This window comes from Pogona vitticeps, chromosome 3 (assembly GCF_051106095.1).
Source record: "Pogona vitticeps strain Pit_001003342236 chromosome 3, PviZW2.1, whole genome shotgun sequence".
NCBI classification, from domain to species: domain Eukaryota; kingdom Metazoa; phylum Chordata; class Lepidosauria; order Squamata; family Agamidae; genus Pogona; species Pogona vitticeps.
Genome location: NC_135785.1, coordinates 185,043,302 through 185,165,197, shown reverse-complemented (window position 1 = coordinate 185,165,197; position 121,896 = coordinate 185,043,302). Strand labels below are relative to the sequence as shown.

The window sequence follows — 121,896 nt, the reverse complement described above, 5'->3', positions numbered from 1 at the left end:
GGAAGTGAAATTAACTACACTTGCTCTGGGGAGGTCAATGTTTGTGGTCCATTTTGTATGTGTCAAAAATGAGGGCCTCGATCTATGGCTGGAGAAGCAGGTTCAAAACATCCAATGGTATTCAGTCACAGCCCCTCCCCTCTGGGAGAACAGGGCTCCCCTAAGAAGGTGAGTACGGGGAACCTTGAAGCCACTTAAAATGAATGGGTAGTTTTAATTTATTTATTTATTCGATTTATATCCCGCCTATCTAGTCGGTTAAGACCACTCTTTGGGGCCTGATCACACGAGCCAAAAGAAACCTGTTATACCTCAGTTATATAGTTTCATAAATTTCCAGTCACGTGACATATGGCCAACATCAACTAATTTTCCCAGACAGTGATTTATTTCCAGTTTATTTTCCCCTCACTGAGAAGGTTGTTATGAATTGTACTGATGATGTATTGATTCATTCTTTACTGGTTTAGCATGTCTGCACGCTCCTATCAACTTATTTCCTTTGCAAAGGGCTTGGATTTGTGAGTGCTGTGGGGAAGGGGAACCTGATTAGATTAACAGGGACATGTGTGAATTGCAGTACGATCGCTAGGGATGTCAGGTGCCATCCCGCCTCTCCCTGAGTACCCCTCCTCACCCCTTTGCCAGATGGGATGGGGTGGATGAGGCATGGAGACCAGCAGCTGGGGGGGGGGATCTCATCCAAGCTCTTCCAGAAGGTGCAAATTAGAGAGGTGTGTATATATATATATCACAATCTGAAGCTCTTCCTAACTCTCCATCCACCCTCGCCCCACATCTCTCCTCACAACTTCCAGTCTCATCTGCAATCTGCTCTCAACAGGCTTGTCCAGGGTGTGTGGGGATGGGGGTGGGGAGGGTTGCTTCTCCTCTATCTTTTTAAAAACCCTCTGCTCTTGCAAAGTATCCTGCTCCTTTGCAAAGGGAAAGGGGAGGAGGAGGAGGGAAGGCTCAGACCTCTCTATTGAACCACAGATCTTTTTTTAAAAAATAAAAAATTAAAAAGGGGCAGCACTGCCCCAGGAAACATCAGATAAAAGGTAGCCAGCCATAACATTTCAAATAGGAAGAAATTAATTGGTAATGTTAAAACAAATGAGAATGTTCATACTGGTATATACGGCACATGATCGGGATTCAGTACAACAGAGGTATGAAAAGAATTGATAGAACTGGGGTTCATTTGGCTCTTGTGATGAGGCCCTCATTTTGACACAAGACCTCATTAATTTTGGCTCTGGAGTCCAAAGCAGCATCATGTAGATTTTGAAAAATTAACGCAAATCATTTTTACATATGTGACTTGCAGACAGAGTTTAGAACATGTCACTATATGCTTAATTTAGATAGTATTGCGTTATTTATACATGGTATTTCTGAATCTCTTTCAAAGAACGCTGTGTAGTAAATGCTAACCAAAATGTTGTTTCTTGTGCATTTTAAATATAGTTGTACTGATGATACTGATAGTGTAGAACTGCAAATGTTTGCATAAACCACACAAATTATGTACTTTTAGTTTTTATATACTTCAGCTCAATCCCCAAAGATATGATTAATATATTTGATCATAAAAATATAAAGGATGCAGAATTTTTACATCACATTCCAATGGAGGACTTGATAACCCTTCAACCTCAGCCTATCACAGCCTTCGAATTGCTGTGAAGGAGGCTTGAAGGAAGGGAAAGTCAGTCTAAATTACATTGAGTTTAGAGAGATAGAAGGTGACAAGAGAGACTGTGATGCAGTTATTATAAAGTTCAGGGAAAGGTTAAGTATAATACAAGTGTAACAAAAGAAATTAGTCAATCAACCACTTAAGTATGCTTTATTATTATGTTCTAGCCTTGTAAATTAAGTGTTTTGTTTCCTGTTTGATGCAGTCAGAGTCTATTTGATGAGGGGAGACTGGCAGAATCCAGCACCGCACCTAGAAAGCCAAGCATGCAGAATCCTATTATTTCATTAAGTGCCTTTATTTCATTTAGGAACCTGTGGTTGTTCTGAAAGAAGAAATAAGTTGAGCCATAGGATACCGGGTGGATTTTGGGAGTTGGAATCAAGAAGAAAAAGTAATGATATGCCTCTAACATCTCTGCTCTTTGCTGTTCTGTGGTTCAGTCTCTGAAACCAGAAGCACTACATGGATGTCATTGTTAACAGTTATGTGCAAACCTACCACCATGAATTTGTGTAATTTTTCAAAGTGACCTGAACAGGGACTGTCATCACAGCTGCCTACTACATTTTGGATAATGTGAAAGAAACATGAAAACTTAAGGGTGAAAAACAAAAGTATATAAACCTTATTAGTGGTTTAAAAAAAGAGTCTTTCTTTACCTGCTCCATGTTCCCAAAGGATCACTTTTCCTATTGTCATTGCAATCTGAGAATGCCAACCAAAGAGCGGTCTCTCTGGATGCAATTCAGGCAAAGTTACACATATACCGGTGCATTCCAGTGTATTTTACTAGATTTAGTAGGACTTTCTGAAGGTTAAATATGCTTACTGAACAGAACAGGTTACCAAGATAATGATCACATCAATAAAATAAGAGCTGTTAATCCCAGGTGAAGGAAAAATGAACACAAGGCAAGAAAAATTCTACACCTAAAGCAAGTGAATCAATTTTTATCAAGGCATATAGTTAGCTTATGGATACTGCCCAACTTTTCTTGCTGATTGCATCATAAGAAATAAACCATCAAATACATCTAATTGCAAAAAAGAGACATGCCTCTAAATTTTGGATTTAATGTTTTCAAACCACTTGATAGCTTTAAAGCGGTAAAATATGACTGGAGCAGTCTAAGACCCCCAGTGCTGACACAGCCGACCACCTCAACAGCCCATCGTATAGCATACTGTTATGGGTATATCAGCCATGGCCCATTCCTTGCACATGGCCACATGAAACAACATGTGGATGTGATGCTGCACCAGCAAGAGAATAAAAAAATCAAGGGGTAATGTACCTTTGCAAACAGTGTCTCTACAGAGTACCACGTGAAGGCAAGGCACTCACCTGTTACAAGCTGATCTCCCATCAATGCTCATAAATTGAATTTACAAGCACTTCTATGGCCCACAACACCGCATGGCCAGGGGACAGCTCCACATCCAACAAAGCTGCTGTAAGTGGCTAAAAGTGGTAGAAAGATTCCCAGTTGGAGCTGCAAACTCAATATACTCCATTCTGTCCAACAACTGAGGAGGCCCAATGGTATCCATTGTGGAGCAGCTGAGATGTATGTAGGCTTGGGGAAACAGCTGAGGAGAAAATGTTCAGCATTGGCTAGCATTGAAACATATATTATAGTTTTACAATTTCATTGTATCTTACTTGTTTTAATTGTTAGCTGCTCTGAACGTCACAAGCACCAAAACAGCAGGATGTGTGCATGTGTGTGTGTAAAATATAAAACATGTATATTCATCCTCCTTCACAAGTGCTATATTAGCTGGGAGTGATGGGAGCTGCAGTCCAACAACACTGAGAGGGCCACGTATTCTCTGTTCCTGATTAGACATGAGGACGAATAAATAACCCGATTGCGATATTTGTGGAAAATCGCTGATCCATTAAATATTCATCGCTTCAAATCTGTAGGTTCCAGAGACACCTATGAATACGAAGGGGTGACTATCTTTCCATTTTATTCATCCCTTTGTGATAAAAAACCTCCCACCATTCTGCCTACCAGCAGCAATGGTAGGTGTGGCAGCGGGGGGTGGCGGTGGAAGCAGGGGTGGGGGTGTTTTTTTAATACCCCCCATGAATCGACAAATATATTCATTATTTGTCACTTCATGGGGGCAACTTCGGCCTTCTGATGTAGAGGAAATTGTATGCCTCCATTGCCCTGCCACAGTTATAATTGTGTACTGAATGTGGGAAGAGTAGTGGCTGTAAGGAGGCTTCGGGGAAATATCAATCAATGGATATGACAGGTAGGAAGTTCTGTAGGAGCTACTTCAATTCATTGTAAAACTAGTGAATCCTAGGAAATCAAAGATATTTAAGAAATGATTATCTAGTATGGAGTTAAACATTTCTTCAAAGTATCTGCTTTATTTAAATGCCCCCACAAATCCCTGCCTATAAATTCAGGACTATTTGAATAAATAACATTTTAATAATGACCGATGGACTTCAATTAAGGCATTCCTGAAGTACTGGGGAAAACAAGTTCAGTCCTCTAGGCATAAGGTTTGACAATCAGACGGTGTCCTTCTTCATCTGCAAGATAAACTGGTGCAAAGAATGGAAAAGGAATATGGCAGCCCTCTTTCTTTCCCAGATGTTGTTGCATTCATGAAAAAATACTATGCCAGTATGTTGTGCAGACAAATCTTTAAGTCCCTTGGGAGAAACTGCTTTTCACAGAAGGTCATAAGACAGTTACAGGTCGGAGCTGCTCCAGTTGATTTTCCAGTGCTGTTCGCTCTTTATGAACTTCCTGGACAATGCAAATGATACGAAACAGTTAACGTACAGCCCCTTATATGGCAAAATCATATAGTTTTAAAATGTCATTGTATCGTACTGGTTTGCATGTATCTGGACACATGTATATATGTATCTGGATTTATTAAGGAAATCACTAGTAGAGTACATCTCTCCTCTCTTGGAAGGTTAAGCTATCAGAAAGATGTGTCTTACTCTATTTCTTCCATAAAAATATAACATTTCCCAACTGGTAAAAAGAGAACATTTCTTACATCAAATAAATGAAAAGCCACAACTATCTTTCAGTTCTGAACCTATCCCTATTCCACACACCTTGATGAAGACTCAGATCCTGAGTTTTATTTACACGATGGCTTGCACTTGGGTGCTGGCTTTCCTTTCGCCTAGTAGACCCTTGCAAATCTGCCTCACAGACTTGGAAGATTTTCTGGAACAGCACAGGAAGTGGAACAAGGAAACCAGCCAAATCGTCTTATCTCCTATGATCATTTGTGGAAGCCTCTTTGGAATCCAAGACTCCCTCATCCTATGCATGGAAAGGTGTATCCCGCCTATTAATACATCTGATCTTTAGGACACAGTGCTGGCCCTTACCTTTAGTTGTTGTTGGAGTTCACTGTTCAACCGAGCTAGCACCGCATTGGCTTCTCTGTTTTTACGAATAGCAGTCTGAATAACTTTCTTCTGTTTTGAAGACTGTCTGCCAGAGAGTAAAGACAAACAGCTTTCTATTAGTTGTACCTTCCTTATGACTGATAAAAAGCATATATAAGAAGCTCATATTTAGGCCTAATTAAAACAAAAGCCCCAAAATGTTGGTGAATAGGATGCACCTTTACAAAATACAACTGTTGTACAAAAATATATATTATCAATACAGAGTATATTGACTGAAATCTTACTGGTATAACTATGCTTGCGGAAGAATGATGTGACATCACTAGCAGGGGAAGATTTTCAGTAATGAAAGACTTCCTCTTTTGCTCTTGAAGTTTTTTTTTTTAAATTTGTGAATAACCCCTTTCATTGAGTGGTAGCTGCAGGAGCTGTGTGACAAAAGCAAGAAGTCTTTCATTACTGATAATCTTCTGCTGCACAAGTGATTTTTCGAATGGAAGACTCCCTCATCCCATTCCACAGGTTCCGCATAACAAAATAGATCACTCACAAGCTTCAAGAGAGAAGGGAGGAGCCTTTCATTACCAAAAATCTCACAATCCTGATACCACCATCCTTTTGCTATATACTATAGCTTAGTATAGTAAATCACATTAGAGTAGGTCCACTGAACCTATAGAGATTTGGTGAGTCAACTCCTCCATAAGTTTAATTGATTCAAAATGATCTTTCTTTTGGTATTTTTGTCAATACTGTAAATATTGAATTAGAGTTGGCCTGTTTATGGACCTACTCTAGCACCTACAGTACCAATGGGATTCAGGCCAATGGGTGGAATCTTATTGGTGTAGTTATGCTTGCAGAAGGATGATGTCACAACATCGGGCAGATTTTTGGTAAGGAAAGACTTTTCTCTTTTGCTTTTCTGATTTGTGAAAAATGCGTGATGCAATAAGTTGTTCATAAGCTGAAAGAAAAAAAAGAGAGACAGCACTGTATTTCAGGTCATTTTAATAACCATGTCTATAAATTGCATTTATAGTAATATCCTAGCTTAAACATTTTTCTCAGCATAGATTTTCTTGTGTATCACTAACCTTGCCTGAGGTCTGTCCATATGAAGGTATTTCCACTCCAACATAAGCAATATTCAGGTATTAGAGTATCCAATTTCCTGAACACACTTAGAAGGGAGCACTGAAGAGGTTCCTGTTCACATGAGCAAGAACAGTGGAAAATCTGGACTTTTGTTCATGCGTAGAGCTGATCTAAGAGCAGGAAACAGTCCTCTTCAGACTCCTCTAGGTTTTTGATTGCATGTCGTGTCTCCATGTGAGCAGGAACATCTGCTTTTGAAGAAACGGATGAATTGTACTCTCCTCTAAGTGTGTTCAGGGAACCTGGTGTTCTAATGGCTGAATTCTAATGGCTATTTATGATAGACAGAAGCAGTTACTTTGCCATGGTGCAATATGACGTGGCCAACAGCATCAGATTTTGTCAGACAAGTCAGCTGTAGCTGATTGATGTGAAGTTGACTGTGTGAAGTCCATCACAGCTACCTCCCGTTTGCTGTGGGGGACAGTACCTGCATTTTGCTTTAATAGTTCTTCCTTGCCTCTATGGGTCAGATAAATTACAAAGAATAGCCAGAATCTTATTTTAGGTTTACACTCGTGTAAATGTGCAAATCTTAGAAGAGTAATCTTAGAACTGCAGAGCTGAAAGAGACCCTGTGGATCATTGGCTCCAGCCCCTGTAAAAGGGGCACAGTGGGGAACTGAACGCCCAACCTCTGGCTCTGCAGCCAGGTGCCCTCAACCACTGAGCTATCCAGCAGTTTTTGAACTTTCACTAATTTTCTTAATATTTATGACTATAGGTGACTGTACAGAACAATACAATATTGAATAACAAACCATATCAACATAATATAGAAAATATATACAGCGCTGAACATTAATTAGCTCATTCTAAGTTGCATGTCAGTCCCTTTTCACAACATAACTTAAATTTATATTCCTTCCAACTTCTAATTATAATCTTCTCCCGGAAACTTTTGAAAAGGCCCTTCAGATACATTTGCTAATCTTCATTATTAGTTAACTGACATTTAGTTATTTCCATCCAGCCAAGGACACATGTGTGTTCACTACAAGGTGGCAGGCAGAGTACAAACTCTGTTCTCTTGCCCTGCTGCTTTCCCTGCTTACTCTGAATGTGCTCTTCAGTCTACATGGAGATGCCACAAGTCAAAACAAAATGTCCTGTTATTCATTCTGTAGACTTTGTACATTCAGCGTTTTTGTTTATAAAAAGTGAATGTGTTAGTAGTTTTATTTTTAAAGAAATGCAAGGAATGGGGAAAAATGTGAAAATGCAAATTGGATACACAACTATTTTTAAGAGAGGCTTTTAATGGTTCTGTAAGGTGTTAGTAGCTCTAAAAGCAATGGCATTCAGAACAGATATGCTATTTTAAAAATATTACAAAGCTCATATGAAAAAGTCCAGTTACCTTTTTTCACTTAAACAAAATCAGTAACTTTATTTTTAGGACAGAATCACAATATTTTCTTGTGAAATCTTTTCCTGTGTCCTTATGGCTCTTTCTCTAAATCCTTCTGTACTTTAAGTTACACAATATATATCTGTTGCCTGTTTTAGGCATTCATGCCTTTCCAGAATTTGCTGCCCAGTTTGAGAATAATATTTTCAGCATTCTGGTGTAAAATGTTTTAATTGTTCACTATTTAGGTTCGTAATTTAATGTTTGTTTTGGTTCCTTTAATGGTATTTTTCTTTCTTTTTGTAGATTGTTTGCAGTATTTCCATTATGATAAGTATATCCAAATAGATTATTTAAAAAAAAAAGAATATGAAATAGATATGTCGATAGGAAGTCCACCTAACTTGAACAAGCAAGTTAGGATCCTAAACACTCTATTTGTTCCTTGTTCACTTGAAGAGTTCCAAAGAAACTTCCAACCTTCCACACTGCCTCCTTAGATAATACACCCCCACCACTTTCTAGGTTTCTATATCAATTAAAAACCCTTTTGTTGGTTTACTGTTGCATTGTTTCAATGACAGAAGTTCTGTTGCTTAGCAGAGTAACTCACACTAGAGGTGAACCACTGAATCAATGGAGTTAATGATTCAAGTCTTCCATAAATGTCATTGATTCAAATGGGCTTACTCTAGTTGCCACTTACTTTAGCACAGTACACAACTAAAGTAGGTCCACAGGAATCCATGGAAATTACTAAGTTAACTCACCAACTCTGAATCATCACTGTTAAATTATCACTGATTCATTAGGCCTATTCTAGTGCGACTTATTACTCTAAGCAACAGGATTTCAGCCAATAAAGTAGAAGTTATTTTTATAATAAACAGCAGAACACATTTCAGTTTTCTTCAGTTGCTAAATAAAAATCATAGGACCAGGAGAAATATGATCTACTAATCCCTTTTCCATACATTAGGATATCCCACTCTCATCTTTGCAGTGGATTATCTTCTACAAAGTCACAGAATCATATTTTAAGAACCCACGTATTCTGTTTATGATTTTGTAGTAAGAACAGGTGAGTTGCACAGGCTTTTCTGTGTGCTGTGTTTGTGTGCTGCACACCTGAAATTGTTTCCAAACTTCACACATGAAGCAAAGTAAATGGAAGGGCAACTCACTTTCCCTATTCTCATTTCTTTAGAGTGTCTAAACCCCTCTATGTTGGCACAAAACCCAATCCTCTCCCAAGGTCTTATAATGTAGCTTAAGAGAGCCTTTTTACTTTGGAACTGAATGGTGGGACCTGATGGCAGGCAAGGAGGAAGCTAAAGTTTTAGTGGGAGAAAGTTCCTGATTCTCCACCATTTGGCCTTCAGGTCGGAATTTCCTGCGGATTGGTTTTGATGGTGGCTGGGCAAGCAAAACCTCCTGTGATTAGAAAAGAAAAAAAAAAACACCTTAAAATTATTCTTGATCACATAGCAGAAAAACAACAACAGCATCTTTTCAATATGACTCCCATGTATATAATTTTTCTGGGCCAAAGTTGTATATGTTCTTCTTTCTAGTCTCAGACTAGAGACCAATGGCATCACCCGATATGGCATCATCTATTACAAATGTCTCTTTTGCAAGTTCCCTGATGAGAATAAGATTTGCACAACAGCCTATTTGACCCCTTAAATTCTATTTTAAATAGAATTCTATTTATAGAAACCAGCATGGTAGGAGTCCTTCTGTAACAAGGGTGAGATCAGATGGAGAGAAAGGTGCATTTCTGATCACACCAGAACAAATCGGTTTGCTGGAAGCTATTTCCCTTAAAATGACTCTTCCATCCTTTGGGGAATTGCTCCAGCCTGGTCTCAAAAGGTAATAGCTGTTCTGTTGGACCAAAGAGATCCAGTTTAGACACAGATCAGGGCCAGACTGGAGCACCACTACCTGTACATCTTGGGATATCCAGGAAATTGCTGGATCACAAACTGGGATCACAAGCAGTCCAAAATGCAAGCTAAATGCCTATGTGATGACATCCAGAGTTTGTTTTGAAATGATACAATATTCTATATAGTAACTGAAAAATCTTATGGGAAATAGCTACTGAAAGGTTTGTCCTCTAAAATAAAAGGGAGTGGGTAAATAGACATAAAGATTTGCCTCATGAGCTTGTAAAAGAATACATTTCAGTAGAACTCATGCTTGATGATATTAAAAAAACCTGTGAGCATTGCGGCTTAATTATTTGAAATATGGTTCAGGAGAGACTACAATGAAGGTTTCTAGCCCATGTATTGGTAATTTTAATAGGATTATAGCTGGACAAGAAACAATGCACTGATCAAGTTTTTACATGGTCAGCCTGCAGTTGTTGCCATTGTGCTGGCAGTACAGATGTCTTGTTCTGAGACTGTAACTTGGATCTTGTTCAACATTAGTGGAGTATAAAGTCCAGCCATGGCATAACACCTTTCACTTGCACAAGCATTATCCTTATAAAAGCAGAGGTCCCTGTTAAAAATAGGCACTGAGCACAAATGAAATTTGTGCACGGTGCCCTTAACATTTCCTTAAGCACAGTCCATTAAAATGTAAAACCACTTGTCCTATGGTCATTGCATGGATGATTCAGCTGAACAGGATCCTGGCCTGTATTTCTACAGCAGGGATGTCAGTATTTTCCAGCATGGATGCACTTGGATACCAGGGGAAAACAGGATTCTTCCTCTGAATAATTCCTCTCTCGGGTTGTCAATGGAACATGCTTGCAATACAGCCACCCACAGGATGATGAATCATGAACAGTTAAATACTTTCTCCTCTACTCCATGAATCTTTGTTTCCCAGAAAGTAACTCAAATAATAATGAGACTTTTATTTTAATTTGTTTAAAACCACACACATTTACTCTGGCAAAAATGTATTGGGGACTTCATGATAAGCACAGCTTGGAAAATTTACTTTAAATTTTGGAATCCCTCTGCCAAGATCACCACAGCTTCAGTTTAAGATATATATTCCAAGTACTAGTAACTAGTGAATATTTTGTTTGGTACTGGTCTAGTGCCTGTATAAATAGGCACCAGAATCATTTAGTATATCTAAGAACTAGAGACGGGGAAGAAGTGCCAAAATGGCTCTTCGTGAACCATGAATTGCCCTCCCAGTGACCCAACGAATAATGAATCAATTTATCATTCGTCAGGTCTTTTTTTCTTTCTTTCTTTTTTTGCTTTCCCTCCTCTAGTTATGCCCCATGGGGCATGGCAAGAGGAGGGAAAGCAGGGATCAAAGTGACTGCGCAGCCACGGCTGTGGGATTGCTTTGATCCCTTTCCCCCTCCTTTTGCTAAGCCCTGCGGGGCATAGCAAGAGGAGGGAAAGCAGGCATCAAAGAGATCCTGCAGTGGATGGGGGATCCCTTTGATCCCTCTTCGATCCCTTCCCTCCTCTTCCTATGCCAAGCAGGCACAGGAAGAGGAGAAAAGGGGAACCAAGCCATCCCCCAGACCCGAGGGTGGGATCCCTTTAGACAGGCTTTAGCAAGCCACCCAAAGAGAAACCCTTTTCTGCTTATGCCCCTGATGAACAGCTGATCCACGGGGGCATAAGCAGATAGGGAATGAAGGGACAAATATAAAAGGATTATATTTGATGCTTTGTATTTGTTGGGGTCTCTGGACTCCAAGAATATGAAGCAACAAATACCTGACGAATCAGGGATATTTAATAAATATTCTGATTTGTTTTTATATTCATCACCATGTCTACTCAGAACCCATTTTCCACTTCTAATTTTCTCCTTGTGATTCATCAGCAGCTCTTTCATTTTTCCTTTCCTCATTAGTTAGCTCTTTCATAGAACATTCTACTGGATCCAAGCTCCCGTTATCCCTTAGGTGAACTATGTAAGGCCTTCTGGGTACTACAATGCATTTTTGCCGACAACAACAGCAAAGATACAGGTGCTCTTCCTGAAAGTTTCCCATCTCAGCTAATATCCTGTAGAAATCAGTTGTCATCCATACCAAGTCTTTGAAAATTTAAAATAAAGGACACTCTTTTCAAAATGACCCTCTGTAACAGATTTGGTTGGTTGGATGGTTTGTTGATTGGCAGGTTGACACTAACACTGAAAGCTTCCCACCCAAAAGGCTCTTAATATCCGAACCTGGTTGTTTTCTATACAAAAAAATTACAGGAAGTAAGAAAATGGGAGATGAATTGAGAGACTGGATCATTCTCAGGGATGATAAGAAATCCCATGACTGTGGAGACAGTCTCACTGGAACCTGTTGGTACATGAAAATGGCAAAAAATTGCTGAGAATGAGCTACTTTCCAAGAAATCACCACATCTGTAGTGCACAACAGGGAATGCCTGAGAAGTGAGATGAGCAGGTTAAAAAAATGTATATTTTTGTATCTTTCCATTTTTAAAATGCTACTGCTTTCCTGACCATGTTTCTACACTACACAGAAGGAATCCTTGCTGATCCCATTTATGTTGACTATATCTGACAAACATATTAAGTCTCCATTTTCTGATCTTAATTACACGACCCTGTCAAATAAAATCTCACCGTTTCCTCCAAACATCTAGATCTTTATTCTGATATTACTTTGTTATCTATCCAATTATTTGTTGTCGTTATGTGCCATCTGGTCAGAACTGACTAACAGGAACTCTAATATGGCTTTCAATGTAAGAATGATATTGAAGGAGTAGTTTTACTAGTGTCAGAGCCCCAGTGAGTTTCAATGGCTGAGAGATGATTTGAAACCAGGACTCCTGGTTCTATTCACTATACTGCACTGGGTATTGTAGTTTGCTCCACAAAGATCATCACTGGTTTCCGTAATACTATTTGTATTAGACATGTAATATGAATCATACTGAATTATAGAACATGTCTAATACAAATGGTATTACTGAAACCAATGATGATCTTTGTGGAGCAAACCACAAAGGATATTGTTTAAGTCACTTTTAGTGCCCCAGGCTTGACCTTCAAGAAAATATACAAAACTCATCAACCATTAGCTTTATATATTTGAAACTCACCACTCAATTTTATGGAAGAAGTGGCTGTTACCTTTTTTGCTGGGCTGCTTTCTTCTGCTTGTGATGAGGTTTTGTTCTCTGGCAAATGTGCTTCAATCTCAGATTTTTGTTCCACCTGTAAGAACAGGAACGCCACAACAAAAATAGGAATGTAACAACATTACAAGCAGACATCCATCCACAGCTAGTTTTCAGCATTCTGTCACAGTATACTATGACCAAGAAACACAACAGCTGATGCAAATTTATTCCCCACTCCAATGACATTTTGTACCTCTTTCTCCCATCTATGTGACTGGCTACCATTTACTCCAATTGGAAAAACAGAAGTCCCACATTTGTAGTTACTCTTACACTAAGGGCAACATCTAACTTCTAATCCTGAGGTTAGGTCAACTGACTTTCACTCATAGATTATCACCCCATCGATAGGTGCAGAAAATATTTAAGTCTCTCCAGGTGTATTGCACATCGTGACAGATATTTTGTTAGTGTGTGATACAGACAATGGGTACGATCTAAACAACACTGTTGTCCCGCAACACCAGTTATCCTGAAACATCAATACCACATACACATACTGGCTGAAATTAGCATACTCTAGTTAGCTGGGGAAGAAGGGGAAGATATGGAGGCAGTGACAGATATTATTTTCCTGGGCTCCATGATCACTGCAGATGGAGACAGCAGCCACGAAATTAAAAGACGCCTGCTTCTTGGGAGGAAAGCGATGACAAATCTTGACAGCATCTTAAAAAGCAGAGACATCACCTTGCCAACAAAAGTCCGAATAGTCAAAGCTATGGTTTTTCCTGTCATGATGTATGGAAGTGAGAGCTGGACCATAAAGAAGGCTGACTGCCAAAGAATTGGTGCTTTTGAATTGTGGTGCTGGAGGAGGCTCTTGAGAGTCCCCTGGACTGCAAGAAGAACAAACCTATCAATTCTAAAGGAAATCAACCATGAGTGCTCACTGGAAGGACAGATCCTGAAGCTGAGGCTCCAGTACTTTGGCCATCTAATGAGAAGAAAAGACTCCCTGGAAAAGACCCTGATGTTGGGAAAGTGTGATGGGAAGAGGAGAAGGGGACGACCGAGGAGTGTCTGCGAAGCAACCAACATGAATTTGACACAACTCCGGGAGGCAGTGGAAGATAGGAGGGCCTGGCGTGCTCTGGTCCATGGGGTCACGAAGAGTCGGACACAACTAAACGACTAAACAACGAACGACAAGTTAGTTGCAGCTAGAGTAGGCTCATTGATTCAGTGGGGATCTAGTGAACCTACTCCTTCATAAGTTCCATTAATGTGGATTCAATAGGCCTACTCTTGTTATGATTTACTGCTCTAAGGAACAGGATTTCAACCATCTTGTAATAAACTCTACTGAGTACAAGCTTACACAGACAACAGGAATTGTGCAACAGTGTTTTGTTAAAACAAGTACTCTGTTGGAAGTTACTACAGCTATTTTAAATATGTAGTATTATAAAAGATCACATCTGTCCCGCAGCCCCAGTTTTAATTAAAGAAAAACATTTCTTACTTCCAGGAACAGTTTAATTTCTGTCATATGGTTGGCACTGGCTACATGGAAGGCACTTCAACTGAAATGAATTATGAGGCTTCCAATTCTAATGATGTTTTAGGATTGCAACACTTATGTGTGGCAAAAATTGCAATTGGAAACCATCTCAACAGCATCCACCCAAATATACAATTCACCATGGAAAAAGAAACAGAGGGCCAGCTCCCGTTCCTAGATGTCATGGTCCTACGCAAAACTGACCTCCGACTGGGACACAAGGTCTACAGAAAACCCACCCACACAGACAGGTACCTACACAAAAACTCCAACCACCACCCACGGTAAAAAAGAGGCATAATCAAAACACTGGTAGACCGTGCAAATCGGAACTGTGAACCTCAGTTTCTCAACACTGAACTCGACCACCTGAATTGGGCCCTACAGGCAAATGGCTACTCCAAAAATGAAATCACAAGAGTCATCAAACCAAGAAAACAACACCGAACTGAAGAACAAAAACAGCCACCCACAAACAAAGTATTTCTGCCATACATCAAAGGGGTCACAGACCGCATGGGGAAACTTCTGGAAAAACACAACTTACAAACAGTATTCAAGCCCACCACAAAAATACAACAAATGTTACAGTCAGCAAAGGATAGAAGGGACCCCCTCACCACTGCAGGAGTATACTGGAAACCTAGCAGTTGTGGCCAGGTATATATTGGAACCACAAAATGCAGCATCCACACCAGAATCAAAGAACATGAGAGACACTGCAGACTAAAACAACCGGGAAAATCAGCAGTAGCTGAACATGCCCTAGAACAAACTGGACATGAAATTCTATTTCAGAATACTGAAAGACTGGACAACACCAGCAATCATTACGTCAGACTGCACAGGGAAGCCATTGAAATCCACAAGCATCAACAAAACTTCAACCGGAAGGAGGAAAGTCTGAAACTCAACAAAACCTGGCTCCCAGCTCTCAAAAACACAGAGTGCAAAAGGTCAATGAACTCCACCCAGCCACAAGGTCAGGGGATTACTACACACAAAAGACCAGCTAATGACACCCATCAACCACAGGGACAGATAATCTCCCCTCCTTATCAAAACAATACAGCCACAACAAAACATACTAATTAACCATCTCCTGATAGGACAATAGCCTTCTCACAAACAAGCCTTCTCACAGCCATAAATACTCCACTCTCAAGCCTTACCCAGAGCACAGTTTGCTGTCCTCTGAAGATGCCGGCCACAGAGACTGGCAAAACGTTAGGAAGAACCACCTTCAGAACACGGCCAAGAAGCCCGAAAAACCCACAATAACCAAAAATTGCATTAATCAGAAAAATCAAATTTCTTGCATCAACAACAAGCTGGACTAGATGACCTTTGTGTTTAGTTCCAACTCAATAATTTCAATTAAGGGAGAGGCATTCTAATGAAGAAATGGCAGTGCATGTTTATTTCTATTAAAACAAGTAACTAGCTCCTAAGATCCCACCCTCATACATTCATCATATGAAAAGGCAGTTGCAGATGAATATAAACATTAAGGAAAAAACAACAACATTAAAATACAAAGAACTAGCAAATTTGGATGAAGCTTCCACTTACGCAGAAATTTAGTGTAAGTATAAACAATAATATTGGCAGATAGCTTATGAGTCCTGACAGCAAATGCTTATGTAACCTGCAGTTACATTACTTATTTTACAAGCGCTACAGTATTTTTATCGTAATACGTCCTAGTCACATAAACCAGGTGACATACATTATATATCTCACTATAAATGATCAGAGGTAATTGCAGCCATTGGGAAAAGGTTGTTGACAGACAAATACTGATTGTTCTGCAGTAAAAGGAAGTTGGAGAAGGGGGCAATTCTTCCATGGATGATGATGACAATCCTGAAATATAATACAAATCTGGCACTTGATACTGTAAAAAAAAAAAAAAATCAGAATACTGAAAGGGGGAGGTGGGCCAGGAAGTATATAATGACAAACTCTACTTTTTGTTGTTGGCTGAGTCTACACATACACAGCTACTGCTGTGAGCTTTCTGTGCTTCCAGAAATGAATCATCTGCCAAACAAGTAAAATTTACCTTTCCCTGGGACATTTCAACAGCAAGTTCAGGAAACCAGCGATGCGTTTTGCAATGTGTGTGTGTAAATGCCAAAACACTACTGAATGTGTAAATACTGGTCCATGTGGACTATGAGTACAAAGCCCTATGCTGATGTGTCTCCCGTGATAAGAAAACTGGCATGTATTAACCCTGCATCCAATATACCACAAGGCAATGGCTGTCTTCTTTTAGACTCTAGAAAAAATATGTACCAATTGTACATTTACTGTTAAGTACTGGCCACTGTCTATTTGTTCTAGTGCAATGTAAAGTTACACAAGGAATTACACTATCGAACTGTGCAATCAGTCAGCATGACCAACTTCACAATATGCCAGCAGAAGTACTTTGAGGATAGTACTTCTGGCTTGGCCATAGCACAACTACTGGATGCACAACTTCCAAGTAATAAGATTTGGCCCATCATGTAAAGCTTGCGCCTTGCAGATATGTAGTAGTGCAGACATAGGTTTTGATGTTTATACTGAGCTGTACATTAAATCTGAGAAGTTTCTTCAACAAGACAATGTTGAGTTTGACTGATTAATGGAGACTCACTGACGATGGTCCCAGTCTGCCTTGTGGAGGTATATTATTTGGCTTCGAAAGAAGGTTGAAAAAGAGGGGATAGGGATCACAGTGAGGGAAACTGAATAAATAATTCTAAAACAGTGAGATTTCCCAGAGTTGCATTTGTATCTGCCCTCAGATTTTGGCCCTGTTTAATAAGCTAACACATTGCAGCTGCACATCTTGCACTCCTCCCCCTCCCCTTTTCATCTGTCCATCTTGTTTGCTCTCAGCTAGTTCTTCACCTCAGTGGGATCTCTATAAAGTTCTCAGCACTTACGTAATGCAGCTTCCTGGCAGCAACTATGTGTGACATGTAACTTTTAAGAGGATATTTGAATGTATCATCACACACACCTTACAGAAACTTCTATAATATGCTGAATGAAGGATTACAAGTTTCTTTTAGGTTAAAATTTATCTGAATGCTGATTGCTCAACTGTCAAGCATTCTGGTTGTGGTTATACAAAATGAACATCAAGTATTCTAGAAAGATTTTCTACTTACGAAAGACAAGAGGACAGTTTTCTATCTCATTTCCTGGTCTCTGCCAATTAAATACTTTCATTTCAGATCTTTATAAACATTCTAATATTTCTCTCCTTTAGTTTCAAATTCTGAATGGGAGCCTATTATGAGATTTAAATACATATTTATCAGTAGCTTTAATTGTGGCTGGCATGGCTAACTGTGTACAAAACAGACTTTCTGAAGCCAAAACTCTCCAGATAAGTCAGACTACACCTTTGTTATGGAAGTTGTAGTTCATAATAATAATTTTAAAAAATTGATATGAACCCTAGCAGAAAGTATAGCTAGGAAGGAGAGAGTTACTATTTTGCTGGTAATAATTAGGCGCAGATGCCAATGTTAAAAGATAGCATTTCTGGACTCCTTTCAGCCTTTTTACCAGATAAAAATAATTGATGAGGCAGTATTTCTTATTTTTGCCTCATCCCTTTGCTGTCCTGGAGGCAAGACAGAATTCTAAGTCAGAAAGGGTCTCACAGTCAAATCACACTAGGAAATGCATACTTCCATCCACAGTATTTTCTCTCCAGACACACAATTCTTTCAACTCTCCTGTGCTTGAAGAATCAGAATCGTGAATTAAGACTATATTTAAGCAATGAGACTTGCCTGTGAAGCGTATGTTTACATTCTAATGACAATCGCGAAACATAAACAAGCTAACCTGCAATGTGTGGAGTTAGATAAAGTTGTGCAAGAATAAACAGACATAATTTGACCCTTAAGGGAGTTCTTCTAATTTCTAGTGCAGGGGTTCCCAATCTTGGTTTTCCAGATATTTTTGATTACAAGTCACAGAAAGACTGATCAGCAGAGCTAGTGGTGAAGACTTCAGGTGTTTCAGTCCAAGAACATCTGAGGACCTGAGACTGGGAATCACTGTCTGGTGACTGCTAGCTGTATTATCTGGATTGAATTTAGAACTAGGCTGATGGTGAACTTGAAGGCAAGCTTGTGCCTGCATTAAAACTATATCTACACTGAATGTACATACCTGTTTAAACTCTTACAGATTTATTTTCCTAATACTGATCACGTTTTCCAGAGATGCTCACTTAATCTGAAGTAGCAGCCTATTAAAATCAACCAATTCTTTGGAATTAGACAAGAGCACTGGTCAGATTGTGACTGTTCTACCTTCCGGCACTGAAGAATGTTCTTCATTGTTGAATATTCCACTCGAAACCTATGTGGATCTCAGTTGTGCAATTGATGCTTATGCAAGCTCAGATTGTAAATATTATTTTAAATAAGAAAAGAGGTCAGAAATATACATAAGGAGCACAGTCTTATTAGTTGACATATCCTTAAACTGCCACCTAGTGGAAACTGTCACATTTCTAATTAGTAATAAACACACATGCATGGAAGTGTGTTCTGAAGGCAGTTCCAAATGTATTAAGACATGCATGACGTTAGCATTATGTGTCAGAATGAGCTCACCTGAATGTGTTATAGTTACCCTGAGACTTCATATAACACAAATTCTGCATCTACCATCAGTTGATACATGAAAGTAAAACAAGTGGTAATATATTTGAGTTGGGTTAAAGAAACAACTAAGATAATAGAAAAACAGATTGTGTTCACATAAAGGGGAACTGCAGCTTAAAAAGTTTCTGACAGTATTTCTGAAGAAGTCTACTCAGAAGTAAGCCACTGAGTTCAATAGGGCTTGGGTACAGGTTTGCATGCTTAAATTATTTCACTGGCATTAGGGGTTACTTCATACATTAAGCAAATCCATATATGTAGTCTATTTACTATGGAAGTTTCAGGCATCCCAGTGTATAGGCTGCATAAATTTGCACACAGCATAAATTACTGTATGAACACACACTATAAAACTGCAAGGGAACAAAAATGAACTCTGACTAGGAAGGTGTTTCATTTTGTACAACTCTAAAGATCACTTCAGACAACCTGCCAACAACAACAAAATGTTTTTGAATTGTTTTGAATTGTGGTTTTAATAATGATAGATGTTCATTTTTTTTTATTTTAAAGCTTTTTTTACAACACTTTTAAATCTATGATTATTGTGTAGTCCTAATAGTTGTGAACCACTGTGGGTCCCCTCTGGGAAGAAAGGCAGCATACAAATAACAAACACGCATATCTATTCTCTTGACTTTTACGTGCTTTCTTTCTATGAACATCCTTTCTCAAACTAGCCACACGTGTGACAAATACACACATGCAAGGAACATCCTCAATATCACAAGTACCATAATGCATAGTGTAGGATTTTTATTTTGCTATATTAACAAACAGACCAATAAGAGGAGACTTCTACTAAATTCAGATAATTCTTTTTCAGTAAAGAAGCAGCTAGCCAGAGGTGGGTTAAAGAAGTGGAAAACAAAATCATTAAAGGCATTTACGGTAATTGGGTTTTAAATCACCCACTAAATTCAGAAGGATTTCTTTTTCCTTTAAAATTTTCTTAATTTTGATGCTTCGACTTGTGAAGATGCTAAACCTTTTGTGCTCAGCTTGTTGGCCTAGTATCCACTTCTTCTTACAGCTTGCAATAGAAGCTGAAGGTGAGAGCAGAGCAAGAAAATCTATAGGGAAGGAAACACAACAAGCTGCCAAGATCTTGCTGTGCTGATTGCTTTTGCAGCATTCTGCAATCTTCAAATGTTGATAAGCTTTTTAATTTTTTTAAATAGCTGCCTGAGAGTGAATGATAAGGCTTAGAGAGAAAAAGCAGGAACATATATAAGCAGCAAGAGTGCTTACTCACAAAACTAGATTAAAGTAAGATGCAGTGTCTTATGTGTACTCTTCTATGCCTATATTAACATTTTTTAAAGTATTACATCGCCCAACTAAAATATTTTTCCATAATTTCTGGTGAAAGTTTAGCAGTAAAGCAGATGGACGCTGCTGGTTTGAGTCTATTTTTGGTATGCTACTGTGTCTTTTTTTAATAGAACAAATAGAATTCTAGCGTAACTGTCCACCTGAACTGCGCTCCAGTAATGGAAAATTACATGCATAACAATTATGTAGTTGCCAGGCAAAGACTTTCCTTTTCAGGCAGGCTTTTATGAAATAAGTGGTTTTTTTTAAAAAAAAATACTGTATTCACCAAATTTAGAGTTTTAAAAATGTTTTAAAAATGTATTTAATATGGCTATATTTTCACTTTTTAGGCATTATTTTTATCGTATGATATTCATCATTCATTTTAAACTGATTGTGAGTCACCTCGAGTCCTCTGTGGGGAGAAAGGCAACATTTAAAAAAGAAACAAACAATATTTGTTTATAATTAGTCAATACATAATTATCAATATGTAGCCATTTGCAGCTTTGCATTACTATTGGAGATTTCCAAAGCAAACTGAGGAGGTGGGGAATTATGTGGTGGATAACCCACAACTTCTTGGCTTTCTGTGTTGACTTTGGGTGTGATTAGCAGATTTTTACCATGTTTGGTCTGCTCTGGAGATGGGCTGCTGTGTTCCTTTTCCCAGCAACCATACAACATACATGCCATTATAGAACAGCTTGTCCCTGATGCATGCCTACCTGCACCTTTTTGGCTTCCTATCAGGAGCTACTTTTTTGTGGGGGATCGGGGGGGGGGGTTAGCACTGTTTCTTTCTGGTTTGGTTCAAGCATGTGTAATCGCTGGGATCGAACCAAAAATAGATGGCTTAAGCTGTCTGCTTACATCACTTAACAATATTAGGAAATTGAAAGCTTCCTCTATGGAAGGGGAAAAACAGAAAATAAAGTTGGGTGTTTTTTTATAGCCATGTAGGGCAGCACTGATGCACTATACATTGTAGATTTTTTTAATTGAAAGGTTCCTCCCAAGAAGAGACAAGGAGGGGGATCTTTTTTTCCTTGTTACTTCTTATTTCTCTCTCCCCCTCCCTTCCCTTTAAAGGGAGGAAAGCCAAATAGAGTTGCTTCATGTGCAATGTTTCCTGACCTGAAACTACCTGATCTTTGCATATACAGTAGATGCAAGGATTGCACAAGATAGCATAATGTACCACCATGTGACCTTAAGTGACCTTGTTTAGCCTAATCCAGCCCACTCCAGTTTGGCCATCTAGTTGCATCCTTTGTCTTATTTTATGAAAACCTTAAGTTGCACAGTATCACATGTGCAATAAAATCTACTTTGCCAACTTCAAGCATTATTCATATGGGTAAAGTAACAGAACAGTACTCTCGGTTGAGTAGATTATCCAAGTGAATGAGGGCTTATTTTCACATATGGCTGGCATTTTTCAGGCCCCATAAGAGTTTTGCCCAAGAAAATGTGGAGACAGAATCAACAACAGGACTGAAAGGGTTCTTATGCCTGTTAAAATAGCCTACTGGGGCTGAGAAGTAGTGACTTCATATTGAGAAGCTATAAGCAAAATGACACTGGGCATGAAAATCTAACAAGAGAGAAGATGTTTTTATTTGATACTGCACAGAGTCATCATAAATGGGAAACAATTGGTAGTATGTAGCACACAGTCCTTTGACCAAAAAGAATTTCTGCAACAGTTGCTTTGGGGATCAGGCAAGATTACATGGTACAGTATACAGAACTGCATCCCAATACCTCCCTATCACACAAAGACCATCAGCATGACAGTGCTGTTCAGAGGCTTCTTGCATATAAATCTAGTGTGGTAATTCTGTGTTACCACAAACAATGACAAAGAATCTCCTCTGCATGTATCTTAGAAAACCAGTAACAGCTGAAAAAACACCCAACAGATATAGTGTGTGCCAGGATTTTACTTCTCTTTGTATAATTTCCATCACTCCTTTATTCTCTGTTACCTGTATTTATCTGCACTTTTCTTGGCAAAGTAATCCCTTAGATAATGCAATCCATATGCTTATAAAAGCTTCAGTTGTCCTACTTGAGCAACAGAAAAAAAAACAAATTGCAAGTTCCTGTTCATTTCTATAGTATTTTGACCACTCTAAAGCAGATTTTTATGATTAAAAGTGCAAAATAAGAGAATGGAATGTTATTCTCTGACAGTCCAAATCCCGAGACTCTATACAGTTCTTTAAATAATCAAAGAAAGGATGAATAATTAGAGTTCTCAGGCGCTTACACAAAGGATGAATAGTTTGACACAGTATTATTGTGCACAATGGCAGGTGCAGAGGGAAAACTTTTCTTTTAAAGAGCAACAGCACACACACACACACACACACACACACACACACACACACACAAATTGGTAGTATGCAGCACACAGTCTTATGACCAAAATATATAAACCAACCAGATACCAAACCAAATGTTTACCCGACTCATTGTGACAAGCATTAGAAAACTGTCTTCAGACCAGTCACCTCCCTCTTACCTGGTCCCTTTATATCAGTAGTTCCCAATCTTGGGTCCCTATATATTTTTGGACTACAATTCCCAAAAATCCTGGCCAGCACAACTAGTAGTAAAGGCTTCTGGGAGTTTTCATCCAAGATCATCTGGAGACTCAAGTTTGGGAACCATGGCATTAGATCATTACATGATGATTTTCAACATTTATATATCACACCCTACTTTTAAAGAGACTGAATTCTAAAATGATAAAAATAAAACCCTATTTTTCCCCAAGAAGTCCATTTATAGGGTTTCAGGCATTCTGGTACTAAATTTGTTAGTTATGATAAGTTAGTGCACAGGAGGACCTAGGGAATGGGGGACAGTAACTACTATGCCAGAAGGTCTGATGTATAACTTATGGCATGTTGAATCAGCTAGAGGTAGCATACCACACTTGCAGGAGAGCATGAGGATTGTGAGGGAGTGGATTCTTAGCAATTCTTATGAAAACTTGTGAACCACCTAGGTTGCCTTTGTATTCCATTCATATGTACCACTGGATGAGAACTACTGTTATATGTGTGTGTTTTAGGGAGCAAGGGATGTTTCTTCTAGCTTATGTTCAAAGGGCTGAACTCACCTGTGTCCACCCCAAATCCCTGCAGCCTCTTGGGAGGGTGGTGTGGCTCTCTGAGGCAAACATGAAGGATGTACTAGGTGACTGGAAGAGAGGAACAGCACGTTCTGTTCCAGAAATGAAAGATTGCTTATATCACACTAGACATAATCCCATAAAATGATGGCACAGAATGTGCACAGGCTTGCAGGGTGATGTTATTTATGGGGTTGTTGTTGTTGTTGTTTGCATTTAATCTGCTTCTCTGTTTTCATTGTATATAGCTGAATTTCATTACTGTTAACTATCTTAAGTGGCTCTGTTTTGGCAGAAAGGCAGGATTTAAATTTAAAATTAAAAAATTAAGCTACATGAAAATGTTGTCTTGCACTTCCTTTGGAATGCAACACTTTCTGTCTTTTTATGTGCCATCAAGTCACTACTGACTTAATGGAGACTCTCTATAAACTCTGTAACACCCCTGTCCAGGTCTTGCAAATTAAAGGCTGTAGTTTCCTTTTTTCCTTTATCCTTACGCTGGATAGTCAGCAATGTTTGGAGTGTTATACTGTAAACCCTCTTTGTGGGATGGCACCCCTACCATGACTCAGACCCTACTGTCCTCTTTTACAAAACCCAATGGAGATGGTTCTCTACCCCTGACCATGCATCTCCCAATACATGGTGTCTTGTCCATAGTGTCCTGCTTAGACAAGAATATTTGAAATGATTCACAGCTCCAGACATTTTGCTCCACTTTGATGCTCTTCAGGAATCTAGCTCATCAAAGAGCCTTCCTTTACTTTCTGTCAGCATCCCTTTTACTAAAGACAGGTGTTTTCAGAGGTCACCAATTCATAGAATCACTGAAGAATCCACTTGATGGAGCATGAAAACAGAGAAGGTGCTGCATTCAGAAGGATGTGTAAAACAAAGCTATTATTTTTATGCAGCCCTATTTTCATCACTTACATGTGTTCTTGGCTGCCCACAGGGCTGGCAGGCAGCAAAGGAGTCTGGGAGAGCAACCTTTCTGTTAGTAAGCAATCTGTGGGCTAGCAGATATATCATCTCTCAAATTATTCTCTTGGGCTCCGTGGTTTAAGAAACATGGCACTGTAATCCTATGCATACTCTCATATGGAAGTAAATCTTACTGAAATAAATGGAATTTCCTTCTCAATAAGCACGTAGTTAAGACTGGCCGATTAGTCTGTTTAAATTTCCCATGTTGGCTATTATTTCTTCCATTGAGGTAAGGATTTTGGCTTCATACAAACACACTCTGTGCCTATCGATAGCTGAGGCAAAAAAACTGAAAGAATTTACAGGTCAATTCTAAAATTGAAAGTTGTACCTGTTCTTGAAGTGTGAAGTCTATATAACCTGATTTCAGTTGGGTATTTAGCTCAGTATTTGTGATAGGATGAGAAACCTGGAAAATAAAAGCAGAGTGCACATTTGTATGTAGTGTTGTCAGAGAAATTGTACAATAGAAGAAGGCAATCTGGAATGTCAATGTAGAAGTGCAATTTTAAGCTGCAGAAAATAATTTTGGTATAATTTTCTTCTTGGGGGAGTAAGACTTACTTCTCTTGAGGGAGTAAGACATTGAAGTGTAATATGGATTGAGAAAGAAAAACTCTGATAAATCTCCTTAGAAAAACAATTAAAGGGGAAATAATTATAAAGAAGAATAAAGAAAAGGTGCTCCTGTTCTTAGGAAATAAGGTAGAATAAGAAGCAAATCAGAGTGATACATCAGTGATGGGGACAACTAACTTCAGGACACTGTAGTTCCAGAATTCTGTTCTCAAAATGAGTTAAGAAATGATGAAAATGCTAGGTTTGGAGGGAACACACATTAGTATTCTAATCAGTATTCATGATACATCCATACTGATCAGGCTCCGTAAACATAGTTTAATTTTTGTTTAATTATGCAAAACGTTTTGGCTCAAAATTTAATATGTTTGGATTTCTAACATGTTGAGTGGTATCTGAAACATATAACATGTATCTACTTCACCATATTTCTGAGGTACCTTTCTAGATCGTGAACCAAGGTAGCTTATCATTTAAAAAAGTAAAGGCAACAACCTACCATTCATCTAAGCCATAAAAAAATCAAAAATCCATGGCAATAATTCTATTGCTGATTTACATATGGCCTTTGATACCATCGACCACAGGATCCTCCTGAGAAGGCTCTCCAAGCTGGAAATTGGTGGCCTGGCGCTTGCCTGGGTCCAATCCTTCTTGGAGGACCGTCCTCAGAGAGTACAGCTTGGGGAGAGAGTTTCAGCCCCGTGGAGTCTCAACTGTGGGGTTCCACAGGGCTCGATTATCTCCCCAATGCCGTTTAATATCTATTAATATCTATATGAGGCCACTGGGCAGGGTCATCAGGGGGTGTGGGGCATCATGTCATCAGTATGCTGATGACACTCAGCTCTACATCTCCTTTTCTCCAACCACAGTGGATGCCGTTCTGTCCCTTCAGCGCTGTCTGGAGGCTGTACTGCAATGGATGCAGGAAAATGGGCTGAGGCTGAACCTGGACAAGACAGAGGTCCTGAGGGTGGTGGATCCATCATCGGCGGTTTGGGAAACTCCCTCTCTTTTGAGGGGGTGACTCTCACCACAAAGAGTGAGGTTCGCAACTTGGGGATTCACCTGGACCCGGCGCTCACCATGGAAATCCAGGTGGCGTCTGTGGTCCACTCCGCCTATTTCCATCTGTGGAGGATTGCCCAGCTGCGTCCCTATCTTGATGTTGTGGCGCTCACCACTCTGGTCCATGTGTTTGTAATCTCGAACTGAGACCACTGTAATGCGCTCTACGTGGGGCTAACTTTGAGATTGATGCGGAAGCTTCAAATGGTGCAGAATGCGGTGGCCAGACTTCTTAGTGGAGTGAGAAAACACCAGCATATTTCTCCCACTCTGGCTGTCTTGCATTGGCTGCCTGTTCGTTTCTGCATTGATTTCAAAGTGTTAAGGATGACTTATGAAGCCCTAAATGGTTTAGGACCTCGATACTTGGCGGAATGCCTTACTCGTATTATTCGTTTTAGCAAGGAGGGGCAGTTGAGGAGCCTAACGCCGAGGGAGGCCCGGAAAGAAAAAACAAGAAATCAAGCCTTCTCAGCAGTGCCCCCCCCCGTTTGTGGAATAATCTCCCCTCCAAGATCCACTTGGCCCCTTCGCTGGGTATTTTCAAAAGCCAACTCAAACCCTGACTATTTAGGCAGGCCTTCCCTCTGGGCACCACCTGATCTGTCTCTTATCTTGAATGATATGCTTATTGCTGTGAAATTGTTGTTGATATTTTTAATTGTTTTTTATTCTATTTTGTTGTGAGCCACCCAGAGTAGATGCTGTCTAGATGGGTGGGATACAAGTTTAATAAATAAATAAACAACTGAGCACAGTTCTGAAATACTGAATTGTGCTATGTATGTAAACACAAAGAAGGGGACTGAAACTGCAAAAATGACAGACATTTGACTTAGTATACCTAAATACTATACATCAAAATGCCTCAGCAAGTAGATAAAAAATGAAAACAAATTAACTCTTACTGCACAAGAAGGATGGGAACATTCAGAGATAAATGTACTAATGGTAATCTCAGAAAGCTTGTTACGGATTATACAGCTGAATTCCAGTGCTTTCTACACCTTAAACTACATCAGCAGCTTAAGGTGTAGAAATATTATGATGTGTAAGTAAGACACCCGTGGATGTAAGAGAGAGAGGGAAACATCTGTGTTTGTAATACACAGCACAGTGCAATTAAACGTCATATCACACGTCAGAATCTGCTTACATGATCTACATCAGCTCCATTTTCATAGCTTGCTATAGCAGAATTATTAATTTTAGTTAAAATAATCTAGTGTTTTGTCCCACAATGCTGTTATTATTCTGACAACCATCAGGGAATGTTTATGCTATATTTTACTGCCCTTTATGGAGCTCTCTAGTAACCAGTATTTCCTCTGTCTCAACTACACGGTAGGATTATGAGATATGAAAGATTGCCTCCAATCTATCTAGACACTCTTCCAATGCCATCTGCCCATTTTAAAGAAGGCACAGAACCAAATTTCTCATGAAGTGTTATACATACCTGTGATATCAATGGCCTAGGAGGTAGAGCAGGCGGAGGTGGGGGCAGCCAGCCAGCCCTAACCACTGAAATGAAAAGATAAAAAAAGCAGAGAAAACATGTATGACTGTATCTTAAATCTAAATACATCTACTAGAACAACTTGGCTGCTTAATCAAAATCAATTTAAGAATGCAAACTTCGGAAGAGTAACACATCACCATCATTCTGTGTCCTCCTCAGAAAGATGAGAATTTGGAAAAGCTACTCTGCAACTACACACAATCCTGCAGAAAGCATGAACAGTGGCCACGCTAACTCGGTACTATAGAAATTGTAGTTAACTTCCACACTCCCAAAATCTAAAACGAGTGTTTACCAAATAAGATAGTCAACACATTCAGTTAAATTTTAAGTGAAAAATGTAAGTACAATAAATGGGAGTTAAACAACTCTTGAGCTTTCTGTTCTTTGTCATCAACACTCTTGTCTGAAAAAGTGAAGCAGTATTCTAATGTGGACATTAAAAGGGCATACAAAATAAAATGTGATGATGTGAAAAAGTGCAGTTGTACAGAAAACATCTGTGGGAAGAATTAGATGTACTGGCAACTAAATGAGCTAGCTGTAACTTTTTAATATTTTTGGAAGGGGCTGAAAGGGGAAGAGTCCAAGTACTGTAACAGTTTAGGGCTTTTTGGTAATGTACTGTAATAGAATCCAGCCAGTAATCTGAGATGCTAACACCCAGGATAGGAACCCTCTATTATACTTCCCAATCTGGCTTCAGTTAAACCCCTAAACCTATAGAGGCCAGAACTGCAAAGAAGATGAGGCTTTGTGAAGCAATTACGATGACACATAGATTAGATCTACATATCAAGCATGAAGGAAGAATCTCTTGATAGCTAACTCTGCAGCAGCCCCTTACAACTGTAAATCCTTTTTAGCAAACCCAACAAAAAAGATACTTAGCAATGTCTTCTGTGTTTCGTTATTTGGCTGTTTAAATTCTAGCTCTAAATCGCACACCACGAGAAGGCTAAACGGATAGATTTGTCTGAGGCCAAAAATCTTACTGCACATTCATTTATTAGGCCATATGAAGTATCTTAAAACATACTATGTTTGAATTTTTAACTTTCTCTGGATAGGGAATTTTACAAAACATAAGGGAATAACAGAGATATACATATTTAAAGATTTATTGACCAAATCCTGAATTCTGGCCAGTAGTATGTGTTACAAAGAAAGAAAGGGGGGAATTGAGAAAGTTTGATGTGTGGGCAGTAGGATCTTGTACATCAGGCCAAGGCTGTGAACTATTTGAACTTAGATAATATTATCCATGCTATGCATGTGTATGTGTGTTATGTGCTATCAAGTAGGCACTGAACTATATCAACCCTAATAAGGCTTTTAAGCTAAGTGAAATATTTAAGGAGTGATTTTACCAGTGAGCAAAATTACCAGTGAGTTTCCATGACCAAATGGGAATTCAAACCCGGTGTTCCTGGGTCCTACAGTTACTTATGTGCTTTCCTCATTCAGCCATTTTTTAGGTTAGGAAGGAGAAAGAGATCAGAGCGGAGAGGGTGTGATGAATGGGTTTCTAAGCCTGGTAAAGAGTGTTGCTTAGAACCAAATGTGAGAGATAAATGTAGACCAACCAGTGTTGTCATCACAGCTATCATCATCATCGTAGGGAGGTAAAAGAGAAGAGAGAGAGGGTGGTGGAGTAAAGGTGCTGCTCCTGTTGTTGTTTTTGCTTTTTTAAATACAGTCATTGCTGGATACATTTGATCCTGGATCCTAAGTGTTGCTCAGGACCTAGAACAACTAATTGTGGACTTAACTGTGAAAGTGGTCCGATCAGGTTTAACACACACTCAAATACACACATGGAATTGACAATGAAGTCTACCACTGGCACAGAGATTTATTTTTAAAATAAGTGAACTGGTAAAAAGGAAAGCAAGAACAAGTAAAGAAAATCAAATTTCTTTTGAATATTTGAAGTCAACACTATGATTAACAAACTGTACTAGTATTAGTAGGGAAAGGGGGTATTTCTTTCAGAAAATGGAAGTGCTACCCAAACAACCAGAACAAAACAAAAGACACAGAATTAACAAAGTGCAAACAGAAAATATGGGATGAAATAGCTGGAAAAATTGTGACTTGGCTTTTATTACATGACAAAAGCACTGTTACATTTTAAAGACATTGAGAATATTTAAAGTGCTAAACACAGGAATTAATCATGTCATAAAGACCACAATAATTTTTCTTGTTTGTTCTACATTGCAACATGTAACCCCATTCCCCTGCCAAAATCAAAGTGAGTTGTGCTAAGGAGGAGTAATAAACTGGGGCTTCTTCCAAGTCCAGATTTCTTATGCAGTCATCATTGTAGCATTTCCAACATTTACAGAAAGTGCCACTTCAGAACATTTACAGTTGAAATTGCTTTGCTCACAACAGGGTACATTAAAAAATAAATAAATGCTACATCTTGTTCAGCATTGAAAAATATACTGTATCTGGGTGTTCAGCATTTTAGGCAAGCAAAATACTCAAACCAGGCATGTTTGACCTACTTTCTCGCCTTTAAAAAAAAAAATCCTAAAATTCTAACTTAAGCTATTCATGAAATATTCATAAAATCCTGCTGCTTCAGAATATCTTTGACCTGTTTGAAAGTAGTCATGCTTATGTGAGCACTATTCCCAGGCACCCCAGAGCTCTGCGAACAAAAGTATCAGCAGAAAACTATCTCCCGCGGGGAAGGACAATTTTGTATTTTTTGTGGGACAATTTTGTGTGTGTGTGTGTGTGTGTGTGTGTGTGTGTGTGTGTGTGTGTGTGTGTGTGTGTGTGTGTGTGTGTGTGTGTGAGAGAGAGAGAGAGAGAGAGAGAGAGAGAGAGAGAGAGAGAGAGAGAATGCCAAAGAAAATAGATACAAAATAATGCAGGGACCCTTGTTGGTTTCTTATTTGTTGATACGCATTATTCAGGAACCACTCTCATTTAAATACAGGTGTGCAATCATGCAGCTTAAGGTGCATGAAAAGATACAACAAGCGTATCAAATGTTTCCCTTTCATAAGAGAAGAACCCTATGTACACACTTTGGAAGCAAATGGACACCTTGCAGAAATGTAAAATGGAAATGAGATCAATTTTATGTGCTTTTAAATTTCAGTATTCCAGTGCAGTTTTTTTTTTTAAAAAAATGTTATTCAATTCTTCAAGAACACCTCTGCTTTATGGATATGGGTTATTGTGCTTTGATATCAACAATTCAAATAGGTAGAAAATGGCCCAACATTGCTGTACAATATTGTGCTCATGTTGCCACAAAAACAACGATGCCAAGGTTTACAAAGCAAAGGGCATCTTGAATATTGACAACACCAATGGCAGCAGTCAAGCTGGTCTACAGCAGTGGTTCCCAACTGGTACAACTAGAGCTTCCCTATGTATGCGTCGTCGTCGTTTAGTCGTTTAGTCGTGTCCGACTCTTCGTGACCCCATGGACCAGAGCACGCCAGGTCCTCCTATCTTCTACTGCCTCCAGGAGTTGTGTCAAATTCATGTTGGTTGCTTCACAGACACTGTCCAGCCATCTCATCCTCGGTCGTCCCCTTCTCCTCTTCCCATCACACTTTCCCAACATCAAGGTCTTTTCCAGGGAGTCTTTTCTTCTCATTAGATGGCCAAAGTACTGGAGCCTCAGCTTCAGGATCTGTCCTTCAAGTGAGCATTCAGGGTTGATTTCCTTTAGAACTGATAGGTTTGTTCTCCTTGCAGTCCAGGGGATTCTCAAGAGTCTCCTCCAGCACCACAATTCAAAGGCATCAATTCTTCGGCGGTCTGCTTTCTTTATGGTCCAGCTCTCACTTCCATACATCACGACAGGAAAAACCATAGCTTTGACTATTCGGACTTTTGCTGGCAAGGTGATGTCTCTGCTTTTTAAGATGCTGTCAAGATTTGTCATCGCTTTCCTCCCAAGAAGCAGACGTCTTTTAATTTCGTGGCTGCTGTCTCCATCTGCAGTGATCATGGAGCCCAGGAAAATAAAATCTGTAACTGCCTCCATATCTTTCCCTTCTATTTCCCAGGAGGTGATGGGACCAGTGGCCATGATCTTAGTTTTTTTGATGTTGAGTTTCAGCCCATTTTTTGCACTCTCCTCTTTCACCCTCATTACAAGGTTCTTTAATTCCTCCTCACTTTCTGCCATCAGAGTGGTGTCATCTGCATATCGGAGGTTGTTGATATTTCTTCCGGCAATCTTAATTCCGGCTTGGGATTCCTCCAGTCCAGCCTTCCGCATGATGTATTCTGCATATAAGTTGAATAAGCTGGGGGACAATATAAAGCCTTGTCGTACTCCTTTCCCAATTTTGAACCAATCAGTTGTTCCATGTCCAGTTCTAACTGTTGCTTCCTGTCCCACATATAGGTTTCTCAGTAGAGAGATAAGGTGGTCAGGCACTCCCATTTCTTTAAGAACTTGCCATAGTTTGTTGTGGTCCACACAGTCAAAGGCTTTTGCATAATCAATGAAGCAGAAGTAGATATTTTTCTGGAACTCTCTGGCTTTCTCCATAATACAGCGCAAGTTAGCAATTTGGTCTCGAGTGCCTCTGCCTCTTCGGAATCCAGCTTGTACTTCTGGGAATTCTCGGTCCACATACTGCTGAAGCCTACCTTGGAGGATTTTGAGCATAACCTTGCTAGCGTGTGAAATGAGTGCAATTGTGCGGTAGTTGGAGCATTCTTTGGCACTGCCTTTCTTCGGGATTGGGATGTAGACTGATCTTATCCAATCTTCTGGCCACTGTTGGGTTTTCCAAACTTGCTGGCATATTGAATGTAGCACCTTAACAGCATCATCTTTCAAGATTTTAAATAGTTCAGCTGGAATGCCATCACCTCCACTGGCCTTGTTGTTAGCCAGGCTTTCTAAGGCCCACTTGACTTCACTCTCCAGGATGTCCGGCTCAAGGTCAGCAACTACATTGTCTGGGTTGTCCGGGATATCCACATCTTTCTGATATAATTCCTCTGTGTATTCTTGCCACCTCTTCTTGATGTCTTCTGCTTCTGTTAGGTCCCTCCCATTTTTGTCCTTTATCATGTCCATCTTTGCGTGAAATGTTCCTCTAATATCTCCAATTTTCCTGAACAGATCTCTGGTTTTTCCTTTTCTGTTATTTTCCTCTATTTCTTTGCATTGTTCATTTAAGAAGGCCCTCTTGTCTCTCCTTGCTATTCTTTGGAAGTCTGCGTTCAACTTTCTGTAACTTTCTCTATCTCCCTTGCATTTTGCTTCCCTTCTCCTCTCCATTTCTAAGGCCTCGTTGGACAGCCATTTTGCTTTCTTGCATTTCCTTTTCTTTGGGATGGTTTTTGTTGCTGCCTCCTGGACAATGTTACAGGCCTCTATCCAAAGTTCTTCAGGCACTCTGTCCACCAAATCGAGTTCCTTAAATCTGTTCTTTACTTCCACTGTGTACTCATAGGGGATTTGGTTTAGATTATACCTGAGTGGTCCAGTGTTTTTTCCTACTCTCTTCAGTCTAAGCTTGAATTTTGCTATGAGAAGCTGATGATCAGAGCCGCAGTCAGCTCCAGGTCTTGTTTTTGCTGACTGTATAGAGCTTCTCCATCTTTGGCTGCAGAGAATATAATCAATCTGATTTCGATATTGCCCATCTGGTGATTTCCATGTATAGAGTCGCCTCTTGTGTTGTTGGAAAAGAGTGTTTGTGATGACCAGCTTATTCTCTTGACAAAACTCTATTAGCCTTTGTCCTGCTTCGTTCTGAACTCCAAGGCCAAACTTCCCTGTTGTTCCTTTTATCTCTTGGCTCCCTACTTTAGCATTCCAGTCCCCTAGAATGAGAAGAACATCTTTCTTTGGTGTCAGTTCTAGAAGGTGTTGTAAATCTTCATAAAACTGTTCAATTTCAGTCTCCTCAGCAGTGGTGGTTGGTGCATAAGCTTGGATTATTGTGATGTTGAAAGGTCTGCCTTGGATTCGTATTGACATCATTCTATCATTTTTGAGATTGTATCCCATTACAGCTTTTCCCACTCTTTTGTTGACTATGAGGGCCACTCCATTCCTTCTACGGGATTCTTGCCCACAATAGTAGATATGATAATCATCTGAGCTGAATTCGCCCATTCCTGTCCATTTTAGTTCACTGATGCCCAGGATGTCGATGTTTATTCTTGCCATCTCCTGTTTGACCACCTCCAGCTTCCCAATGTTCATAGATCTTACATTCCAGGTTCCTATGCAGTATTTTTCTTTGCAGCATTGGATTTTCCTTTCACTTCCAGGCACGTCCACAGCTGAGCGTCCTTTCGGCTTTGGCCCAACCACTTCATTAGCTCTGGAGCTACTTGTACTTGTCCTCCACTCTTCCTCAGTAGCATGTTGGACGTCTTCCGACCTGAGGGTCCCATCTTCCAGCGTCATATCTTTTAGCCTTTTGTTTCTGATCATGGGGCATTCTTGGCAAAGATACTGGAGTGGCATTGCCAGTTCCTACTCCAGGTGGACTGCGTTTAGTCGGAACTCTCCACTATGTCCTGTCCGTCTTGGGTGTCCCTGCACGGCATAGCCCATAGCTTCTCTGAGTTACTCAAGCCCCTTCGCCACGACAAGGCAGCAATCCATGAATATTACTACTAAATAAATAATAAGATTTAATTGCAGCTAAAAGACCGGTTTACAATCTCGTAGCCCGGAAGGTCACTTCAACCTGCTTCCCTCATTCACCCTATGTATGCAGCAGGTATAATCTAAAGCCAAATCCCTTATGAATACACAATGGAACAGATTTAAGGAACTAGATTTGGTGGACAGAGTGTCTGAAGAACTATGGATGGAGGCCCGTAACATTGTACAGGAGGGACCAACAAAAACCATCCCAAAGAAAAGGAAATGCAAGCAAGCAAATGACTGTCCAACGAAGCCTTACAAATAGCAGAGAAGAGAAACAAAATGCAAGGGAGATAGGGAAAGTTATAGAAAATTGAATGCAGACTTCCAAAGAATAGCAAGGAGAGACAAAGGGGCCTTCTTAAATGAACAGTGCAAAGAAATAGAGGAAAATAATAGAAAGGGAAAAACCAGATACTTGTTCAAGAAAATTAGAGATATTAAAAGAACATTTTGTGCAAAGATGGACATGATAAAGTACAAAAATAATAGGGACCTCACAGAAGCAGAAGACATCAAGTATAGGTGGCAAGAATACACAGAGGAATTATACCACAAAGATCTGGATATCCCGGACAACCCAGATAGCGTGGTTGCCGAACTTGAGCCAGACATCCTGGAGAGGGAAGTCAAGTGGCCTTAGAAAGCATGCCTAACGACAAGGCCAGTGGAGGTGATGGCATTCCAGTTGAACTACTTAAAATCTTAAAAGATGACGCTGTTAAGGTCCTACACTCCATATGCCAGCAAGTTTGGAAAACTCAACAATGGCCAGAGGATTGGAAAAGTTCAGTCTACATCCCAATCCCAAAGAAGGGCAGTGTCAAAGAATGCTCCAACTACTGCACAATTGCACTCATTTCACACGCTAGCAAGGTTATGCTCAAAATCCTCCAAGGTAGGCTTCAGCAGTATGTGGACCGAGAACTCCTAGTAGTGCAAGCTGGATTTCTAAGGGGCAGAGGGACTAGAGACCAAATTGCTAACTTGCGCTGGATTATGGAGAAAGCCAGAGAGTTCCAGAAAAATATCTACTTCTGCTTCATTGACTATGCAAAAGCCTTTGACTGTGTGAACCACAGCAAACTATGGCAAGTCCTTAAAGAAATGGGAGTGCCTGACCACCTTCTCTATCTCCTGAGAAATCTATATGTGGAACAGGAATCAACAGTTAGAACTGGATATGGAACAACTGATTAGTTCAAAATTGGGAAAGGAGTACGACAAGGCTGTATACTGTCCCCCAGCTTATTTAATTTATATGCAGAATACATCATGCAAAAGGCTGCTCCGGAGGAATCCCAAACTGGAATTAAGATTGCCAGAAGAAATATCAACAACCTCATATATGCAGATGATACCACTCTGACGGCAGAAAGTGAGGAGGAATTAAAGAACCTCTTAATGAGGGTGAAAGAGGAGAGTGCAAAACATGGTCTGAAGCTCAACATCAAAAAAACTAAGATCATGGCCATGAGTCCCATCACCTCCTGGGAAATAGAAGGGAAAGATATGGAGGCAGTTACAGATTTTATTTTCCTGGGCTCCATGATCACTGCAGATGGAGACAGCAGCCACGAAATTAAAAGACGCCTGCTTCTTGGGAGGAAAGCGATGACAAATCTTGACAGCATCTTAAAAAGCAGAGACATCACCTTGCTGATAAAAGTATGCATAGTCAAAGCTATGGTTTTTCCAGTACTGATGTATGGAAGTGAAGGCTGACCTCTGAAGAATTGATGCTTTTGAACTGTGGTGCTGGAGGAGATTCTTGAGAGTCCCCTGGACTGCAAAGAGGATAAACCTATCCATTCTGAAGGAAATCAGCCATGAGTGCTCACTGGAAGGACAGATCCTGAAGTTGAGGCTTCAATACTTTGACCATCTCATGAGAAGAGAAGACTCTCTGGAAAAGACCTTGATTGAAAGTGTGATGGCAAGAGGAGAAGGGGAAGAAAGAGAACGAGATGGCTGGACAGTGTCGTCGAAGCTACGAACATGAATTTGACCAAACTCAGGGAGGCAGTGGAAGACAGGAGGGCCTGGAGTGCTCTGGTCCGTGGGGTCACGAAGAGTCGGACACAACTTAATGACTAAACAATAACAAGTATGCAGCAGTGGCACCAAATCACTGACAGTATGATTTCCTTAATACATGCTACAACTCCAGTAAGCTTTTCAGACTTTGCTCGTGCCCCATATGTGCTAATTGCAACAAATTTCAATCAGTCCATTTCATTAGATGTTATAAACCTGTTTAAGCTGAAGTGTGTACCAGTGAGTAGATGAACAGCATGTATTCGAAAACGTTTCTCTCATGCTCCTATGTAATGTAGCACAGTAAGGTCCCTTTGCTTGTTATGTCTGTGCTTCCGTTCAATTGCAGTGCAAAATAAGGAGACATGAGAATGCTTTCTGATAATTGTTCATTGATATTGGCTGACAAAAGGTTGATTCACTTCTTAACTGTGTTATCTGACAACAGTATTAAGGAAAGGTCCTTGACAGCTTTCTTGTTGACCAGTGTAGAAACCATGATTTTTGCAGCAGGTAATATACGTAAGTTCTTCATGCTACTGTGTGCAGTTTTCTGGTTTTTGCTATTAGTTGAGAAACTTCAAATGAGGCCCTCACTGCATTTTCATTGTTACAACCAGTTGCAATCTTTTTTTTTTTTTTACCATTTTCTTACTTTCCTGAAGCTCTTGCTTCAACTTGCGACCGGAGGTTCCACTTACAAACCGAAAAAGGCAGGGGGAAAAGGCAGGAAATTCAAATTTCTAACTGTAGGTGATGACGAGGCTGCTTCTTTGTAGCTCTTTTGCCTCAGCAGTTAGAGAGTGTGTGTCGTCGTCAGAGGCTTCAGAACTGCCTCCTTCTCCTTCGGAGTGAGCATGTGTGTGTTTGCAGGGAGGTAAGGTGCTGTTTTCTGCTTTTTAAAAACTGTTCTGGGTGTTTTTGCAGTGTGGCTTTGAGCTAGGGTGGGGGTTATGTTTCTGTGCTCTGATGGGTGTGGATTTAAAATGTGAAAAGTAGACTGTAATATTAAATTAAAATTAAATGTGAAAATTAGACTGTAATTTTAAAATTACAGATAGGCAAGATATATAGATAGGCGGGATATAAATACAATCAATCAATCAATCAATAAATGTAAAATTTATTTATTTTTGCATTGTGTGGCTCCTAGGGTTTGTGTACTGTGGCCTCTCTTTGCTGGTCTGTGCTGCCTGGCTTGGTGTAAAATGGAGTTTAGACTCCAAAGTCTTTTTTTTTAATCAGAAAATTTCCTGCAAGGGTCTGTACTTCCTGGATTGGTGTAAAATGGAGTTTAGACTCAAGTTTCTCCCCCCCCCCCCCCCGCATTGTCTTTTCTCTCTTTCTATGCTCTCTTTTTGTGCTGAGGGGATCTGTTTGCTGGAATAATGGTTGCTGGTTTTGGTTTACAATGTGTTTTGTTTAAAAGGTGTTTGGTTTGGTTTAAAATGTGTTGGTGTAAAATGTGTAGGTTTAAATGTGTGGGTTTAAAATGTGTTTTAGACTACAAACTCTCTCCCCCCATTGTCTTCTCTCTATCTATCGTCTCTCTTTTTGTGCTTAACAGCACAAACCTTTGGCTGAGGGGTCTGTGTGCCCCAGTGATGACCTACTTTCTTTCCTCTTTTCCCCATTGTTCCCTCCCTCCCTCTCCCTCTTTCCTGCCCTTTTTTTAACCTAAGTCATCTTAGGTTAAAAGAAGAAAAATTGTCCCCTTAGTGGTAGAGGACGGGTTAACCACTTTTGCATTATTTCCTATGGGAATGAATGCTTCAACTTGCAACCGGCACCTCTACGTACAACCAAAAGACAGCCGGAACCGCCTAGAGTGGTCCTGAGTTGACTAGATAGGCGGGATATAAATAAAATAAATAGAATAAATAAATAAATAAATTGGGTTTCAGTGCATTTCAATGGGAAATGCTGATTCGACTTACGAACATTTCAACTTACGATCCTCTTCTGGGATGGATTATGGTCATAAGTCGAGGCACCTCCGTACCTTGTAAAATGCTGGTATCCGCTCTGCCAGCACAAGATCATTGCTGCACTCTTGTACATCAATAACGTAGATTATAGTGGGGTCTCAACTTACGAACGACCCTACTTGCGAACAATTCAACTTACGAACCCGCCTGTAGCGGGCCACTCTCAAGCCTCTACAAATCCAGGCCTCTAAGAGTGCTCACTACCTCTCACCAAAACTGCTGCCACCAACCTATCCTTTAAATCACAAGGACAAGTGTTTCTTTCAAAACAAATAAAGTGTTTATTGATTACACAAAATAAAAGGAGTAAATCACAGGTATAAATCAATTAGTCAATCACTATTTCTCTAGCTCACACAGATTTTTCCCTCACTGACAGGCTCTTTCTCACTCTCTATCAATCTCTCTAATCACTCATCTTCCAAACTGAATCTGATCTGACACATCACACACACCTTATATAACCCAGCTCCTCCCCTTCTGCACCACCCTCTGTCCTCTCATTGGCTGAAGTTCCCCTGCCCAGCTGTGACGGACAGGTGAGAGCAGAGCTGAATGCCACACCGCCCGATAGGAAAATAAGGACTCGACATACGAGCTTCCCTCGAGTTACGAACAGGAAAAAAGTGCCCCTCCCTTTAGAGGCTTCTGGAGGGGAAAAAAGGGTCAGAAACTTAAAAATAAATAAAAGAAAGTCACTTACCAGGCCTTGGTAGCCCCCAAACTGCAGGAAAAAGAGCAGCAAACAGATAAAAGCTGACACCCAGAAGGGAGCCTGGCATCCATTTTGTGCTTTTCTCCACTCCTGCCCTCTCCTCTCCCCACTTAACAGCTGATCGGCTGGGGAGGCTTGCTCAGCACCTAAAAAGGCTGAGGTGTGAGTTCCAGACTCCTGCCTGTGTGTCTTTGTGCTGAAAAAAATCAGCACAATATGCTTTAAAACATGCTTTAAAATTGGCTTTGTTGAAAAAAAAGATTTCAAAAGTGCTTTGCAAACTGTTCCCTGCCTCCCCCCTCCTTTCCTGAACTTTTCTTGACCTAAGAAAAAAAGAAAAAATACTCCCCTCTAGTGGTAGAGGGTGGAATAGCAGCTTCCCATTATTTCTATGGACGGAAAAGAGCAGATACGGATTAAATGGTTTTCAGTGCATTCCTATGGGAAATGCAGATTCGACCTATGAACTTTTCGACCTACAAACCGCCTTCCAATACGGATTAAGTTCGTAAGTCAAGACCCCACTGTATATGGAATACCGTATGCTACTTCAAAAACCTAAAAAGAAAGAGAGTAATCAAAAGGCAAACAAATATGTTTCTTTATTTTACTTTAAAGCACCATAATAGTAACACAAGTAGTACAGTTTCCACATCTTCACTACTTCATGGGTATATGTATACATATTACATATAAATGTTCTGAAAACACATAACACAAATCCAGCCCCCCACTGTTTTGCATTCACCAACAAAGTGAATAGTTAATTCTGGGATTCCAATGTGGTGTAGTGGATAGAGGGACATACTATGACTTAAGAGATCAGAGTTTGAAGCCCCAATTGGCCACAGAAACTCAATGGAGGTGTGAAACTGGTAAAAGTACTCCTTAAACATCTCACTCTTAAGGTCACTAGAAGTCGGTTCCAACGTGATATCACATAACTAACAAACAAACCTTATTCTGGAGAACCTGCTAAAACTGGGTATTTAAAAATTGCCATGAGGGAAAGTAAAGAGTGAATTTAATACTGACTTTAATTCCTATGAACTAGTAGGTGCCAAGAAGGTTTAATTTTGAAAATATAGTTATTATATTTTATAATATATGTTATACTTATCTTCAATCTCTTCTGTTTCCCTCAAGCATCACAGCAGACATGACCATACATCTGAGTAACTACTTTCATGTTGTGTATAAATAGCCTATTATTCATTTGTGGGTCACTGTCAATATCTTTAAAGGTGCGGTCCTAAGCACACAAAAGGAGGCTCTCAGATCACATATCCCCGATTCATCTAATCCCTTCTGCTAACCGGCCAGAAGCAGAAAAGAACCAGGTTCCTGTATTTATTTGCCCTATGAACAGGTTTTGTTGTTACTGCTTGATAATGCTGCTACTACTAATAACAATAATTTCTTTTGGAAAGTAAATTACATCAGTTCCAGAACTAGCACAACTTCCGCATGGACTGAGGTCCACAGGTTCCACAGCTTTTCCTGCCCTGTTAGTGGTAACCCTCAATCTCCTCTTCCCCTTTCATCTCAAGGTTCCAATCTGGGAAAAGTCAACACACCAATGGCTTCAACAGGGGTTCCAAGGTCAGGTCTCCTCTTTTGAAGAATACACCTATCTCTCTTCACCTTTGGTAGTGGTGGTGGTGGTGAGGGAGATCTACTATATCTTGTTGTCCCAGACCCCTCTCAAGATTAAAGTATTGCTTTTTAAATTGTCGAAGTGCTGATATTTTTTATCATCAAGATGTATAACTGGCATCCTATTAAAACCAGCCTGTTTGGAATACTGGGATTCCTTCCAAGGAATTTTCATACTACAAAAAAAATTTGTTTGTATTGCAAGGGAGTTCCACTGACCAGAGGCACAACATGTAAAGGCTAAAGAATTAAGTCTTGCATTTGTCTGGAATTAAGAAATATCTGTCTGAGCATCTGAGCGCTTCTGTAGACATACTGGAACTTCATATACAGTGGTGCCTCGCAAGACGATGTTAATTCGTTCCATGAAAATCGCTGTTAAGCGAAAACATCATCTTGCGAATCGCGTTTTCCCATTGAAATGCATTGAAAACCTGATAATCCGTTCCAATGGGAACGAATTATCATCGTAAAGTGAAAATCGCCATAGGAAACATAGTTAAGCGAAACACGTTTCCCAAGTGAAGACAGCCGGCTAACGAAAAAGCGACCATTAAAAGACCCGTCTAGCGAAACAAGACCAAGCTGTCCAAAACATTGTAAAGCGAAAAACAGGGACCTAAAATTTAATCGTCTTGCGAGGCAAGGTCCCTAACATCGTAAAGCAAAAATCGCCCATAGGAAACATCGTTATACGAAGCGCAAGATCGCTCCGAAAACCTCATCGTAAAGCAAATTCGTCGTTATGCGAAGCAATTGTCTAGCGAGGCACCACTGTACTTTGTAACCATGTGTTAAAACCTTTCCTAGGTTTCATTTGGGTCTTTTGGACTACAACTAGCATCAATTCACTAAAGAGAAACTATTAAGAAGTTTCAGCAGCCCTACCTAGATTGTACTTATCATTTACAAACAGTCAGTTAATTTATGTAATTTAAATTCATTTGAAGGAGATGATGAACATTATCAGACTCTGGAATTCCCTTTCTATTTTCTGAAATCCATGGTTGAAATCATGCCAGCATCCAACACAGACCTTTTGTCAATTCCACATGGTCAATAGGTGAGATCCAAGCTGTCAGTTATGTCTTTGACCTACAATGGTGCCTTGAGTTACAAACTTAATTGGTTCTGGAAGATGGTCGTAACTCAAGTTGGTCGTAACTCAAAGCACCATTTCCCATAGGAATACACTGAAACTCCATTAATCCATTCTGGCTGGGGAAAAAACCCACTAAGAAACAAAACAAAAAAACACTGCCAAGACCCATCGGAAACGCGATTAATCTGTTCCGGAGGGGGGGAAAACACACCGAAAAACAATAACACTGCAAGACCCACCGGAAACGCGATTAATCCATTCCGGTTGGGAAAAAAACCACCAATCCCCCCCAAAAAACTGCAAGACCCATCGTAAACACGATTAATCCATTCCGGGGGGGGGAACACACCAAACAAACAAACAAACACTGCAAGACCCATCGGAAACATGATTAATTCATTCCGGCCGGGGGGAAAAATACATATTGAAAAAAAAAACACTGCAAGACCCATCACAGCACAGAAACATACCTCCCCCCAGCCCAAACCCATGCTGCAAAACCCTGTACTCACTCAGAACAGGCATTTTAAAAAGCAGAAAGCAGTACCAGGCAGTCTGAGGCCTCCTCCGAACGCTCACTCTCTAACCACTGGGGCGAAAGAGCTACAGAGAAGCAGCCTCTTTGCCGACCAACAGTTAGCAGTTTAAATTCCCCCACCTTTCCCCCCGCCTTTTTTCTGGTTGCATCTCAAAGCTCCAGTTGCAAGTCAAAGTAAAATTTTGTGGCTGGAGCTGGTCGTAACTTGAATTGGTCGCAAGTCAAGATGTTTGTAAGTCGAGGCACCGCTGTATTTTTTTTCACAACATCTTTCATCACCAATCATTTATTAACTGCATATGAGTTTATATTTAGAGTTTGGAAGTGCAGATAAAGAGAACCAACAATGGACAGTGAAATGTCCAGTGTGGTGTAATAGAGTGACAGACTAGAACTCAGGAGACCTGGATTCAAATCCCCACACAGCCATGGACATTTGCTGGAAGTGGCACTGGGAAAACTACTTAAATATCTCACTTACCTGGAAAACCTTTTTAAAGGTCCCTGTCACTTCCACTTTGATGGTGCACAAGACAAGAACAGACTTCTGGTATGTACGTAACCACTTTCTCTTGAACTTCGCTATTGTCCCCAGAGGACCATGACAATTGATTTCAGTGGTATTAAAAAAGCATAAATGACACAGAGTTGTATCCAGCATCTTAACTTAAATGAACACTTTCAAGGATTCTGTGGGTGAGCTCTACAGCTTTTATCCAACCATCTAAAACTTGAAAGAGCAGTCTGGGTTACCACACTCTTTAATTTAATCCACTGAGCAGACTATTAAACACAGCATGATTAAAAAGGAACACAGCACAGGAATGCTGCATGAAGCAAATTGCTGGCTTGTTATTACTCTTCTGTTCAGGAAACAAAGCAGCCGCTCACACAGTGTGCAGCAGAAAAAGCAGTGCAAGGCTGGCCAGGTGAAACTAATGCTGGAAATAGAACGTCTTCCATCGTGCCATGCAAAGTAGAAAAACACAAGGCAGCATGGAGAAATTTGTTTATCAGTTGGATTCTTTTGGCTCCCTGCATCATGATACAAAACATATTACCTCAGTGGTGAGCAGTACTTTTGGCCAGCAAAGGTGGGTCCATCAGCTACAGCTATTTCTGGACTGGGATAATCCAGTCACAGCAGTGCCATCTTACAGTAACTTTCCAATCTGACTATTGCAAAACACTCTATGAGGGACTTCCTTTTATGATGGCCCGGAAACAGTGGAAGCAAGGACTGAACATATGTATACTCCTTTCTGAAATTCTTTCACTGGACATGACCTGAGATTAGGATGGCATACAAATATATGGAGTGGCAAGCATAAAGATCAAACAACTTTTTTTGATCATATTGTAAGGAAAGCACTGTACCAAGTTTGGCAAAAGTTCCAAAAGCAAATGTGTATATTTAAAAAATCCCGATACAGGTAGCACTCAACCTTCGTTAATTTTGAAAGAATGGAGATACACGTATAAAGACCTACTAACTAATGAGCAACAATTAAAAAGTATACAGGAACTGAAGGAAATCGGTGTGCAGACAGACTGGTGGACAATTTTAAAATTAGAATCAAGGTTTTATAAAGACAAAATAGTGGGTTTCTATGAGGGGAAGGTACAGGTTATGGATTTATACTAATGATAAGATTATACAAACATGTATCCTTTTTTAAAGAATATAATCTAGAAGACGAAAGGGTGAAAACAGGGGTGATTAAATGGGCACAACGTTTTGATTATAATATAGGCATAGACGGCTGGACTCAAATGTGGAATGAGAACTACAGATGGCTCAGACCAGTAAACTTGAGAGAAAATGTTTTAAAGATGTTTTATAGATGGCATTTTACACCTGTAAAACTGGCAAAAATGACATCGGGGGCTAGGAACCCATGTTGGAAGGATTCTCAGTAACCTGGAACTTTTTTCATATGTGGTGGACATGCAATACAGCAAAAAGCTTTTGGAGATGGATAAAAGATATTACACAAGAAATTATACAACAAGAAATAGCTTTTAAACCAGAAATGTTTTAGCTGAATATAATGCCAGAAATTGTTGATAAAAAAATAAATATATATTGCTGCACATATTTATAGCTTCAAGGCTGATCTGGAAAAATCAGGAAAATCCGAAGAAAGAGGAGCTACTTAAAAAATTATTAGATATTGCAGAAATGGATAGATTGTCAGAGACATTATGGGAAAACACAAGAACATATGTTAAAGAAAGCTGGAAAATGTTTTAAGATTGGGCCCAGAAACAGATATGAGTAGAGAATATAATATAGGCTATGGATTTTAGTACTGTTTCACAGCCATGAAGTCAAGAGTATATTAGATATTGTATGAATGCAAATACTTCCCTGTGTCTATGTTTTGTTTTGTTTTCTGTTACCCCCTTTTCCCTCCCTGTAGTTGTATCCTTTTGATGGTTGTTTGTTTGTGTGTTATATAAAAATATTATTTTTAAAAAATGAAATTCTTTCACTAGTTGGTAGTGAGTGATTGGATCCAATTCAAGATGTTAATATTAGAGTACAATATTTTAAATAACTCAGGATCCAGGTACTTGAAGAAATATCTAATCACTCCAAACTAAAAATGGAAGAGACAGTTTTATTTGCCTCTGTTTCAGAGGCAAATAATGCTAAATGGTAACTATCATTTGCCCAAATTAAAAGTCACAGCAATCTGCTATTAACTGACACCATCAAATGGAGAAGGAAGGTGCTGAAGATGATCAAGCAAATCCGTATATAGCCTTGCATCTTCAACTGTTTAAAATATTACTTCAGAAGTTTCCACAATAAATTCCCAGACACTGAATCTGAGGCTGTGTTCACACCAGGGAAATGTTCCCACTTCTAACAATACTTTCCAAACCTCTGTTGTAATGCATCACGGTCATGTGGTATATATACCTGGATGAGTGTCTCAATGTGTTTTAACATTACAAATTCATTTTCTTCAATTTAAACTGGTATGGACAGCTACACCATGGTACCAATTTATTTTCCCTCTTGTTTTATGGGGCACTGCAATCCCTTTAATTTTTGTTTAAAAATTAAATGGTACTTCAATATGTCAGGTATTGATGAGTGGATTTTCCTTTGTTGCGCCACCACCTTTGTAAGCAATGCACTTCACTCTATGGACCCAGCACCCCCACCCTTGCCAGGCAGTAGGTGGAGTGATACAACACCTACCAATGCCTTTAAAACTGTTGTCATAAATTTACTAACATATCAACACTCTGTCTGTGGGAATTTTTTTTAAAAAATTATAGACAGGCAGCCATGCAGCAATAATGGCAGTCAACTTCCCTGGTGAATTTGCTTTGAAAAATTATCAGTAGGATTGTACACACATGCGATACCACTAAGGAATATATTGAAATGCCACCAGAACAAAACAAACAAACAAACAACACCAGAATCCTCCTGGCAAGGGAGAACTGAACCACTGTTACACTGATGTTCGGTAAAATGAATCACTATGGCTTTGCATCACGTGACTGCAAATTTATGCTATGAACTAACTTGGGCATAAGTAGGAAACAATTCCATCATGGGATCATGCTCTGAGAAAGCAGAAATATCTTCCAGTTTTTCTTCTACATGTGTAGTTCGGATAATGATTTTCACATTCCACCAATCATTGTAACATAGGTTGTACCCATGACAGAAACAAAAAGCCCATAGATATCTATGTAGAAGGACATCCAATTGTTTACAGTCATGCAATCATTATATCATTATTGTATTTATCAGTTACAGCAAGTTTCAAGAGCAGAAAAAAAGGACTGTAAGTAATCATAAATATATCAACGCCATGAGAAATAATACAATAATGCCATCAGAAATCAAAAATTGTAAAAATACTATTGAGTGAAAATTTTACTGTGATTGCAAAACACAAAGGGAAGATATACAAAATTCGATGTCACATTTACAGGAACACATGGGGATAGAGGGAGTGCACATCCTTAGTAATAAAGTCTTTTTGAAAATCCCTTTTCTGATATTCTACTGGTGGCATATTTACCACTGGCTGAGAACAAGCACCAACATAGAGCAGACTACAACACTTTGCTTTTGCCACTATTCTTATTTGCAGCCTTCAGTTGTAAATAAGCTATGGAACAGTATTTTTCAAAAACTTTATGTCCTGGCTTCCTCAGAGGGTAAAAAAGTGACAAAATGTAGAGATATAGTTTAAGATTTTTTTCATGCAGGAAGTCACTAGTACTTTTGGAAAATAATGGCAGCTCATCTAAAAAAGATGTAATCAGTTTAGACTTGCCTTCATATTTTCTAGAAATATCTAGCAGGAAAAAACCATAACTTAGAAGCTGTCAAAGGCTTTATGAAGATTAAAATATCAGAAGAAATCAAGAGATAAAATATCAAGTTTGTTTCATGGTAAGCTGAAGTAGTACCCTTACATTCTTTCTCATTTACAAATAAGAACCATCTCATTAGTTTTGAGCCAAAGGAAAACATCCTCTTACATGCTGACCTTACAACATGTTGAAATGAAGTTTATATTTAATAAAGACAGAATTGTTCTTACCCAACAACTATCTACCGGAGCCTACCAAGTGGTTCATAAATTACTACAAAAACAAGAGGCGCATAAAACATCTGCACAGGCAGCAATATCTGGCCAGCATGATGTGTACAGTCCAGGAGCTGAAAACCTGACAAGTTGTATCACTCACGTAATGGAAATTTGATAAGATACAGTATAGAGCAACTCCTCTTAGGCTATAGAAAATACATGGCTCAATGACAGACACCAGAACAAATGAAAAATTAGAAATTGCTTCCTGATTGCATGTACATGATTTGGTTTTCTCCTAACTCCACTTACAGTGAATAATGGCTCCATGAACTATGTAAGTGGGTCATCATAGACATTCTATAACACCTACTGTTAACCCGAGCTGACAATAGGTGATATGGTTATCTATGATGACCCACTTACATATTCATATTGTCTTTGATAAAAGCAAATATCAGAAGAGACATAGACAGTATCCACAAAAAACAATGCAGAACTGGAAGAAAAAATAGCATGTAATTACTTCAGTTATTTTAAAATTCTGATCATTTAAAATTTCAAAGAAGCATAAAAGATGATCAACATTACCCTGGGTGTTTTGCTGGAAGATTTTATTTAGATCTAAGGAGGATGCTCTGGAATGTGATTTCTGAGGCCTTGGTGGAGGAGTTGGTGGCTCTCCCCCTTTTTTCATTGCATCTTCAATAGACGTACTGGAATAAGACCTTGGAAGGAAAGAAGACCAATATTAATTAGTAAAAGATATTGGAGTTTTTATTAATACTGCAAGAACTATAAGAAATAGGCATAGAGGATTTGAAACAGCCATTTTATATTTGAAAATTATTCATTAAAATATGTCATATTCCCAGGTTTTATATTTGGAGAAGATGCTACTATGCTCATATGGGGAACATATTTGTATGATTTCCCCTTCCCAATTTTTTAGGAGAAACAGGCATGCAAATCTGCCTTCCGCTGATGAGACAAAGCATATACGAGGGGGTGCTGATAAATATTGAGCCTTTCCCAGAAAAAAAAATTGAGCTAGGAAGCTGTAACTGCCACACTATTCTACATATTCCTCCAGGAAGTCAGTGCACTTGTGACATCTGTCCTTCAGCGTTTTAAGTCCCTTCAAATAAAATTCTTCCAACTGCTGGTGTAACCACTCATTTGCAGCATTAGTTGCCCCCTAGAACACTCCCAAATCATTGTCCCTTTAGATGCTTTTTGAGTTTGGGGAACAGATAATAGTCAGAAGGAGCCAGGTCACGAGAATAGGGTGGATGGGGCATCACTTGAAAGCCTAAGGATGTCAGTTTTGCCATTGTTTCACCTGCAGTGTGTGACGAGGCATTGTTATGCAACAGGATGACATCTTTGTTTTGCCTCAACTTTGTCAATAAAGCACAGTAATATTTTACATTGATGGTTGAACCCTGTTGGAGGTAGTCCACCAGCAGAACTCCCATCTTATCCCAAAAAACCTGTTGCCATTTGCTTCTGCACCAACCTTTGCACTCGGAACTTCTTTGGCCTGGGGGAACCACTGTGCCTCCATTCCTTAGACTGTTCCTTTGTCTCAGGATCAGAACAGTAGATCCATGTCTCATCACCAGTTACCAGTTTGCCCAGGAAATCTGACTCATTTCTTGCAAAATGTTCCAAAACAGCCACCGATGACTCCACACGTTTCCTCTTTTGTTCAGTTGTCAAAAGTTTGGGGATCCACTTTGCTGCCAGCTTTCTCATTTCCAAGTCATTATGGATAATGGCACCAACTCTCTCACATGCTATTCTCAGATATATAGCAATACTTTTGGCTGATATTCGGCTATCCTCCATGATCATGTCATGGATGGCTTTCACATTTGCAGGCACAGATACAGAAACAGGCCTTCCACTGGGTTTCTCACTTTCAACACCGAAATGGCCAGTTTAAAAATTGACAACCCAATGTTTAACTGTTGCATATGAAGGGCCACTGTCACCCATAGTTTGTGACATTTCATCATGGATCTGCTTTGCACCTTTCCCTTGGAGAAACAGGAACTTGATTATGGTCCTATGCTCTTCCACATTGAACTTTTCTGGAGGTGCCGCCATGTTCATTTTGGACCGGAAAATGAAAGTTAAGTTAAAATCATAGCTAGTTGATTTTTGCACCATTGAATACAGACAAATTGGCCAATACACCCTGCATTTTATAGCTTCCTAGCTCAATTTTCTCTAGGAAAGGCTCAATACTTATCAGCACCCCCTCATACTTATACTAAACATTATTGCTATGGTGGGATAGAAAATAAGATAATGGAAAAGAGAAAGGTGTGTGTGTTTCACCACACTGTGGAGGATGGTGCCATTATTTCCAAATATACAAAACCAAGGTATAGGAACAAGGTTGACCCAAGGCATTTTGCTGCCTTAGCTGGAATACGAAATTCTCTACTATCCCAAGCCACAATGCAGACTATTCAAGGCTTGCCAAATTATTTTAATACCTGGGGTTTAAAAAAAATCCCCTAACAACTCTCTATGTCCCAACATTATTACATTTACATTGGCTTTGGACATCAAGCCAAACTCGCCGGCTGAGACAAATGACTTAATCTTCTGATGGAGGGGATGGTCCTGTATAGTACTAGACAGGTAGAATGGACAGATGAAAAGAGGCACATGGGCTGCAGGTATTTATTTAATTTACCACTAAAATTAATTTAATTTCTCTCTAATATGCACAATCCTGTAGAGGTCTCCAGTCATCTGGCTTTAACTACTAAAAGATAAGACTGCAGAGCAAGAATATTTTTTATAGTTACAACTGTAAGATTAGTTTTTGTATGATGTTGCATTCTTTAATAAGATGACTACCAACAACAGAAAGCTATTACTATATTCTGCACAGCAGATTAGGTGAGCAACCACCATTGACATCAAAAACACAACTGAAGCAAAAGAAAAGAACAAACTAACAAACTTCGTGCTGGCGAGAAAAAATCCAACAACCAGTACCTGTTGCTGACTAAAATCCCTATGTTGCTGCTAATAGGCAAACATAGGCCATGTTTATACTTCTGATATAGGAATAATCATACATGTTCAAAGGGTATTTTTAATTGTGATGCATCCCTCCCCCCAATATGGAGGAAAGATTAATTAAATCAAAAAATTATTGAGATATTTTTGCTACTTTTGCTTCAAACTATTTGACAATGAATGACCAGAATCCTATTAGTTTGTATAGCTTGCTGCAGCTGATTAACAAGGTACCAGGGTGAGTGAGTGAGTGTCTAGCTGGCTGGATAGCTCAGTGGTTTAGCTGGAAGTTGAGTCATGGCAACTGGACTTTTTTCTTATTCTCATTTCACTACTCATCCAAATAGCTTCTTCAGTCTGAAGAGAGTTGTAGCGTGCAGTCCTGCCCTCACCTGTCCGTCACAGCTGAGCAGTAAAAAAAAGGGAGCCAATGAGTGAACGGAAGGTGGCCCTAAAGGGGGAGGGGCTGGGATATAAAGGGGGGTGTATGGAGTATGAGAGGGAGTTTTGAAGGAGATCTGTGAGTCTGTGAGAGAGTGAGCCAGAAAGTCAGTGAGAGTAGGGTTCTGAGTGTCAGTGAGTTTAGTGAGTGAGAGAAATTGATTATCAACTTGTGGTTTACCTATTATATATTACTGATCAAATAAACAAGTTTAAGTTTCAAAACAACACATGTCTCAGTAAATAATTGGTACTGAATTGGTATTGGTGGCAGCAACTAAAGAAGAAGTGTGAGCACCTCCTGAAGGCCTGAGATAATAGAGGCTTCAGCGAGCTTGCAACAAGAGTTAGTAGGAGACCCCTGCTATATCCTCCAGGTTGGTTTCACTTCCCCCTGGTCTGAACAGGCTCCTTAGATGGACAAAGGACCAAGGACTGGAGGGTGAGTGAAAATCCCACTTCTGCAGTCCTTCTCCACCTATTCTCATGGGTCTTTAATAGTTGTTAACAGTGGTCTTAATGGTGGGTGTGGTCCTGAACTTTCTGGGGAGGGATGAAAGGGCAGCATGATAAATAAGAGACAGATTATACAAGGCCTCCACCCCGCTGACCAAGGAATTTTCTATATACACATGTATGGCCTCCGTAACCCCTCTCTCAAACCACATATCTTCTCAGTCAAAACTGAGTACATATTGGTCATCAAATGAGTGTCCTTTGTCGTTCAAATGAAGGAACACTGCTGATTGTGGTCCTGAGCTGTTGCCCCTCCTGTGCTGGGCCATTCTCCTGTATAGTGGCTGTTTGGCATCTCCAACGAGTAGACGTTGTCTAGAGGGGCGGGGTAAAAATTGAATAAATAAATAAATAAACAAACAAACATACTTGGATGAGTAGCAAAACATTTCAACCTAATAAGAAAGAAGTCCAGTTGCCATGACACAACTTCCAGATAGTCTCACCTGGATGACTGAGAACCTTCACAGACTCAGCAGTTTAAGTATCTGGCTGTGGAGCCAGAGGTTCGGAGTTTGATTCCCCACTGTGCCTTCTGTGAGTACAGCCAGCTTGAGTGGCCATGGGCGAGCTGCACAGTCCCAGAGCAGCCCCAGAAAAAGGGAATGGTAAACTACTTCCAAATACTCTCTACCTAGAAAATCCTGAGAGAAAATTATGAGGAAAGCCAGAGAGTTCCAGAAAAACATCTACTTCTGCTTCATTGACTACATAAAGGCCTTTTACTGTGTGGACCACTACAAACTATGCCAAGTTCTTAAAGAAATGGGAGTGCCTGACCACCTTCTCTATCTCCTGAAAAATCTATATGTGGGACAGGAAGCAACAGTTAAACTGGATATGGAACAACTGATTGGGAAAGGAGTACGACAAGGCTGTATATTGTCTCCCTGCTTATTTAACATATGCAGAATACATCATGTGAAAGGCTGGTCTGGAGGAATCCCAAACCAGAATTAAGATTGGCAGAAGAAATATCAACAACCTCAGATATGCAGATGATACCATTCTGATGGCAGAAAGTGAGGAGGAATTAAAGAACCTCTTAATGAGGGTGAAAGAGGAGAGTGTAAAACATGGTCTGAAGCTCAACATCAAAAAAACTAAGATCATGGCCATGAGTCCCATCGGCTCCTGGCAAATAGAAGGGGAAGAGATGGAGGCAGTGACAGATTTTACTTTCTTGGGCTCCATGATCATGATCACTGCAGATGGTGACAGCAGCCATGAAATTAAAAGATGCCTGTTTCTTGGGAGGAAAGCAATGACAGCATCTTAAAAAGCAGAGGACATCACCTTGCTGACAAAGGTCTGCATAGTCAAAGCTAAGGTTTTTCCAGTAGCGATGTATGGAAATGAGAACTGGACCATAAAGAAGGCTGACCACCGCAGAATTGATCCTTTTGAATTGTGGTGCTAGAGGAGACTTTTGAGAGTCCCCTGGACTGCAGAGAACAAACCTATCCATTCTGAAGGAAATCAACCCTGAGTGCTCACTGGAAGGACAGATCCTGTCATCGAAGCTACAAACATGAATTTGACCAAACTCTGGGAGGCAGTGGAAGACAGGAGGGCCTGGCGTGCTCTGGTCCATGGGGTCACGAAGAGTCGGACACGACTTAACGACCAAATAACAAAAGAAAATCCTGAAAAGGTTTGACATAAATCAGAACTGACTTGACAGCACATGATTGTTATTTTTATTAGTGTCCAGAATAAGGTTTCCATTTATTGTGAAATATTACCACAAACATTTTTATAATAGTTACTTCAAGTTATTTCAGACTATGACCTTCAGCTCAGTTAATTCTATTCACATCCTTTTCAGACATGCCAAAAATAATCTGCTTTATTTATTTCCTGTCCCTCCCATTTGTCTTCCCACTGCTACTACTTAAATTCTGGTATACCTTCTATTCTGTATGTCACTGCCATACATTTGTTTTGTACTCTCTACGTACTCTCCTATCACTTACAATTGGTTTTCATCTAATATGCTATTAGGCATAGAGATGCACTAACTATTTTTTTGAGATTCTCTTTTTTCCCAAACTATCAGCTTGGTTGGTGAACCACATCAAATGAGTATCCATTAAATATACTGATGACTTTTTTTCACTGAAATGAAATGATGCTAAAACATCTACATGAAGTTAAAGCAGGATATTTTTGCATACAAATGAGTGAGACGGTAAAAGTACAGCCCTGTTGCTTCTGAAGGAATTACTGAAAAGTCCAGCATGTAGAGAACAGGAAACAAAAACGGACAAACAATGGCAGAAAGGAAGAGTTCTCAGTCTTTGGCTTTAGTTACCTGGACCTTGGTCTTGCTTTGAGTGTATTTGATTCCTGAACAACTGTAACAAAAGATCACTTGTTAAGAACATGTTGAAGAAATTGGAATTCTTATAATTACCACTGATATATAAAAATAAATACTCAGTAGCACTGTTGGTAGACAACATATATTTACAGTGATATATTTTCAACAGTGCTACTAAGTATTTATTTTCAGGTGAACAAAAACTTCATGAAAGGTATATTGCTTTAAAGAAAAAAAGTTTACTTTACTTCGAGTAAATAATTTCCTTTTTAATTCTTTGGTTTGTGAACACCATGTGAATAAATTACCAGACACGCCAAATTCTGCTGCTAAAGGAATAGTCTGCAGATCTCAAAAACCTCCCAAGGTTGGCCATAGTACAGGAGACAACTGCCATGTATGGTTTATGAGCAACTACTAGTACAGTTCCGGTTTATATAAAATAAAATAAAAATCACTTTTTGACAGTACAGCGGGACCTCGACTTACGAACGCCCCTGTCTATGAACTTTTCGACTTACGAACGGCTCCATTCGCAAAAACTGGCATCGACTTGGGAACGGAGCCTCGACCTACGAATGAAAAAAGGGAGGGGCTTTGGATATCTCAAAGCTCCCAGGGCTTCTCCGCCACGATCGGAGACATGCTGGGGGTGCCCCGCCACCACAATCGGAGCCTTCAGGCTTTCCCGAGGAGTAGACCGGGCCTACCGGGGAAGCCTTCGGGAAAGCTTGGTAAACCGGGCCTACTAGGGGAGGTTTCCCCCCTGTAGGTCCGGTCTACTCCCCGGGAAAGCCTGGTAAACCGGGCCTACCGGGGAGGGCTTCCCCCTGTAGGCCTGGTCTACCCCCCGGGAAAGCCTGAAGGCTCCAATCGCAATGGTGGGGGACCCCCGGGAGGTCTCCGATGGCAGCGGAGAAGCCCTGGGAGATTCCCCACCGCCATCTGAGACCTCCCGGGGGTCCCCTGCCACTGTAATCGGAGGCAGCGGTCACCCAGCGTCAGGAGGCTTGAGCTGGCTGGGTGCTCGGCCGCTCACCCCCGGCTGCAGCGGAGCGCCCGTAGACTTCGGACTGGTAAGTCCTTTTTAAAAAATTGTTCTGAGTGGGTTTTGGAGGGTGGGTTTGGACTGGGGGGGTATGTTAGTGTGTTTTGTTTTTGGATTTGTGTGTGGGTTGTTTTTTTACAGTTCCAACTTGGGACTTGCTCTATTTTTATTTTTATTTTGGTATTTTTTGAAATGCTGGAACGGATTAATCCTGTTCCCATGCATTTCAATGGGAAATGGTGCTTTGAATTAAGAACGTTTTGACTTAAGAATGCAGTCCCAATACGGATTAAGTTCTTAAGTCAAGGTACCACTGTATCAGGCTGTGAATATCATTTTATTTATTTAGTTAACTAGTTAATGTATCAGGATTTATGAATATCCATGTCACATGAATTCATCAGGACTTCAGCAGTCTTGTATCTTGAAAAGACAAAATAATGTTTGTTTGTTTGTTTGTTTAAAAAGAATAAGGAATGAAACTATGCCAAGAATAAAAAGTTGGGTTTTTTTTTCTGAAATTTTCTTCGGAATCCTAGCAGTAAAGAGCCATGAATGATACTGAATTATGAGTATATTCTGTATATATTCTTCTTCATACTAAAGATAGTCAATCACTATGAACTGTCTGGCCTTAAGCAAAATGAACTAAGACCAGTGATAGAAACATGTTTTTTAAAGGAGATCCTTTTAAAAACGACTGGAAACATATTTTCATCCAGGTGTGAATTCTTTTCTTGATGGTTGGTGTTGCATGGCCCCTACGGAAATACTTATTTGTATGGGAAAGACTCATATTATCTGCTCTGCTTACAAGCCACTTCAACAGACAATTGTCTGATTCAGGAAAAAAAATATCAACCTCAAATACAATGGTTAATAGGAAGCCACTGTTTTCAGGATGTGATGTTATGAGTAGCTGTTATTTAAGGAATAAGGAAAAGTTTCATCAGAGCCATATGTGAGAAGGAAGGAGGGAAGGAAGGAGTGAGGAGGAAACATGACTTGCTCCTAGTCTGATTTGGACCAAGGTCATTACATCTGTTGCACTGTTCTATTGCCAAGAGAATATTCAACCTAGTAGAAGCAGTTTTTATGATTCTAAGATAGTTCAGTTAGGAGAAGGAAAACTCAGTTTTCAAACCTCCGCTGCCTTGCAGCTATATCCACTCATGGAAAAAGGCTTCAGGAGTTAACCTAGAGGCAAAATCCAGAGCTGGAGTCCCGAAGGAAGTTTGTGTCGTTCTGCCAACTCCTGCGACGTTGCTGGAACCAGTTGTATTGGTTCTTGCCTTTCCATTGGACCATTTCAGCAACGTGGAGAAGGGGGGATTTGCTGCTTGGGTAACGGCCTATCCTCCATATTACTTTACCCAGGCTTCATGCTCTGGAGAGGACACTTCTCATAGTCTCTCGAGACTGAAGGATCCCTATGATGAGTTCAGAGTTGGTCAAGAAAGTTAACTATCCGTTGGCTGTTTGAACACTTCCTCATCTTGTAAACAAAATGCCAACACAGCAAGGACATGGGTAAAGTAGACTACTTCTGTCTACCTTTTGATTTACAGGGTTGTTGTTCTTGTAGGTACGAACATTAAAACATGCAAGTCACTATTTTCCATCTCAGACTATACATACAGTATATCTGCCTGTGTATTTCAAGAATAATAAGGCAGTATGAACAAATGGGAAAACTGACTATTTTCAAAAACTACTGTACAGTTCTAAGAATTTATCTCAGTGAGTAATACAGCCATATCAGCTAGGGTGCTCTGGCAAGTGTAGTCCAACAAAAGTACCTTTCCCATCTTCATACGTATTAAAGTGGTAGGCATTAAAACTCAGCAAGAAAAGGAGAGATTACTGGGTTTCTCATCACTTCAGAACACATGCTATTAACACTTCAGACTTTTTGAGGGAGAAAGTCAGGATATTATTTAAATTCATTAATGGTGATCCTCTTATGTAGGGAACAGAATATCCAGAGAGGGCACAACATATGCTCAGTGCTAAGTCTGATTTTTGTTTTGTTTTTACTTTTAATAAAAGTGTTTTTTTTAAATAAATAACTTACTACTTTTTTAGTGCCTGTAGTTTGCTAACTCTTACGTAGTAAACGTACATCTGCTTCAGCCGTTCCTACCTTTATTCCTACAAACACAAAACAGGGCAGAATCTTACTTCACCAAGATGACTGCATAATGGCCATTTGTATAACCATTTTCTCCCCTTTGTCTTCATTGCAGCCGTGATCAATCAATGGCTGGAAAATTGGTCATATGACTGGATGTCCAATGACAACATAAGAGAAGGCCTGAAGAGGAAAACTGCTGTATGACTGTCATTCCATACATGATTTTTCTCCAAATGGATTTCAGCCAAAGCGTCTTGCAGTATCCTGAAGACCTAAACATTTAATATGGCATACAGCTTTTGTGTACAGTCCAACAAAAGATGACTCCATAACAAAACCTGAACGTGTTACTCTTCAAGATGGCATTTTCGTTCATTTGCTACAACAAAAATAGTTACTGTCTGGAAACTTTTTCAGATGCTTCACCTACAAATTTCTATGAAAGCCATACTGATGAGTTCTTCAGAGTTAAAGTGAAGATTTATCACTCATAATACTAAACACATTTTATATATCCTTCTCAACAAAGACTACATATGTTTTCACATGGGAATTATTTCCATACCTGTTTTGACAGCCAAGTGCTGGGACAGTTTAAATTCTTTTGATATTGCTTGTGCAGAAGCACTGATTTTTAGACCTTGATAGAAAAAGAAACAGCAGAACACCACGTTTGATATCAATTATTCAGTTCAGAACAAAAAGGCTATAATCAACTCCCATTAGCAATCCTATAAAATATTACTTGTTTTTATTAATACTTTAGGGGCTCTTACAACAGGTTAAGTATTATAAACAGCGTATTTATAAAAATTATCTTAGTATTAGTATTACGTTTCAAATAATTCAACAGAAGAACCCACAAACATGAAATGCTGAGAGACAGAGAATCACACATGGATCATCACACATATAAATTCTTCAAACAGGATTCAGGACCCATTCAACCAGATGCAGAATTCCAGAAGTGGAGTTCTGTTCATGGAGGCAATACTCCTTCATCTTGGTTCTTCTTCATGCAGTCCTATAAATTTGATGGGAAGGGTTGGAATACAATGTACAGTAGTATGGGAGTTGTAAGAGGAAAAGGAATGGTCACAATCACCCTGTGTTGTTGTTGTTGTTCAGAAAGATCAGGCACAGTCAACATTATAAAAACATGACTGTTATTATATAACAGATACAAGTTTAACCAGAAACCTAAATATCTGTTGAATATTGGTGCAGTGTGTATGCTGTTCCTAACATTGCTGCTTTTTGTAGCTCTGATGGTGTGATTTCTGAGTTCTGCAACTGCTTATGGTACTGTGTGAAGTTTCTTGATATTGTTCCCAAAGTCCCAATGACTATGGGGTTCACTGAAGTGTGTTTCATCCAGAGGTGATATGTTTCAATTGCCAAGCCTCTGTACTTTGTTAGTTTTTCCAATTATTTATTTTCAACTCTGGTGTCCCCTGGAATTGCAATGTCAATGATCCAGACCTTTCTTCGTTCTATTACTACTATGTATGGTGTGTTATGTTCAAGGTGTCTATCCGTTTGGATCCAGAAATCCCAGATCTTGACTTCCTCATTTTCTGACACCTTCTCTCCCTTATGTTCCCATGGGTTTTTAGAGGCTGGCAAGTTAAATTTTTTGCATTATACATGTTGAACTTTATCATGTCTAACTTTGTAATCTGTTTGTGTAATCTTTGGACATTCATAGATGAGGTGTTACACTGGTTTATCTTTTTCTTGGCAGAGTCAACATTTGCTGTTAGCCCTAATTCCTTGGATCTTAGCTTTCATCACGTTGGTTTGGAATGCTTGTTCTTCTGCAGCAAAAATTAAGCCTTCGGTATCTTTCTTAAGGGTCCCCAGTTTTAGTCACACCCATGTTGAATTGTGCTCATGCTTTCCATCAATATTTTTCAGGTGTTGTCCATATAGTGGTTTCTTTTTGAGCTGTTTAATTTATTTTCAAATTGTTGTTTCTTATATTGAGTCTTTGTTTCTCTTGTTTCCAAAATATTCTCCATTTTCACTACCTTAACTAATTTTTCTCTGCTTGTACTAATATAATCATTTTGGCTTCTTTTTTCCTCCTCTACTACCTGCTGTATTTGCAGTAATCCACGGCCTACAATTTTTCATGGCAAATATAATCTGTCCACATCACTTTTTGGAAGTAGTCCATGGTGCATGTTCATTAGTTTCCATGTTTTTTGATCTAATTCCTTTAATTCATTTTGAGTCCAATCTATTATTCCAGCTGGGTATCTAATCACTGGAACTGCCCATGTCTTTATGGCTTTGATTGTATTCCACCATTTAATTTTGATTTTAAGATTTTCCACAGTTTTTTATATATTCCCTTTCTGTCAGCTTTTTAACTTTTGTGTGCACAATGTTCTCTGCTTCTAGTATTCCAAGGTATTTATAATTTTCATCATTTGAGAGTGATTTTTTATAATATTACCATTTTTAACTCTATTCCATCTATTTATTTTTTTGGATCTTGCCATGGTGTATAGACAGAGCTGCACATTTGTCAATTCCAAATTTCATTTGGATATCTTCACTAAATAGTTGCACTGTGTTTAGCAGTGATTCTATCTCTGTGGAACTTTTTTCATATAGTTTTAGCTCATTTATTTATTTATTTATTTATTTGATTTATATCCCGTCCATCTGGTCTGGTCGACCACTCTGAGCATCCATGTATAACAGATGATTGGTTTTTCCTGCTTGTTCTGAAATATGGTAGCCCACTCCATTTTATTTAAAATTGTTGACATGGGGATTAGTGAGATATTAAACAGCAGTGGTGACAAAGAATCCCCTTGAATTATTCCTCTTTTGATGCTAACTCCACCAATTTCTTCACCATGGGCCATTAAGATGGTTTTCCATTTTCCATGTTTTTCTTGAGGAACCTCTGAATGTTTTTACTATTCCCTAACATTTTTAGGCAGGTGTTAATTCAGCTGTGTGGCAATAAGTCAAATGGTTTTTATAGTCTATCCAGGCCATGTTAAGGTTTGTTTTTCATCTTGATGCATTCTTCAGTATCATTTTATCAACAAGCAGCTGATTTTTCACGCCTCTTGACTTTTTAAAGTTCCCTTTCTGTTCAGTTGGGTATAGGGAGTTTTCAGTTAAGTAATTATATATTGCTCTTGTAAGTACTCCTGTGAGGAGCTTGAACACGGTTGGAAGGCATGTAATTGGCTGATAATTACTGGGTTCATTGCCCTTTTGATGATCTTTTATTATCAGAAATGTGTGGCTTGTTGCCATCCAATCTTCAGTTGCAGAATTTTGATGTAAGTGATTAAATTCCATTGCTATATGTTGATGGAGACTTGCTAGATGCTTTAACCAAAATCCATGCAGCTCATCTGGGCAGCCTTTACTTGCCTCTTAATCATTTCAATTGTTATTACATTCTTATTCTTATTGCTGGAATTCTAGTTCCAAGCCCCATTCTGCAAAGGGAAGGATTTCTTTCTTTCTATTTCACACACATATTTTGCCAGTGAAAACTACAGCTATTTGTAAGCAGAATCACAGAATGTACCACAACGTTCAGACCTTCCCTACAATAAGACTTATGTGTTACCATTGTAACTATGTAATTTATTCAGGTTTGGTTTATACAGGAAGTGATTGTAGAGCAGCAGTGAATGATAGACATTCAGAATTGACATTTTACAGCTCCTTAAGATCTCCTAATAAAGTTAGACATTCAATCAAAAGTTTTCAGTTGCTCTTTATGACATTCTTTGCCAACAGAGATTTTTTAGTTCCCAACATTTTACTCTTTCAGGCAGTTATGTGAGGAAAGTGCTTGATAAAAGTCTTAGCCTCTGCAGGTGTTTGAGGCTCAGTGGTATTACTGTCATTATGTGCCATCAATTCATTTCCAACTTATAGCAACAATATGAATTAACAACATTTTAAACACTCTATCATTAACATCCCTTGTAGGTCTTGAATTAAAAGCTATGGCTTCTCTTTTTGAGCCACCTGAGTTGTTTTATAAACACTGTATTAATGTAGCCTGTTTATTTGGATTTTTAATGTTGTTTTAGATGGTGCTAACTTTGCTGCCTTAAGTATCCTCCTAGGATACAAACTTTTAAAATAACTTTTAAAATAGCATCCAAGATAGCAGGAGCTCTAAAGAAATTACTTTAATACAGTGTATGGTACAAAATTCGTAATATTTCATTCTAAACCTATCACTCTGAATGGGCCTTAGTGAAGAAAAAAGCAACAGTGGTTGGATTTTGCTAGAAAATGAATTATTGTACACTCTTTGATTGGTATAAATGGAAATATAGATTTGAACAAAATGCTTTTAAGAAAGAAGGTTCTACAGCTGAAGCATAAGCCCCTGTGAGACTTACATACCCAGTGCTAATGGTGGGACTGGCACTGCAGTCCCATCCCTCTTTAGGTAGTCACTCTGAGATCTACAACTTGCTACATTACTGATTGTGCCCCCATTCCTCTTTGCAGTAGAGTGAGATATGCAGGCTGATGTGTGAACTGGGTAGCTACATAGCAACACTGCATATTTTGTTCATGAACAACTTTCTCAATGTGATATCCTGCAACAGCTCCCCGTATCCTGAACTATGCAAAGATCTACCGGTATTTTCAGCATGTCTGTGCTATCCCCTGAACAGGCACCATTTCTTGTCACACAGACAAGATAATTTTCATGTGCTAACTCTAGATCAGTGGTCAGGGAATGGGGTAAATTACCCCAAACAGGGTAAAAATGAAAATCCTGGGGGTAATGGGGATGGTCGCTGTAGGCATTTTATTTCCGACGATGCTGTGTATAGGTGGGCATTCCGTCGCGGGGAGAGCGAGCCCTGGCGAGGAACTGCACAGGGCACCTGCCTGTCTTCCTCACCTCCAAAGTGGGGGGGAGGGCAGTGGAACAGGCCAGGTGGACTCTTTGCCCAGCGGAGCCCTGGCCGGGGCTCTCCTTCCTGCCTGCGCCCACCTGCCTGGTCCACTGGCAAGGAAGCCCCCTTCCCACCCCGCCTCCCCTGAGCTCATGGCCAGTGGACCTACTGGACCTGCGGCGCCCGCCTCCCCTCTCCAAGGACGCACTTTTCCAGTGGTGTGGCAGCTCCAGACTGGCTGCCTGGACGGTGGCCACAGGTCCCGGGCGAGCGCAGGAGGGGCAGGGGTCGGCCATGGACGGCAAGAGCCGGGGGGGTAATGTCAACGTAAATAAAAATTTGGGGGGGGGGGGTAAAGATAAAAAAGTTCCCTGACCCCTACTCTAGATTTACTACAGCTCTCTAAGAACCATCTCTAAGTTGCACAATATCAGAAGGCTTCAAAATATACAAAAATTAATGTTTTGGTTGCAGTCTTCAGTGCCCGAAAGCAGATATTTTGGCCCTACCCAGCATGGCAGACATTAGCCATTCTGGGTGGGGCTGATGTGAACTGTAGCCCAAAACATCTGGATGGTATGCCTGATGCTAAATAATCCTTCCGAGGTATTGAGATTTAAAATTTGGAAACATAAGAGGAAAATTGTTGCAGTGTGGAGAGAAACTATGTATTTACACATATTTTGACATATTATGTGGGATATTTGTGCGGAAGAATAAACAAGGAAGCTGCAATCCCTACTTGTAAGTACACTAGGGTTTGGACTCAGAAGAAACCCAGCTGTAGTGAAAAGAAACTTGTGAAAAGCACTTGCCCCCAAAAAATGATTCTCTATGATAGATATTCTTCTGAAGGAATTAACTGGCAACCAGAAATATAGGTAGGACTCAGGTATTCAGTTTTCACTGCTTCATCTTCTCTAGATCTGAATTCTAAGACAAATTGAATTTTTACCTAAAAGAAACACAAATGTGCTCTTCACTGTCACAATACAAACAGCATGCTATTAAAATAGCTGTCTGAATTACTTCAATTACAGAGAATCTTCACAGATATACCTAAATTACATATATTTGGAAAGCTTTACACTGTATAACTGACTCAGATGGTATTGATTTTCTTTATCCAACATGAATCATACAAAATATCTGTTACCATGTGAACCTTAATTAATTAAGAAACAACACTTTGGTATTGTACCTTGTTTGTCATCATTAACTGTGCCTTGTTTCAGGGGAGCTTTATCTGGTATCTCTTCAGGTGGCATCTCCTTACAGAGAAGAAGAGTGAGGAGTTGTAATGATAATAAGACGGAAGAGAGGAGAGAGAGAGAGACAAGCACACAAGTGAAGCTATGCTGTTTGAAAGGCTGACAGAAGCTGATTGTCTGGGGAGAACCCTTGAAGGAGCATGCCATCAAGGAACAATTAAGGCTCCCAGATTATACAAATGGTTTCACTTTGCGGTTATACTGAATCCCACACAGCAAACTGGTAGGTTGGATTTGGAAAGTTAAACACTATGGAATAGTTTAGCACTGTGACACGAAATATGACCTTGTGCATATGCTTGCTCAGAAGTATTTGATGGGGCTTATTATTCCCTCATCAGGTGTATTCAGGACTGCCATGTCTTTCTCTTTAACATTACTGTCCTCACAAACACTGATACTACAGTATAATGTAAGCCCATGTTTAAGAATGTAGACCTTTACAGATCACCCAGCAATCAGCACTCCATAAATGCATTGGGTCATTTAAATAGCTCTGTCTATCTCATGTACCAGTCAGTTTTCAGGTTCATATGAATGGGTCTTGAGTTCAATATTCTAAAGAACTTATCCGATAAACTAATCTGTACACTATCAGTCAACTCCTCACACACAACATTTAAATTGACTACACTTTTAGTGTGTCTCAAACAGAAGGCTTCAACAAAACTAGTTCCCATTCAGAAAACCATTTCATCAATTACACAAAATAGCAGGTAAGAGCCACACACTCACAAATGCCATACATATAAATAAATAAATAAAAATGGTCACCAACTGGCTCAACAGTTGTTGCCTCAAAATGAATTAATGGCTCTGAATTGTTTGGATCTTCACGGACAGTTTCAAGCTGGGTGTTTTGAAGGCAATGAGAGAGAGAGAGAAAATGTTTTTGATGAGGAAAGTATACCAATATTAATTTAACCACAGATTCCAAATGTAGATATATAAGAATGTATTCAGTTATATATTGATTAAATAATTCTTGATCCACTTTAAACAAACTTTTACAAACTGACTTTAAACAAACCAAGAAACCTATCACTGACTTCATGATACCTACTCACACAACCAGTTTTCTATTTATTGCAACTTACAAGGAAAAAAATGTTTCTGGAGAAAAAGAGGGGTGGGTGGGAACCATAATGCATGGTCAAGGCATAAGTGGTCTGAAGAATGCATACTTTACCCTGTACCTGATCATCATATCTGAGCTTCATCCTCCCATCAAATATTGACTATCGTGTCCTAATTCGCATTTATGTCTTGTAGTATTTCTCTACTGATACTATTCCCCAACTGTTACTCAGCTCTCCTAATGGGCAGAGCAACGAGACCCTCGGAACTCCACACTAAACACCTGATCAAGCTTTCAGAAGGTGTTCATCAATTGAACTCAATGTTCTTTTCTTTTCTTGTTTTCTTTCAATTAACAGATGTGGAGACACTGCAATTAAAAAACCCAGCTCTGGCTGATCTGTACAAGCCTCATTGTTGTTTAATTTGTGGCCTGGCCAATCATTCACCTCATTCGTGACACATAGCTACATAATCCAAAATCCACCAAACAGCTGGGGGTTCTCATTAATGGTCAATGGAAGAATTGGTAGAGAAGCTGTTCTGTGGAACCATTTAAGTCTGGCATTACTCTCAATGCTTTTCTCAATTCTTGTTGCACCCCAGTTGCATACTGTGTTACAAGACTTTCTCCCTCTACATAGAAATTTTACACATCTCTGCATATATTTTTTCAAAATGCATACATTTTTGCATGCATTTTCCTGGTGTATTCATTTTTAATTGACTAAAGCATGGTTCTGCTTTAGTCAATAATCTTAGTTATGTTCATTTTTCACATGTACACATAGTTCTGTGTGCATTTTCCCCTCAAACAGACTCAAACGTTGAATATTTATGGATTTCCAATGTAAGGTGTATCAGGCAAAATTCACACAAACAAAACAAGAGAAAAACATGTGGCACCTTAAAGACTATTGCAGTGGTGCCTCGCTTAACGGGTGCTCCGTTTGACAACGAAATCGCTAGACGTTGATGTTTTTGCGATCACAAAATGATGTTCCCTAAGGGGGAAATTCGATTTGCGATGATCATTTCCCTGCTTCAGGAACCGATCATCGCAAAGCAATGATTTTCGGCCAGCTGATCGGCGGTTTCCTAATGGCCACCAGGTAAACAAAATGGCCACCCGCTGTTTTCTGGGACGGATTCCTCGCTGCACAGGCAGCGAAAATGGTCGTGCTATGGAGGATCTTCACTGGACGGTGAGTTTCAAGCCCCTAGGAACGCATTAATCAGGTTTTAATGCATTTCTATGGGCTTTTTAAAATCGCATTACGATGTTTTCGTTTTACAGCGATTTCGCTGGAACGAATTAACGTCGTAATGCGAGGCACCACTTTATATTTAAAGTCTGCTTTCATGGACAAGTCCACTTCATCAGACATATGGAGAAAAAATGAAATACCAAATTTGCAAGTAAAACATTAATTGGTTCTGAGAGACTTGGGTGTGTGGTTACATCTCACATGCAGTAATTTAAGGTTTATGTTTGGTGTTAAGTTATATTGTAAACATTCCTACAGGGGACAGAAAACAGATAATCTTGCAAGAGCAAAAAAGAAGGGGGAGAAGGGGTGGGGAGGTTGGTGAAGACTGACAGGAATAAGGATATCAGTTAAGAACTCAGGTGGGAAGAGAGAAAAGTATATACATAAGTAAAAAAATTTAGCAGAGGAACTCTGTGTGTTCAGTTGTTCGTCTTAAGAAGTGTAAAATGGATATTTTCATAGGAGAATGCATACCACACAAATTTCTTTTCTATTCCCACTGAAGGGCCACTTTTTAAAATGAACTGGAGACAAGACAAAGAGGTAAAGAGCAAACAGTTAAAATTATTTGTCAAGTGAGCTTTTTCCCCTCCAGCTATTGAGTTAGCCTTCTAGAGAATCCAGAAATTTGATAAGCAGTCCTTGCACCCCCTCATCCAAGTAATTAATAAAATCATTGAAGAGCACAAGGCCCAGAACTGAGCCTTCTGGTACCCCATGTTGCCTCCTACCAGTTTGAGAAGCCATTGAAAACCATTCTCTGAACAGGATTCTGTAACCAACTGTGTATCCACCTAATAGCTGTTCTAGCCAGCCTAATTAGCTTGCTAATCAGAAAGTCATGGGGGACCTACTGAAGTCAATATATATTACATCTACAGAATTCTCAACATCTACCAGGGAAGTTACCTGATTAAAAAAATGACATCAGACAAGCTAAAGTAGGAATCGAACACGTTTGCCTTTTCTTTGTCATCTGTTACAATTTTTCCATTCCCACCAAGTAATTGAGGCACTATTTTTTCTCTATCTTTTGCTAAGCATGAACCTGAAGATTTTTTTTTTTTTTGCTTTTAGTATCTCTTGCTAACCTCATCTCATTCTCAGCTTTTGCCTTCCTAATACCATCCCTGCAATTCTTTGCTATGCTTCCTTTGTGGCCTGGCCTTCCATCCACTTTCTATGTACTGCCTGCCAGACCCCTCTTCAAGAATCTGAAAGCGGTTTTGCAGTTCCACTGTTGAAGAGTGTCTTCTCCTTCTTTCACTCCTGTGACACTTTTCCATGGTGCTTTCTTTACTATGTTTGTTCTCTCCTTAGCATTCTCCACCTCTGCTTTGTATTGCTATGCTTCCACTTTCTCTGCCTCCCTACTGCAGCTTGGGAGTTCTGTCGATGTACTCTTAATTTTATCTTGTAGCCTTAAGTGTGGTCATTAGTGCTCCAGTTATCTCACTTTTTCTTCCAACACTGCTATCAGTTTGCTATTGGGGCATGTGTATGCGGTGTTGTTCTCAGGCACAAAGACAAACATTGCACACAGTTTGCAGATCACCACCATTGAAGTGTCTCTTCCTTCCATAATCCCTATTAGCTTTCTGCTGTCTTCTGTTTGTCTATGAGTGCTCTTTCCTTTGCCTTGTCTTCCTTGAAGGATGATTGAATATCCTCTAAATCATAACTATATCCAGAAAAAAAATTGTTAGGGGCCTCCCACCTTGGCCTCCTTCACTGATTCTTCCATCAAACTCTTGCTAGCTCTCCCTTTTTGCTCATTCTGCTCACCTGCTCCCTGGGTTCTCTCTTAGTTTTATCCCTCTGCTGTGCTCTCACTTCCTTTGTCTTCTGCATCTCCCCCTTCTCTTTTGTCTCCTCTTCCAGTAGACCCTGTCCTCACTATCTTTCCTTACTACCTCTCCCCGATCAAACTTCTTTTAGCTCTCCCTGGTTGCTCACTCCTTTGGGTCTGTCACAGTTTTATTCCTCTGTTGCACTCTGTTAGGAGTCAGCAAACAGAAACCAATCATTTTCCAAAGAAATGACTCTTTCCATTTGATATTTATTCCCATAAACTATCCAAATCATGAAAACTAATGAAATTTAATACAAAGACCTGTGTACAGGTGAAAAAGGGAAACCACTATTGATATAAAGGTCATTGTGGGTTTTTTGGGCTCTTTGACCGTGTTCTGAAGGTTGTTCTTCCTAACGTTTCACCAGTTTCTGTGGCCTGCATCTTCAGAGGACAGCACTCTGTGCTCTGGCCGGCATCTTCAGAGGACAGAGTGCTGTCCTCTAAAGATGCCGGCCACAAAGACTGGCAAAACGTTAGGAAGAACAACCTTCAGAACACGGCCAAAGAGCCCGAAAAACCCACAACAACCATTAGATCCCAGCCGTGAAAGCCTTCGTGAATACTCTATTGATATATTTTGATTGATGCAATACCAACAAGGGTACATAAGTATTAATATAATATCTGCAGCCTAGGAGAATAATTTATCCTTACCTCAGTTCTACTGAAGTCCCTCGTTTGTTGGTTTACTGACAACAATTCTGAATAAGAATTCATCACACGATCACTTTTAGGTTTAAGGGAAGCTAGATGGAAAAAAAAGTTGGAGAAATACACCAGTCATAACTGGCTACCCCTCGTTCTAGATACATTATGCAGTTTTCACAGTCATTAGGTCTTTGTGGTATCTTGGAAGAGAAAGCAAGCTTTCTGAGGGGTGAAAAATATAGAAAGCTATCTGGATATTTTTGGGCTCTTAGTTAAATTAGCCGCCCCGAGTAGACGTTGTCTAGAGGGGCAGGGTAAAAATCGAATAAATAAATAAAATAAATAAATAAATGTAAAGACCATTTTATTTTTCAAGTCCATAAAATTGCCATAAAAACTTTATTAAAAGCACTAGTCAAAGTCAACCTAGTTGGTTTGTCCACCCCATATGCCCAGAAATGTGCAAATTCCCTTTTAAAACACTGTTCCTGGAATATACCACCCCACATGGCCAGTAGCCCAGCCATATTGGCTGGGATATTCTTGGCACTGTAATTTTAAAATTTGTGGGTTTTTTAAAAAGCATATTTTTTCCATCTCTTATTATGTCCAGGGACTTGCTGTATGTTAAGGAGGATGACCACTAGTCCTGTGCATGGCATGGTGGGGGTAGCAGTACAGTATTGTTGACGAACACACGAAATGCTTCTCACTTCATTGCTGTAACATCTTCCTACAAAGAAAGCAACTGGGGCTCATCTGCACTGCAGTGCTGTCCCCAGTTGTTCTGGGCTTTTCCAGATCTGAACAGATCATCCCTGCATTAGTGCTCACAGGAAGGATATTTGTTGCTGGATGTACTGAGATGCTCTGGATTGTCCTGGGACCTCCTTGTCCACACACATTAAGAATTGCTTCCAAGGTCTGTCCCCTTTTTTCCTATCTTCTCCACCCTTTCCTCGCCTTCTTTATATCTCTTTCCCTGTTTCTTTTCCACACCCACTATTCTCAAACCTTCACATTTTGGTAGCAGCACTTTCTAATTTTATCTTGTTATTTTTCATTTTCACTTTTGTGCTATGATGCAAAAGACGTAGCTTTAAAAAAAATAAGCAGAACACAGAGCCAGTTTATTAGATCTCTTGCCCCCTTCCTAGCTACTTCATTTTCTTTTCTTTTCCTTTCTTGTTTTACTCACCAGCCATTCTCAGATCTTTACAATTTTATTCCAATGCTTTCTAAATTTTAATTCCTAAAAAAAATTAGTTTACACTTTTGTGCTATGGTGTGGAAGTGATGACATTAAAAAATTAAATAAAAGCAAAAGGCAGGAACAGCTGGCATCTTTTCTGCCTTCTTTCTGCCTACTTCATTCATTTTTCCCTTCCCTCCTTTTTTTATTACTCCAAAAACACAATTGCTTTCTATTTCTTTATTTATGTTTTTGTTGCAATACCAAAATAATATTTGAAAAAGCAGAAAAGCAAAACAAAGGAACAGCTGATACCTTCTCTGCTTTACACTCCACCATCCCTCTCCCTTCCCCTCTTGTTTTACCAATCCACTGTTCTCAAACCTTCACATTTTCACCCCAATGCTTTCCAATTCTAATGGTTTTATATTCAGTTTTCAGTTTTTCAACTATGGTGCAAAAGTGATAACATTTAAAAAAATGCATAACACAGGAATGGCTGATATCCCAAGAAAAAATAAACAGGAACAGTAGTAAGGCGTGGAAGGATCAAGACCAACCAGCAGAAACAGACACACAAGGAAATGTGGCATAAACTGCATGGATCAGCATGCCCAAGGAGATCCTGCACTCAAGTAAATCAGGATAAAGCAGAACTAATGTGTATCACAAGCCAGCAGGGGTGTAAAACTCACAAGGGTTGGTTGTTGGTGGTTTTTTTTGGTTCCACTTTGACTCTGTTGACACTAGTTTTAGCCTTATGTTAGGTGGATGCCAGGATGCTGTACCAGTATAGCATGCTCATTATGGATGGATTTGTAGTGCTGACCTCAAAAGCAACAGTATCTGCAGACTTGGAAATTTATAAAGCAGGAGTGCCTATAGTAATCCAATATTCATGAGTTCAAAGAGAAATCCAGCATGAAATGTGACTGAAGATTTTCTTATTTGCCCCTGTTCTCAATAAATGCACATTCCACTGCAAAGTGGAATGATGGAGACAGTGTCAAAGGTAATGTCAGAGCAATATGGAAAAATCTACATAAATAATGGAAGTATAATATGTGTAGTGTAGACATGTTCAAAGCCACCCATCATCTGATTGTATAATGGACCATCATCCAGCACTTTGAGTTAATTTTGCAAGACACATCAAAGTCTTATTAGGAATGCCAAGTACAGATTTTGAGCTGGTATTTCTCTGCTAAGAATGTTCTTATCAGCCCCATCACTTAGACACAATTAAACAATTATACTTTCAGAGCAAATGTCCCAGAACTGCAACTAAAAATAGACTTTGTTGAAAAGGCTGTTTTAATCAACCTTTTGATTAAATTTCTAAATGCAATCATGGAAGTTTCACCTGCTTGCAGACAGTCAGGTAGTAGAGTCTCTGGTAAGGTGTCTGGCAAAAGATAACCGTTCTTTCGAGCGACAACAAGGTGAAAAGCAGCACAGAATTCTGCCAGTGTCAATGCTCCATCACAGTCTACATCACTAAGCTCCCTATGAATAAGATAGTTATTATTGAATATTTTAAAGCACTGTTGAAGCAAAGTCTTTGTTTATAAGGGTCCTAATTTAAATTTCAGGAAACCGATTTTTAAAGTATAGTGGGGGGTGGGGTACCCCCACTTTGGCATTTAAGTGTTTTCCTTTTTGGCATCTACATCATAAAACTATTGAATGTTTTCCTGAATACATTTTTTAAATTTACTTTGACAAAGGCATTTCATTTTACTGTTTTGTATTCCAGTTTCCCCGTCTCATCCTAACATCCAAGCACTTGTATAAGTATTTGTCAACTGAGGTGGCTCTCTGCATTTGATGAGATGTGCCGTCGAGTCAATTCTGACTTATGGTGACCTTTTTCAGGATTTTCAAGGTAGAGTAGACTCAGAAGCCATTTACCATTCCCTTTGTCTGGGGGTGCACTGGGACTATGCAACTTGCTCAAGACCACAGAGGCTGGCTCTACTCTCAGGAAGCACAGCAACCTCTGACTTTCCAGCCAGACAAAATCTCTGATAAAACTTGTTAGTCCTCGAAGTACCACCAAGTTTTACATATTTTCATGTATGGATTATCTAACTAGATAATGGCCCCTGCTAGAAATTTAAAAACACAATAGTATTCAAATAGAATTTAACTTGCACACATCTGTTTGAAATGATATTGAAATAATCTCTTTTTTTAAAAATCAGGGTCAGGTTTCATTAGCAAAGTTGATAAATTATACAGCTGTGTTTATTTAAAAAGTTAGGTACTAATTAGGCTTCATTTGATAAGCGCAGCCAGAACTGTAGCGTGTGATGATATCTTAAGTATTCCAAATGTATGTTTATCCGAATCCACTTCACAAAACTATCTATTGGATTGTTGTGCTAATTATGCTCTTTAAAATATTCCTCAGAACACTTCCAGTATACATTACTATTCAAATTTCTCTAGTCCTGCTGAGAAGGGACGGTATCTCTATAAAGATAACAAGCATAAAAGAAAGATCAACATACACCCTACTGTGCTTGGGCCTCAAAGTAGTTTTGATGGGAGAGCAATTACTATGATTTCTTTAAAGATACTTTTTTAGAAGTATGAAGAATGTTTCAGCTACAGTAGAGCACACACAATTCTGAATTATAAAACAGTACTTACCATATGTGTGAAAGCTCAGGGATAGGCAGCTTAGATTTTGTAAAGAAGTTCTTAGCCACAGAACCTGCCAAATGAAATGGGTGATCAAACAGTGAAATAATAAATTATATTTGTTTATTTTATTTGTTTACAAATGGTAAGCAACTGTTTAAAATAATAAATTTTACAGAGCAATGCTCCTTACATTGCATGCATTAAACAAAACAGATGACTTCTTCTTTAAAAATTACTCAGATTACTTATTGGTTATTATGCAAACTTGTTACACTAGACCTGTTAATTGGAAATATCAAGGCAATTTAAAATTTTGAGTGAAAAAAAATGTTTGAGAGAGGGTACCTGCAAACATTGCATGAATCAGAAGCGATTCCTGAAATAGCCTTGACCCATTAAGACATTAATTCCTGTATCATTAAAATCAACTCCACTTACTAGTCTGGTTTTCCATTTTTTTAAAAAAATTAATAAACAATTATGTCAAAATAAAATGGTCTTTGCCATCATTCACAAATGACAACATTTACTGGATCTTCTGGAACAACAGATTGGTTCAAAATTGGGACAGAAGTATGACAAGGTTGTATATTGTCTCCCTGCTTATTTAACTTATATGCAGAATACATCATGCGAGAGGCAGGACTGGAGGAATCCCAAGCCAGAATTAAGATTGCTGGAAGAAATATCAACAACCTCAGATATGCAGGTTAGATTTGCACTCTCCTCTTTTACCCTCTTAATGAAGGTGAAAGAGGAGAGTTCAAAAAATGGTCTGAAGCTCAACATCAAAAAAACTAAGAAGGATCCTATCACCTCCTGGCAAACAGAAGGGAAAGACACGGAGGCAGTGACAGATTTTACTTTCTTGGGCTCTATGATCACTGCAGATGGTGACAGCAGCCCTGAAATTAAAAGACGCTTGCTTCTTGGGAGGAAAGCAACGACAAACCTCGACAGCATCTTAAAAAGCAGAGACATCACCTTGCCGACAAAGGTCCGCATAGTCAAAGCTATAGTTTTTCCAGTAGCGATGTATGGAAGTGAGAGCTGGACCATAAAGAAGGCTGACCACTGAAGAATTGATGCTTTTGAATTGTGGTGCTGGAGGAGACTCTTGAGAGTCCCCTGGACTGCAAAGAGAACAAACCTATCCATTTTGAAAAAAATCAGCCCTGAGTGCTCACTGGAAGGACAGATCCTGAAGCTGAGGCTCCAATACTTCGACCATATCATGAGAAGAGAAGACTCCCTGGAAAAAACCCTGATACTGGGAAAGTGTGAAGGCAAGAGGAGAAGGGGACGACAGAGGACGAGATGGTTGGACAGTGTCATCAAAGCTACCAACATGAATTTGACCCAACTCCAGGAGGCAGTGGAAGACAGCAGGGCCTGGCGTGCTCTGGTCCATGGGGTCATGAAGAGTTGGACATGACTTAACAACTAAACAACAACAACTGGATCTTCTGCTTGTAACCAGCCAGTACAAATAATTCTTGTATCTAATTTAGGCTGCCTGCTTTAAGCCTACTAAATTTTATTTCTAACCTTGTATGAGAACATAGTACAGTATCATAAAAGGCTACCTTTCATTCTTTATATTTTGAAATCTTTTGGGTGCTCAGGTGCTAGGGAAATGCAATTGCATGCTTAAAGAAAATCTACTGGATGGAACAAGTTAAATTCACATTCCTTACAATTAATCATAAGTAACATGTGTCCATGGGCATGGATGCACAAAACAAATTATCAGTTTGGCATCCCCACCAATGTCCTTGTTCTAGCACAATGTCTGTTGGACAAATGGCTACAGTTATGGGGTTAGTGCAAGTGCAGGATCCAGGGGAGCTTACCACTGCATAACCAGATGCACAAAATTTTATATAGGTATGATGTCTTTTCTGTTTCTGCAGTGGAGAAATTCAGCACAACTATGCCAGCATCATGTTGGAGCTAGGCCTCAGCTATATCTTGACCTTAGTATTTTGTTTTTAACCATTAATACAACAATAACTGAGATACAGTATTTGTATCCGCATGATGCAATTTTACAGTACAGTGCTGCCTAACAAGACGATGTTAATTCATTCTGCAAAAATCGCTATTTTGTGAAAACATCCTCTTGCGAAATGCGGTTTCCCATTGGAATGCACTGAAATCCATTTAATGCGTTCCAATGGGGAAAATAGTAGTCGTCTTGCGAACATCGCCCATAGAGAAACCGTTTTGCGAAGCGCAGATCAGCTGTCAAAATCGTCGTCTTGCAAAAAACGGTCCCGAAAACACCTGTTTTGCGAAGCGCGGACCAAAACACTGTCCAGCGAAAATCGTCCATAGGAAAAACCGTTTTGCGAAGCGCTATAGCGAATAAACCGTTTTGCAAGGTAATCGTCTAGCGCGGCACCACTGTATTTCCTATGTTCATAATCAGTGCTGGACAGAGAGAAATCCTAGGCAGACAGATCTGATTTTGAAATCTGTAATTCCTGATAAGTTCAAGGCAAACCATTGCCTCATATATGCCAATACTATAAGAAGCTGATTTCACTGAATCTGTTACCATATATTTTTGTTTTATGCCAACTATTTAATATAGGCTAGTGCTTAGAACTGCAGACTTCTACACATTCTGTCAGCATCCTGAAAATGAGAAACAGATTTACTTTATTATAAATTCATACTAAGGCTTCTGCATACTTCAGTGGAACTATTTATATCCTTAAAAGCTGAGAAGAATCTGAAGCACATACATGAGATTAGAGGAAGACACTTATTACTTTACAAAGTAAAGATCTAAATACTATATTTAACAGACAGATGTAGCTAGTTCACACATCATTCTAGCAAAGATGTCACATTTACTGGGAGCAAGTCACAAGATAATGCAGTCATTTTCTTCTTTACAGTCAAATCTCCCAATTTGTAATGATATCTGACCTCAAAAACTATAATTTGATCACTCCCTACTAGCCAGAATTTAAAAATTTCTGGGTTCAGATATCATGTCGAGTTAGTTTAATAAATCAAGACTGACCATGAAGTGCAACTACAGTTTCAATGTCTAAAATGAATATAGGGAAGAAACATGGGGAATCCCTCTGTTTGCAGTCCAATACACAATGGCTTGTCAGATTGGGATTGTGGCACTGGAGCTTGCTCCTTACTTCCTAGGGTCCAACTCTAATTAGCAAAGACTGCTCACTAGGGATGTGGTGGCGCTGCGGGCTAAACCGCAGAAGCCTTTGTGTGCTGCAGGGTCAGAAGACCAGCAGTTGGAAGATTGAATCCACACAACGGAGTGAGCTCCCCTCGCTTTGTCCCAGCTCCTGCCAACCTAGCGGTTTGAAAGCATGCAAATGCAAGTAGATAAATAGGGACCACCTCGGTGGGAGGTAATGGTGTTCCGTGTCTAAGTCGCACTGGCCATGTGACCACGGAAGACTGTCTTCAGACAAAACACTGGCTCTATGGCTTGGAAACGGGGATGAGCACTGCCTCCTAGAGTCGAACACGACTGGACAAAAATTGTCAAGGGGAACCTTTACCTTTACCTGCTCACTTCCCTGCTATTCTTCCACCCAGTAGGCTTTTGATATGTAAACTGATGCTCAGGAAGGGATTTGAAGGGAGCAGCTGTCTTTTTTAAAAAAAACTTTAAAAATACATTTTAAGTTGTTTTAAAGGGATTTTATTTGCTACCGTTTAATTATTTATTAAATAATTAAATAAATTGTTTTTGTAACTTTGATATTTGCAGTTTTTAAATTATCTGTAAGCTGTCTCTGGTTCCTCTATAGCAGGGGTCTCCCACAGACCACATTCTTGCCTTTTTAACTGGCCCGGTGTCCGTGCATACGTCTGCATGCGCACCTTCCTCAAAAATATATGATGTGGCCCTCCCGCTGAAAAGTCTGGAGACCCCTGCTCTATACGAAAAAGGGATGAAAGCAATAAATAAAGAGAGAGAGAGAGAGAGAGAGAGAGAGAGAGAGAGAGAAAGAAAGAAAGTTAAAGGTCAATAGACCAGCTGAAGCAATGCTGCATTCCAACCCTCCTCAAATTCAGGATGCTGGAAATTCTTGGAACCAAACTCGCTCTGGCCTAAATTTGTGCTAGCAAAGTGACTGCATCCCTAGATTGCAGGAGGTCTGGATTTGGCATAATCTGGCTCTTCTTTCCCATTGTTCCCTCCATCCCATTTAGCTCTTCTGCTGGCAGATCATAATCGGATTCTTTTGCCAGCAGATCTCTGAGACCATCTAGCAGAAGCACAAGGGGCCTTTTTTGCTGGCAAAATGGGATCTCTGCTGGTGGAATAGGCCTCTGCCTTTCTGACCCCATACAACAATTACATCTTTCAGTTTGGCTTGCAGTTAAGAAATCACATGCAAGGAGAAAGAGATTGCTGCTATTGCTTTTTCTTGCCAAAAAAGATAAGAAAACTGTCTTATTGAGAAGCAACACTTGAAGTAGTCTAGAAATGTATGTTCACTTCACTAATCTTTTCCTAAAGTGAGATAACCTTATGGTGAAATCTAGGGCTATTAAGCATGAAGCATAATGTTCTGTAAATGGGCATCTGCCCACATGAAAAGAACTTCTCTTTGCCCTACAATCTCCACTTATATCCCCAAGTCTGCTTGAGACCCCTAGGGAGGATTCTGAAAGAGTATCAGCAGCTGCCGGAGGATGAGAATCAATCCCTTCTCTTTTCTGTTAGAAGACCCTAATCAGATACAGTCCAGCTTATTTTTAATTCTATTATGTGACAACATGCCATTAGGAAAGTAATGTTTAGGAGAAGCAGTATGTTTTCCACATTTTATGTGAAAATGTTAGCATGCACTTACATTTCTACTCTAGGACTCAACAGGAATAAAAGGATTTAATTTACAATCACACCAATTCATCTTTAGTTAACATTTAATATTCAAATTCTTTTTTAAAAATACAGTTGCCTCTGTTGTTTTATAATGCATATGTAACAATGTATACCCCTTTAAAGACCAAATTAAACAAAGATGCCACCTAAGAGGTTTGCACTTTTATCGGTGTGAATTTTATCCTAAGCTTCCAGGTCTTTCAGTCTAGCCTTCGTGATTGTGCACACAATGAACATTACCTGAAATGAAAGCGTTCAGGTCAGGTTGAAGGGACTTGAACTGGTTGGTATAATATTCTCGTTGTTCCTCTGTTATCCTCCAGGGGTCATCTGGGTAATTACTACTGCTGTCCTGTGGTTCTCTCTCTGCTGAAACAGACTTCAAAAAAGGGGGCAAAGTATCATTTGGAAAGAAAGAGAAAAGGCTGGGTCTTTTGAAGCTTCAAAGCTTTTGCCTTACTCTTATTCTTATTCTGTATTTCTTTTGAAAACAGATGGATGGGGAGAGACTTGAAGTTTATAAAAGGACTGCTGGACTTACAATAAATGTCTCTGTTCACAAAACTGCAGAAGTTCTACATATGTGGGAAAATACACACACACACACACACACACACAGAGAGAGAGAGAGAGAGAGAGAGAGAGAGAGAGAGAGAAATGGCCTTTTGCCCGACATCAGAATAAACCCTTTGAGACCTCTGAAGGCAAAAAGGCAGGGAGAAAGGGCGAGAAATTCAAATTTCCAGCCCTTTCTCCCTGCCTTTTTTCCTTCAGATGTCTCAAACAGCTTCCTCCGATGTTGGGGGGGGGGAGCCCTTTGAGAGCTCCGAAGGCTCCCAGCAGCAGTGGTGGCAGCTGGGGGGACCTCCAGATACCTTCCAGGGCTTCCCCACCTGCGTCGGCGGGGGGGGGGACAGGAACTTCCAAGAGGCCTCCGGCAGTGGCAATGGCGGCAGCGAGGGACCTCTGAGAGGCCTCCGGCAGCAGCGGAGAAGCCCTCGGAGGCCTCAGGCAGTGGTGACGGGAGACCCCTGGAAGGCTTCAGAAAGGTAAGTTTAATTTTTGTTAATTTTATTAATTTTTATTAATTGGGGGGGGTTCTTGGGCCAGATTGTCCTTATTTAATGTATTATTGTGTATTGCTATTGAAAAGCAGGAAAGTCAAACATTTATATGAATGAATGATTTCATGCTTGCATTATTTGGACAAATGCTCAAATTAAAATTCAAATAAAACTGCTTTAATAAAACCAAAGAGGGAATCCGTGTGAAAATGAGGTTGTTAAGATACAGTGGACCCTCAACGTATGAACAGCTCGACGTGCGTACTTTTTGAGGTACGGACTTCTCCGGCCGCAAGATTTCCAATTGACTTGCGGCCGGAGAATCGACCTACGGACTGGAAGGGGGAGGCAGGGAAAGTGCCTCCCCCTTCCAGTCCGTAGGCCGCCGATCGTGGCTCTGGATGCCTTCCAAGGCTTCTCTGCAGCCATGGGAGGCATCTCGGAGGTCCCCCCCACTGCCGATCGTGCCTCCGAAGCCCGATCAGCAGGCGGGAGCGACCTCCGAGAGCCCTCCCATGGCGGCGGGGAAGGCCTGCGGAGGTCCCCCTCGTTGCCGATCATGCCTACTGGGGGAAGCCCTCACCTGGTATGCCCAATCTACCAGGCTTTCCCGGGCAGTAAACCGGGCCTACCAAGGGAAGCCATCCCCTGGTAGGCCCGGTCCACCCTGGGAAAGCCTGCATCAGCGGGGGTGGGGGACCTCCAAGAGGCCTCTGGCAATGGCGGGGAAGCCCTCAGAGGCCTCGGGCAGCGGTGATGGCAGCAGTGGGGGAACCTTGGAAGGCTTCGGACAGGTATGGTGTTTTTATTTTTATTTTTTCATTATTTTTTTGTGCGGGGGGTTTCTTGGGCCGGTTACAGATTACAGGGTTTTCAATGCATTCCAATGGGAAATGGACCCTCGACCTATGGACTTTTCGACCTGTGGCCATCATTCCAATACGGATTAATTCCGTAGGTCAAGGGTCCACTGTACTTGTTTGTTAAATCCTTCACAATCCTGGCCCATCTATGATAAGCTGCATGCTGGTGTGCACTGCCCAACGGTTCCTGTGGGTAAAGGAAGTGACTAAATAAACCATGGACCTGTAGGTTGCTGCTGTGACATTCAAACCTGGCAGGAGCTGGTCCTCTGGATTGTTTCTCTCCCATAAACACAGAAGAAAGAATCCACAATTTGATTTTAAATCGTTTCTCTAGTTTGCTGGGAGAGAAATAAGACAAAGCACTAGCTCTTGCTGGAGCTGGTCTTAACGTTAAACAATTGCCAGGAATCATCCAGTATAAAACAGTATGGTGCCTTGCATATGACAAGCCAGAATTCTCAAGAACTGTAAGTACAGTATTCAAACATGCCTGCTGCATGCAGATTCCAACCAACTCCTGCAATAAAGAGCTAAGTTGTCTTGGGACTTCTGGAAAGTGGTGACAGGAAGGCCTATTCTAAGCTCAACAGGGACACATGGTCTAGCTGTTTTCTCAAAACAGGAAGGGTGAAGGCCAGGCCATTTAGTCAGGCAGCACAGACAAGCATCGTTCATTAAAATGTCCTAGTCCCCCTACTCTCTCCAATACAAGAATGTTCACAAGCACTAGTTGTTAAGAGATCCCTTCTTAAACCCCAGGGCTATCTGTGAACACAGTGACATTAAATCCTACCTACATAACTGCTCATGGTGCACCTAAGTACTGTAGTAAAAAACAAGTTTACAAATTACCTTTCGACATAGTGAAACCTACACAGTAAACAAAATCTAGACAGCAAAGTAAGTTGCCTTCCTATGAATAACAACCATGTATTCTACTATGGGGATGCCTGGATTTCATCTCTGGTCTTTACCAAACATATTCTATAGCTCAAATTATTACTTTCACATAGTAATAAAGAAATTACACCAGACGCTGTTCAATATATGCCAAGACTAACTATATAACCTTGTTACTCATTGGCATTTCCTAATAAATACCAGTATCCCAATAGATTTATTTATGACTCCATCCAAAATTGCAATGTAGCATATTTTTCCATGTATAAGACACCCCCATTTCTAACCCAAAATTAAGACATCTAAGCAGGGCTTAGCAAGTGGAGGGGGAAAGAGATCAAAGTGCTGCACGATTGCTTCGATCCCTTTCCCCCTCGTGCAGCGCGGGATTGCTTTGATGCCTTTCCCTCTCCACTGAATCAGGTGGGCAAAGCAGCAACTGGACAGGCAAAGGGGCAGGCAGGCAAGGAGGTGAGCAAGTGAAGAGGTGAAGTGACCAGGGAGTGAAGAGGTGACTGGGCAAGCAAATAAATGATCAGACAAGCAAGAGGTTGTAACCAGGTGAGTGAAAGGGTAGCTAGGTGAAAGGATGAACTAGGTGAGTGATGAGTGAGGGGGACAACTGAAGGGGGTGATCAGGCAGCTGCTAGTTTGTTTTTGTTTTTTAAAATCCTATTTGGTAAAGTGCTACATCAGATAGGAGTTTTTTTTTTTTAAGTGGATGGGGCATTCACATCCACATCCACCCCAAAATAAATGGAACTGCGACAGAGGTGCAGAAAACACTGCCATAGTGCTCCACGCGTTCACATATGTTTTGTGTAGACTAAAATTCAAGGGTTTGGGGATTTTTTAGGAGAAGCCAATATAACAGTGGGTTTTATTCTCAGTGGGATCAAGCCCTATGGCACACATCATCACATGCAGTTCATTACCCGAACAAGAGAGGAATGAGGTGGCACTGATTTGGATGCACAAGCCCCTGATGTGGGTCCATCTTGTTGGTGAGCTGAAAATCTAGCTTCATAGGCACCTATGCAAGATTAAAAGGAAACAGGTAGGAACATTTCCAAAAGCATACACAGCAACATATATACAAAGTTGTAGTTTTGCATTACGCATTTTTAAAAGCCAAGTTATATTCTTTTCCCTCATAAAAATAACTTTACTACCATAATTCATCCCTAAACTAGACAAAGCCCAAGTTTCACACTGTTGCCACTCATGCTGTTTTTACAAAAGGACAAATATCCACCTCTTACATAAGAAGATAAATGTTAAGATATGCATCCCCATGTCCTACTGCGGAGGAGAAAGCTGGTGCTGTTTTAGGAGACATAACATAAGGATGCAGACAGGAAAGAAGAAAGTTCAGAAAAATTCAATATTTGCCAAGTGAAATATACCAGTATTTACCAACCGGGGAGAATTACCCAACATTTAAAAATGGCAGGGAGCAATGTGAACACTTTTGAAAAGGTGATCAAAAGTGCTTATCCAAGTTACCACAAATATTCTGTGCAAAATAAACTTTTCAGAGAAGAATGGGAGTATTTCTCTTGTGAAGTCCGCTCACAATCCCAACACTCACTTTTGCACGCATGCATGTATGCACGCACACACGTAAAGGCACAAACAGAGAGCGCAAGGAAGCACCACAGTGCTTATTTGTTATTTATCGTTCAAGTTTTCTAATCAGTCCTTTATTCTAATATTGGGTGGAGGGAGAAGCCTTACTCAGCATTATCTTACATCAGAGGTAGGTCACATGCAACGTGGGGGTCACATACAACTTCCCAAGGTCCCAGAACTCCCTTCCCAAACAAATTTTTTTTCCAGAAAAAAAATGTTTTGACTCAAAGCATCCCTTTGTTTCCTTTGAGAGACATGAGGGAAAATTATGCAATGTTTTGCATCACCCCAATTTATTTTTTTAACACTAGAGGACACTTTTATTTTTAAAAAACTATTTTTGCCAGAAATAAATGAAACTGGGGTTATAGAAACAGCTGTTCAAATTTGGAGATGCATGTTGTCATGATTTACTTCAGCAAATGAAAGGCAGCAGCCAGCCCAAGGTCAGAAGCCAGAAAATCAGTCAGAACCAGCGGTAATAATGCTAAAGGAATCATGAAGAGAAGTCCAGGTCCGGTCCAAAGGTCAAGATAGCTCCAGAAAATGCCAAGGCAGGTTGCAAGTAAAGATAATAGTTGTTTCCTGCACTGATTCCTCATGGGAGCCTGCCTTATATGGGGAGTCACTTCATCTGGACAGCCCAAAGTTCTGGAAAACACCAGAATCTGCTGGCCCACAAGGATTGCATGAAGAATTCTGAGAGCCTTTTATTTTTCAAAAAAAAAAGGTTTACATTTTCAAACCCTGGGTTGAACTTGATTACGCATTACACATTAAAGCTGGAACCATTTCAAGGGGCCGTGGAGTGAGAAGCAATTTACAGGAGCCTTAACAATTCTCTTGTACAGGCTTTTCTCTTTTTTTAAAGAAAGAACAGCATTTGTTTGTTTATCTAGCAACTCTTCAGTCCCTGGCTGAGATCCAAAGAGGAAGTGAACTACACACACAGCTTGCCTTTTGCTTTCACGTGCGTTTAGCACTCTCTCTCTCTGTCACAGTGAGCTTTTTAAACCAAGTAACAAAAAACAGAAGCAAAGAACTGGCTACATGTAGTACTTTTTCATTTTTAAAAAGGAAACATTCTCTTTGCATCCTATCCAATGGTAATAGAAGAGATAAAGGGATACTACCTTGAAGAGACTCTTTGTGAGGGTTTCACATTCACAGAACGTCTCATTTAACTCAGAGGAGAGAAGCATTCAAAGACATGGACAATTTACTATTTGGATAAAAGGTGGTGGTTACTTTTAAGATTATAACAGCATGTATTATGTGCATTTGAATAAAAACGTAAGTTTGGAAGCAGATGCTTATACCAATTTGAACAAATTTTCTGGAAGAAAAAGGAAGCCAAGGTCCAATAATGAAAAAAGCACAACATCTGAGGCAGTTCTTTCTTTCTTTCTCTTTTTTAAAAGGATGTAATTAATATGGGAAACTCCTTAATGGCTTTCATGATTAGATTACTCCAAGACAGAACTCATTATACCTCCATGCTGCTGCTCAACTCCACTTCTCAAAATACCATATCCATAACTCAAAGGAATTCTCTGGTAGCTGGATGGAGAAGCTGGAGGTGAACCGATAGGAGACAAAGGAGGAGACTTTGCTTCTTGCTTCAAGATAAAAGAAAGAAAAACATAACAAAGCTATGGAAGTCTGGCTACACCACACCGACACCAATTTTATTCAAACTGCAGTAGAACAATAACTCCAAAACAAATTTGTCAAGACAAATTCTCTTTAAATTTTGATGCTGCACATATACTATTCACCAGTATTTGACATTATCTGACATAATACCAGTATTCCATTTTAACATACTCTGTTTCACCGAAAATACGACAGGGTCTTATATTAATGTTTTGCTCCAAAAAATGCATTAGGGCTTATTTTCACGGGATGCTTTATTTTTTTATGTACAATCTACAATTCAAATACAGTCACTTCATCTGATTGCTGTACAATGCTAGAGAGCAGGCTTTCACTTAACTAGGGCTTATATTACAAGCATCCTGAAAAATCATACTAGGGCTTATTTTCAGGTTAGGTCTTATTTTCAGGGAAACAGGGTATATGGTATATGATATTTCTGACTCATAACAGTCTAAGAACTAGATATTACATGACACACGGGTTTAGCATCTCACAGCATTTTATCACTGCTATCCTATTTCATTCACTCTTTTTGATCTGCTAAAAATGAAACAAGAAACTACTGTATTTTTTCGTGTATAGGATGACATTTTTGTCCAAAATCTTTAGACTAAAAATTGAGGGCTATCTTATACACAGAAGTAAGCTGAGGAAAGACCAAAAAGAAGAGGAGGGGGAAGGGATCAAAGCAATCCTGCTGCGCTTTGATCCCTGCTTTCCCCCTCCACTTGCTAAGCCCCATGGAAGCTTAGCAAGTGGAGGGGGAAAGCAGGGATTTCTGCCACTTCCTAAGCCCAAAGCATAGCAAAAGGAGGGGGAAAGCAGGGAAGCAAAGGGCTGCAGGATCGCTTTGATTGCTGCTTTCCCCTCCACTTGCTAAACCATACAGGGTTTAGCAAAAGGAGGGGGAAAGCTTTTGCTAACCCTGTGGGGCTTAGGAAGTGTCAGGGAAAGCAGTTATCAAAGCGATCCTGCAGCTCTTTGATCCCTTTTTTCTCCCTCCACTTGCTAAGCTCTGTGGGGCTTAGGAAGTGGCGGGGGAAACAGCAATCAAAGCGATCCTGCAGCCCTTTGATTCCTGCTTTCCCCGTTCACTTGCTAAGCTCCATGGGGCTTAGGAAGTGGAGGGGAAAGCAGTGATCAAAGGGATCCTGCAGCCCTTTGATCCCTGCTTTCCGCCCCTCCTTTTGCTATGCCTTGGGCTTAGAAAGTAGCAGGGAAAGCAGCGATCAAATCTTCTAATTTGGGGTTAGAAAAGTGGGAGTCGTCTTATACATTGGGCCATTTTATACACGGAAATATATAGTATGTATTCAAATTTCAGATCAAAAAGTTCAAAATTTAAATTTTAAAAGTTTACTTTGGATTAGCTAGGAATAGATGAGTTTTCATTTTCACAGCGGCTCAATTCATGGCTCAAGAGAGCACAGGGATATGTCAAGAGCGCTCAATGCAGCAAGCTAGTCACATTACATGATTTCTCCATGTAATTACCTATTTAAAAGTGCACTAGAACACACTATAGTCTAAATCTAACATAATGGGACCACCCAAGAAGTAACATGACAAGGCTTTCACTTCATCTCCACTCTACAGTTTTCTGAGTTGCCAGGAAGCACATTCTGGAGTGCCTTCTGCCCTCCAAAGCAGGTTCTGAAGGCAACAGGTAGGGCTGCATGATTATTCTTCCTTCCAGAAGAGGTCAAAAATAGTTCTACAATGGATCCTAGCTTCTGAAAAGACAAGGCTGCACTTGGGTGAAAAGTGATAAAATCCTGAGAAGGACCTCCTTCACAGATGTTGCTGTTTATGGCCATTGCATTCCAAGTGGCCTTTCATACAGCTGTGTAAATGGATGCATTGGATTAGAAGAAAATGCGTAGTACGAGCTGTTTAGTGCTGATATTAGCGTTGATAGTCGATAAAATAAACAGTTTTCCCATTTATTATCAGAGCAAATTCCATTTTTATTCAACTAATAGTTTCCGGACTATTCTAAACTGTTCCAAATGCTGTTTGCAAAGGACATCAATCAAAAAAATCAAAACCTAAAGCCTTTCGTGTGGCAGAGTTTAAAAACTGCAAAGACATTTTACCTGTTTTTCTCCTTCACCAAATCTTCTGAAGCAATTTTTTTCAAGAGTTGTATGTGGAATTTGGAATTTAGCTCCAGGGGCCTCTGTTAGATGACTGTACCTTGTTTCACTATCACTCTTCGGTGCCATAAATCGAGGCAAAGGCAATTCTTAAATAACAGAAAGAAATCATATGAAACCACAGTATATTAAAACAGGTTCTCCCCATACTAGAAAAAGATAATTAAGGCTTCAAACAATGTTAAAAGAAATCAAAATAATACTGGTTTTAGCAGAAAACTAAATTGTTATTCAGAATATTCAATCTCACACACACACACATACATGCCTACGCACCATCTATCTATCCATCTATCTGGCTTCATTCATTGACCAACTGATTCTTCATGGGGTAGCAACACTTCAACGAGGCATACTTCTAAATGATGGCAGATGACATTTGCTGCGGATTACCAGAGTCCAGATTATTAGGAAAACATATAGGAACATAAAATACCAGTTTGTACTAAATTGAACCATTCGACTATATTGGCCAGTACTGTCTACAGTGGCTGGCAATAGCTCTCTGGATTTTTCAGAAAGGATTCTCCCTGCCTAGACTCAAGAGATGCTGAAGACTGAACTTGTTTAGCATGTACTTTAGCAGGGAGGATAACACTACATTATGCACACTTTGGTAGAACAATTGTTCTCTTCAAGTGATCAAAGATGCCTGTCAGATTTCTTCATTTTCCTCAACATTTACTATGGTGCATTTACCATGGTTTGCTTTGAGATGGATCACTGGAAGGTAAGCACAAGCTGATTTTTCTATTCCAATTGCTGAGGCACACATCTCTAAGGAAATCTACTGCAGAGGGGAAGTGGATTCAAAGGAGGAAATAAATTTTCTTCTTAATATCTAGTTTGAGCTTCAGATATGGTACCTTCTATGGAGAAAGATTACCACATTTTCCCATTTATAAGACGACCCAGTGTGTAAGACGACTCCCCCTTTTCTGACTCCAAATTAGAAAATTTGATCCCTGCTTTTCCCTTCCTTTTTGCTAAGCCCCGTGGCTTCGCAAAAGGCAGGGAAAAGTGGCTGTCAAAGGGCTTCCTTCCCTGTATAAAACGACCCTCAATTTGTCCCATAATTATTTTAGGAAAAAGTGTCATTTTATACACAGTAAAATAAGGTATGTGCATCTGTGAAGCCACAAGTCTTCTTGCCAATCCCAGAGAATGAGAATTTTGCGTCAGAAAATAATCAAGCATAAACAAAGGGGTTCTTCACTCTGTCCATGCTTCAGCAAAGCTCCCCTTCACTCTTATTTATTTATATTTATAGCCTAGCTTTTTATCTGGAATCATTCAGTAAAAAAACAAAACAAAAAAAACTAGTTATATTAAAGGACCTAGTTAGAAGTTAAACATACAAAAGCCCTCTTCAGATCAGGAAACAATTTTCAAGTAACATTTGAAAGTCTGGATGAAGCTGGGTCAGTGCTCTCCTGGAAATTATCTTTTGGCTAAAAACATTTAGAGGCCATCATTTGAAACACATCATTAAGATAAAGGAGACAACCAACAACCTGGCTTTCCAATTCTTCCTGTTCGAGGGTTGAATTTTTTTAAAATGGTTTTAGCTCTAATCATTTATTGGACATTAGGGATGGAAACACTGTATTTGTTTGTAATGTTATGGTTTTATTGTTTCAGAAGCTTATTTATATTATATACTCATTCTAGAAAGCAGAGGAAGTTTTTAACCTGCAAGGTGCCTTATAAATGTTTCAGGTAAATAAGCAAGACACAAAATACATAATTTTTCACAAATTAAATTAATTTAGCATAGCAAATTACCATTCTGAATGCTCTCTAATCGTACTGGGAGACCAGATTGTGCAGCAGCTATTAGCTTCAGAGCAGCATAAAACTGAGCACGACCAAAATAACCAACACGCTTAGCACCACACAATTCCGTTATCTGAAAGAGAAAAAAAGGTAAGAGGATACAGACCCCATCATTAAAATACTAAAAGCTTAAAATGCAAAAAAGGTGACATGCTGAAAGTGCAGGTCACATACTACTGAAAAAGAACTATTTTATTCTCATTAAATGATCTGCTGGTGTAAGATATCTGGTCTATATTCTGCATGCTAAAAGGCTACTACATTCAACAGCTAAAATTCTATCACATTTTAACATTTACAAATCTTCCCATATTCTCCCATTAACCTTTTATAAACACATCCCTCCCTGTCTTCTTCAAATTCTCCTTCTCCAGATTCAAGTACATATAAGCTGAAAACTAGTAATACCTCACAAGTAGAGTACTGTACATCCATGTCAATTAATGGAATGTAGAGAGTTGACTCACCAAATTTGCACTGATTCAATGGGCCTACTTCAGTTCAATTTACTACTGAATTTAAACCTATAGACTGTATGTCTTCACATATACCCCCTTTGTACATCTATCCTTAGTGGGAACAGCTAGCCTTGAGGGGAATAACTTAATAAATTCCATCCACAGCATGTAGAGAAATTAAAAAAAACAAAATATGTAAAAGAAATAATGTTGGTTTAGAGAAATATCCCCCTTCCCCACAACAATACACTGTCAGAATGAAAACATTTCCTCAAGAACAGAAGTAGAGTGTATAAAAAAAGTTCCCTGTCTTTCATGGAAAGATTATGATGGCTAAGGGAACATATTGAAAAAAAGCTGTTTATTTCTGAAATAAAACATAAGATCAGTTCAAGGGAATAGCTTCTCCTCCTCTCTTTCAACAGGAATGCGAAACTTTTGGTCCCCACATGTTTTTGACCTCAACTCTAATCACCCCTTACCACCAGCAAGTTGGGTGAGGCTAACAAATCAAAACAACTGTAGGACCACCCATTTTTCTGCTCAAAAATCCACAAATCCTAATTTAAAAATTAAAAGAGTTATAGAGCAAAAGCATCTGCAAGATAGCTCATTAACCATACTGCTCTGCCCCAGGCTGTTTTCTTTAGTGGGGTATCAAGATTTCAGCCAGCTGGCAGAACTCTAAACCAAAAACCAAAGGAAACTACAAACATCCAGTGAAACACACTTAGGAGAGGTAGTCTCAACATATGGAAAAATTTATTTATTTATTTATTTATTTCATTTATATCCCGCCTATCTGGTCGTGTCAGGACCACTCTAGGCGGCTAACAACATTAAAAGATAATACAATAAATATACGTATAAACATTTTTACATAACAGAAATACTGTTTTATTTGTTTGAACATTTTCTATAGACTTCTGACAGGAAGAACATACCCGATTCTAACTTTAACCCTGCAGTTCACAGTTATTTTCAAATAGCATACCTTAAGTTAAAGCTTAACTCCACGTTAAGTAATTATACTGTATTCCTACATTTTAGAAAAAATCCTCCAAGTTCATTCTATTTCCTCCTTACATTATTTTCAGCTATGAACTTGACAACTGCCTGATTATTAAGCTGCCATCTTCAATAAGATTCTGCTATACTGTAGCTGCCTTGGGTCCTTTTAAGGAGAAAGGCAGGGTAAAAATATTTTAAATACATAAACAAATATAGGATCATTTTGGAATTACAGTAAAACTCAAAACCCCAGTGCAGCAAAATTAAAGTTTGTTAACAAAACATATAATTATTCAAGTTACATCATACTGTCCTCTGAAGATGCTGGCCACAGAGACTGGTGAAATGTTAGGAAGAACAACCTTCAGAACACAGCCTAAGAGCCCGAAAAACCCACAACAACCATTACATAATACTGTTCTGCTGAAAATGAAGCTCAAGGTGGCAATGAAGATTAGAATAAAACAGTACAAGCTATTTCAGTGATGCAATCCAACAACACTGCCCTAATTGGTTAAAAAAATTGTTTTTTGGTTCCTTACCAGGAAGGAACTGAAGAAGGAAGTCTTTTATTTCCCTATGTAATTTCCCTTATTCCTCACATCAGTGGTTAAGATGTCTATTTAATCCACTAATAATATGGAGATATGGAAATTAAAAAGGAAGCTTGCTTTGGTTAGATCCCAATGATCACATGTGCTGAAAATGAACCAAAGCAGAATGATCCTACCCATACCAGAAAAGAAGTAGCCCTTATAGAGACCCAGAAAGGTGTGTGTAGGAATCATAGAATCATAGAATCATAGAAACGTGAAGTTGGAAGGGGCCTACAAGGCCATCAAGTCCAATCCGCTACTCAATGCAGGAATATAATCAAAGCATATCTGCCAGGTGATTATCTAAGTTTTTCTTGAATGCTCTGGGGATAGGATGGTTCACTGCAGCATTTACATCATCTGGTCACCAGAAAAAGAAGGAAACTAATGCACCCTAGCAGCAGACCAAACAGTGGGCCAAATGTACCCTTCTTCTCAGATGTATTGCACAGATGTTTGTGTGTACAACTGTTTGATCCTGGCATCACACATGATGGTTCATAAATTAACAGCATTTACATTATGCACATCCATCAATATCTGAAATGATTGCTCTGTACAATTATAAAAATTGTGTATATCTGGTACTTTTATGAAACCAATGTATTTTATGGGGGAAAGTCCTATTTTATATATAGTATGACCCCCTCTATCTGCAGGAGATCAGTTCCAAGCCTGCCACCTGTGAATGCCAAAAATCTGCAGATACTGTACAGCGGTGCCTCGCTTAACGATTGCCCCGCATTACGACGAATCTGCTTTACAACAATGTTTTAAATGGGGGAATTTCACTTAGCGATGACCGGTTCCCTGCTTTGGGAACCGATTTTCACTTTATGATGATCAAAAACAGCTGATCATCGGGTTTTCAAAATGGCCACCAGGTGTTTAAAATGGCTCCCCGCTGTGCTTAGGGACGAATTTCCCACTATACAGGCACCGAAAATGGCTGCCGTATGGAGGATCTTCGCTGGACGGTGAGTTTTTAGCCCATTGGAATGCATTGAGGGGTTTTCAACGCGTTTCAATTGGCTTTTTAATTTCGCTTTACAATGTTTTCGCTTAACGGCAATTTTCCTGGAACAGATTATTGTCGTTAAGCGAGGCACCACTGTAATAGCAAATATTATACATAGTATCGTCTCCATCTCCCTCTAGTGACCAAATCTGGTAACGACATCATGGAACTATGTACCGTATTTTACCGTGTATAAAATGACACTTTTTCCTAAAATAGAGGAAAAATTGAGTGTTGTTTTATATACGGAAGGAAGCAGTCACACACATGCTCAGGCACCTCTTCCTGCCACCACCGCTGCCCAATTGCCTCTTCCAGAGTTCACGGCTTGTCCCCTCTGGTGGCCCCGAGGCGGCAGCAGCAGGAGGAGGAGGAGGTGAAGGAGCATTCACACGCACTCAGGCACCTCTTGCTGCTGCCTTCCCCACCCACCCGATCACCATCTCCCGTAGGACTGATGGGCTCAGTTCACATCACTGCCTTGTCCCCTCTGGTGGTGGAGGCAAGAGGAGGCGGAGGCAAACAAGCACTCTCCCACGCTCAGGTGCCTCTTCCTGCGTTGCCAGATCACCTCCTCACACAATCTTCTTAGGGCAGGGCACAAGGCAACGACGTGAGCTGGAGGTGAGCTCCGGGAGTCGGGAGTCGCACTGGAGGAGGTAATCGAGCGGGCAGCAGAGACTAGCAGCAGCAGGAGGTGGAGGAGCAGTTGCCCATTAACTGCTCCTCCGCCTCCATCAAGGGTAAAAATTAGGGGCTTGTTTTATACATCAGGGGTCATATACACTGTAAAATACGGTATTTCTATAGCAGATCCTTTTCATATGAAGGTCTCTGTCTCCCTCTAGTAGCCAGTTCTACTAAAGTACACAATGGAATTACATATTTCTTCGATTTTTCTTTTAATGTTTTTAATATTTGCAGACTACAGGTAAGTGAAAGCATGGATACTGATCCCACAGATATAGGGATCCTACTATAGTCTGCAATGTTAAAAATGCCAATCCTCTCATAATTAGCAAAGTTCCTCATTAGCAAGTATGATTCACATTTGGCAAACAAGGTAAAGGACAGGGACCATGGGGAAAAAAGGTTGCAGTTGTCTTACTCTAAGTGATCTTTCAGACAGAGCCCTTGTTCTTTTTAATGTACCTGATTCTGTACTTAGGTTATTAATATATTCTGCGACCCATGCAACATTCCCCATATCTTGATTAGTACATCAAGACTTCCTATGCATTCCATACCTCCTGATTTCTAGTTTCTGGTTTGTTCTAAGGGCAAAGCTTGGCAAGAGAGAACCTTTCAATGAAGTTCCTTCCCATGAGCACAGCCTCCTGATCACAAGTTTATTTTCAAAAGACACACACGCTCCAGAAGATAAGTTCCAGGGTGGAAGTGAATTTCTTATATACTTTTAAAGAAAAATTATAATATTTACTGAAGAAAAACAGTTCTCTGAGATGTATTTTCTAAACACGTACTTTGGATATGAATCCTCCTAACCTCTCAACTTCTTCACAACTAACAGAATGTAATCTCTGCCCTCTCTACAAAAGTCCTATGATTTGCAAATGCCAGTACAAACATTGCTGCGATGAAATGATTAGCATGTTTTTCATAAAAGACATGCGGTCAATTCCAGGGCACCAGTCAAATTCTTAACTTGACAGTTCCTCGGCTTCAGCTGCTTTGAGGCTCCAGACAGACTCTTGGGGACCCATTTCTTTGCAAACCATTGGTCATTGCTTAACGGTGATAATCCGTTCCAGGAAAATTGCCATTAAGCGAAAACATTGTAAAGCGGAAAAAACCCCCATTGAATTGCATTGAAACCCCTTCAATGCATTCCAATGGGGTCAAAACTCACCGTCCAGTGAAGATCCTCCATAGAGCAGCTGTTTTCGCTGCCTGTCTTACGAGGAATCTGTCCCAGAAAACAGCATGGAGCCATTTTGTTTACCCGGTGGCCATTTTGAAACCGCCGATCAGCTGTTTTAAAATCGTTGTTTTGCGAAGAATCAGTTCCCGAAGCAGGGATCCGATCATCGCAAAGTGAAAAAATCCCATTTAGACCATCGTTTTGTGATCGCAATTGCGATCACAAAAAGACCATCGTAATGCAGTTTCGTCGTAATGCGGGGCAATTGTAAAGTGAGGCACAACTGTACTCTCTTCCTAGAAAACCTTGAAAAGAGCTGCACAAGTCAGAATAGACTTGATGGCACAATTATATTTTATATTCTGTATAGGCATGTTCCAAAGGCATCCAACAAACATTAAAACAACTTTCAGCACTCAAGCATCCACAGGGCTATCTGAGCACACTGAACTTTTGAACACCTTTAGGTTAATTATGCAACAAGAGACAGTTTCTATTGATTTGTGTTGGCCCAGATTTGAATCCCATAAAGCAAGTGAGCTAACAGCTTGGCTCTATAAACTTTTAGCACTGCTGAAACAAGCTTGAAACCTACAAGAGTTTCATATACAACTCAAAAAGGTTCAGTTAGGAAAGATTTACTGGCATAGCCCTGGGTGTGACAGCTCAGAAAGTGAACTGTGGAGAGAATTACCAGCTGAAGGTGATTAAAAAAGAGAAAGAAATCTTTGTTTTGGAATAAACGCTAACTGTTTCAGTATCTTCCTGCTCCCTCCTCTGCAATTTGGATAACTAGCTATTTCATTTCTAACTTCTAAGAAGTTTTAAAAGATAATAGAGGGCTTTTCTGGAAGTTGAGTCATGGCAACTGGACTTCTTTCTTGTTAGGTTGAAACATTTTGCTGCTCCTCCTGAAGAAGCTACTTGGATGAGTAGTGAAACATTTCACTATAACAAGAAAGAAGTCCAGCTGCTGTGATTCAATTTCCAGATAATCTCACCTGGATGACTGAGAATTTTCACAGATATAATTGAGGGCTTGTTCAGATGGATTTTTACCCTGTTGTTTGGTGCATTGTGGGGGGCAGACTGTTTTTCTCTTTTTCCTGACAACCACATAACAAGCAGACCCATCTGTCCCTGTCTGCCCCCCAGGGCACCCCAACCCATCCTTTTTTGAGGCCCTGTCAGGGCCTTCTACTTTTTTGGTGTAGGTTAGTGCATTTTAGTTTAGTCTGTTCCCAGTATGCACAATCATTGGGAATGGACTAAAAATTGAACCTTTCTCTGAGACTGCTAAATTAACTTCAGCTGCCACCTAGTTTGCACAAATGTAGGAACAAGACCAAGCAAGTAAGTGAGACTTACTTCTGAGTAAACCTGGGCACTACATTTGATCTTAGCCAAAAGGCTGAGAAGTGGTTACTTGAAAGCTGGGGCACATCTGTAATTGTTCCCATATGTTAAAAAGGAGATAAAACTGATCCTGCCCATTGTTGCCTAGTCCACTTGCTATGTGTAATAAATAGCTCTATGCACCTCTGTAATGAACTACCTGACTGGCAAGATTTAGCCAGAGGCAATATACGCTGGATAACTGTTTTGTATTAGCCCACTTTATTGTGAAATACTGTATATTAAAAAGGAAAGAAGTATTTTTATGCAGCATTTATTGATCTGAAGGCAGTCTTTGATTCTATATGTAATGCACAACTTTGGGGGAAATTATTTTCTGCAACTGTGGCCGAATACTTATTTTTAAAATTAAATGTTTTATATTAATACTTGGTTGAGGGTATGGTGGTGGGCATCTTACAGATCCTGTGTCATCCACAAAAACAGTTAAGCAAGGCTGTGTTTTAGCTCCAATTCTGTTCAATAAGTGTACGTTGTTGTTGAGCATCTAACATCTCCAGCTTTTCATGCTCCCAAACCGGCTACTAAATCTGTTTCAGTTTTATTATATGCAGACAATGTAGTACTGTTATCTCAAATGAAAGTGGGTTTGAGAAGACAACAAAGGGCATTTTCAAATTATTGCCAAAAGTAACATCTAGAGGTGAATTACAGCAAGAGGAAGGTAATGTTAGTCACATAATGTTACAGACTCCGTAAATTGCCCTTGGCTGGGCCACCAATTGAACAGGTCAGAATCTTCAAGAATTTAGGCTTGACTTTTGAGGTATCAGGAACATAGACTGCCCAACAAGAATAGCATGAAATTTATAGTATAAAATTCTTGACATAGTTTTTCCACATTTATGGTCACAGTTTTATACCAGAAGTACTGAAAATTTATACAGACAAGTCATTAGCTCAGTTGCTGTACAGGATTCAAATCTGAGTCAATATGAACTTAAAATCAATAGAAACTGTGCAGTCCAGGTTTCTTGGGCAAATATTTGCTATACTGGACTGTGCTCCAACTTCTTCTTTGAGGATGGAAAGTGGTCTTCCCTCAGTGTCTACACAGGCCTGGCTCACAACATTTAACTTTTGGCTACAGATGAATTTATTTATTATTTATTTATTTATTTATTGGACTTATATACCGCCCCATAGCGCTACAAGCACTCTCCGGGCGGTTTACAATTTTTAATTATACAGGCTACACATTGCCCCCCCCCAAGCAAGCTGGGTACCCATTTTACTGACCTCGGAAGGATGGAAGGCTGAGAATTTAGCTCCTTCTGTCTACCCTGCAGGATGCACATGTGAGCAAATGGATGGAAGATATTTAGTCCAAAATACATACTTTTGAACTGTCACTTCACCACCTACAGACCACTGGCTATGGCAAGGCAAGAAATTTACCACAGAAACACCTGTATGATACTGAAAATCACTTATCCGCTGCCAAAAACCCATGTCTTTCTTTTTTAACATGCCATACAAATACAGTATCTGGAAGTGCTAACCGTTGCTAAATACAGAAGGGCCTTTTCATGTACACAACTACATGTCATGGCTTTAGAATTACTTGACAGTCATTTCAGAAGAATTCCATTACAAAATCGCATACGGCCAGCTAGTGATAATATTGAAATGCTTGCCCATGTATTGCTGTTTTGCTCTTTTTACAGAGTTGTGTGCAAACACTTGTTAGATAACAACCCAGGTTGCTTGTCTTTTCTTTTTGTAGACCGAGATAAACAGGTATCTGCAAAAACTTTAGCAGTAGCCATTAAAATTAAGTTAAACATGCTTTGAAATCTGTAATTTTTTGCAAACTTGCCTGTTTAATTTTGATGTGTGTGTGTGTGTACATAGGATGATTATGTATTTATCCTACTGATTTTAATCTGCTGCCTTTATTTCTCAGTAACTTTTATGTACTATAGTGGTGCCTCGACTTACTTAATTGGTTACAGAACTTCAGTCATAACTCGAAATGGTTGCAAGTCAAAGCACCATTTCCCATAGGAATGCACTGAAATGCAATTAATCTGTTCTAGCTGAAGGAAAAAATCACAAAAGAAAGACCACACACCCACTGCAAGACCCATCAGAAATGTGATTAATCCGTTCTGGCCAAAGGGGGAAAAAAACCCAGAAAATCAAATAAACACTGCAAGACCCATTGGAAATGTGATTGATCCATTCTGGCCGAAGAAGAAAAATCATCAAAAAGCAAACAAACCCTGCAAGACCCATCAGAAATGCAAAAAAACCCCTAAAAAAAAAACCCAAAAAGCATACAGAGAGTGCAAGACCCATCGGAAATGCAAAAAAGAAAGTCAAAGAGCAAACAAACCCTACAAGTCCCATCAGAAATGCAAAAAAGAAACCCAAAAAGCAAAGAGTGCAAGACCCATCAGAAATGCAAAAAAGAAACCCAAAAAGCAAACAAACAAACAAACAAACAAAAAACCTGCAAGACCCATCAGAAATGCAAAGGAAAAAAAACCCAAAAGGAAACAGAGAGTGCAAGGCCTAGCCTATCGGAAATTGGGGGGGGGGGGGAAACCAAAACAAAAAAACAAAAATAAAAAACAAACCTTGCAAGACCCATCGGAAATGCAAAAAAAGAGAAAAGAAACCCAAAAAGCAAACAGAGAGTGCAAGACCCATTGGAAATGCAAAAAAAGAAAGTCAAATAGCAAACAAACCCTGCAAGTCCCATCAGAAACGCAAAAAGAAAAAAGAAACCGAAAAAGCAAACAGAGAATGCAAGACCCATCGGAAATGCAAAAAAGAAAGTCAAAAAGCAAAAAAAAAAAATTAACCCTGCAAGACCCATCAGAAATGCAAAAAAGAGAAAAGAAACCCAAAAAGCAAACAGAGAGTGCAAGACCCATTGGAAATGCAAAAAAAGAAAGTCAAATAGCAAACAAACCCTGCAAGTCCCATCAGAAACGCAAAAAGAAAAAAGAAACCAAAAAAGCAAACAGAGAATGCAAGACCCATCGGAAATGCAAAAAAAAGTCAAAAAGCAAAAAAAATTAACCCTGCAAGACCCATCAGAAATGCAAAGAAAAAAAACCCAAAAGGAAACAGAGAGTGCAAGGCCTATCAGAAATGGGGGGGGGAACCAAACAAAAACAAAAACAAACCCTGCAAGACCCATCACAGCACAGTATCATAACTGCCCACAGCCCAAAACCACGCTGCAAAACCCAAACAAAAACAAAAACAAACCCTGCAAGACCCATCAGAAATGCAAAAAAGAGAAAAGAAACCCAAAAAGCAAACAGAGAGTGCAAGACCCATTGGAAATGCAAAAAAAGAAAGTCAAATAGCAAACAAACCCTGCAAGACACATCAGAAATGCAAAGAAAAATCCCAAAAGGAAACAGAGAGTGCGATACCTATCGGAAATGGGGGGAAACCCCCCAAAACACCCAAAACAAAAAACAAAAACAAACCCTGCAGGACCCATCACAGCACAGTATCATAACTGCCCACAGCCCAAAACTACGCTGCAAAACCCACCCAGAACATTTTTTAAAAAAAGTAGAAAGCAGCACCTGACCAGGCAGTCTGAAGCTTCCTCCGATCGCACACTCTTAACTGCTGGGGTGAAAGAGCTACAAAGAAGCAGCCTCTTCACCACCAACAGTTAGCAATTTGAATTCCCCACCTTTTTTCCCTGCCTTTTTCTGTTGGTAACTGGAAGCTGCGGTTGCAAATAGAAGCAAAATTTTGCAGTCGGAACTAGTCATAACTCAAAATGGTTGTATGTCGGGACAGTAGTATGTCGGGACTTGCATCTTTATTCTCTTCCCTACACCATGTGCAGTCGAGATGCTGGGGTCAGTTTATGGCAGCTTTGCTCCAACGCCTTCTGCCATTCATGATTTTCTCTTCCATCATTCTTCATCAGCCACAGAAAATGCGGAAAAGCTTGCATGTTATTATGACAATGGGCTCTTGATCACTATTTGTGCAACACCTGCTGGGAGGGAACAAATGTTTGGCACTTTTACGAAAGGATATTAAGCATGAAAAAGGCTGAAGTCTCCACCTAAAAGTATCTGTAACAAAGAATGGCCTGTACAGGTCAGTACATGATGCAGCAAATTTTTTCCAAATAAAGAATTGTTTATGGTCTTCCCCATAGTTATTAGCTGGAAGGAGAACTCTTGTGTACATTCTTAAAAGCACAACACTAACTATATATATATGTATACAGATTTTGATCAGAAATGGCTACAAATTTTAGAATTCAAATCAAAACCACTATCAGCATATGAACAGTTAAAATTTCCTTCTGCACAGAAATACTATGACCTTTTCAAAAACAACTTAAATGTATTGGGGAAAACATTTTCACTATCAATCAGTGCACACATACATATGGACACTCATTCAAATGCTGAGAGTAAGCACAATAGTTTGCTCTCCCATATAACATTAGTGGAAATATGAAAGTTGTTGTTTGGACACCCCATATGCTAAAGCACTCAGCCAATTTACAGCTTAATTATTCAATTACTTATTTCTGTAACTGAAACAAGAGTATATACCTGTGCTTTAGGATGGTGTGTGCTAAAGTACCATGAATTTGATTACTATTTATATAATCACACTGGTTAGGATGAAATATGGCAGACTAAATTTAGGCAATGGAAATCAACATCAGGGTGAAATTTCCATTTCCATAACTGAAAATCAATGTTTGGGCTTAGCCTTTGCCCAAAAGCACCTTTTGCTGCAATTCTATGGCTAAGATCCAATCAGAATTTTTGTTAAATTCTGTGTAATCTGTCGTGATCCATTAGAGCTAACTGATGAAGTACTGGCGTGCATCTTGACTATGTGGTTATTCCTGTAAGAAGTCATACAACCTGGCAACTTGTCAGTTAGGTGTAATTAGTTGTGGCAAATGACACAAACCTTAAGCTAATGCCAACAATCTATCTATGCTTTCTTGAGCCACAATTTGGGACCTGGTTGTAGCTAATGGATTGCAGAGATTCTATGAAAAACAAAGTAAACCCTGTGAGTCCAAAATTTCCTAATCCAGCTCTGACCGCATGTGAGAAACACAATATAACCTGAAACATTTCTTGAGCAAAATCTGCAAATGAGAATCTGGGAGATCAGACAGACGCAGCTTGAAAGCAGCTACACCTGTATCACTGGGTCCTACATATTTGGTCCTACATATAAATAGAAGGAAAGTGACTACAAGGCTGCAATCCAAGGAATAACATTGGTTTTGGTCTTTAGAAATATTGCAACTACGTTTTTAATTTTGGGGGAAATTAATGAAAATGAACAGAAAACTCAATAAATTATTGATGTTCACAGTTATGAAGATGATAGTTCAGCTGTACAGTGTCAACATAGCTTCACCTCCTTGTCTTTGATACATAACAGAGGTTGGTGAATTTCAGTGATGCAGACCAACACTTCCACCAGAAAAACCACCAAACCCCTTCTGCAATCTGGCCGTGGGGGCCAGTGGGGAGAAAGTCATGTTTCCAATTTGAAATAGGGAATATAAGGACTCTGTTCCTTTAAAAAAAAAAGCCTAAGTGTCGTTTTTGCCACCATACTGCTTCAATAACAGAATGAAAAATGTGACTGTAATTTTCTTTAAAGGAGGGAGTATGGGTTGCCTATGGGGCACAGGTCGTCTACTCCTTGTGACTGGAGTTAGTGAAACATTATGTAGGCAAGAGTGTAGAACAGAGGGGATAACATTCATTCATTCATTCATTCATTCATTCATTCATTCATTCATTCATTCATTCATTCATTTAATTTATATGCCACCCACACTACCCGAAGGTCTCTGGGCGGCTTACAACATTTAAAATGCAATAAAAAGGCAAAATAAAAGGGCAAAATAATTAAAAAGCAATTAAAAATATATACTGTAAAAATTGCCATGAGACCCACAGCTGATATTATTTCAATTAAAAGCCTTTTGGAACAGGAAGGTTTTGACCTGGCGCCGAAATGTCATCGGAGTCGGCACCAGACGAATCTCAGTCAGGAGGGCATTCCATAGTTGTTAGTGTTTTCCAGCGAATATAACAAGGAATGCTACCCTACACACAATGTTGGTTCTGTGCTGTCCGGTCAGAACCAACTTACAGCAACTGTCATAGGGTTTTCACGGTAAGTGAGATATTTAAGGAGTAGTTTTACCACTTCCGCTCTCTACAATACTTCACACATAAACACCCTTCCAGTCAACAGGGTTTACCCTTTAAGAAATGATGGAAGGATGAGTTTTGGGCTAAGTTTAAGACACTTATTGATAAAACGACACTTCACAGAGAAGACTAAACTTTACCATCCTCTTAAGAGGCAATGATATCTCAAGCTGTATAGGTAAAACCTTTACACCTGGTAGCTAAAAGCAGACTTTGATTCCAATCAAGGCACACAGTACACAGGGTTGCCATAGAAACTGTTTAACTAGATTTGCTCTGGTTCTTAGAGGTACCACTTAGTGCCCATTTGGACCATCATCCAGCACAGATTTTAAGTTTTAATTATTATTATTTTTTAAAGTAACTCTCTAGCTCATACAGAACCGGTGATATTAGACAAAATTTGCAGTCAGTACTTTGAGCTACTGCTTGTGAAAAACAAGGCTTTCTGGTTGACAAGTGTATGAATGAAGGCATCCAATTTCACAGGGTAAACTCTGCAATTTTGAGAACATTTCCTTTTGCAAACAGCTGAAATCTATTCGTAGAATTTAGTCTGCCGAGCTGCTTGCACCACTTCTATGCAAACAGAGCACAGAGAGCAATTAATGAATGATGGCTGGGAGATTATGGGAACTGTAGTCCAAAATAGCACTTTTCAAAGCTCTGAAATTTCCTGCATTAGCAGAAAGTTGAACTTGATAGTCACTGTGTTTACTTCCAGCTCTATAATACTGTACTGAGTTCCAGTTTATTTTCCCAGACCTCTTGCAACTTGTCCAATGTTGCCCCGAGACAGGTACAGTTGTCAAAAAATATAGAGTCCTTCAGATCAGTGGTTACTGTATGAATGATTTTAAGGCTAAAATGTAGAGCAGAAAAATAGTGCAACAAGTAATTGCTTAATTTGCATAACATATAAAACCCACATAAATTAACATAACATGTAAATTTTCATACTATGCAAATTGGGTTATCAATTTGCATAATGTGCAAATTAGGCTGTCTGGATTTGGTGATCTGGAATATGGCAAACCTACCAGTGCAGGTTCTATATTACTAAATACTTTCTGATCAAAAATCTCTGTACTATGAAGCCAGGCTGCTATTATTTCCAATAGAAGGCCCTGGTCTTATTAAGCTTCTTCATAATATCTGTCACAATCATTTATTTAGCAACAGAGTGTCTGCTATTCTGGCACTTTACAGTTTTAAAACTCTGATGGGGCCTCTTGTGAAACAGTACATTTTACACATTAAACCTTTGGCTTCAAAAGAGCGGTGCACAGTTAAGATATGGGGAAGGACAAGAAATCCTGAATGATAAAATTACGAAAATATAGTTATCTCTGATATATTCAGAGAAAAAACACAGAGAAAGAACACAACTTGTTCTCTTATGGGTCAGAAGTGCATGCACAAGAATGAAGTTGCACACCAGAAAGATCTTGTCTCACTGGAAGAGTGCATTGGGAATGCTTCCAAACCAAATTGACCTCAAAAACTTTGACACTACTCAAAGGAAATTGATTTTCTGCAAAAGCTATGAAAAGGATTAGTCTGAGATTTAGGCCAGTAAGAGATTTCTATTCCATTTGGACCCAAAACTATAACATGATGCAAAAATGAGGGCAGCAAGCATGCGGAAATATTTTCAGTACTTTCCAGCTCTGAAACATTAAACTCTTAAGAGCCAAGCTTTAATAAAATAAAACATGGAAAATAGCAGCACGTCTCTATCTTTTACACAGTTCCTTTAGCCATAACATGCAAAAGTGATTTTCATAGTTATGGTCTATTTTGACAGACACCGAAACATCACAATTCCTTCTTTCTAACTGTGGTTTGCTGCTGTTGTGTTTTCTGGTGTTTTTTTAAAGCACTTGTTTCATTTTCAAAGAGTGGCCTAACTCTAACTTTTTAAAGTGCGAAGGAAACCTAGTGATACTGTATTCCATTAGAGAAGATACCATCCCAATATATTTCCCTTTTAAAGTTGGCCTACAATAATAATATCTGGAGTATGGTTTCTGGACTGCAGCCAAAATTGGCTTTGGGCGCAAGCAGCATGTGACCACAGGAGAGAAACTGCTTGAAACAGCCACGATTCTTTCCTTGATTTGGAAGAAAAACAAATCTGGAAATACTTACCAGATGTTCTATTGTTTTGCTGGATTTATGTGACATATTGCAAGTTAAAACCTGAATGGGCTAAAGCCAAAGAACTCAAGAACAACATTCTTTATTTAAAAATGAGAGGACTTGTAGCTGGGTAGGGATGAAACCTTTTTGCGTTATACTCACATATTTTGTATAATGTAACAGTGAAGACTTATACAACACATTAGATTTGGCAGAACTGACTCAGGAATATACCTTCCATGCCCTAAAATGCATTCACTATCTTGAAATCTAACCTCAAAAGAAACACTTTTGTCAAGTTTTCAGAAGGATGTGAAAAAGGCTGCTCACAACAGCCAGTATCAAAAGCTGTCATCCCAATTACACAAGTACTAAACTATTATGTCCCAGGATGCGATCTGGTGCAACCTAACAGCAGCATTTATGTTATATTCCTTCTAAAAATAAAAAATATAACAACAGAATTTGCAAAACACACAAAACATCACTGCACAAGCTATTTAGGCAAACTATCTTTTCCTGTAGTCCAGAGTAGTTGACTAGTACACTGTTTTCCTTCACTTGTTCCTCTTTCACTGGATTTAGGCTAATGATAACAGGCACCATCTGCTTTAAAAGCTTATTTTTGTTTAATTAGTAATGTGGATGTACACCCTACTTTTAATATATATACTTTACACACACACACACACACACACACACACACACACACACACACACACACACTTTATATGAAGCAAGATGAGGAGAGAAGGCCAAGATTTAATTTGACATTTGACTTTCAAAACACATTAGCTGTTGTTTAGCATAAGAAAGTATGTGCCATTCAGTCAATTTCTAGAAAGAGCTCCTGCCATGATTCTCAAGAGCTGAACACACATACTGGCTTAGGTAAAAATTTCCTCAGCTACATCAATGTATTCATTATCACAATATTCCTAATTCTTTATAGCCATTAAAATATATGATGAATTTAGATTGCATTAAATTCCAACTAGAAAATTTTACCTTTTAAATTTGTGTTCCTGTGTGAATCCTAAATGCTCCCTATCCCAAAAATGGGAAATGCATATTATTAATTATTTTTTAAAACCCTTAAGATATCCCGGGGTTGGAACTCCATCACTGGCTATGTTTGATGTGAATTTTCCATCATTATCTAGACTCTAGAGGGCTACATGTTGCCCACCCTGGTTTTAACCATATGGCATATAAATAAGAATCATGTGCTGTCAAGTCAAATCTGACTTATGGCAACCCTTTTTCAAAGTTTTTCTGGTAGAGAGTACTTCTTCTGGGGGTGCCCTGGGACTCTGCAGCTTGCCCAAGACCACATAGGCTGACTCGACGTGCAGGAGACACAGCAGTATCAAACTCCCAACCTTTGGCTCTGCAGTAAGATAGATGATCTATCCAGTCATCTATCTGGCATATTAAGACTATGAATATTCATAGCATTTATATAAATAAACGCTAAAATATAAACACAGTGTTAAAAATAAAACTGATGCCATCAACTTTTGTGTGTGCAACAAACATTTAAAGAAAAAAAAAGGGCATTTGTTCAGTCTACTGCTCATCATTGATCAAATTATCAGGCTCATAAAGGCTACATGAGCCTTCCTTGCATTACATCATATCTGTTAATGGTGCCATGATTCTGGCACGGCTCCAAGTAGCCTTCTCTTGTTGTTTGTCTAACTTGGTGATAAGGAAAACATGCAGAGTTCTTTCAGATAACATATTATTGATACTCCAAACCATGATTTAGAGAACGGGCATGTCACGCAGGTCTAGATGCTGTCTCCTGTGCTCCCCTCCTCTCTCAGCTCTAATTTCCTTGCCTCTTTTTTGACACAGTTTGCTCAATTCAGACATAAGGACAACAAGCAGTCAATGGAGGCCTGAGAAATGTTTATTGATGGCTTCAAGGCAAGCATGAAGACTAAAGCATGCCCCAGCATGTCACTGAAGCATCCTCTGAACTCAACAAAGAGGTGAATGTCTTGCCCCTAATCTGTTGTAAGGAATTAAAACTAGAGATAGGGGTATTTGTATATGAATATCTCTGAAGAAGTGGACATAACGAGGGTCCAGACTCTTAGAGCCAGACCATCCACTCACCTTCTGCTGTTGCCACCGGCTCCGCGCGCCCTTCCTATTGCTCCAGAGCTCACGGTCTACGAGCCACTCTTTAACCGTGCAGCAAGGCTCATCCTCCCACCTCCTCCCAGGAGTGGCTCACAGACCATGAGCTCCGGAACGATAGGAAGGGAGCACGGAGCATGGAAGGTAAGTGGACAGTCCAGAGCTGGACCCTCATTATGTCCACCTGTGTGGGGTTATTCATATTTGTATACAAATACCCCTATCTCCAGTTAAAACCACAATTTTAAAAAGTTACTTTCTGGATTACAATCCCCAGAATCTCCCAACCTCTGGAGCCAAAGCTTGGGAGACTCTGGAAGTTGGCAGAAAACGCAAACCAATCTTTTGTAAGCTCCAGTGCATCCATAATCTAGATCTGGTCATACCGTCTTCAAGATTCTCAGGGCTGCTGGTCAAAACATAACTTTCCCAAATTCTGGTTAAAACTGATACATAAAATCACATCTGAGAATACCAGTCTGGGGAGACGGAGGAAATCAATGAAAGAGCTAAGAGAGCTGTGCACATTCACTGTTTCAGAGCTTAGTGTGTCAACTATTGAAAGGCACTCTATCTGAAGCAACATGAAACATTCTCTGCCATTCAATCCAACGTGCAAACGCTTCACTTAATGATCACTTTCCTCATATAAATTACTGTCTGATACATATATCTTAACAACTGTCTGTAGCAAAATAACTAATATGAGGCCTGAGTTCCATTGGCTACCCTCTTAGTGGTTGAAAACTGCAAAACACAAATTACTTTGCACAACACCCCTGCCTTATTTCAGGACTTCATTTTTCTTCCTAGCCATTCCTGCTATATGATTCTTTAAAGTATGCTGTTTTAAAGTTACATCTCTAATGCAGCACCTACATCTTAATTTGCCAAGAATATGAGGTCTACTGAACCTAACTTTGTTGACTGAAGTATTTAAAAATACATGAGTAAAGCACTGAAATTTTTAAAATTAAAACTCATAATACTGAAGATTGCAAGAAACCCACCCAGTCTGGCAGCCAGCCTAAAATTTGTTGCCTGGCCTCTGGAGCAAAGGAGTCCTATCCCTTAGTATGAGTGCATTAGTAACATAGTGCAATGTGGATGAGCGCCAGCCCTAATCATGCTTTATTGGTGAGAGTATTAGGAAACATCCCATGATTTTTGCATTGCTTTGAGGTCACAAGTGCAGCATGAGACTGCAAAGGGCTCTGTACTGGGGTCTACATGCATATCTACGCTTTTTTAGAGCAGAACACAGAAAGGATAGGTAAAGGTAAAGGTTCCCCTTGACATTGGGTCCAGTCGTGTCCGACTCTAGGGCGTGGTGCTCATCCCCGTTTCCAAGTCATAGAGCCAGCGTTTGTCCAAAGACAATTTCCATGGTCATGTGGCCAGTGCGACTAGACACAGAACGCTGTTACCTTCCCACCGAGGTGGTACCTATTTATCTACTTGCATTTACATGCTTTCAAACTGTTAGGTCAGCAGGAGCTGGGACAAGCAACGGGAGCTCACTCCGGTGCGTGGATTCGATCTTATGATTGCTGGTCTTCTGACCCTGCAAGCACAGAGGCTTCTGTGGTTTAGCCCGCAGATGAAAAGGAAAAGAGGAAGGCCTAACATGAGATGAATTCTCAGTAAAGGAGCCCATGACCTTTAATTTGCAAGACCAAGGATGGCTGCTCATTATAAGGTCTTTTGGAGGTTATTAATTTATAGGGTCACCATAAACAGGAAACACCTTGATGGCACATGGCAACAATATAACATGTATCTTAAGTACTCATGGACTGGCTTTCATTGGATTTTTTTTTTTTTACACAGAAACTGGGTGGCCCCCTATCAGTGATGGTTTAGCAAAGGGTTGGAGTTGAATGACATTTGACATTCTCTCTGGTTCTACAATTCAATTGTTTACAGCATTACACAGTCTCAGATCTTCACTGCTGTAATTGAAATCAATGCAAAATATAGTTTGGCTTTTATATAATTTCAAAATTACATCAGAAATTGCAAGCAAGTTATTTAACACTAGAGGGCATGTTCTAGGAACTGTTAAAGCACACATTTTGTTTCTGAAGTCAAACTTTGGGCTGATCAGCAATTATAGAAATTATCTCTGTATCTGAGGGAGATTGGTTCCAAGCCCCCACCCAGTGGATACTGAAAACCATAGATAATAGCAAACCCTATAATCTCTTGGACCCAGAGCTGCCCCTGTACCTGTAAGGATAATAACTGAGGGTGGCTTGCGATGACAACACTCAGGAAGTATAGGGGATCACCTCAAGCTGGCGGGAGCCTAAGAGAAATGGTGACCAGTTACCTATATAGCATGGTCTCTGGTTCCCTCTACTGGCCCATTCTGGTTACTGCATTGGGTTTTTTTAGTTTAATATTTTTAGTGTTTACAGACCACACAATGCAAATACCGATCATGTGGATATGGGGGTTCTACTGCAGTAGTACTTGAGACATAAAATAAACATAAGAAGTTCATCATATTTTAATTAGAAAACAATGTTAAGCCCACATGTCAAAGAAGAATATACATGGCCTTTATTCTTTATTTATGACACATTGGCCCAAATCCTCTTGTGTAGCTAGAAGCTTATTCTCTGTCACAGTTGTAGCTGAATCAATCTATCAGTACAGACAGGATTTCGAGTACATTGCACTCCTTCTCAAATGCTGCACCAGCTCCAGCCGCTTTTAATCATTATGGCAGCATTGTTCTTACTTTATTGTAATTATGGGATAGACTAACACCCAACTCAGTATGCAACAAATAGCGTCTATGGTGGTTTCTTAACTTAAATCACCTCCAATTTCTTGTAACTAAGCATTTTGTTTCTTTTTTTTCCTATGTGTAGAACTTTGCAATTATCCCTGTTAAATTTTGTTTTGTTTTCAGCCCAGTGGTCTATCAATATTTTTTTAACATTTTGTTTCTGTCTTCCAGGAGCCATTCCACCCAGTTTTATGTCATCTGCAAATCTGATAAGCATTCCCTGAACCGTATCTCATCAAAATCATTAACAAAAATGTTGAAAAGCACTGAGCCCAAGACTTATGGTACCCCACTTGCCGCTTCCTCCCAGTTTGAGGAGGAGCCATTGATAAACACTCTCTGAGTATGATTCTGTAACCAATTGTATATCCCTCTGATAGTTTACTGTCCAGCCTACACCTACTTGACTTGCTAATCAGACTATCATAGGGCACTTTGTCAAAATATCTGCTGAAGTATATTACGCCTACAGCAAACTCACCTTCTACCAGGGAGGTTACCCAATCGAAACATGAGATCAGACAGGATCTGTCTGGCAGGATCTGTTCTTGACAAATCTGTGTTGGCTTCTAGTTATCACTGCCTTGTTTTCAAGATGTTTGCGGAATGACTGCTTTATAATCTGCTCCAGAATTTCCCCTGGGATTGATGTCAGGCTGACTGGTCTGTAGTTCCCAGGTTCTTCCCTTTTGCCCTTTTTAAAGTTTGGGACAATGTTAGTCCTTCTTCAATCATCTGGCACTTCACCCATCCTCCATGATTTCAAGAAAATAATAGACAGTTATTCAGCCACTTCCTTCAATATTCTTGGATGCAATTCATCTGGTGATTTGAACTCATTCAAAACAATATCAAGGTGCAATCCTGTCCCCTCCACTTGTACTTCACATTTGCCTGCAGCATCATAGACTGTCTTTTGGGGGTGAAAACTGAGCTAAAGTAGGAATTAAGCACTTCTGCCTTTTCTTCGTCATCTATCATTTTCCCATCTGCATTGACTGGCTGAACTACTGTCTTATTTTCTTTGTCTTATTTTCTTTGCCACTGAATAATGCTTTTTTGTTGCTTTTAGTATCTCCCAGTAATCTCACCTCATTCTCAGGTTCTTCCTTCCTAACACCATTTCTGCAATTGTTACTTGTCTATACTCCTAGTTTGTGGCCTCACCTTTCTTCCACTTCCTATATGTGTCTTTTTTCTTCTCAGGTGCTTTTTGTTTTGTGAAGCCATATTCGTGTTTATTGCTGCCGTCTAACTTTTATTTTTGTTGGAACTATTTTCAGTTTTGCCATAGAATTTCCTTTTGAAGAAATTCCAACCATCATTTTCTTGTTAGATCTGCTGCCATGGGACCTTACTTGTCACTGTCCTGAGTTTGTTAACATTGGCTTTCTGAAAGTCCAACACATGTGGCTACACTCTGCTTTTGCTTAGTTTGAAAGCAAGAAATCCAGTATAAGATTGTCACTTCCCCCAGAGTTCCCCTTATTGCCACTTCATCCCTCAAGTCATCTTTACTGGTTAGGATCAAGTCAAGGACAGCTAATCCTCTAGTTTCTTCACCTACTTTTTGTAGGAGAAAACTTTCAACCACAAAAGCCAGAAATTTCTTCAAAAGGCCACGTTCAGCAGAACTTGCCTCCAAAATCAAGATAAGTGGAATCTCCCATTACTACATCATTTTTTAAATTACTGCAATTTGTTTTTCAAAGGTTTCATCCACATCTTCTCTTTGATTAAGCAGTTGGTACTAGACTCCAGCTACCACGTTCCTTTTATTTTTCACCCCAGTTATATTAATCTGGAGGCTCATCCTGCTGTATTTCTGTGCAGGAAAATGTATTTTTGGCATATACTGCGACTCCACCACCCTTTCTATTGTTGCTGTTCCTTTGAACAATTTATATCCTTCAACTGCTATACTGGGAGTCATTTCATCACATTTCAGTTATCCCTATCAAGTTGTATTTACCCTCCTGAACTAAGAATTCCAGTTCTTCTTGTTTGTTTCCCATAGTCCTGGCATTTGTATATTGCCACCAGAGACTGTGTGATTTGTGGACTGCTTTCCTTCATACATTTTTATGAAAACTGTTATTGGGCCTCATTAGAGCTGTTTCCTCTGTTCCTCTTATTGTATATAAGTCTTCATCTGTTTTTGTAGTTCCTCTTAGCCATATCATTTGTTCCGAAATGGATAACAAGAAAGGGGTATGCATCCAAGGGTTTTATGAGCAATGGCAATTTTTCCATCACATCCCTGAGCCTACATGGGTAAGAAATGCCTAGTAACAGAGGTTTACCAGTTTACCAGAGGTTTACCATTATCTCAAAAATAGACTACTATAATGCTGTCTATGTAGATTTCCCTTGAAAACAGTACAGAAACTTCAGCAGGTCCAAATGTGGTGGCCAAACTGATTTTTAGGACAAGCAAATTCAATCATATATCTGCAGTCTTAGCACACCTTCATTGGCCCAGTTACCCAAGGATGGGGTCCACTGAATTATAGTCGTGACTCAATTTACGAACTTAATTGGTTCCAGAACTCCGGTTGTAACGCAAAATGGTTGTAAGTCAAAGCACTATTTCCCATAGGAATGTACTGAAATGCAATTAATCCATTCCAGCCAAAGAAAAAGCCACCCCCCTGTGAGGCCCCCAAAATGGAGGCCTTAGTGGGAGTGCCGTTGCTCTCAAAGAAAACCCTCCACACACAGACATCCCCACCTCCGTCCCCAATGCGTCAGGAAGAGAAAGGCGTGGAGACCCCAGATTGGGAGCAAGTGGTCGCCGAACCCCTTACCTTGGATAAGGGGGTAGATACGCGAGACATGGAGGCGACTATGAAAGGGTTAACCCTTTCCCCGGGACCCGGGGAATCTTTGGCGGGAAGAAGGAGGGAGGAGATTGAGGCAGCAGCGGGAGATATAAGAGGGAAGCCGGCAGAGATACCGGGGGGGGGGGATGGGAGTGGATCTGGATGGAAGATCCCTGGACCCACAAATGGGAGCAGGTCCGAGTCCCCCATGAGGAGGCGGAGAAACGCCGCCAGCTTGGGCTGAAACCTCGCCCTTCGTATTGGGGTGAAACCGAGGCCAAGGAGTGGAGGAGGAAGCTCCGGGAAGAAAGGGAAGCGGTAGCCAGAGAGCTGGAACGGAAGAAGCAATGGCATATAGCCAAACTGAGGAAGCTGGGGGGTTACCCAGCCCCTGGGGAGTCGATGGAGGAGACGGGTCGTCCTGGGGTGAGTGGAGCGGGGATGAAGAGACTCTACCGTTGATATCCCTAGACGAAGAATTGGACCCTGGGCAGGGGACTGTGCCGTTGCTAACAGGACCTTGGAACCCAGAGACGACAACCCCTTTTGTAAATGGTTTATGGACCCTGTTAAAACCAAGTAATGTGTTGCAAGAATCTTTGAACCCCTTTTTGGGGGGGGAACCCTGTTGGAGTTGATATTGCAATAAATACTGAACCTTTTGATTTACCTCAACCGACTTGTCCTTTATTGGAGGAACAGACAGCCCCGAAAACTGAACCCTCACACCCCCCCCCCAAAAAAACCGCAAGACCCATCGGAAATGCGATTAATCCATTCCGGCTGAAGGGGGGGAAGAAAAGCAAGCAAACCAAGCAAGACCCATCGGAAATGCAAAAAAAGCAAAGCAGAAAGCAAGCAAAGTGTCCAAGACCCATCGGAAATGCAAAAAAAAAAGCAAAGCAGAAAGCAAGCAAAGTGTGCAAGACCCACTGGAAATGCAAAAAAACCAAAGCAGAAAGCAAACAAAGCATGCAAGACCCATCGGAAATGCAAAAAAGCAAAGCAGCAAGCAAAGCATGCAAGACTCATCAGAAATACAAAAAAAGCAAAGCAAAAAGCAACCAAACCCCGAAAGATCCATCAGAAATGGGGGGAGGGAACCAAAAAGCAACCAAACCCCACAAGACCCATCAGAAATCGGGGGAGGGGGAACCAAAAACCAAACAAACCCCCAGGACCCATCAGAAATAGGGGGGGAAACCCAAAAAACAAACCCTGCAAGACCCAATACACATCAAAGAAACATAACCCCACCACCCAGCCTAAAACCAGGCTGCAAAACCCACCTAGAACAGTTTTTAAAAAGCAGAAAGCAGCATCTTACTTTACCAGGCAGTCCGAAGCCTCCTCTGATCGCACTCACTCTAACTGCTGCAGCGAAAGAACTACAAAGAAGCAGCATCTTAGCCTATCAATGGTTAGTAATTTGAATTCCCTGCCTTTTTCCCCTGTCTTTTTCTGTTTGTAACTGGAAGCTCCGGTCGCAAGTCGAAGCAAAATTTTGTGGTTGGAGCTGGTCATAACTCGAAATGGTCATAAATTGGGACTTTAATAAGTCAAGGCACCACTCTGTCTTGCCTGGACAGGTCACACAGATGTTTCAGAATACTCTGCAATTAAAATATTTTTTGCTAAGAACTGTGTGTCCTTGAAGGATGCATTCTACAATCACAACAGGATAACAGCAAATGCACTATTCCCTTGTAGTCCCAATATCAAGTCACACAATAAATAAATAAATACAATAGCCTCAGTGGCCACCTGTTGAGTAGCAATTAATATATTAGGTATCAGCATTTCAATAAGCTTTAATGACCATAAGTGTGATGGTAGTATTGAGTTGATGGCAGTAACAGACTGGTTCCATATCTTTATAAAATTCACCGTTCCACTTTCCCAGTCAGCAACCCATCTAAAATATAATCTTTTATTGAAGCAGACATGTCAGATAAAATTCTGAAGATAAGTCATAACAGGTAATAAAATAATGAAACAAAATCACTACATCAATTACTAGTCCACTTTTGCTCTAACATGCCAATTTCATTTAGCCAAAAATGCTCAATAGAAATTATGCAATTCCACTTAAAATGTCATTAATTGACTGCCAGGTGAAATGAACCAAATTTTAAAGTTGTAAGAGGCAGCATGGTAAAGTGGACAGAGGGGTCTACTGGGACCCAGGAGACCTGGGTTCAAATTTCTGCTCAGCCATGGAAACTCACTGGATGGGGAGGTGGAACTGGTAAAACAACTGCTTAAATATCTCACATACCTTGAACATCATATCAGAATTGCTATATGTCAGGCGCAACTTGACAGAACAAAACACAGTGACCCACATGTGGTTTACATGTAAATCTGACACCTTTCAGGCTGATATTTTGCTTCCCTGTTGGCTTAGGTTAAATGACCTTTTAACTGTCTTAATCTTGATACAAATGTTATACTGTTAAAGTCACTTTCAGCATCTGTCCTAGAGTTGGTATACATGTGTGGGGAGGAAAAAGATGGTTTAAACACAGTTGTGCCTGGTTTTTGAATCGACTGATGAGCAGAGAGACACACATATAATAATCACATTTCATCCATTTTGAACTGTGTCACCTGTGAATGGAGACACAATCTGAATGAAAACTATTATCAGTCTTTGCTACCAAAATGGCTTTATGTCTAACCTCACCTTCTTTTAGGAAAAAACAGTATATCCTTCTGTACATGAGTAGCAGGCTCTTTTATTTAATTATTTATTTTTAATAAGAAAGTGACCTGGCATCCATAAGATTAGCAAAATTATCCCTCAACTTTATCAGTTGCACTGTGCATATGGTGGAGGAAATGGCAACAAGTAGGCAATGCAGAAAAGTGTTCCCCTATGTAAGCCATATAGATACATCAGATAAGCCATGCGTTTGAAATTGACTGTTATAGGAAACCGAAGACCATTGGGTGAGGTAGCAAAAGTGTATAACTAAGGTACTTATCACTCACTCTCGTTTTGCAAAGAATTTAGTCAAGCTATCTAATTTAAAACAGCACAAGATTTGGTTCAGATGCTAGATAATAGATACTAATGAGAAAACACTGTAACAGTAACAATCTAAACTAGTAGATATATTTCAAAATAAACAAACTATCAGATTCATATCATCTGGCAGCCACTTCCTAAAACTGGTGTTTGCCCCTGCCTGTGGCAGCGCGTTATCACATAAAGCTGTCATTTCATGTTTCTCTTTTAAAAGGGAACTATTATCTGTGGAAGAAACAATGAATAATAACGTTAGGGCAAAAAAAAAAAAAAAAAGAAAGAAAGAAAAGAAAAGAAAAGAAAAGAAAAATAAAAAATAAAGGGGGTATCAAAATAATAATATAGCTGCCCAGAAGAGACTTTTAAATTTACCTGATTTCTACCATGTAAAATATAAATGTATCACTTAATTCCGAAAAAGACTTTTAAGAATGATGGAGAACATTACGAACAAAAATTAGAATACTGTAATGTCCTGCACACATACATACGAAACTGAAAAGCTTATCAATTCTTAATTAACATATTTTAAATGAATTTTAAAAAAATCTGATCCATTGCTGAGAAACCAGGAAGGCATTTCTCCATGCCTATTCATATGAGTCTTCAAAAGCATCTACCCAAAAGAGAGTATTTTCCTCAAGTTTAATTCTTTAAGGGTTTCTACTTCTTTGATGCTCTCACTCTCTGAACTGCTGCAGCCTTCAAGACCTGTCTATGGTAAATCTTAGGTTAGAATGACACTAATCTCCATTGCTCATTTGACTCCTGTAGTCTGCATACAGTGGACCCTCTACTTACGGAATTAATCCGTATTGGAACGGTGGCTGCAAGTCGAAAAGTCTGTAGGTCGAATCTCCATTGACCTAAAATGCATTGAAAACCGATTAATCCCATAACTGGCAGTTTTTATTCTATTTTTGTTCCATTTTGGTTTTTTTCTGGTCTGTAAGTTGATTCTCCGGCTGCAAGTCGAATCTAAATTTTGTGGCCAGAGAAGTCTGTAACTCGAAAAGTCTGTAAGTCGAGCCGTCTGTAAGTTGAGGGTCCACTGTACCTGCTTTCTCTCTACAATCCTAAGTAACAAGAACCCTTTCAGTGTAAGTAGAGCTGGCAAGCAATCAGAGATTACACAGAGTTCTCCACACCACAGTATTCCTATGATAGATGGCACACGCTAATAGGTGGCATACACCATCACCCATTTAAAATCATAATTTTTGATGATCAGTCTGTTTTTTGCAACAATCTCAAACTGATGTAAAGTCTTAACACCAACAAAATTAGGCCCACACCAAACAAAAACATCATTTCTGTAGAGACAGAAGCTGAAAAACAATGCAAGGACTGCAACTGACATGTTGAGATATTTCTTGACACAATAAACAATGGAAGAGAGAGGTTTTGAAATAAATGAAAAACATATTTATTGGCATGGGGTGGAACTTATCACCTACTGCCGTCTTGTGCACATTAATTAGACATATATTGATTGGGGTACTATGCTTGACAAAATATGCCAGAAACAGGTAGTATAAGACTTATTGTTGTTTAGTCTCTATATATGAAAGCTCAGGAATCACAATGAAAATGGAACGGCAGCTAAGAGTTTGTATTAGTACAGCAGCAAGCAAGCAATGCTATAAAGAATGCAAATAACAACAGAATTGATATTGGTCAATTATACCTACTTTCTGACTTGCCATTCAGACCACTACTCTCTGATGTGCAACAAGTTTAGAAGAAAGAATAAGAAATGAACTTTAGATGTCTATGTTGTCACCTATTACCAGAATCTGTCTAATTATAGATTAAGCCCAGGTGGTTCCACCAGCAATTAAAAAGAGAGAGAGAGAAAAAAAATACATAAATAGTTGCTGATGTGCAGTTTGCCAGTCCAGCTGTCTTGACTAGCTATGTAGTTCCGCTTTAGAAGTATTATTGAGAACTGCCGGGCTTTACTGCCCACTGAGACTGTTTGGCCCTAATCCAATGCCAAAAATGAGGGCAGAGAACATATGACCGTGTCTGGATCTGCAGATTGAGAGAAAAGCCAGCTGCTGGGGGCACAGAAGAAAGGGAACCTGAAAATACACAAACTGGCTTTTATGTACACTGTGCTCCCTGGCTGCAATCCTAAATTTACTTGATGGCACATCCATCGGAATGAAATCAATTGAGGTTGCCTGAGAACACTTGTGACCAGGATAACACCCTCTACTGTATGCCCTCTTTCAGAAGAATGCACCCTCATGGGCAGGGTAAAGAAATGGGGCAATCAAATGCTGCCTGGTCACATTCCTTTCTCTGCTCTGATAGCTCTAGTTATTTTGAAGCTAGGAGGTCTAAGCAGGTGTGCAGCTTTCCACTGTATTCATAGCTCCATGGACTAAGGCAAAGAACGCTGACTCTCACACTAAATGTAAATACAGTAGTGTACTCTCTTAGCTCTACCATATAACTATAGAATGATTTGCATACATTATAATTTATTCATACCCCAAAGGCTCTCAATCTTGAATCCATCCCAGAACAATGCTGTTTTTATAAGTACAAGTCAATACACTTTTAACTGTGTATCTCTGTTCTGTCTGGAGATAACAGAACACACTGAATGTAAAACAACCCCTTTTACATACGAAGATTTAATGTTAGGATGATGTTAGACTCATGAGCCAAATCTGAAAAGGAACTGTATGCCATGTTGCAAAAAAATAAATAAAAATAAATAAAGAACTAATGTCTATTACAGAAAGACAACTACAGTGTTTCTGCAGCTGGTAGTGGAGGAGGCATACTGTACTGCAAACAATAACAAACAGTGTGTGTCTACAGCAATTACTACACTTTTTTGACTTGCTTTTTCCTCTCTTTGTGGACTTCAGAGGAAATAGAGGAAGTGAGAAGATGAGACAGCATAATATAACTAAAGCAGCCTTCCAGGATACTTCCTGATTAGAAGAAATTAGTAGTTATAGTGCATTTAGTAATCCATTAGTTGATAAACAGCATTTGTGAATTTAAACAGTCTGTGAACTAATACTTGGATACCATAAAATCACCCAACAAAATGCACAAATGGAGCAGCTGCATAGTGTTCTGGTTTCCTGTGGGACTAACTTTTCAGCCAAACCAAGAATTTACATTCATATTATCATGGGGAAAAAAACAGCCAAGAGGCCTCAACTCATGCTATTTGTGAGCGTTTTATGCTAACTCCTCTTATGCTAACTTCCACATATCTTTTTTTAAAAAGTCTGAAGCTGTTCTTACAAACCTTATTGTTATCTTATTGTTGTCATTTTTAACTGTGGAGTTTTAAGACTGTTTTAAATTCCACTGTTTTTTGACTCTTTGCCACCCAGCGGTTGTTTTCAAAGTAATAGGTGAGACATAAGCCATGAAAATTGATAAACAGCTCCGGTAAAGGAGTTCATTCTTTTACAAGTTCACAGCATACAAAAAAAATATTTCTACAAGTCTATGCAGAAAAGGTTTACAGTACTTTTACCCTCCAGGGATAGGGATCAAATCCTGATCTCCCTATTCTCCTTTATCCACTGGGTGGAAAGAAAACTAATGTAACTCCCTTTTTTAAAAAAAGGCCTAGAAACAGGAGAGCACCTACAGGAGAGCACCTAATGGTGCGGCTAAAAAAATACTGTACCTAAATAAATAAATAAATAAATAAATAAATAAATAAATAAATAAATAAATAAATAAATAAATAAATAAATTTTGGAGCACGCAAAGCATTCCGTCCTCGGTGCTCCATCAACCCCTCTTAGGGCGGCAAAGGTGTGGGGCAGGAGAGAGAAGATAAAAAGTCAAGGGAAGCGCTCGCACTAGGGACCGAGGCAGAAGGAAGCCTCTTAGCCAAGGCACTCTCTTTTTTTTTTCTGGGCCCTTTTGTCCGTCCTAGTGAGACATTTAGCCACTTATTTTAGAGTGGCAGAGTTAAAACTTTCTGTGAGGGGGCTGACCTCGACATCCCTCACCCGGCTCACGGGCGAAAGCCCTCTGCTCATGCCCAGGAGCCCTCTGCTCGGGTCAACCAAGGCACGAGTCAGGCAGCGTCGTCTCCCGGCCTCCCTTACCTGATGCAGGGTCTCGGCCGGGAGCTGCGACGCCCTGAACAACTCCGCCACTTTGCTCCCGGCGGCGGCGGCGGCGGTGGAGGCGGTGGCGCTCGGCCCCGATCCCGGTTCGGGCGCAGCTGGGCTCCCGCCGCCGCCGCCGCCGCCGCCCCCGCAAAGGGAGAAGAGCTCGGCGTAAGACGGCTGCTCGCTGGCCGCCAGAAGAAACGCGGCTCCTCCTGCCGCCGGTCCAGAGGCGGTCGCCGCGGCCGGCAGCGGCTCCATGAGGGGGCGACGCCGCAGCGACTCCGGAGGGGAGCGCAAAAACCCCTCGGAGGGAGGAGGAGGAGGAGGAGGAAGAGCCGCCGCAGCGGAGAAGGTGCAACCCCGGCTGCTGCTGCTGCTGCTGCTGCTTGCGGCTCGCCGCTGCTCTTCTGCCGCCGCCTCAGCCCGGCTGCCGCTCGTCGCCCGCCTCCTCTCCAGTGCGGAACGCCGCTGCCTCTGCAGTGCTGCCCCTCTGTGTGTGTGTGTAGGTGTGTTTGTGCGCGCGCGTGCATGTGTGTGTGTGTGCGCGGAGGGGGAGAGAGAGGGGGGAGAGCTCCCTCGCGCCTTCCCTTTCTGATTCCTCCGCCTTTCCGCGTTCCCCCGCTTTCTGCGGCAATAATAATAATAATGAGAAATCAAAGCACGGGAAAGGGAGGAGGGGGCGGCGGCGACAGAAGCAGCAGCAGCAGAAGCAGCAGCAGCGAAGGGGGGGGGGCGGCGGAAGGGAACAACAGGGAGGCGAGGAAAAAGGCTTTCCTCAGGTTATCACCTCCGGCGTTGGCACCACCTCCAGAGCCCCCGGGGCCGGAGAAGGAGCGGGAAACGGCCTTTCGCTTTTCTCTCGAGGAAGCCCAGCTTCGCTCGCTGAGGGGCTGAGGGTGTGTGTGTGTGTGTGTGTTCTAATCTTTGTCCAGAAAGACGTTTCTAGGGTGCATCAAGCCAGGACAGCAAAAGCGGGTTTTGGTGGCGGAATGTCAAAGCTGGCATTTCTCTCTCCCCTGTAGCCAAAGTCAGGGATTCAACGTGAGGGGTGGCGGTGGCGGACGGGGTAATAGGGGGGCGTGAGCCAAGCCCGCATTCCGTTTGGAACACGGTTAGGAGGATGCTGGATTTGCGTGCAGGGTTATCATGCCTCCCACCACCCAAGAGTCATCTGAAATCCACAAGCAGCTACCAGACATTTTCTGTTTGTGAGATCTGGAACCACATGTATAGATATCTTGGACTTGTGTTTGTCCACTGCTCTCATCTTTACCTTTTGATTTCATTTTTAGGAACCAGTCACAGCTTCATGGCAAAATATAGCTGCCTATATTTCAGAAAAAAAATGGGTGCAGGGAGTTTTGTGCAAGATTGACCTTTACAGTCTGGGCGTTTTGAAAAGGCCTTGGCCACCCTTAAGTTTCCCGGGTATTTGTTGACAGCTGTTATAAACAGAGATTATTCATGTCAAGAGACTTGCAAAATTTCAGAAGGGTAAGTACAGAGTTTGGAGGAGAAAGGGAGCACTTACATTTGGCTGAATCGGAGATTTCCTTCCCTTTAACTTTCTCTGTTTGTTTAAGGGCAGTTTGTCTAGAAGTTCCAAAAGTCATAGAGGTATTCTAGACAAAATGAAATAAAAAGCTACAAAATTTCAGGATAGCCGGAGGGTAAGGATTGAGGAATAAAAACCAGCCTTGGCAAAACCATATGTCAATCACATTTCTGCCCTCCTCATTCTTCACACACTGGTATATCCTTGCATTGAAAGCTTTGAGGAGGGAACTCCATCAGTTAGATGCACTGTCTGTGTCCCTCGAAGTTCTAAACCCTCGAAGTTCAAGTCACTTAAGAAATCTTTCGAAATCCTCTCAGTAAGTTTCCGTTTGCTTTGAAGATGCTCAGTTTTCATTGAGACATTTCCTAAACATGTCTGGATCAGACCAGTTTGATTGGGCTAAACCGAAATACAGTCCTAGCACATATAGGTAACAACTTTCATCACAGACCTATACATCTCTACATCTGAGCAGGATGATAACAAACAACCAAGTTACCTCAGTGTAAGGCTGACAAGTGTCTCTGAAGAGAAATGAAAAATGTCTGTTGCTCAGTAGGAAAGAGACAGGATTTAACCAATGTATTTTAGCAGTTGTGACCAACTGGGATACAGATACAGTGGGGTCTGTACTTAAGAACTTAATCCGTATTGGAAGGTGGTTCTCAAGTTGAAAAGTTCTTATGTTGAATCTGCATTTCCCATAGGAATGCATTGAAAACCATTTAATCCGTATCTGCTCTTTTCTGTCCAGAGAAACTACAGTGGAACCTCTACTTAAGAACTTAATCCGTTTTGGAATGGTGTTCTTAAGTTGAAACATTCTTAAGTTGAAGCAAAATTTTCCATAGGAATGGACTGAAAACCAATTAATCCGTTCTGGCTGTTTTTTTGTTATGTAGAGGTGTGTTCGATTGAAGCATTAGTTCCCATAGGAACTAATGCAAAGCTGGTTAATACGTACTCTACCACTAGGGGGAGAATTTTTTTTTAACCTAAGATGATCTAAGGTTAAAAAAAGAGCAGGAGAGGTTTTTTTTTCCTGTTATCTTGGATTTTTGTTCTCAAGTAGAAGCAAAATTTAGCAAATGGAGCTGTTCTTAAGTTGGATTGTTCTTAAGTAGAGACGTTCTTAAGTAGAGACCCCACTGTACTGTATATGCATGCAACTTTATACTTTATTACATTTTTAAATAATTTTAGTTATAATTTAGTGTACTGTCTGAATGTTACTATTAGCCACCTTGAGTATACACAAAAGATAATAAAAATGGTTTTCTCAAAACAGTTTACACTGCAAAACAACTATTTCTAGTGGGACAAATTCTTGATTAAAAATAGAGAACATGGGAAGGTTGATATTCCCACTGAGGCTTTAGGCATACACTTATTTTCCCCCCAATTTAAATATTGGTATTGTACTGTTTTCTCTTTGAAAAAAGCAGCAACTCAATTAATACATGTTCAATTTTAAAGAGACAAAGTTCATGCATGCTACCTGTTTCCCCAAAAATAAGAGACCTAACCTGAAAATAAGCCCTAGTATGATTTTTCAGAATGCTTGTAATATAAGCCCTACCCCCAAAATAAGCCCTAGTTAGGTGAAACCCTGCCCTCCACCATTGTGCAGCAACCAGAAGATGACATGATTATTTTTGAATAAATGTAGTTGGTTGTACATGAAAAAAAAAAAACATCCCCTGAAAATAAGCCCTAATGCTTTTTTTTCAAGCAAAAATTAATATAAGACATTGTCTTATTTTCGGGGAAACAGTATCTCCACAGAAAAATACAGGACTACAATTAATTCAAATATATAGGAAACTGAATTGTTGTTACAGGCTATCAAGTCTCCTCTGACCTGTGGTGACTCTATAACTGGGTGACCCCTAAAGTGTCTTGTCCTGAACAGCCGTGCTCTTGTAAACTTAAGGAGGTAGCTTCCCTTATGGAGTTAATCCATCTAATACAGTATTTAGTTGCCCTTTTTCCCTGCTGCCTTCACCTTTTCCTAGTATTACTGCCTTTTTCAGCAAGTCTTGCCTTCTTGTGATGTGGCCAAAGTATGACAGCCTCAGTTTTGTCATTTTAGTTGATTCCTGATCCCTAGATTGATTGATCCCAGACTGATCCATTTCAATCTGGCTTCAGGTGGAGATTGCTTTGGTTGCCTTGATGAATAATCTGTGCTGAGAATTGAATAGGAGGAGTGTGTCCCTGTTGGTTCTCTTGGACCTCACAGGGGCTTTCAGTATCACCAACAATGGTATCCTTCTTTCCGGTCTCTCTGGGATGGGATTTGGAGGCACAGTTTTATGGTGGGAAGGTGACTTTCCCCCGACAGGAGACCGGATTGGCTTCATCCTTGTTGTTCTTCCAGGAGCAGACAAAGACCTTTCTCTTCAGATAAGCTTTCTCTCAGTGACAGATTGCTTGAGTGGGATATTTTTAAATAGATTGTTGTGCCTTTTTGCTTGGAATGTATTTTTAGTATTGCTTTTGTTTACCATTTCTCAGGGTGGTATTTGTTTGCTTTTTTTAACTGTTTATATATTTATTGTTTTTAGCTTTAAATGTTGTCTTTTAATCTTGTAGGCCGCCTTTGGTCCTTTTTAAGGAAAAAGGCAGGGGTGAATGAATGAATGAATGAATGAATGAATGAATGAATGAATGAATGAATGAATGAATTCCCCAACAACATTTGGTTCTGCTGTTTTCTACTTTTGCATTCCAGTCACCTGTGATTATAAGTATGTCTTGTTTTGGTATGTGATCGATTTCCTCCTGCACAAAGGTTTTCAATTTCTTCATCTTCAGTTGGAGCATGCTTGAATGATGGCTTTCCCATATATCGGATTGATATTATTTGGTCATGTGTCACATTATGGCCCATAACTACTTAGACGCTATATCTTTCATCAATATTACGGACACTCCATTTCTTCTGAGTTTGCCATTTCTACAGTAAAACAATTCATAGTTGTCTGACTGAAAATGCCCCGTTCGAGTCCATTTTAGTTCTCTCACACCAAGTACTGCAATGTTTAAATGTCCCATTTCTTGCTTTATGGTTCCCAATGTACTTCAATTCATACTACTCATGTCCTATGTTCCAATTGCAGGTGTTGAGCAGCATCAGACTTTCCTTTCATCTCTGAGCACATTGGCCACTAGACAACTTTTTGGCTTTAATCTTTGTACTTGTCTTCTGCTCTTCCCCAGTCACTGGTCAAGTGTCTTCTAACCTTGGAGTCTTGTCTATCAGTACAATCTCTTTTTTATTTTTTGCCTCATCATAGGATTTTCAAGATAAGAAATATTGAGAAGTGATATCATTGCCATTTCTGCAGTACAGTACTAGCAAAAGATAGCTTGAGAGTCATTGCTGTTACCTGTGAAAGATCCTCTGTAACCACTGCTGTCCAGTGGTTGCCTTTCATGAAATTCCCTACCCCCATTTCCACTGGAACTATCCACTCTCTTGTGCTGATGGGATGGTTGAGCCTGAAGAGGGTGGATGCAACTTTAACCATTTTACTTTGGATGACTCAACTAGGAATCTTTTATTTTATTACCTTTATAGGTGCATTCTTAGAAGGCGAAACATGTTGCTTACTTGTAAATTTTGGTGCTGAGTCAATATGTATTAAGGCAGTGGTCCCCAACCTTGGACTGCAACTCCCAGAAGCCTTCACCACCACCTCTGCTGGCCAGGATTTCTGGGAGTTGAAGTCCAAGAACATCTGGAGGCCCAAGGTTGGGGACCACTGTATTAACGGACTTGGCCCCAGTCACTAAGAGGGATATCTAAATAGGGGAGTAGCAGCTACTGTCATAGCTGCAGAAGAAAGCAGAAGAAATGAAGGAACAAAATATATATATATGAGGAAATGCCCAAATTAATGTTGCATTCCTTTGTTAACATTGTAAGGAACCATTTATATTTTTAGCAGAGCCAAACTGCAAATGGGTTATAATAATAAAATAGTTAAATATAGTGACTGCCAGCAGCACCAAACGAGGTCTCTAGTTCCTTTTAGGGTGTATTCTGGACCCAGTTTTCTGGACTGAATAATGGTGATCTTCGTATAAAGGAGCCCGTTGTAATTCCGCTGCCTGGTGCAGTGTAGACTCACTGGCCTGTTGGTTCTGGTGGACCTTTGGATGACTTTCAACACCATTGATTGTGGTATCCTTCTGGATTACCTCCAAGGGATAGAACTTTGAGTCACTGTTTTTTAATGGGATTTGAAGTTCAGCTATTCCCCTTTTAATACAGGGGAAAGCATGGAGAGATCTGGTTAGTTACATCACATCCTTTGGAAAAGGAAAAGTGATCAATCTGAATGCTTCTTGATTTAAGAAAACAAAAGATATTTATTTACAGTGCATATTTTTTTTATGTAGAGAGAGTGGAGCTACATCTCCACATGTATGTCTTTGGAGAACAGAAAATGGAGGGAAGGCAGCTAGCAATGAAGGCACCAAAAGAGAATAGCCAGCCTC

General features: G+C 39.9%; 1 protein-coding gene across 2 annotated transcripts; it reads right to left on the bottom strand.

Moving 5' to 3' along the window:
* Window positions 1–217: 217 nt before the first annotated feature.
* On the bottom strand, window positions 218–116,304 carry REPS2 (RALBP1 associated Eps domain containing 2). Of its 2 annotated transcripts, XM_072994334.2 has the most exons (20): window positions 115,827–116,304; window positions 86,167–86,290; window positions 84,322–84,470; window positions 82,059–82,185; window positions 79,870–79,967; window positions 76,345–76,483; window positions 71,229–71,292; window positions 69,937–70,079; window positions 67,388–67,479; window positions 63,309–63,380; window positions 62,461–62,530; window positions 56,921–56,995; window positions 53,165–53,207; window positions 47,443–47,579; window positions 27,524–27,588; window positions 24,746–24,823; window positions 12,724–12,807; window positions 8,912–9,057; window positions 5,091–5,196; window positions 218–4,485 (listed from the first exon to the last, which is right to left on the bottom strand). In XM_072994334.2, exons 1-20 carry the CDS (start codon window positions 116,088–116,090, stop codon window positions 4,417–4,419), a joined length of 2,145 nt encoding a protein of 714 aa, XP_072850435.2. In that variant the 5' UTR covers window positions 116,091–116,304; the 3' UTR covers window positions 218–4,416. The 2 variants fall into 2 exon arrangements, with proteins under 2 accessions (XP_072850435.2, XP_072850437.2); XM_072994336.2 differs by lacking the exon at window positions 63,309–63,380.
* Window positions 116,305–121,896: the final 5,592 nt, after the last annotated feature.

Coding starts and splice junctions, on each gene's coding strand:
- REPS2 (XM_072994334.2), bottom strand. CDS start 116,090: ATGGAGCCGCTGCCGGCCGCGGCGACCGCCTCTGGACCGGCGGCAGGA. Junction 84,471..86,166: donor ATTAGAGAGCATTCAGAATG/GTAATTTGCTAT, acceptor CTGTTATTTAAG/AATTGCCTTTGCCTCGATTT. Junction 47,580..53,164: donor AAAGCAAGACCAAGGTCCAG/GTAACTAAAGCC, acceptor TTTCCTTCCAAG/GTCTTATTCCAGTACGTCTA.